This window comes from Pseudophryne corroboree (genome assembly GCF_028390025.1).
Source record: "Pseudophryne corroboree isolate aPseCor3 chromosome 3 unlocalized genomic scaffold, aPseCor3.hap2 SUPER_3_unloc_76, whole genome shotgun sequence".
Classification (NCBI taxonomy): Eukaryota; Metazoa; Chordata; class Amphibia; order Anura; family Myobatrachidae; genus Pseudophryne; species Pseudophryne corroboree.
Genome location: NW_026967570.1, coordinates 216,129 through 360,307, shown reverse-complemented (window position 1 = coordinate 360,307; position 144,179 = coordinate 216,129). Strand labels below are relative to the sequence as shown.

The window sequence follows — 144,179 nt, the reverse complement described above, 5'->3', positions numbered from 1 at the left end:
ACCTGTTAATCTTAGCACATTTGCAAAATTTACTTTTGAGCCATCTTCAACAGACAATAGTTTGTCTACAGAGACTTGGGGGGCTCATAAATTGGGAAAAGTAGTCTCTGAATCCATTACAGCGGATGGTTCATTTGGGGGCCATATTGGATTCAGACCTACAGAGAGTTTTCTTACCAGAGAAAAAAATGGTCAAGGTGCAGGTCATGACTCAGGAAGCGTTGCACACCCAGACAATATCAGTCCATGCATCAATGCGACTGTTGGGTCTGATGGTATCAACCTTCGACATGGTGGAATATGTGCAATTCCACTCCAGACCATTACAGCACCTTATTCTGACCAAATGGAACGGAAATCATCAGACGATAAAAAAGCAGATGATAAAGTTTCCAGTAAATGTAAAAAGGTCTCTAGCGTGGTGGCTACAGACAGACCATTTAAACAAGGGGAGACCCTTTTGGATAAAAGAGTGGCAAGTCCTGACAACAGATGCCAGACAATGCGACATCAGTTGCGTACCTCAATCATCAAGGAGGAACTCACAGCAAAAGATTGATGGAGGAAGTAACTCCCATTCTAAGATGAGCAGAACTCAATCTCCCAGCATTGTCAGCGGTGTTTTGTCCCAGGTGTTCTGAACTGGGAAGCGGATTTTCTCAGTCGACACATCATTCAGGAAACCGAATGGGCATTACACCCAGAAGTGTTTCAGACAATAGCGAACAGATGGGGTCTACCAGAGATAGACCTCATGGCGTCTCGTCTAAACAACAAAGTTCTGAAGTACAGATCAAGAACCAAGGATCCCGGAGCGGTCCTTGTAGATGCACTGTCAGTAGAATGGAAATTTAATCTGGCATATCTGTTCCCTCCAATATCTCTGTTACCCAGAGTAGTGAGAAAAATAAAGCAAGCAAAGGGAGCAATAAATTCTAATAGCTCCAGCTTGGCTAAGAAGTAATTGGTACACAGATCTACTGAGAATGTCCGTGGAAGCACCAATACTGCTCCCTCAACGTCCAGATCTGCTAATGCAGGGTCCTTGTTGTCACATTCATCTGGATCGTCTGTCTTTGACGGCGTGGCTGTTGAAACCTCTATCCTAAAAGCTAGAGGATTTTTTAAACAAGTAATCCAAACTATGCTCCGAGCAAGAAAGCCTTCTTCAGCTCGTGTATATTAGAATATGGCAAGCCTATATTCATTGGTGTACTGAAAAAAGTTTGAATCCGAGATCTTTTAAAGTATCCAGGATTTTGGATTTCCTTCAAGCAGGATTGGAAAAAGGTTTGAAAGTAGCTTCCTTGAGAGTTCAAGTATCAGCATTAACTGTATGGTTTCAGCGAAAGATTGATGATTTACAGGATGTACATACTTTCTTTCAGGGAGTGGTACATATTCAACCTTCATTTGTTCCTCCTGCAGCTCCCTGGGATTTGAATTTAGTTCTTGAATTCCTCCAGGGACCTCCGTTTGAACCACTTAAGAGAGCAGATCTTAAATGGTTAACAGCTAAAGTACTTTTTCTACTGGCAATGGCGTCAGCCAGAAGAGAGTCAGATTTAGAAGCATTATCATGTAAGTCTCCTTTCCTAAGTTTTTTTACAGACAGAGCAGTTCTCAGAACTAGATCTGGTTATCTTCCGAAGGTGGTGTCAAAGTTTCACCTTAATAAAGAGATTGTAGTCCCAGCTTTTCAGGTATCGGGACTTTCTGCGGGAGAAGCGTCGCTGGATGTAGTCCGAGCTTTAAGAATCTACATAGATCGTACTAGTGCCATCAGAAAAACAGATTCTCTCTTCATCCTCTACGGATTTCATAGAAGAGGATGGCCTGCTAGTAAACCGTAGTGATGAGCGGGTTCGGTTTTACTCGGTTTTACTCGGTTCTTAAAACGCCATCTTATTGGCTATCCAAAACACGTGACATCGGTGAGCCAATAAGATGCCGTTTTGAGAACCGAGTAAAACCGAACCCGCTCATCACTAGTAAACAGACGCTCGCAAGATGGGTCCGAATGGTAATATCAGAAGCTTATTCTCATGCAGATCTCCCTACTCCGGCTAATGTCTCTGCTCACTCTACACGTAAGGTAGGTCCTTCATGGGCAGCACAACAGGGTGCTTCAGCAGAACAGATTTGTAAGGCAGCCACATGGTCTTCCATAAACACATTCATCAGACATTATGCCTTGGATACTTTTGACTCTCATGATGCAGACTTCGGGCAAAAGGTCCTCCTGTGTAATCAGGAGTGTCCCAACCACTAAACTGGCTTTGGGAATCCCAATGTTATCCTGTGGATAACCTGTGGACCCAGCCTGAGAAATAGACATTATGGTAAGAACTTACCGTGGATAACGTAATTTCTTTTATATCAACAGGTATCCACAGGGATCCCACCCTGACGCACCTGATTTGAGGATCTTAACAATCATTAAACCTCTTCCCTCTTGTATGGAAGGGTGTGCATGTGTGTTCTTATTGCCTAAATAGGTTTCTACCTGATGCTCCTGCCTAATCGCTGTGGAAAGAACTGATTTGACTGATTGAGTGGGCGGGATTATACGGTGAAGCCCCGATGCATCCTGGGAGGCCAGAAAGCTTGTGACTGTTTGGTGCCATTTCCGCTGTCGCTCCGGCATATCCCAATGTTATCCTGTGGATACCTGTGGACATAAGAGAAATTACGTTATCAACGGTAAGTTCTTACCATAACGTCTATTTCTCATACGTCCTAGAGGATGCTGGGGTCATCATAGAAACATGGGGTTATACCAAAGCTCTAGAACGGGCGGGAGAGTGCGGATGACTCTGCAGCACCGATTGAACAACTGAAGGTCTTCATCGGCCAAGGTGTCAAACTTGTAGAACTTTGCAAATGTGTTTGACTCAGACCAAGTAGCTGCTCGGCAAAGTTGCAATGCCGAGACCCCCCGGGCAGCCACCCAGGACGAGCCCATCTTTCTAGTAGAATGGGCTTTCACCGATTCCGGTAACGGCAATCCAGCCGTGGAATGAGCATGCTGAATCGTGTTACAGATCCAGCGTGCAATGGTCTGCTTGGAAGCAGGACACCCAACCTTGTTGGGAGCATACAGGACAAACAGAGCCTCTGTTTTCCTAATCTGAGCCGTTCTGGCGAAATAAATCTTCAAAGCTCTGACCACATCCAGAGATTTTGACTCAGCGAAAGGCGTCCGTAGCCACAAGCACCACAATAGGTTAGTTCATGTGGAAAGAGGAAACCACTTTCGGTAGAAATTGTTGACGTGTCCTCAATTCAGCTCTATTTTCATGGAAGATCATATAAGGGCCCTTGTGAGACAAGGCCGCTAACTCAAACACCCGCCTTGCAGATGCCAAGGCCAACAGGATGACCACTTTCCAAGTGAGGAATTTCAACTCCACCTTCCGTAAAGGTTCAAATCAATGTGATTGAAGGACCTGCAACACCACATTAAGATCCCATGGTGCCACTGGAGGCACAAATGGAGGTTGGATGTGCAACATGCCTTTCACGAAAGTCTGAACTTCTGGAAGGGAGGCCAATTGTTTCTGAAATAAAACCGATAAGGCCGAAATCTGTTCCTTAATTGAGCCCTATTTTAGGCCCGCATCCACACCTGCTTGTAGAAAATGGGGAAAATGTCCTAGTCGAAACTCTTCCGTAGGAGCCCCCTTGGATTCACACCAAGAAACATATTTTCTCCAAATACGGTGGTAATGTTTAGACGTTACCTTTTCTGGCCTGAATAAGTGTGGGAATGACTTCACTGGGAATACCCTTACGGGCTATGATTTTGCGCTCAACCGCCATGCCGTCAAACGTAGCCGCGGTAAGTACTGATACACGCACGGCCCCTGTTGTAACAGGCCCTTAACTCCAGAATATTTATGTGGAAACAAGTTTCCTGACTTGACCATCTTCCTTGGAAGTTTTCTCCCATTGTGACTGCCCCCTAGCCTCGGAGGCTTGCAACCGTGGTCACTAGGATTCAGTCCTGTATCCCGAACCTGCGCCCCTCTAGGAGGTTAGAGCTGTGCAGCCACCACAGGAGTGATATCCTGGTCTTGGAAGACAGGATTATCCTCCGGTGTAGGTGGGACCTGGACCACTTGTCCAACAGGTCCCACTGGAACACTCTGCATGGAACCTGCCAAACTGAATGGCCTCTTAGGCCGCAACCATCTTCCCCAGCAACCGAATGCATTAATGGATTGACATTCTTGCTGGTTTCAGAATTAGTTTGACCAGACTCTGAAGTTCCAGAGCCTTGTCCACTGGAAGAAATACTCTCTGTAGTTCTGTGTCCAATATTCCCAAAAACGACAACTGCGTCATCGGAATCAACTGTGATTTTGGCAAATTTAGGAGCCAACCATGTTGCTGAAGAACTGTCAGGGAGAGTGCAACGTTTTGCACCAACTGGTCCCTGGATCTCGCCTTTATCAGGAGATCGTCTAAGTATGGGGTAATCGTGACTCCTTGCTTGCGAAGGAGAACCATCATCACCGCCATCACTTTCGTGAAAATCCTCGGAGCCGTGGACAGACCAAACGGCAACGTCTGAAATTGGTAATGACAATCCTGTATTGCAAACCTCAGGTAAGCCTGATGCGGAGGATAAATGGGAACATGTAAGTAGGCATGTTTTATGTCCACCGACACCATAAAATCCCCTTCCTCCAGACTGGAGATCACTGCTCGGAGAGACCCCATCTTCAATTTGAATTTCTTTAGGTAGAAATTTAGGGATTTCAGGTTTAGGATTGGTCTGACCAAACCGTCCGGCTTCGGGACCACAAACAGGCTCGAATAAAAGCCTTCTCCCTGTTGTGACAGGGGAACCCTGACGATAACTTGATTTTGACACAACTTTTGTATTGCGTCGCAAACTACCTCCCTGTCCGGAAGAGAAGCTGGTAAGGCCGATTTGAAAAAACGGCGAGGGGGAACGTCTTGAAACTCCAGCTTCTACCTTTGGGATACTATTTGTAAAACCCATGGGTCTAGGTCTGAACGAACCCAAAACTGACTGAAGAGTTTGAGACGTGCCCCCACCGGTGCGGACTCCCGCATATGAGCCCCAACGTCATGCGGTTGAATTAGCAGAAGCCTGGGAGGACTTCTGCTCCTGGGAGCCTGACAAGGCTGGTGATCATTTACCTCTTCCCCTTCCTCTAGTAGCAAGGAAGGAAGAACCTCGGCCCTTCCTGTATTTATTGGGCCGAAAGGACTGCATCTGATAGTGATGCTTTTTCTTTTGTTGTGGAGGAACATAAGGTAAAAAGCATGACTTACCCGCGGTAAATTATCAAGGCCGTCACCAAATAAAGCCATACCTTTATATGGTAGAGATTCCATACTTTTCTTGGAATCGGCATCAGCATTCCCTTGGTGTATCCACAACACTCGTCTAGCTAAGACTGCCGTGGCATTGGCCTTAGATCCCAAAAGACCAATATCTCTCGCAGCTTCCTTAAGGTAGGCTGCAGAGTCCTTGATATAACCCAGCATCATGAGTATCTACATCAGAAGACAAGTTGTCTGCCCACTTTTCGATAGCACTACTTACCCACGCAGACGCAATGACAGGTCTGAGTAGCGTACCTGTGGTCGCATAAATGGACTTTAACGTAGTTTCTTGTTTACGAACCGCAGGACCCTTAAGGGCCGCCGTGGCAGGTGACGGAAGAGCCACCTTTTTAGACAAATGTGACAGGGCCTTGTCCACGGTGGGGGGTGACTCCCACTTTTCCCTATCCGCCGAGGGAAACGGATAAGCTACCGTAATTCTTTTTGGAATCTCAAACTTTTTGTCAGGAGCTTCACAGAGGTTTTCAAATAGCGTGTTCAGTTCATGAGAGGGAGGAAACGTTACATCAGGTTTCCTTTCCTTATACATACAGACCCTTTTATCAGGGACAGTCGGGTCTTCGGTGATATGTAATACCCCTTTAACAGCCACAATTATGTACTGAATGCTTTATGCCAATTTTGGGTCTAATCTGGAATCGCTATAGTCGACACTGGAATCAGTGTCTGTGTCGATATCAGTGTCTGCCAATTGGGCCAGTGTACGTTTCTGTGACCCTGAGGGGACCTGACTTTGCAGTAACATATCTTCTGCAGATTTCTTCCATGCCTGTGTCTGAGACTCAGACTTATCCAGCCTCTTACTAATAAGAGCCACATTAGCATTCAAGGTGTTCAACACATTTATCCAATCCGACGTCGCCGGTGCCGACAGGGTCACCGCTGCAGCCGTTTGTGTCCCTAATACAGCCTCCTCCTGGGAAGAGCCTTCATCCTCAGACATGTCGACACACGTGCACCAAACACCCACAGACACACCGGGCATATAGGGGACAGACCCACAGTAAAGCCTGTCAGAGAGACACAGAGGGGATTTGCCAGTTCACACCCCAGCGTCCAATCAGCAGTTCTGAAGCGCCCAATAAACGCCAAATAAGCGCTTTTTATATAAAGTATATTGCTCCAAATTTAGCCAGTGACCCCCCCCCCCCTGTTTTGCGCCCTGATACCTGTCAGTGTGAAGGAAGGACCAGCGTCTCTGCAGCCTGATGGAGAGAAAATGGCGTCGAGTGAGCTGTGAGGACGAAGCTTCGCCCTCTTAATGGGGCGCTTCAGTACCGCTTCTTGTATGATTATAATGGCGGGGGTTTTGGGACAGTACCTCTGCACTAATGTCCCCTCTTGCCAGATGTCCACTGAGGATTTATTAGATGCCCAGGACGGCCCCCCCCCCCCCCGCGCACCCTGTAGTGCTGCATGTGGGAGCTTGGCGCGCAGCGTCCGCACGCTGCAGTACCTCAGATAAATGCTGTCACTGAAGTCTTCTTTTCTTCATCTACTCACCTGTCTTCTGACTTCTGGCTCTGAAAGGGGGTGACGGCGGGCTGCGGGTGTGAGCATCTAGGCATACCCAGCGATCAGCACCCTCAGGAGCTAATGGTGTCCTGTAGCCAGAAGCAGAGCCCTTGAGCTCACTGGAAGTGGGTGATACTCCTCTCCCCTAAGTCCCACGAAGCAGGGAGTCTGTTGCCAGCCTCCCTGAACATAAAAAACCTAACATAAGTCTTGTCAGAGAAACTCTGTAGAGCTCCCTGCAGTGCGTCCAGTCTCACTGGGCACAATTATAAAACGAGTCTGGAGGAGGGGCATAGAGGGAGGAGCCAGTTCACACCCTTTCAAAGTCTTAAAGTTCCCATGTCTCCTGCGGATCCCGTCTATACCCCATGGTTCTATGATGACCCTAGCATCCTCTAGGACGTATGAGAAAATATATTTTCCATACCTCGTTGATCTTTTAATCCTGACACAGATGCAGGAGTTGCTCTTATGTAATCTGCGACAGACAATAACATGTCTGCAGAACCATGGGTGGCTCATAAATTGGGAAAAATTGTTTCTGGTTCCGTCACAACAGATGACTCATTTGGGGCTGGTACTGGATTCAGGTCTTCAGAGAGTAAGTTTAAATCTGAACAAGATATCCAAGGTTCACTCAAGGATTCAGGACTTGTTACACAGTGAAATGGTATCCATTCACGCAGCAATGCGGGTGATGGGTTTGATGGTATCAACGTTCGACATGGTGGAGTATTCACAATTCCACTCAAGGCCTCTGCAGCTTCTGATTCTTGCCAAATGGCATGGGTTGCATCAGACAATAAAAACACAGACCTTGTCTCTTACAATAGAAGTAAGAAGGTCATTAGCCCGGTGGCTACAGACATCCCATCTGGACAAGGGTAGACCCCTTTGGGGATCAGATTGGGAAATTCTGATGATAGATTCCAGTCTTCAGGGCTGGGGAGCAGTGTCAGAAATGTGTTTTCAGGGGCAATGGACCAGGGAAGAAAGTTGCCTGCCAATAAACATATTGGAACTTTGGGCCATATATATGGCACTGATTCAGGCAAAGGACATTTTTCGGAGAAAACCAGTCCAGATCTGCTCAGGCAATGCAACGGCAGTAGCGTACCTCAACCATCAGGGAGGAACTCGAAGCCGGAAAGCGATGGAGGAGGTAAGTCACATACTAAAGTGGGCAGAACTTCATCATCCAGCCTTGTCCACAGTGTTCGTACTGGGAGTCCTAAACTGGGAAGCGGACTTTCTCAGTCGACACGCCATTCAGGAAAATGAATGGTCTCTACACCCGGAGGTCTTCCAGACGCTAGTAGACAAGTGGGGGTTTCCAGAGATAGATCTCATTGCATCCCATCTGAACAACAAAGTTTTTGCTTATGGGGCAAGAACAAAGGATCCCAGAGCGATCTTTGTGGATGCCCTGTCGGTCCCATGGGACTTTCATCTGGTTTATGTGTTTCCTTCAATCACCCTATTACCCATGGTGGTGAGAAAGATAAAGCAAGGGAAAAGTGCCGTGATACTAATAGCTCCGGCTTGACCCAGAAGACATTGATACACAGATCTGCTGAGTATGTCGATGGGTGTTCCACTTCTGTTCCCTCAACATCCAGATCTACTGATGCAGGGTCCTTGTTATCACAGACATCTGGATCGACTGTCTTTGATGGCGTGGCTCTTGAAACATCTATCCTGAAGTCAAGAGGATTCTCACAACAGGTAATTCAGACTATGCTCAGAGCAAGGAAACCTTCCTCAGCTTGCATTTATCACCGAATATGGAAAACCTATATTCATTGGTGCAGTGAATTGAAAATGGACCCTAAGGCTTTCAGAGTTTCCAGGGTCTTAGCATTCCTTCAGGTTGTAATGGATAAAGGTTTGAAGGTGGCTTCCTTGAGAGTGCAAGTGTTGGCATTGACTGTATGGTTCCAAAAGAAAATTGCCAATTTACAGGATGTGCGTACTTTTTTCCAGGGAATGCTGCACATTCAACTTTTTTTGTTCCTCCTACAGTGCCTTGGGACTTAAGTCTAGTCCTGAAAGCCCTTCAAGTTGCCTCATTTGAACCACTTAATAAAGTGGATCTTAAATGGTTGACAGCTAAAGTTCTCTTTCTACTTGCTATTGCCTCAGCTAGAAGAGATTCAGATTTAGGGGCATTGTTATGTCGCTCTCCTTTTCTGATATTTCATCCAGATAGAACGGTTCTCAGAACTAAATCTGGATATCTTGCTAAGGTGGTGACTAAATTCCGCCTTAAGGAAGAAATTGTTGTACCAACTTTTCAAGGGCCAGGTCTTTCTGTGGGAGATGCATCTTTGGATGTAGTCAGGGCTTTAAGAATCAACGTGGATCGTACCAGTGCCATCAGAAAGACAGATTTTCTCTTTGTTTTCTACGGATTTCACAAGAGAGGATGGCCTGCTGACAAGCAAACACTAGCGAGGTGGCTTAGAATGACGATTTCAGAAGCATATTCTCAAGCTGATCTCCCTAATCCAGCTAGTGTCTCTGCTCACTCTACCCGTAAGGTAGGTCCGTCGTGGGCAGCACAACGTGGTGCTTCAGCGGAACACATATGTAAGGCAGCCACACGGTCTTCCATTAACACATTCATTAGACATTATGCCTTTGATACCTTTGCCTCAGGATGCTGCATGCGGGCGAAGGGTTCTCCTTTCCAGTCTGGAGCGTCCCCTTCACTAAATTGCTTTGGGAAATCCCATTGTTATCCTGTGGATAACTGTGTACCCTGCCAGAGAAATATACATTATGGTAAGTCCACAGGATCCATAGGGATCCCACCCTGACTCACCTGATCTGAGGATCCTTTTACTCACTGGCCTCTTCCTTCTTGTACGGAAGGGTGTGCATGTGTGTTCTTATCGCCTGATTAAGGCTCTCTATGATGCTCCTGCCTTGAGCTTTGGAATACAACTGATTTGCCTGAGCAAGGAGGCGGGGATATATGGACGGGACCCGTTGCAAGCTGGGAGGCTGTCGCTTCATCATATCCCATTGTTATTTTGTGGATCCTGTGGACTTAGGAAGAATACTGATATCAACGGTAAGTTCTTACCATAACGTATATTCCCTTGGGTGGAATAGACGCCTTTTGGCCAGCGTCACAGGAGAAATATCCGGAAATAGCTGCATATTATCCAGGCACTCAGCTGTGGATGAGGAAGACAAAGCAGCCTGTAGGATACGTTCTTTAATATGAAGAAAGTGGACCCTGAGCAGAGTGTCCCTCGGAGCTTGGATAGGGGCCTGTTTGGACTTTGGGAGTCTATGGATCTTATCAATAAGAAGGTCCGCAGCAGAAGCCTTCGGTGAAAGTTTCTGACAAGAGAACCGTGGCATAATCATAAAGCTCAGCATTTGTAACAGAATCTGGAACGCCCATTATTCTGATATTATTTCTCCGAGACCTGTCTTCTAAATCAATGACTTTATCACGAATAGAGACCGGGTCTTCCTGAAGGGTGTCATGTGCTGAAATCAGATCTTTGTGAGACGCAACAATCTCTTTCATCTTAGTCTGTACGAGTGCCAATCTCACTGATATCAGACCTCAAAGCTTAAACATGATGTAATGCAACGCAAATAACACAGTAATGACCGATAAATTCCACTAGAGGTCAGCGTGATACAGACGTGAAGCTCTCGACACAGAGAGACACAAATGGCAAAATATATTCAGTGGATAAATCCACAAAATAATATACTGTGAGGTTGTAATCAGAGTGTAATGAGCTGTACTCAGACGATACTTGATACTGGGCTCTGCATGTAGACTGAGAGGAAGTAGATGATAGTGGTACCATATAAATAGAAGGTAGTTTCACCTCCAGGCAAATGCTTCAATTTAGTGTAGTGACCCCGGTCCAACCGTCAGGACACTTATTTAGCAGTTTATATCAATTTTACACATTATTGAAGGCAGAAGGCAAAGCATGCGATGGCTGGGTACCAGGATCCAAAATGGCAGCCACCTCACCTCCCAATATCACCGCAGGGCTCCGGTGACTGTGGGCAGCCCCTTCTGTCCTCAGTAGTAACGGGAGCTGCGCACCTGTGTTAGCAGGAGAGTAAGTGCTCCCGCCTGAGCCAAAAGCGCCTCCAAGTCAGGTGGCCGGAGCGTGCAGGAAAGACTAGGCACACTTAGCCCCAGAATACAGCCCGTGGCTTCAGCGGCGTCACTAGGCTGCAGTAATGAACAGTGCGCGGAGCGAGCAGCTTTAGGGCAGTAGGAGTGGTGGAATTAATAGATTGGGTCTTGGTCCCAGCGGCGGCTGAGAGCTATCAGGTAGGGTAGATAAGAAGCCACTTAGTGAGGAGAGCTCCAGAAAGCACGTCTGGATGGACTCAGGCCACGCCCCTCTTATTTATTATTTTATATACTAACAGGGGTGACAGGTGTGGCACAGCCCTGCAAAGGCAGATCCAATCTCTTTCTCATCAGACTCTGCTGTCTTCCCTGCACTCTCACTCAGATGTTCACTGCTGCCAGTAGCACACGTATGAGAAGCAGAAGTATGGCGGCAGCTGTATAGATTCTGATATGTAATTCTCTGTATCATACTTACTGTGCACACCATCATCCTTATTACTATTGAGAGTATAGAGGTAAGACACTGATGATAGGGGTGTAACAGGGTATTATAACCTAGCAGATGATGATGATGATGATGATGATTGCAGTGTATTATATGGTGTATTGCATGTAAAATTCCTTGTTCCACACCTACTCTGCTATAGCAATATACCTTATATAAGGGTGAGTAACACATGTACAGGCTTACCAGTGTATGAGCACACACATAAAGGAATGCTACCTTACCAATGCTTCCAGGAGTAACGTTAGGAGACATTTCTCTGATCCATCAGCTCATATGACTGATGTTATTGTTCATCTAGAATCTCCAATTCATACGATATGTTTCCCATCCATTGTTTTACATTGGTGCTGACATAGGACTTGCCGAGGGACTACGTCTCCATTTATACTTCATGGTTCGTTACCAGTACAAGAGAGAGCTATATCTAAGTCTTATTATAATATTACATTTGTTATTGTGAGTGTTCTCACGAGGGTGGACACAATGATAATCTGAGACACAATATTATAAAGCCTTCATTAAAAGTTATGTTTTATTATACACACACATTTACAATTAAGTGTCCCAGAGAGTCGTCTTCTCCTATTGTTTACAAGATTAATATTGTTACAGAAAATGTCACATTTCCATAATGTATTTTATTTCCAGCAGGTGGACACACAAGCAGGAATATCTCAGAAGGACATCTAATGTTATCCCCGGATTGTGACATAAAAGATAATGACAGTAGACAGGATTCTCCAGGAGATAACCCCATTACCCCAATTATACATCCAGCTCTATCAGCTGATCCCTCTGATACTGGGAAATGTTCTCCTGATCACTCTGATATTGGTGCATCTGTTACAGCTCTGACAGTAGATACAGTGTTTCCTTGTTCTATAGATGCCAAATGTTTTACACAGAACACAAAGCCTATTAACCCACACACAGGTAAGGTAGGTGAAAGGCCACTGATATGTTCTGAGTGTGGGAAATGTTTTACATACAAATCACAGCTTGTTATACATCAGAAAAGTCACACAGGTGAGAGGCCATTTTCTTGCTCTGAGTGTGGGAAATGTTTTGCACGGAAATCACATCTTGTTATACATCAGAAAAGTCACACAGGCGAGAGGGCATTTTCTTGCTCTGAGTGTGGGAAATGTTTTGCACAGAAATCACATCTTATTAATCATGAGAGAAGTCACACAGGTGAGAAGCCATTTTCTTGCTCTGAGTGTGGGAAATGTTTTGCACAGAAATCACATCTTATTAATCATGAGAGAAGTCACACAGGTGAGAGGCCATTTTCTTGCTCTGAGTGTGGGAAATGTTTTGCATGGAAATCACATCTTGTTATACATCAGACAAGTCACACAGGCGAGAGGCCATTTTCTTGCTCTGAGTGTGGGAAATGTTTTGCACGGAAATCACATCTTGTTATACATCAGAAAAGTCACACAGGCGAGAGGGCATTTTCTTGCTCTGAGTGTGGGAAATGTTTTGCACAGAAATCACATCTTATTAATCATGAGAGAAGTCACACAGGTGAGAAGCCATTTTCTTGCTCTGAGTGTGGGAAATGTTTTGCACTCAAATCAGATCTTGTTAGACATCAGAGAAGTCACACAGGTGAGAAGACGTTTTCTTGCTCTGAGTGTGGGAAATGTTTTGCACTCAAATCAGAACTTGTTAGACATCAGAGAAGTCACACAGGTGAGAAGCCATTTTCTTGCTCTGAGTGTGGGAAATGTTTTGCACAGAAATCACATCTTATTAATCATGAGAGAAGTCACACAGGTGAGAAGCCATTTTCTTGCTCTGAGTGTGGGAAATGTTTTGCACTCAAATCAGATCTTGTTAGACATCAGAGAAGTCACACAGGTGAGAAGCCATTTTCTTGCTCGGAGTGTGGGAAATGTTTTGCACAGAAATCACATCTTATTAATCATGAGAGAAGTCACACAGGTGAGAAGCCATTTTCTTGCTCGGAGTGTGGGAAATGTTTTGCACAGAAATCACATCTTATTAATCATGAGAGAAGTCACACAGGTGAGAGGCCATTTTCTTGCTCTGAGTGTGGGAAATGTTTTGCACTCAAATCAGATCTTGTTAGACATCAGAGAAGTCACACAGGTGAGAAGCCATTTTTTTGCTCTGAGTGTGGGAAATGTTTTGCACTCAAATCAGAACTTGTTAGACATCAGAGAAGTCACACAGGTGAGAAGCCATTTTCTTGCTCGGAGTGTGGGAAATGTTTTGCACAGAAATCACATCTTATTAATCATGAGAGAAGTCACACAGGTGAGAGGCCATTTTCTTGCTCTGAGTGTGGGAAATGTTTTGCACTCAAATCAGATCTTGTTAGACATCAGAGAAGTCACACAGGTGAGAAGCCATTTTTTTGCTCTGAGTGTGGGAAATGTTTTGCACTCAAATCAAATCTTCTTATACATCTCAGAAGTCACACAGGTAAGAATCCATTTTCTTGCTCTGAGTGTGGGAAATGTTGTCTAACAAGATGTGATTTACTTACACATCACAGAAGTCACACAGGTGAGAAGCCATTTCTATACTCTGAGAAATAAATCATCTCTTGTTGCACACAATAGGCATCACTCAGGTGAGGAACCATTTTAATCTTCTGGAGTATACTTATCATTGCCATGCGTTGTTCTTCAAGGTTCTTTACCTATCCTATGCTTTTTGCAATATACATGCTACTGGTGGGTGAAATAATCTTCACACCACGTACAGCAATATATGCTTTATGGCAGGCATGTCCAAACTGCGGCCCTCCAGCTGTTGAGAAACTACACATCCCAGCATGCCCTGACACAGCTGTAGCATTCTCTGACCGCAAATCTGTGTCAGGGCATGCTGGGATATGTAGTTTCACAACAGCTGGAGGGCCGCAGTTTGGATATGCCTGCTTTATGGGGTGCTAGGCTGTGTGCACATAGCATATGAGCAGCAACCACAATTTGGGACAGCACCTTTAAGCGTATTTTCTTCTAAAACACACTTATGAAAGATCTATTTCTGGAAATAGTTATCATGGTAACACATGCCAGGTGATTTTTAATGGTTGTTGAAATTAGGAAAAATGTTAGATGACATGTATACGTGAATTTTACATAGTGAAAGTAGTTTGTTGTTAAAAAATAATAATATTTTGTCTTGAATAAAACCAGATGGTTATTTATTATACAGGCGTCTTCATTCATATATGCGCCATCTAGTATTATAGCTCCAGTAGTCATCTTTTCTTTCTGAAATAACCAGATGTCATGCCCTCATCTACCACTGCTATGCAGATGACCTGTTCTTTGCTCCGGGTACTGAGTACCCAGTACCAATCCTAAATGGTTGTCTAGCTGAGCTCCAGGTGTGGGTGTTGCCAGTTGGCTGTGACTCAGTCCTGGTGAAACAGGTCCATATGGTACAAGTTCACCAACAAAGGGCAGGGCTACAGCTCAGCTTTACCTACCAACCAGACTTACCACATAACACCCATTCTCTGTTCCTTTCACCGGCTGCCTATAAGATGGTGACTATTACATAATCTTACTGACTCTCCCAGCCCTACATGACCAGGGTCCATGTACCAGAAGCAGCTTCTGCCTCCTTACTGACTTACTGTAGGGCCCTATTACATAATCTTACTGACTCTCCCAGCCCTACATGACCAGGGTCCATGTACCAGAAGCAGTTTCTGCCTCCTTACTGACTTACTGTAGTCCCCTATTACATAATCTTACTGACTCTCCCAGCCCTACATGACCAGGGTCCATGTACCAGAAGCAGCTTCTGCCTCCTTACTGACTTACTGTAGTCCCCTATTACATAATCTTACTGACTCTCCCAGCCCTACATGACCAGGGTCCATGTACCAGAAGCATCTTCTGCCTCCTTACTGACTTAATGTAGGCCCCTATTACACACTCTTACTGACTCTCCCAGCCCTACATGACCAGGGTCCATGTACCAGAAGCAGCTTCTGCCTCCTTACTGACTTACTGTAGGCACCTATTACATGATCTTACTGACTCTCCCAGCCGTACATGACCAGGGTCCATGTACCAGAAGCAGCTTCTGCCTCCTTACTGACTTACTGTAGTCCCCTATTACATAATCTTACTGACTCTCCCAGCCCTACATGACCAGGGTCCATGTACCAGAAGCATCTTCTGCCTCCTTACTGATTTAATGTAGGCCCCTATTACACACTCTTACTGACTCTCCCAGCCCTACATGACCAGGGTCCATGTACCAGAAGCAGCTTCTGCCTCCTTACTGACTTACTGTAGTCCCCTATTACATAATCTTACTGACTCTCCCAGCCCTACATGACCAAGGTCCATGTACCAGAAGCAGCTTCTGCCTCCTTACTGACTTACTGTAGTCCCCTATTACATAATCTTACTGACTCTCCCAGCCCTACATGACCAGGGTCCATGTACCAGAAGCATCTTCTGCCTCCTTACTGACTTAATGTAGGCCCCTATTACACACTCTTACTGACTCTCCCAGCCCTACATGACCAGGGTCCATGTACCAGAAGCAGCTTCTGCCTCCTTACTGACATACTGTAGGCCCCTATAATACAATCTTACTGACTCTCCCAGCCCTACATGACCAGGGTCCATGTACCAGAAGCATCTTCTGCCTCCTTACTGACTTAATGTAGGCCCCTATTACACAATCTTACTGACTCTCCCAGCCCTACATGACCAGGGTCCATGTACCAGAAGCAGCTTCTGCATCCTTACTGACTTACTGTAGGCACCTATTACATAATCTTACTGACTCCCAGCCCTACATGACCAGGGTCCATGTACCAGAAGCAGTTTCTGCCTCCTTACTGACTTACTGTAGGCCCCTATTACATAATCTTACTGACTCTCCCAGCCCTACATGACCAGGGTCCATGTACCAGAAGCAGCTTCTGCCTCCTTACTGACTTACTGTAGGCCCCTATTACACACTCTTACTGACTCTCCCAGCCCTACATGACCAGGGTCCATGTACCAGAAGCAGCTTCTGCCTCCTTACTGACTTACTGTAGGCCCCTATTACATAATGTAACTGACTCTCCCAGCCCTACATGACCAGGGTCCATGTACCAGAAGCAGCTTCTGCCTCCTTACTGACTTACTGTAGGCCCCTATTACATAATCTTACTGACTCTCCCAGCCCTACATGACCAGGGTCCATGTACCAGAAGCAGCTTCTGCCTCCTTACTGACTTACTGTAGGCCCCTATTACATAATCTTACTGACTCTCCCAGCCCTACATGACCAGGGTCCATGTACCAGAAGCAGCTTCTGCCTCCTTACTGACTTACTGTAGGCCCCTATTACACAATCTTACTGACTCTCCCAGCCCTACATGACCAGGATCCATGTACCAGAAGCAGCTTCTGCCTCCTTACTGACTTACTGTAGGCCCCTATTACACAATCTTACTGACTCTCCCAGCCCTACATGACCAGGGTCCATGTACCAGAAGCAGCTTCTGTCTCCTTACTGACTTACTGTAGGCCCCTATTACATAATCTTACTGACTCTCCCAGCCCTACATGACCAGGGTCCATGTACCAGAAGCAGCTTCTGTCTCCTTACTGACTTACTGTAGACCCCTATTACATAATCTTACTGACTCTCCCAGCCCTACATGACCAGGGTCCATGTACCAGAAGCAGCTTCTGCCTCCTTACTGACTTACTGTAGTCACCTATTACATAATATTACTGACTCTCCCAGCCCTACATGACCAGGGTCCATGTACCAGAAGCAGCTTCTGCCTCCTTACTGACTTACTGTAGTCACCTATTACATAATATTACTGACTCTCCCAGCCCTACATGACCAGGGTCCATGTACCAGAAGCAGCTTCTGCCTCCTTACTGACTTACTGTAGGCCCCTATTACACAATCTTACTGACTCTCCCAGTCCTACATGACCAGGGTCCATGTACCAGAAGCAGCTTCTGTCTCCTTACTGACTTACTGTAGACCCCTATTACACAATCTTACTGACTCTCCCAGCCCTACATGACCAGGGTCCATGTACCAAAAGCAGCTTCTGCCTCCTTACTGACTTACTGTAGGCCCCTATTACATGATCTTACTGACTCTCCAAGCCCTACATGACCAGGGCCCATGTACCAGAAGCAGCTTCTGCCTCCTTACTGACTTACTGTAGTTCCCTATTACATAATCTTACTGACTCTCCCAGCCCTACATGACCAGGGTCCATGTACCAGAAGCAGCTTCTGTCTCCTTACTGACTTACTGTAGACCCCTATTACATAATCTTACTGACTCTCCCAGCCCTACATGACCAGGGTCCATGTACCAGAAGCAGCTTCTGCCTCCTTACTGACTTACTGTAGGCCCCTATTACATAATCTTACTGACTCTCCCAGCCCTACATGACCAGGGTCCATGTACCAGAAGCAGCTTCTGTCTCCTTACTGACTTACTGTAGTTCCCTATTACATAATCTTACTGACTCTCCCAGCCCTACATGACCAGGGTCCATGTACCAGAAGCAGCTTCTGCCTCCTTACTGACTTACTGTAGGCCCCTATTACACAATCTTACTGACTCTCCCAGCCCTACATGACCAGGGTCCATGTACCAGAAGCAGCTTCTGCCTCCTTACTGACTTACTGTAGTCCCCTATTACATAATCTTACTGACTCTCCCAGCCCTACATGACCAGGGTCCATGTACCAGAAGCAGCTTCTGCCTCCTTACTGACTTACTGTAGTCCCCTATTACATAATCTTACTGACTCTCCCAGCCCTACATGACCAGGGGCCATGTACCAGAAGCAGCTTCTGCCTCCTTACTGACTTACTGTAGTTCCCTATTACAGAATCTTACTGACTCTCCCAGCCCTACATGACCAGGGTCCATGTACCAGAAGCAGCTTCTGCCTCCTTACTGACTTACTGTAGGCCCCTATTACATAATCTTACTGACTCTCCCAGCCCTACATGACCAGGGTCCATGTACCAGAAGCAGCTTCTGCCTCCTTACTGACTTACTGTAGGCCCCTATTACATAATCTTACTGACTCTCCCAGCCCTACATGACCAGGGTCCATGTACCAGAAGCAGCTTCTATCTCCTTACTGACTTACTGTAGTTCCCTATTACATAATCTTACTGACTCTCCCAGCCCTACATGACCAGGGTCCACGTACCAGAAGCAGCTTCTGCCTCCGTACTGACTTACTGTAGGCCCCTATTACATGATCTTACTGACTCTCCCAGCCCTACATGACCAGGATCCATGTACCAGAAGCAGCTTCTGCCTCCTTACTGACTTACTGTAGGGCCCTATTACAGAATCTTACTGACTCTCCCAGCCCTACATGACCAGGGTCCATGTACCAGAAGCAGCTTCTGCCTCCTTACTGACTTACTGTAGGCCCCTATTACATAATCTTACTGACTCTCCCAGCCCTACATGACCAGGGTCCATGTACCAGAAGCAGCTTCTGCCTCCTTACTGACTTACTGTAGTCACCTATTACATAATCTTACTGACTCTCCCAGCCCTACATGACCAGGATCCATGTACCAGAAGCAGCTTCTGCCTCCTTACTGACTTACTGTAGGCCCCTATTACATAATCTTACTGACTCTCCCAGCCCTACATGACCAGGGTCCATGTACCAGAAGCAGCTTCTGCCTCCTTACTGACTTACTATAGGCCCCTATTACATAATCGTACTGACTCTCCCAGCCCTACATGACCAGGGTCCATGTACCAGAAGCAGCTTCTGCCTCCTTACTCACTTACTGTAGTCCCCTATTACATAATCTTACTGACTCTCCCAGCCCTACATGACCAGGGTCCATGTACCAGAAGCAGCTTCTGCCTCCTTACTGACTTACTGTAGGCATCCTATTACACAATCTTACTGACTCTCCCAGCCCTACATGACCAGGGTCCATGTACCAGAAGCATCTTCTGCCTCCTTACTGACTTAATGTAGGCCCCTATTACATAATCTTACTGACTCTCCCAGCCCTACATGACCAGGGTCCATGTACCAGAAGCAGCTTCTGCCTCCTTACTGACTTACTGTAGGCCCCCTATTACATAATCTTACTGACTCTCCCAGCCCTACATGACCAGGGTCCATGTACCAGAAACAGCTTCTGCCTCCTTACTGACTTACTGTAGGCCCCTGTTACATAATCTTACTGACTCTCCCAGCCCTACATGACCAGGGTCCATGTACCAGAAGCAGCTTCTGCCTCCTTACTGACTTACTGTAGGCCCCTATTACATAATCTTACTGACTCTCCCAGCCCTACATGACCAGGGTACATGTACCAGAAGCAGCTTCTGCCTCCTTACTGACTTACTGTAGGCCCCTATTACATATTCTTACTGACTCTCCCAGCCCTACATGACCAGGGTCCATGTACCAGAAGCAGCTTCTGCCTCCTTACTGACTTACTGTAGGCCCCTATTACATAATCTTACTGACTCTCCCAGCCCTACATGACCAGGGTCCATGTACCAGAAGCAGCTTCTGCCTCCTTACTGACTTACTGTAGGCATCTATTACATAATCTTACTGACTCTCCCACCCCTACATGACCAGGGTCCATGTACCAGAAGCAGCTTCTGCCTCCTTACTGACTTACTGTAGGCCCCTATTGTCACAACTGAGGGCCTGAGCTGACGGGAGGCAGCCTCAGTTGTAGAGGCTGAGTTGTAGTGAAACCTGGAAGGTTGTATCAGACCCCTGGACATGTAAGTTACATGTAGGAAGATTGCCCGAAGGCGTGACCACGACAATTAAGATAAAAGTCAATGATGTTTATTAACAAACTCCATGCAACACAGCAGTAATAAAAGAAATACGTAAGATCAGCAATAACATATCACAGTTCCTGGGTACTACAGGGTGGCCACAGGGCTCTGGTAGTATGGGTACAGTTCTTATTGTCCTCTAGATGGAAAGTCCTTACCAGGCCCGACTGTAGTAGTGGGAATAACCCAGGATCGTACCAGCTGATGTTCTTCGGGAAGCTGGACTGCTGAAGATGAAGTGGCTGCTGTGGGTACTGGTTGGAACCAGTCAGATGTAGACACGGAGTGAGTGCTGGGTGGAACCAGCTAAATGATATATGAAGCTTGAGAGCGATGAAATACAAATGAAATATGAAGCTTGAGAGCGATAAAATAATAATACTGGTGCTTTAAGGGAAGCTGATCTCTGCTGGAAGCTGAGTGCTGGAAGCAGGTGAATCTGTAGCTGGAAATGAAGTAGTCACAGAGGACTGCAGAGTCAGGCTGCACCGCAGGTGGTAGGCTGGAGTGGGTCTCTTTAGTAGAAGCTTGGAGACAAGAGCTGGAAACCTGGAAAACAACCACAGGAGAGAGACTGGAGCTAGGTTTGACAACCAAAGCACTGACGCCTTCCTTGCTCAGGCACAGGATACTTATACCTGCAGCAAGGAAGGGATTGGCTAAGCAATTATGCAGATTCCAGGGGAACACCGGATTGGTAGAGATTGAACATGTGACAGAAACCAACATGGCTGCGCCCATGTTGGTACTTGGAGGGAAAGTTGGTTTGGAAATCCATGTGAAAACTTAGCAGCAATGGCGGCGCCGGCCGCAGAGGACAGGAGACGCCAGATTGACAACTGCATACTGGAACCACGCGGACAACAGCGGAGGCCGCGGCTGGCATGAGACGCCACTCTGACAACCTGTATACTGGAACACAGGAATGGCGGCGGAGGCCGCGGAGGATGGCAGACGCCATTCAGATGGTAACCATGGCGCCGCTGTGACAGCGTCTCAGAGTGACAGGATAGGGATGCAGAATGTGGACATCAGTATTACAGATGAAATCCGGCCCTGGAACGCTGAGCCAGCTTCAGGAGGCATCTAAACGGCAGGTAATGGCGCCCAGATACCCGGATCGTGACAGCACCCCCCCCCCTTTTAGGAGTGGCCCCAGGACACTTCTTAGGCTTCTGAGGAAACTTAGAGTGGAAATTCCGGACCAAGGCAGGAGCATGGACATCTGAAGCATTGGTCCAAGAGTGTTCTTCAGGACCATAGCCCTTCCAGTCAATAAGATACTGTAATTGACCGTAACGGAAACGTGAATCCAGAATCTTGGCAACTTCATACTCAACTCCCCGTTGAGTCTGGACTTTCGGAGCCAGAGGAAGTGCAGAATGAAACGGATTCAGAATCAGCGGTTTCAAAAGGGAAACATGGAATGTCCTAGGTATTTTCAAGAAGGGAGGTAACTGGAGTCTGTAAGCAACAGGATTGATGACTTGTTCAATTTTAAAAGGACCGATGTAACGAGGTGCAAACTTCATGCTGGGAACTCTTAACCTCAAATTCTTTGTGGATAACTACACACGATCACCCACCTTGAGGGCAGGAACCGCTCTACGCTTCTTATCTGCAAACTTCCTGTACCTGAGCGATGCTTTGAGCAGAGCCGCTCGTACATTCTTCCAGTTGTTTGCAAACTGACGCAAGGTGACATCCACTGCTGGAACAGAAGTTGCTGGAAGCGGCTGGAATTCTGGAACTTTAGGGTGGAATCCATAGTTGATGAAGAATGGTGTAGAAGAAGATGAGGAATGGTATTGGTTGTTATGGCTGAACTCGGCCCAGGGAAGGAGTTGAACCCAGTCATCTTGAGAGGAAGACACATAAATGCGGAGGAAGGCCTCCAAGTCCTGATTCACCATCTCAGTTTGACCATTGGTCTGAGGATGGTAAGCTGTAGAAAACTTCAACTTGACTTGGAGGACTTGACACAAACTTCGCCAGAATTTGGCTACAAATTGTACTCCTCGATCTGAGATAATCTCTTCAGGAAGACCGTGGAGTCGGAAGATCTCTTGAATGAACACTTGAGCCAACTTGGAAGCTGACGGAAGACCGGTGAGAGTAATGAAATGTGCCATCTTGTTGAACCGGTCAACTACCACCCAGATGGTATTAAACTTGTTGCACGTAGGCAGGTCTGTAACAAAGTCCATCGACAAATGGGTCCACGGTCGACGGGGAACAGATAATGGAACCAGTTGCCCCGCAAGCGACTGGCGGGATACTTTGTGTTGGGCACACTTTGGGCAAGATGCAATAAACTCCATGACATCCTTCTTCAGAGTTGGCCACCAATAGGACCTAGAGATTAACTCAAGGGTTTTCTGAATGCCTGTAAGTCCGGCAAAACGGGAAGCATGGGCCCAATGCATGAGCTTCTTCCTTAACACCGGCTTCACAAAACTTTTACCTGGTGGGGGCATAGAGTCCATCCCTACTGTGGAGAATGCCAATGGATTAATAATAGGATGCTTGTCTGAAGACTCCGATTCATTTTCTTGCTCCCATGAGCGGGAAAGGGCATCGGCCTTGCGATTCTGAGAGCCCGGACAGAACTGGAGTTTAAAGTCGAACCTGGAAAAGAAAAGTGCCCATCTGGCCTGACGAGGATTAAGACATTGTGCGCTTTTCAGATATAAAAGATTCTTGTGGTCGGTAAGTATAGTGAGTGAATGTGAAACTCCCTCCAACAGATCTCTCCACTCCTCTAGAGCGAGCTTGATCCTGGTCGCCAATGGCATAGTTGCGCTCAGCTGGGTAGAACTTCCAGGAGAAGAAACTGCAAGGATGTAGATGACCATCTTTAGCCCTCTGGGATAACACCGCTCCTACTCCAACGGAGGAGGCATCCACCTCAAGGATGAAAGGAGAGTCGATGTCGGGCTGTTTCAGAACCGGTGCAGAGATGAACCGTTGTTTTAATAGATGAAAAGCTTGCGTAGCGTCTTCAGACCACTTGGACGGATTAGCACCCTTCTTGGTCAACGCAGTGATAGGCGCCACAATGGTGGAAAAGTCTCGTATAAACTTTCTGTAGTAATTGGCGAACCCTAAGAACCTCTGGACCCCTTTGAGGGTTAAGGGTATCGGCCAATTCCGGATTGCTTGTAGTTTCTCAGGATCCATCTCTAGTCCGGAACCGGACACAATGTAACCTAGAAACGGAATGGATTTGACTTCAAAAACACATTTCTCTAATTTGCAGTAGAGATGATTGACACGGAGACGGGACAGAACCTCCTTTACCCAGTAACGATGTTCCTCTAGATTATTGGCAAAGATAAGGATATCATCTAGATAAACCACGACATGGCGGTATAAGATGTCTCTGAAGATCTCATTCACTAAATGCTGGAAGACAGCTGGAGCGTTTCTCAATCCGAAGGGCATGACGAGGTACTCATAATGTCCATCACGGGTGTTAAAGGCGGTCTTCCACTCGTCACCCTCACGGATCCGGATGAGATTGTAGGCACCCCTCAAATCCAACTTTGAAAAGATGGTTGCTCCGCTAACTCCTATCGAAGAGCTCTGTAATCAAGGGTAAAAGATATCGGTTCTTGACGGTAATGTCATTCAAACCTCTGTAGTTGATGCACGGCCGCAAGTCACCGTCTTTCTTCTTTACAAAAAAGAAGCCTGCGCCAGCTGGAGAAGAAGAAGGTCGAATAAAACCCTTCGCCAGATTCTCTTTGATGTACTCCTCCATGGAATGCGTCTCTGGTAAGGACAATGGATAAATTCGGCCTCGAGGTGGAACCTTCCCTGGGATGAGATCAATTGGACAGTCCCATTCCCTAGGAGGAGGAAGGATATCAGCAGAAGCTTTACTGAATACGTCCGTGTAGTCTTGATATGGAGGAGGTGGAACATCAGACGACCTGGAGGAGGAAGAACAAACAGGAAGTACTTTGGACAAACAGGTCTCAGCACAGGAGGGACCCCATGCCAGTATTTGCGTAGTTGTCCAGTCAATCGATGGATTGTGGAGACGGAGCCATGGAAGGCCCAAAACCACTGGATGTGTGGCTCTTGGAATCACTAGAAAATAAATAAATTCTGAATGAAGAACTCCTACTCTCAGATGAACTGGTAGAGTCCTTAGAGAAATAACTGCGTCAAAAATATTGCTACCATCCACGGCAGTCAAGGAAATGGACGAGGAAAGTCTCTCGGTGGGTAGGGACCGCCGTTTAACATATGCTTCCGTTATGAAATTCCCAGCTGCTCCGGAATCTAGGAGGGTAATAACGTTCCTATAACTTTGAGCAATTTGAAGCGAGACTGGGAGATTACAATCATGAGGAGATGGAGAGGAGATCATTACTCCTAGCCGGCCCTCTCCTTGGCGAGCTAGGATTTGAAGTTTCCCGGACGTTTGGGACAGGTATTGATGGTGTGAGACGGAGCTGCACAGTAGAGACAGAGAGACTCAGAAAGACGTCTTCGGCGCTCAGCGGGAGATAGACGGGAACGACCAATTTGCATGGGCTCATCTTTGGATGGAGACGGTTGACGAGGAGGAGGAGCAGAAGATTTTGGAGCAGATAATCTTCCTCGCTCAGTTGCTCTTTCTCTGAACCGCAGATCAACTTTAGTGCATAGAGAGATTAGCTCATCCAACTTAGAGGGCAAGTCTCTGGTAGCTAATTCATCCTTGATGCATTCTGATAAGCCATGCCAGAATGCAGCATACAGGGCCTCGTCGTTCCATGCCAGTTCGGATGCCAGGATCTTGAACTGTATAAGATACTGTCCCACAGTACGTGTTCCCTGGCGTAAACGGAGAATCTCAGAAGAAGCTGAAGTTACCCGGCCTGGCTCGTCGAAGATGCACCTGAATGTTGTTACAAAGTCAGTATAGGAGGACAGCAGGGTATCGGACTTCTCCCATAAAGGTGATGCCCAGTCAAGGGCTGAGCCACTGAGAAGGGAAATAATATAGACAATTTTAGTACGATCACTGGGGAAACTGCCGGGTTGTAGCTCAAAGTGAATTTCACACTGGTTGAGAAATCCCCTGCAGAATCTTGGAGATCCGTCAAATTTTGCTGGCGTTGGAAGATGAAGTTGTGGAGTAGAAATGGGTAAGGTGGGTGGGGTTACAACTGGTGTCGCTGTGGTGGACGCACCGGACGCGCCAGATCCACGAAGGGTCGTTTGGATCCCATCCAGCCGAGTAGAGAGATCCTGGAGACAGTGGATAATATGGCCTTGTGCAGCCTCCTGATGTTCGGGTCTGGCTGCCAGTTCTTGCATCGGCCTGGTCGCTTGATCCTGATCTCCGGCTGGATTCATATGGTCAGCGCTTACTGTCACAACTGAGGGCCTGAGCTGACGGGAGGCAGCCTCAGTTGTAGGGGCTGAGATGTAACGGAACCTGGGAGGTTGTATCAGACCCCTAGACATGTAAGTAACATGTAGAATAACTGCCCGAAGGCGTGACCACGACAACCAAGATAAAAGTCAATGATGTTTATTAACAAACTCCATGCAACACAGCAGTAATAAAAGAAATACGTAAGATCAGCAATAACATATCACAGTTCCTGGGTACTACAGGGTGGCAATGGCCACAGGGCTCTGGTAGTATGGGTACAGTTCTTATTGTCCTCTAGATGGAAAGTCCTTACCAGGCCCGACTGTAGTAGTGGGAATAACCCAGGATCGTACCAGCTGATGTTCTTCGGGAAGCTGGACTGCTGAAGATGAAGTGGCTGCTGTGGGTACTGGTTGGAACCAGTCAGATGTAGACACGGAGTGAGTGCTGGATGGAAGCAGCCAAATGATATATGAAGCTTGAGAGCGATGAAATACAAATGAAATATGAAGCTTGAGAGCGATGAAATAATAATACCGGTGCTTTAAGGGAAGCTGATCTCTGCTGGAAGCTTGAGTGCTGGAAGCAGGTGAATCTGTAACTGGAAATGGAGGAGTCACAGAGGACTGGAGAGTCAGGCTGCACCGCAGGTGGTAGACTGGAGCGGGTCTCTTTAGTGGAAGCTTGTAGACAGGATATGGAACCTGGAAAACAACCACAGGAGAGAGACTGGAACTAGGTTTGACAACCAAAGCACTGACGCCTTCCTTGCTCAGGCACAGGATACTTATACCTGCAGCAAGGAAGGAATTGGCTAGGCAATTATGCAGATTTCAGTGGAGCAGCGAATTGGTGGAAACTGAACATGTGAAGGAATCCAACATGGCTGCGCCCATGTTGGTACTTGGAGGGAAAGTTGGTTTGGTAATCCATGTGGAAACTTAGCAGCAATGGCGGCGCCGGCCGCAGAGGACAGGAGACGCCAGACTGATGACTGCCCACCAGAACCACGCGGACGACAGCGGAGGCTGTGGCAGGCATGAGGCGCCACTCTGATAACCTGTATACTGGAACACAGGAACGGCGGCGGAGGGCGCGGAGGACGGGAGACGCCATTCAGAAAGTAAACATGGCACCGCTGTGACAGCGTCTCAGGGTGACAAGAGAGGGATGCAGAATGTGGACCTCAGTATTACAGATGAAATCCGGCCCTGGAACGCTGAGCCAGCTTCAGGAGACATCTAAAAGGCAAGTAATGGCGTCCAGATACCCGGTTCGTGACAATTGCTTGCGAAGGAGAACCATCATTTTCACCATTACCTTGGTGAGAATTCTCGGAGCCGTGGATAGACCAAACGGCAACTTCTGAAATTGGTAATGACAATCCTGAATTGCAAATCTCAGGCAATCCTTAGAGGATAAATGTGAACATGTAAGTAGGCATCCATTATGTCTATCCAGACTAGAGATTACTGCCTACAGAGATTCCATCCTGAATTTGAATTACTTCAGGTAGAAAATGAAACATTTTCGATTTAGGATCGGTCTGACTGAGGCGTCCAGGTTTGGAGCCACAAAGAGGCTTGAATAAAAAAAACCACTCCCAGGGGTAAATTTACTAAGGTGGGAGTTTTTTTAGAACTGGTGATGTTGTCCATGGCAACCAATCAGATTCTACTTAACATTTGTCAAGCTGTTTCTAGAAGATAATAGATACAATCTGATTGGTTGCTATGGGCAACATCACCAGTTCTAAAAATCTCTCACCTTAGTAAATTTACCCCCCTGTTGGAACAAGGGAATCAGGGTAATGACCTGATCCTGACTCAATTTTGAATGGCTGCGCTTACTACCTCCCTGTCAGGGAGAGAAACTGGTAAGGCCGATTTAAAATCGGTGTGGAGAAACGCCTTGAACTCCAGTTCGCATCTGTGGGACACTATTTGTAAAACCCACGGGTCCAGGCCAGAATGAACCCAGAACTGACTGAAAAATGTCAGGCACTCCCCCACTGGGGCGGACCCTCGCAAAGGAGTCCCAGCGTCATGCAGTAGATTTGGCAGAAGCAGGAGATGATTTCTGCTCCTGTGATCCTGAAGAGGTGGACCTCTTCCTCTTCCCCTACCTCTATATGCAAAGAAAGGGAAACTTTTTACTTCTTTCGTACCACATGGGCTGATTTTGTATTTTTTTTATTTTGTGGAGGTACAAAGGGCAGAAAAAACAACTCCCCTGTGGCAGCTGCCCACCAAATCATCCAGGACGCTACCAAACAAGGTCTCCCCTCGAGTACGGGAGAGACTCCATAATCTATTTTGGAAGCAGGAAGCGCCTTCCACTGGTGAATTCTCTGTCATGGCTCCACGCATGGATGTCGTAGCATACTATATATGATCTAACGTTAGGAGAATCTCAACCATAGCTAGCGTCAATACTGGATGATAAAATTATCAGAGCACTTTGCAATAGCCCTACTCATTCACGCACATGCAATGTAGTCCTGAGTAAAGTCTCATGGGTTGTATAAGTAAATATTAATGTATACACCAACGTGCGGTCTGTCGGCTCGTTAAGGACAGATGTCCCAGTTACAGGCAGAGTCACTTTCTTATTAACCGTGAGAGGACCCTTCTTAAAATGGGGGGTGACTCCCCCTGTCTACCGCTGGGAATGGCTAACCTGAATTCCCTTGTGAAGCACGAGAGGAAGGAAAAGGTTTCCTTTTCTTTCTTTATATAGGTAAACCTTCTTCTGTTGGTACAGGAGGGTACTCCGTATTGTCTTATAGCTACAATCATGTACTGAATATTTCTAGTTAATGTCGGAATCATTCTGGAAAACTAGTGTCGACACAGGATTCAGAGTCTGTGTCGGTATCAGTGTGCATTACAGAGACAATGTTAGGAGACCCCGAGGGGTCTGGTGTGGATGAAAAAGAAAACTTTGGAAAAACACCTCTTCCACAGACTGTCTCCAGGATGTGCCTGAGACTCAGACATATTATCACTCAATGTTTTCACCCATACACGTTTTTAGTGGTGTCGGACGGTCCACCACATTATACATATACACACATTTACACACATATATATATATATATATATATATATCTATCTGTGTCCCTACTAAAATTTCCTCAGGGGAAGACCACCCTGTCAGACATGCTACATACATGTGCAAACACCCCACAGACACTCCGGGGCTTATACGGGACAGATCCATTAATCAGAGGAGTAATGTGCCGAGTGGTAACAGAGGGACGGCACATGTCGCACAGCCGTGTGAACTCTCATCATGTAAACTCTGTCAAGGGACACAGAGAGGATTTTGTCAGCTCACAACCCTGCGTTAGTAGCAGAGAACTGTACAACAAAGAGACCTGCAGCCAGCGGCGGATTGGCACGCCGAGACACTGGACCAGATTCCGTTTGGTTGGTCCGTATGTCCCCTCCGTGGCTGCCGTCATCCCCCATGCTGGCCGGCTGCCGTGATCGGAGCTTAGCTCCGCTCGCGGCAGCCAGGCCCGGCGCTACCTGCACACCAAGGGCCGCGGACTTGTGGATGACTGTCTGCTGCGGCTCAGGAGAGAGGGCAGTGGGTGGGAGAGTTAGCTGCTAAATCCCGCCCATTTGATTAGTGATGCCTTTCGGAGCTCCGCCCTTCACCGGCAGCTTTCTGTGCTCCCAGAGGAGGGGGGCGGGGCCAACCTGGGCGGTTCTGACAGTACTATAACAGCAAACCCGGGGCAGCCGTGGTGCTAGCGGAGCCCGCCTTCCAGCACTGGAATCGGCCCGTTCGGAGGCTACGAGACCCCAGGGACAATTCGGCTCTGGAGCCAGCAGCTGAATGTAGGTAATGAGCAGCAGATGGCAGTAGTGCGGGCGCTGTGGTGTAATCCTGCTATCCCTCTTGTGTGGTGTCACACCTCTCTGTAGTTACAGTGAGTCTCCTGTCTGGCTGTCAGCTTGTACAGTATGTCCCAGACTGCAGGACAGGTCCTCCCTCACTCCTCTAGTCCCAGTCTTACACTCCCCTCTCCCTGCTCACTCTGCCCCTCCCTGCCTCCCTCACTCCTCTAGTCCCAGTCTTACACTCCCCTCTCCCTGCTCACTCTGCCCCTCCCTGCCTCCCTCACTCCTCTAGTCCCAGTCTTACACTCCCCTCTCCCTGCTCACTCTGCCCCTCCCTGCCTCCCTCACTCCTCTAGTCCCAGTCTTACACTCCCCTCTCCCTGCTCACTCTGCCCCTCCCTGCCTCCCTCACTCCTCTAGTCCCAGTCTTACACTCCCCTCTCCCTGCTCACTCTGCCCCTCCCTGCCTCCCTCACTCCTCTAGTCCCAGTCTTACACTCCCCTCTCCCTGCCTCCCTCTCTCCTCCTCATCCCCCAGTCATTGCTGGCTGCTTAACCCCCCACTTCCCGACCACCTATAACCCATCTTCCGATTGCTCTGTGGCGTCATGTTGTAGCAAATGTACATGATATGTCAGGCACCCTGCTGCTACAGCCAGTAGCGGATCTTGCCACGGGCAAGCAGGACTTTTGCCGGGGGCGCCGGCACCATTTGGAGGGCGCCACACCATGGCAAGATCCGCTACTCTGTGCCCCCCGTTGCCCGATGTGTCCCCCGCTGGTCCCGCTGTCCCCCGCTGTGAAGGGAAACTAGATGCTACGCGTCTAGTCTCCCTTCATGTAGAGAACCTTTGCTGTGCAGTGCGCGATGACGTCATCGCGCACCGCACAGCATTGTGGGAGTGACAGACGCTAGGGGTCATAATTGACCTCTAGTGTCTATCATCCGAGGAAAGGAGCGGCGCCGTCGGAGATCTGCAGCGGTCGGAAATGGGGATAGTAAGTATTTGGGTTTTTTTTTCAGCGGCGCTACTCCACTGTACAGGGGGCGTAACTGACCACGCCCCCTGTATGAAGCCATGCCCCCACTTTCCACCCGGGGCGCCGAACGGTCTAGAACCGGCCCTGGCTACAGCAATACTTCTGCGTCAAACCAACACACTGGAGCCAGCAACAGTGATTCCAGCACTTTATAAAGGTCAGGAATGAAGTGAGTGTATCCAGCTCCATTCACAGTACAATTGTCAGTCACAGACAGTGGTACAGTACTTCATATTATATACAGGATGGTGCCACTATGTGCTGTGTGGTGACATTGGGCATCGGTGCTGCCCGCCGGGGGATGCTAGTGCTGCCATGCTCATGTGTATGATATGGGCACGCTGCTGCATGATAGTGACACACGCAGGCTGACAGGCTACATACATGCTGATGATGATGATGATACGAGCAGGGTCATGTGATACAGCATCACTGGCATGTCGTGCTGTAGAAGAGACGGGGATCATTAGGGATGAATGGAGGATCAGATTCTGGATTTGGTTGAAGCCTCAGGATTTTCAAGTGAGATTTGAGGTCAGTGAAATCATGAATTGGCACGATTATGTGGCCACGCCCCTTCCCCACGAAGCCACGCCCGTAAAAATTTTGCGCCGCGCACTTTCTGTCCCAGCGCTTTATCAGGCCCTTTGAGCAGTAATTCCGCCCACTTGACAGACTCCATCCCCTCAACAGACACCACCCCTATTAGGGCTGCTTCCATAAATTTCCCAGGCTGGTTTCCGGTCCCAATCCGCCCCTGCCTGCAGCGCCCTTTTATTCATATAACAGTATATACAGAAATATACACAGCACTAATTTAATTTTGCACCCTGATACAGTGGTGAAGGAAGGATCAGCGTCCTTGCATGGAAGGAGGGAAAAATGGCGCCGAGTAGTGTGCTGGCTGACTGAGGAAGAAGTCCCGTTCTCGCAATGGCGCGCTTCTCCTCAGTGTGGGTTACTACATTTTTATACTGGCGGGGGTTAGGACAGTGCCACCGCACTATTGCCCTCATTCCGAGTTGTTCGCTCGCAAGCTGCTTTTAGCAGCTTTGCACACGCTAAGCCGCCGCCTACTGGGAGTGAATCTTAGCTTATCAAAATTGCGACCGACGGATTCGCAATATTGCGATTAGACCTCTCTTAGCAGTTTCTGAGTAGCTCCAGACTTACTCGGCATCTGCGATCAGTTCAGTGCTTGTCGTCCCTGGTTTGACGTCACAAACACACCCAGCGTTCGCCCAGACACTCCCCCGTTTCTCCGGCCACTCCTGCGTTTTTCCCAGAAACAGTAGCGTTTTTTCCCACACGCCCATAAAACGGGCAGGTTCTGCCCAGTAACACCCACTTCCTGTCAATCACATTACGATCGCCAGAGCGAAGAAAAAGCCGTGAGTAAAATTCCTAACTTCTTAGCAAATTTACCTGGCGCAGACGCAGTGCGGACATAGCGCATGCGCACTAAGCGGAAAATCGCTGCGATGCGATGAAATTTACCGAGCAAACAACTCGGAATGAGGGCCTATATGCCCTTATGTGCTAGTGTTAAAGGAGGATTTTATGCCCTGCACCTTGCACCCTGCAGTGCCTGTTATGTGTGGGAGCATGGCGCTCAGCGTTCCGTTTGCTGCGCTGTACCTCAGAATGCCGTCACTGTAGAAGTCTTCTTTTCTTCTGCTACTCACCTGTCTTCTAACTTCTGGCTCTGTAAGGGGGGTGACGGCCGGCTGAGGGAGTGAGCATCTAGGCGTACCCAGCTATCAGCACCCTCAGGAGCTAATGGTGTCCTGTAGCCAGAAGCAGAGCCATTGAATTCACTGGAAGTGGTTCCTACTTCTCTCCCCTAAGTCCCACGAAGCAGGGAGACTGTTACCAGCAGATCTCCCTGAAAACAAAAAACCTAACAAAAGTATTTTCAGAGAAACTCAGTAGAGCTACCCTGTAGTGCATCCAGTCTGCCTGGGCACAATTCTAAAACTGGAGTCTGGAGGAGGGGCATAGAGGGAGGAGCCAGTTCACACCCTTTGAAAGTCTTAAACTGCCCATGTCTCCTGCGGATCCCGTCTATACCCCATGGTTCTAATGGTGACCCCAGCATCCTCTAGGACGTATGAGAAAATGTATATACCAGCACTACCTATGTATGGGTATATGGGTAGAGTAATAACTGATATAAGGAAGTGAAATATAAAACGGATTTAAACACGTTTTATTTATCAAATTTATGAGATCCTTTCACAACGGGATTGTGATCTCAGAAAAAAAAACTGGTTTCCAGCTGCTCCCTGCAGAGCGTTACTACTGCATACAACCTAAGTGCTCCCTGCAGAGCGTTACTACTGCATACAATCTAAGTGCTCCCTGCAGAGAAACTACTGCATACAACCTAAGTTCCAGACATATATATTGGTAGATGCTCAATTAGCTAAGTGATATCATTCAGGTGCTCGAAAGGGAGCCCTTGAATGATATCACTAAGCTAATTGAGCATCTACCAATATATATGTCTGTTGTGAGAGGCAGAGAGGTTCCTGCATTAGGAGGAGGTGCAGGTCCTGACATGCCACATGGAGCATTATGGGGTTGCTCCAAGGTAGGTGGCTCTTTGCTTAGACATATTGTAGTAAGGAGCCATTATCATGTGACTCCTTGCTGGTTAATATTAGACCCAGATTGGGGTAATGGAGGTGTGAGGTGTGGTGCCTCTGGACTGGCTGAGCTGGATGGCTTTAGTGTGGCATACCTTTACATTCTATAAACACTTTTCACTTATTAATTTTAACACTATTTCTCTATTTTAATTACATTTCATGTTTGTATCAACCTCTCTATAGCTTCGGCTTCCTTAATTCTAATTTATAAACACTATAATTTTTTCACTGGTATGCTACGCTGGGCTTTCTGGCTTATGCCGGTGTTTTGGGGTGCCACACCCTGCACCTAGATATAGCGCTAGGGTCCCCAAATATACAGAGACGCCTTGATGCGGCATTGGGGCTTAACCACACATTTGTGCAAATATGTGTAACGAAGATCTCTGAATTCTATTATCATGTGGGATTTATATCTGGTTACTGTTATCATTCAGGGTGCTGGGGGAAACCAAATGCCTTTTTTTCTTCCAACCTAAGTTCCCTCTGCAGAGCGTTACTACTGCATACAACCTAAGTGCTCCCTGCAGAGCGTTACTACTGCTTACAACCTACTGTAAGTGCTCCCTGCAGAGTGTTAGTACTGCATACAACCTAAGAGGCCTTTTCTGGTAACCACTATGTCTTACAATGACCACTTTGTTACTACCCGTAGCGTATCACACGTTAGGACAGTGTTACTACCTATAATGTATAACAGTGGGATCGTTCTCAAGGGCACAAAGAAACATATATGTTCAATTCAGCACATATTTTGCCATTTGTGTGTCTCTGTGCTGAGTACTTCACGTCTGTGATCACGCTGACCTCTATTGGAATTTCTCGGTCATTACTGTGTTATTTGAGTTGCATTACATCATGTTTACTTGAAATTTTGGCTCGGATTCCCCCGTCACCCCGACTAATAATGTCATTTTGAACGGAGTCATCTTGATGTAACCTCCTGACAGCGTACTACTGCTCCTTTTATTCATAGATTGTTTGTATTTTCCTATCTCTGAGAGGTCAGTCTCTTTGTAGCCGGCTTACCATGCCTCCAAAAAAGGTTAAAAGGTATCAAATTGGCCCCACCTGCCCATCTCTTCGGTACCTCGAATTCAGGTGGTCCTTCTGAGACCACTACATCATCTGCTTCTTGTCAGATGCACAGCCCAGCTGTAATGGCTGAAGACGTCTTAGGACACTCTAGATGGTCCTGTTACTCTACGCTCTATACATTCTATGTTATCTACATTTAAGGACTGAAATACCTCAGAACTTAACTCTAACATTCAAGCTTTGAGGTCCAGTATCAGTGAGATTGGCACGCATACAGACTAAGATGAAAGAGATTGTTGCATCTCACAAAAATCTGATTTCAGCACGACACCCTTCAGGAAAACACGGTCTCTAGTCGTGATAAAGTCATTGATTTAGAAGACAGGTCTCGGAGAAATAATATCAGAATAATGGACGTTCCGGATTCTGCTTCAAATGCTGAGCTTTATGATTATGCCACGGTCTTCTTTTCAGAAACTTTCACTGAAGGCTTCTGCCGTGGACCTTCTTATTGATAGGATCCATAGACTCCCAAAGTCCAAACAGGCCCCTATCCAAGCACCGAGGGACACTATGCTCAGGGTCCACTTTTTTCATATTATAGAACGAATTCGACGGCCTGCTTTGTCTTTCTCATCCACAACTGAGTGCCTAGGTAATCTGCAGCTATTTCTGGATATTTCTCCTGTGACGCTGGCCAAAAGACGTCTATTCCACCCAAGGAAATGTACAATACAAATGGGGCTTTCCTACTAAGCTTATTGTAATGCGAAACGGCACCTTCACAGTGATACCTTCACCCAAGGATGGCCCTGCTATTCTGAAAAAGTGGGACACTCCTGTTGACAGCCCTTCATGACACTTTACCTAAACCAATCCTGGAGGAGTTGTCTTCTGTCTCGAAGTAATATGCTAAAGGAGTAAGACTGCTGCAGACACTCAGAGTTTGTTTCCTACTTTAACATGTGCCAACTGGGACTAAGTTACTGGGCATAGATCTATTTTTAGGCCAGATTTATTTGCTCTTGTTATGGGTATAAAACGTATCTTTTTTTTCTGCTGCGGGGTACACTGGACTCCACAAGGATAGACATTGGGGTGTAGAGTAAGATCTTGTTCCGAGGCACCAACAGGCTCAAAAGCTTTGACTGTTCCCAGAATGCATAGCACCGCCTCCTCTATAACCCTGCCTCCCTGCACAGGAGCTCAGTTTTGTAGTCGGTGCTTGCAATAGTAGGCACGTTACAGGGGGGCTGCTCCAGCAGCCCTAAGAAAAAAGCTTTTTTGCTGAAAAAAGAAGTCTACAAGGGCTGCAGCAGAGGTCAGATGTCAGGAGACATTTCCTGCTGCAGCTTCATCTCTCCCCCAGTGGCGCTGTACACTCCCACGCCCTGGTTGCCGAGTACCTACAGCGGAGGATCCGTTTTTCTTCTGGTCAGTCACACATGGCCGAAACTCTCCTGGATCGTGTGGCCGCACTTTGGGAGGAGGTAAGTGGGCACTGCTCGCGGGACCCACACTTTATCACGATCCGGCGCTGCCAGTGGGAGGCGGGCTGCGCGTGCTGGCATGGACACTGTGGCAGTACAGGGACCCCATTAGACCACCAGGGCAAGGGCACAGGTCAGTTTCTCTCAAAAGCCATTTTTATGCAGCCCACAGTACCGGTGGTGAAGTCCAGCAGAGGGATAAGGCTTGGACCTGTAGCCCCTCCTCCACGGCGCCACTTAGAGTAAATGTTCCCGCCCTGGAGCTGCATCTCTCTCTCTCTCTCTCTCTCACTCCCAGTCAGTATTTGGACGCCATTACACACAGCAACACTGTTCCTGGGACTGCTGGGGCAAATCCTCCTCTGTAAAGCCGCCTGCATGTCAGCGCTGTGTTTTTTACAGGACACTTAAGTATTCTACATGTCTGCTGACAGTGTAAGAAAAAGTGCATTTAGTCAGGGTTATTTAGTACAAGTACCCTGTGATATACATCCAGTCTTTACTGTGCATTGTTATATCTATTATCTGTATAGCTATATCTCATTGTATGGCTAGTCCAGTGCAGTATTATTGCCTGTCATAACTTCTTCATTGTACAACTGTGACTATATGTGTGCATCTGGCTGCTGTGTGACCTCCATTTTGTGTCTCTCACTCAGCTTGCTATCCCTATATTCTATAACCTGTGGGGGCTAGGTGCGTCAGGTTTATTATTAATATAGGTTGTTCACAAGATATACTTAGTGTGTATTTTTCTCTGTGATTTTAGTCACCATATCTCTCCTGAATTCCTGTTTGTGCTGAATACACTGCACGGTTCAGGTATTGTGCTGCTGATATTATACTGTGTTACCTTATATTGCGATTTATAACATGTCCGCTACTGAGGGTAACGGTTCTGTGGCTGATCCCACCGGGAGTGGTGATGAAGCTGCAGACACATTTGAGGAAAACGTAGTAGCTGAGGGTTCTGGTGGTTCCTTGCCCCCCAGTAGAATGGTAGCAATGGGGGTTCAGAATGACCCACTGTGGGCTTGGGCTACCTTCTCCACGCTACTGACTACACAAGTTACCAAACTAACGCCCCCTATGGGACCTCCTGTGTCGGTGCAACTGTTCATGGTCCCCGCAGTTAATCCGTCGTGGGCAGATCAATTGTCCACTCAGTTACAGCAATTGAGCCATTCCCTGACTACTAAGAAGTCTAACCCTCTGCCGCCTAAGACCAAGAGGTCATCCAAGCGGGTCATTACTTCCTCACAATCCACTGCTGTCCCTGACAGCTCGTCTGATGAAGATAGCGTTTATACTGATCCCACAGATTCCGATCCGGATGCTCCTGATGGGGATGGTGTTTCACAAGTGGATGTTCCTGATTTATTGGAGGCTATCAAGATCATTCTTTAAATTACGGATGACCTGGAGCCGTCCGTTCCTCCTAAGAATCCGGACAGGTTTAAGTGTCAGAAGGTGGCTAAACAATTTTTACCTCCTTCTGATCATCTTGTTGATAAACATCAGGAATCCTGGGAAAATCCAAGAAAGAAGTTCATACCTCACAAGAAGCTGCTTGCTCGCTATCCCCTCACGCCGGAGCTGAGTAAAAATTGGGAAACGTCTCCGCCAGTGGATTCACATGCGGCAAGGATGGTGGTCTCATCAGCACTACTGTCACGTCTCTAAAAGAGCCTACGGATAAGCGAGTGGAAGGTTGTCATTGTCTAAAGGCGATTTACACCCTAGCGGGTGCTGCGCATAGGCCCACTATTGCAGCAACATGGGCTGCAGAAGCTATTGAAGCGTGGGCCCAGGAGTTGGAAGCTGAAATCTCTTCTGACCATGCTCAGCAATGCTTATCGTATATAATCACAGCTTCTCACTATATTAAGGAGGCGGCTTCTCATGCAGGTATCCTGGCGGCCAAGGCTTCTACTACGTCTGTTCTGGCCCGCCGGATTTTATGGCTGCGGTCCTGGTTGTCACGAACCGGTCTCTCACCTTTGCGGGTTCTGGGGTTCATCCGTTGCCAGTGCGGTTGCTCGCGGTGCTGTGCGCCCGTGTGGGGACGCGGCGTGATCAGTGGCACAGGTAATGCAGAGTCTGGGAACTGTGAGTGCGGGGACCAAATGGCCTAAGGCACTGCGGTGTGTCTGCTGTATAGGAGGTGGCCATGTTGGAGACCAAATAGCTAATACAGAGCACTTGTGAAAACACCTGTGGGCAGGTGTAAGCCAATCCCGTGCTTGTGCTGCCTTTAAGTAGGCTGGGATTATGTTACTCTGAGCCAGTGCTTTGTTGTATCAACGCTGTGCTCTAGCTCTGAGCTCTCTTCGTGCATTCCTGTGTGATTCCCGTGGTCCAGATATCGCCTCCGTTCCCAGAGGTCCGTTTGCAGCCTTCACTGCCAAAGATCCACCGGCTCTCCGTTGTGCTATCAGTTAATTGCACACCTATTGGAAATAGTTGGATTCCCAGTGTCCTGCATGAGGTTACCTTGTCTGTCTGCCTATCATACAAAGTCTGGAGGATTCCATTTCCCTCAGCTGTTCGTTTGTTCAACTCTGCATTTAACCCATTCATCACCTTGTCATCTACTACAGTTTCACAGTGATCTCTGGAACCCGCAAGTAACCCAATTCAGTACTTTATATTTGCTATGTTGTCATAACAAGGATAATTCTTCACAGTCTCTCAGTTAACTCTCAAAACTCCATTGCAAATCCTTACAGTTATTTCTTCATGTCTGCATTAACCAGTTAAACACATTCTGCAGTTCAGCATCAAAGCTTGTTTATATTTGGACAATTCAACATTTATTCTTCAGCTTGTTTTTGCATATGTTTCCATGAACATTCTTTTATTTATTTTTGAGTTTTCTCTTGCATATTATTCCTGCAATATTTCAGTATATAATGATGATTAACAACTAGTCATTTAACTCCTTACTGAATTGTTATTCTAATAAATATATGAAACTGAACTTTCTTCGTCCTCCCTGCTTTCTTCATACCCCAGCACCTACATCTGTGGTTGGTCCCGGGTTAACGGATTCACAAAAACACCCGGACCTGACACTGGTCTGTGGATCTGGACTCTAAGAAAACCCTGGAGGTACTACCTTTTAAGGGAGATATCCTTTTCGGAGAGGACCTTAATAAGAGAGTGGCTGATTTGGCGTCTGCTAAAACAGCCTGTCTGCCAAGTACTCAAGCAGCATTCGTGGATGCGCTGGCGGTTCCATGGACCTTTCGGCTGCCGTACGTGTTCTCTCCTGTGTTACTTCTGCTCAGGGTAATTCGGAAGTTCAAGGAGGAAGCCTGCTTCTCATAGCTCCAGCGTGGCCCAGACGGCACTGGTTCTCAGACCTCCAGGGCCTCTCGCTAGAGAGTCCCATTCTACTTCCACAATGACCAGATCTCTTTGTTTAGGGCCCCTGTGTCTACCAGGGCTTGGCGGCATGGCTCTTGAAGCTTCCGTCTTGAGGGCTAAAGGATTTCTGAGGCGGTCATTCAGACTGTTGTGGACCCGGAAACCGCCTTCTGCACGGATTTACCATAGGGTCTGACATTCTTACTTTGTTTGGTGCGCATCTAACAATCATGAGGCTTCCAAGTTTAGTACAGACAAGCTTTTGGCTTTCCTTCAGCAGGGCCTAGACTTAGGCATGCATCTGACTTCCATTAAGGTTCATATTTCTGCCTTGTTGGTTTGGTTCCAGAGAAAAATTGCAACCTTACCTGATGTACATACCTTCACTCAGGGTGTTTTGCGGATTCAACCTCCCTATGTCCTGCCTGTGGCTCCTTGGGATTTGTCGGTGGTTTTGGAGGCATTACAAGAGTCTCCCTTTGAACCACTTGAATCGGTGCACTTTAAGTGGCTTTCTCTTAAGGTCTTGTTTCTACTGGCTATTGCCTCTTCTAGACGAGTGTTAGGTTTGGGTGCCTTGTCTTGTAGTTCCCCATATCTGATTTTTCACCGTGACCGGGCGGTTCTTAGGACTTGTCCCGGGTATTTACCTAAGGTGGTCTCTTCATTCCACCTTAATCAGGAGATCGTGGTTCCGGCCTTTGCCTCTCCTGATTTGTCTTCCAAAGAGCGGTCTTTGTATGTGGTACAGGCTCTCCATATCTAATGTGAAGAGGACAGCTTCCATCAGGAAGTCTGATTCCCTCTTTGTTCTGTTTGGGTTTCACAAACATGGCTGGCCTGCTCACAAGCAGAAACTGGCCTGTTGGATTAGAATGGTGATTGCACATGCTTATGTTCGGGCTAGCCTTCCGGCTCCTGCTAACATTAAGGCCTATTCTACTCGATCTGTTGGACCTTATTGGGCGGCCCACCGTGGTGCGACCTTGAACAATTGAGCAAGGCGGCTACGTGGTCCTCAGTGAACATGTTCATCAGGTTCTATGCCTTCGAAACTGCCGCTTCCCAGGATGCTTCCTTTGGACGCCGGGTTCTTGTGCCCGCTACAGTGCGTCCCCTCCCATAAGGAACTGCTTTAGGACATCCCCTATGTCTATCCTTGTGGAGCCCAGTGTACCCCGCAGCAGAAAATGAGATTTATGGTAAGAACTTACCTTTATTAAATCTTTCTGCGAGCTACACTGGGCTCCACAAGGCGCCCACCCTGACGCACTTAGCTTCTTTGGGTTGGTACAGCATTAGCCGCTGACACTTTCTCCTGTCATGAGAATGTGATGTATGTGGCTACTAACTGTTGTCGTCTCTTTTCCTGCTACTGCATTGGGCTGGTTAACTAAAAACTGAGCTCCTGTGCAGGGAAGTGGGGTTATAGAGGAGGCGGCGCTGTGCATTCTGGGAACAATCAAAACTTTTGAGCCTGTTGGTGCCTCGGATCAAGAACCTACTCTACACCCCAATGTCTATCCTTGTGGAGCCCATTGTACCTCGCAGAAAGAGATTTAACAAAGGTAAGTTCTTACCATAAATCTCGTTTTCTTTATTTCCTGTGCGATTTAATTGCTATATGGTATATGGTCTGACATTCTTTCCACTGTTTTGTTCCGTTATACCTTTCTAGAACGCTTGGGTATTCAGGTAAAGCATGACTGATTCATGTAACACCCTGTTGCCCTTATACCTGTGTTGGTAGAACCTAAATTGGATATCAGGCCATGTTCTTGGTCCTTACCTCCTTTGGATACTTTGGTTACATCGAGATTTGATATTTCTTTGTACAATTGTTACTATGATGACTAGATGTTGCACTCTCGTATAGATACTTGGGGTAGTCGGTGGGTTTCCCTCTTAGGCCCGACCGCCACCTTTTTCTACTTTTCTGTCACGGAATCTCTAGCTTCTTTATGGACGCTATTTCTGTTTGTCTCCCATTTTTGTTCCCTATTTTATTTTTTCTGTCTGATAGATTTGAAGTATGCACACGCCCTATAGACTCTATTGGACTTTACACAGATGATCCTAGATGTTTCATACCATGATCTGATCTCTCTATCATGGTGAAGTTTTTAAGTTTTAATGTAAAAGGTCTTAATTCTCCCCGTAAGAGACGTATTTCACTAAAATATTTTGCTGACGATAAGGCGGCAGTGGTAGCCATTCAGGAATCACATGTTCCATTGCACTCTCCCCCTCAGTTTACAAATAACTACCCAACATGCTCTATCTCCTGTGGTGTAGCCATCCTTTCCCATAGATCCTGCCCCTTTCCCCTGGAAAGCAAGTGGGTGGATTGCAATGGTAGATATTGGATTCTAGTTGGAAAGATTCATAATAAATATGTCACCCTCACTTCTCTCTATGCCCCTCATGCCAGACAGCCCCGATTTCTTAAATATTTTTTTTCAAAAGCTACAAGAAATTGCACTTCTCCTTATGGGAGATGTTACTCTTGCTCCAGACCCTCATCTTGATAGATCCTCCACTACTGATGAACAGACCAGTAATGCCACCCGTTCCTTATCTTCCTCATGCTCCCTTTATTAGCTGAATTTGACCTCTATGATGAAGTCTTAAGAGATATAGACATCCAGGTGTGCGTGATTATACTTATTACTCTGCTGTACACAGGTCATATTAGAGAATAGACCTTCTTCTAGGTCTACACAATTGATCCCTCACATTGATATATTTCAATATAGGGTGATATTAGTTACTACTTTTTAGATGCCATTTTGTCCATGTGTAACTCCATTCTGTATACGTATGACCTTATTACTTTATATATGTACTTTTATTATGATTAGTGCTTAAGACACCAGTTAGAAACATAGATCCACAGTTGTCTTCCACCTTTGACCTATTGTGAAGGACATAGGTGGTCATTCCGAGTTGTTCGCTCTGTATTTTTCTTCGCATCGCAGCGATTTTCCGCTAACTGCGCATGCGCAATGTCCGCACTGCGACTGCGCCAAGTAAATTTGCTATGCAGTTAGGTATTTTACTAACGTTTTTTTCTTTGTTCTGGTAATCGTAATGTGATTGACAGGAAGTGGGTGTTACTGGGCGGAAACTGGCCGTTTTATGGGTGTGTGCGAAAAAACGCTACCGTTTCCGGAAAAAACTTGAAACCGATGTTGTAAATTCCCGTAGCGGTTTCTTTTCCACACAGGTAATGTAGCTCCCAAAAAAACAACCATATAGTGATAAAAACGGTATTTAATGGGTACTAATATATAAAACACACAGGCACACCAAAATGGCCTGACTTGGGTCAATGGAAACAAAATCACAGCTGAGCGGATAAAGAACAAAAAGGGCCCATCTATTCTCACCACTCTGCTGGATGCCACAAGTACAGGTCTGGGTGTCCAAACAACCACCCCACCAACGCATTTCGACTGCTTCATCAGGGTGATGGTGTGTGTCAGATCCCAGAGCCATCTATTTAAACTCTGTATAGTCCCGCCCACTCCTAATTCAATTAGGCAGATACATATATTACTTTGGAAAATGAGGATAATCCATAAACTAAATGTACATTTTGACCACTGAAGCTTGGTACAGTCACCATATGATATGTAATAAACAGTCACATTGTACAATTTCCACGGCATTAATGATGTTTAATTCTGTTTTTCAGGTTGTCATGACAACCGTGACCACTGGCCAATGAATGTCAGAGGATTTAAGCCTATGACCAGGGCCAATGTGTCCGCTCCAAAGATATCTAAATGGGACGTGCTTTCAATTAAATAACTAAGCCAATGAGATTCGGCCCACCAGGTGACGCACTTCCCTTTCCATGCGTTCCACTAGTGCCCGGATGTTACGTTTTTACGTTTCAAACATCAAAATGGGATCGCAAGTGATTCGCATCTCCTTAGTATGCGTTTCACCGGCTCACAGGAATATGGCTGTGCATTCCAAAACGTTGGAATATTTTACAATAGTGAATAATAAGGATTACCCCTAATTGTTATAGACCATTTTTTCTTAGATGATATATAAAGGGAAAATAGGATTTTATATACCTACCGGTAAATCCTTTTCTCGTAGTCCATAGAGGATGCTGGGATCCATATTAGTACCATGGGGTATAGACAGGTCCACCAGGAACCATTGGCACTTTAAGAGTTTAACAATATGGGCTGGCTCCTCCCTCTAGATTTTACTAAAAGAGCTCTGTACAGCTCCCCTAGCTGTGACCGGCTCCTCTGGGCTCATTTTCTAAACTGAGTATGGTAGGAGGGGCATACAGGCACGTGGAGGCCACACACACTACTGAGCCTCATTTTGACTTGTTTTAAGGACATTACATCAAAGTTGGATCATCATGTAGTGTGTTTTTCCACTTTAATTTTGAGTGTGACTACAAATCCAGACCTCCATGGGATAATTAATTTGATTTCCATTGATAATTTTTGTGTGATTTTGTTGTCGGCACATTCAACTATGTAAAGAACAAAGTATTTAATAAGAATATTTCATTCATTCAGATCTAGGATGTGTTATTTTAGTGTTCCCTTTATTTTTTTGGAGCAGTATACTTTACTCTGCACAACATGGATAAAATATCCTTACAGCACAGAAACAATTCAAGTTACAGTATAGTATTGCAGGTAAGTAAAACCGATTCATATCAGGAGAGCCAAAACCCTATGGGGGCCATTCAGACCCAGCCGCAATAGCTGCCCGCAGCAGTTTGCTGGTGGTGGCAATATGCACATGCGCAGACACACACATTGTGGCCGCATCCCTGAGAAGTGAACGCGGGCGGGACAGGACCATTTTCCAGGGGCTGCATGATGTTACATCTGCGAACATCTCTGATTAACCCCCTATAAGCTTCCAGAGTGCACCTCATATCTCATCTTTTCCAAGTTACCACAAATGATGAGATCGGTAGCAGCACAACTTTCAGGATTATTACACAGAACACACATAAAGGCTGACACAGCAAATAACAGTAACACATACAAGGGATTAATTTGAAATAAGGAAGCATAATCATCATTAAGTCTAATTATCAACTGGTTCTGTGCGGGACCCATACCTCTTTACTGCCTCCAGCAGCCCCTGTTACTGTACTGTGACCATCAGCCCTGTCTCCCCCCACTAGTGCCACCCGGCCTGTCTCCCCCCACTACTGCCACCTGCTTTGTCCACTTCCACCACCCTGTCTCCCCACACAACTGCCACCCACCCCATATCCCCCACTACTACCACCCTGTCTCCTTCCACTACTGCCACCGCCCTGTCTCCCCCCACTACTGCCACCCACCCTGACTCCTCCCCACTACTGCCACCACCCTGTCTCTTCCCACTACTGCCACAACCCTGTCTCCCCACACAACTGCAACCTGCCCCATCTCCCCCCACTACTACCACCATGTCTCCTTCCACTACTGCCACCGCCCCATCTTCCCCCACTACTGCCACCACCCTGTCTCCCCAAATGCCACCCGCCCCTCCAGCTACTGCCACCCACCCCAATACTGCCACTGCCCTGTCTCCCCTGACACCTTAGCGCTGCTTGGGGACAATATTACCCACAGACAGTGCCTCCGGCAGCCCCCGCTACAGCACTACTACCCTGTCTCCCCCCCACTACTGCCACCCGCCCTGACTCCTTCCTACTACTGCCACCACCCTGTCTCCCCACACAACTGCCACCCGCCCCATCTCCCCCTACTACTACCTCCCTGTCTTTCACTACTGTCACCACCCCATCTCCCCCCACTACTGCCACCGCCCTGTCTCCCCAAATGCCACCTTTCCCTCCAGCTACTGCCACCCACCCCACCTCCCCCTACTACTGCCATTGCCCTGTCTCCACTCTGACACCTTAGCGCTGCTTGGGGACAATATTACCTATAGACAGTGCCTCCGGCAGCCCCCGCTACAGCACTAGTGCCACCACCATGTCTCCCCCTCTGACATCTCAGAACTTCTTGGGGATTCTTTGTACTGCTGGTAACAGTCCTTTATCTGCAGGTGGAAGAAAGCAGGGCAGTAAGGAGGCAGAAGCTGCTTCTGGTACCACGGACCCTGGTCATGTAGGGCTGGGAGAGTCAGTAAGATTATGTAATAGTCCCCATCTTACAGGCAGCCAGTGAAGGGAGCAGAGAATGGGTGTTATGTGGCAGGAATGGGCTAGTTAAGTAACAGCCTGGCTGCTGCATTCTGTACAAGCTACAAGCGGTGCAATTCTTTTGCTGGGAGACCCAGGTAGAGGACATTGCAGTAGTCTATGTGTGATGATACAAGTACATGTATGACTGTAGGTAGATCTTCTGCAGGAATAAAGTGCTGGAGTCTGGCTATGTTCCTCAGATGAGGATCTGATTGTGGCAGATACTGATGTCTAAGTGTCACTCCACCATCCAGGACACCAAGATTCCACACAGGATCAGCATTTTGTAACTCTGAACCCACAAGCGCAAGTCTAGTTGGTTTGCAAAGCTGAGCTGTAGCCCTGCCCTTTGTTGGTGAGCTTCTATCACAAGGACCTGTTTCACCAGGACTGAGTCACAACCAACTGGCATCATCCACACTTGGAGCTCAGCTAGACAACCATTTAGGATTGGTACTGGGTTCTCAGTACCTGGAGCAAAAGACAGGTCATCGGCGTAGCAGTGGTAGATGATGGCATGACATCTGATTATTTCACCCAGTGGTAACATGTAGATTGCAAAAAGCATAGGAGATAGGATAAGAACATTGAAGAACAACACATGGCAATGATGAGAATACTCCAGAAGATTAAAATGGTTCCTCACCTGAGTGATGTTTATTGTGTGCAAGAGCTGATTTATTTCTCAGAGTATAGAAATGGCTTCTCACCTGTGTGAGTTCGCTGATGTCTAACAAGATGTGATTTCTTTGTAAAACATTTCCCACACTCAGAGCAAGAAAATGGCTTCTCACCTGTGTGACTTCTGTGATGTATAACAAGATCTGATTTCTGTGCAAAACATTTCCCACACTCAGAACATGGAAATGGCTTCTCACCTGTGTGACTTTGCTGATGTGTAACAAGTTGGGATTTCCGTGTAAAACATTTCCCACACTCAGAGCAAGAAAATGGCTTCTCACCTGTGTGACTTCTGTGATGTATAACAAGATCTGATTTCTGTGCAAAACATTTCCCACACTCAGAACATGGAAATGGCTTCTCACCTGTGTGACTTTGCTGATGTGTAACAAGTTGGGATATCCGTGTAAAACATTTCCCACACTCAGAGCAAGAAAATGGCTTCTCACCTGTGTGACTTCTCTGATGTCTAACAAGATCTGATTTCTTTGTAAAACATTTCCCACACTCAAAGCAAGAAAATGGCTTCTCACCTGTGTGACTTCTGTGATGTATAACAAGATCTAATTTCCGTGCAAAACATTTCCCACACTCAGAACATGGAAATGCCTTCTAACCTGTGTGACTTCTGTGATGTCTAACAAGATGTGATTTCCGTGAAAAACATTTCCCACACTCAGAACACGGAAATGGCTTCTCACCTGTGTGGCTTTGCTGATGTCTAACAAGATGTGATTTCCGTGAAAAACATTTCCTGCACTCAGAGCAAGAGAACAGCTTTTCACCTGTGTGACTTCTGTGATGTATAACAAGATCTGATTTGTGTGCAAAATATTTCCCACACTCAGAACATGGAAATGGCTTCTCATCTGTGTGACTTTTCTGATATGTAACAAGTTGTGATTTCCATGTAAAACATTTCCCACACTCAGAGCAAGAAAATGGCTTCTCACCTGTGTGACTTCTGTTATGTATAACAAGATGTGATTTCGATACAAAACATTTCTCACACTCAGAACATGGAAATGGCTTCTCACCTGTGTGACTTTGCTGATGTGTAACAAGTTGTGATTTTTGTGTAAAACATTTCCCACACTCTGAACATATCAGTGGCCTCTCACCTGCCTTACCTGTGTGTGGGTTAATAGGCTTTGTGTTCTGTGTAAAACATTTGGCATCTATAGAACAGGGAAACACTGTATCTACTGTCAGAGCTGTAACAGATGCACCAATATCAGAGTGATCAGAAGAACATTTCCCAGTATCAGGGGGATCAGCTGATAGAGCTGGATGTATAATTGGGGTAATGGGATTATCTCCTGGAGAATCCTGTCTACTGTCATTATCTTTTATGTCACAATCCGGGGATAACATTAGATGTCCTTCTGAGATATTCCTGCTTGTGTGTCCATCTGCTGGAAATAAAATACATTATGGAAATGTGACATTTTCTGTAACAATATTAATCTTGTAAGCAATAGGAGAAGACGACTTTCTGGGACACTTAATTGTAAATGTGTGTGTATAATAAAACATAACTTTTAATGAAGGCTTTATAATATTGTGTCTCAGACTATCATTGTGTCCACCCTCCTGAGAACACTCACAATAACAAATGTAATATTATAATAAGACTTAGATATCTCTCTCTCTTGTACTGGTAACTAACCATGAAGTATAAATGGAGATGTAGTCACTCGCCAAGTCCTATGTCAGCACCAATGTAAAACAATGGATGGGGAACATATCGTATGAATTGGAGATTCTAGATGAACAATAACATCAGTCATATGAGCTGATGGATCAGAGAAATGTCTCCTAACGTTACTCCTGGAAGCATTGGTAAGGTAGCATTCCTTTATGTGTGTGCTCATACGCTGGTAAGCCTGTACAAGTGTTACTAACCCTTATATAAGGTATATTGCTACAGCAGAGTAGGTGTGGTACAAGGTATCTTACATGCAATACACCATATGATACCCCTGCAATCATCATCATCATCTGCTAGGTTATAATCTTCTTTCTCTTACGTCCTAGAGGATGCTGGGGTCCATTTAGTACCATGCGGTATAGACGGGTCCTTTGGGAGCCACTGACACTTTAAGAGTTTAATAGTGTGGGCTGGCCCCTCCCTCTATGAGTTTTCTTAGTTTTTTATTTCTAGAGTTAATTAGGTTACAGGAAGGCTGCTGGCAACAGCCTCGCTGCTTCATGGGACTTAGTGGGGGAATTAGGAACCAACTTCCCGAAGAGTTAATGGTTATCTACTCCGCTTACAGGACACTGAGCTCCTGAGGGTGCTGATCGCAAGCCCACGAGGCGACTGCTCACTCCTGCAGCATGGCCGCCACCCCCTAACAAAGCCAGAAGAAAGAAGAGTGGCGAGTACAGCGCCGGCTTCCCGGATAGCGAGTCGACGCCAGGTATGGCGGCACAAGGGTGGGAGCGCAGCTCTGACAGGCTGCGCTCCAGGAAGGCTCAGCAACACACAGTGTAGGCACTTTGAGGGGCGTCCTCAGCCAGCGCGGATAAACCCTACACTGGTCACGCAGCTAACAGGGGCTAATCCCCCTGTTAGCACTAAAATCCTCAGGCCAGTATAAATAATTAGTGCAGGAAGCCGTGCGCCATTACAAGGGGCGGGGCTTCCTCTCAGCAGATCCAGCACTCACCAGCGCCATTTTCTCCCTGCAGATCATAGGAACTAGGACACTGACAAGGAGCATTGCCCTCCCTATTAAGGTCAGTCAGCGCCGGGCTGTTATCATAATAACTGCCTACAGGGGCGCTGTGTGGCTGGCTTCTTGTACTCTGTGACTCTCTGAAGGTACTCTGGGGGAAACTGTGTCTGACATTTTCCTGTGTGTGTGTGTGTGTGAATATCCACATTATCATGTCTAAGGACTCCGTGTCCTGTGCTGCAGAGTGTTTGTCTTCTCCTGAGGAGTCTATTCCATGTACTCAGGACTGCAATGTGCTGTCTCAGCCTTCTGAATCCGAACCCCCATGGGTGGATTCTTTAAGGGGAATGAAATCCCAGATTTCAACAAGGATGTCACATACTGAGAAAGAGACGCAGGTTTTGAGACAATCTTTAGTAGGTTTGAAGTATTCAGCTCCCACTACTTCATCTAAAACCCCACCTACATACCCCCCAAAAAAGTACACTTGCCCAGATAATGCAAGCTGACACTGATACCGACTCTGAAACAGGGGACGGTGATGGGGATATGCGGGGGGGGGGGGGGGGATCCATCCCTTGCTAAACGGATGCAGCTAATGATTGAAGTCATTAGGGATGTTTTGCATATTTCTGAGAAGGTTCCAGAACAAGTAGAGGAATCTTATTTTACAGTAAATAAGAAGTACTCACTTACCTTCCCTGCTTCTAAGGAGTAAAACTCGTTGTTTGAAAAATCCTGGGAAAACCCAGAGAAAAAATTCCAAATCCCTAAAAGGATTCTCATTGCTTTCCCTTTCCCTGAAGAGGATAGGAAGTGGGAAAACCGACCTATAGTAGACAATTCTGTATCTAGGCTGTCTAAAAAGGTGGTTTTACCTGTCCCTGGTTCAACCGCCTTAAAGGAGCCGGCTGATCGCAAGATTGAGACCACGCTCAAATCACTATACACAGCTACAGGCGTGGCTTTAAGGCCCACTATTGCTTGTGCGTGGATTTCTAAAGCCATAGTAAAGTGGTCAGGCACCTTACTAGAGGGCTGAGATACTATGGATAGGAGTGACATTGACTTTTTACGTCTGTGAGGATACGGGGTTCTTCTAATCACTCAGACACAGAGCCGATGAAACCAAAGTGATGGTTTATTTCTCACTGCACACAGGAATAGATAATTCACAGGAAACAGACGTAAATATAGCCCAGAAACAGTATACAGGTAGCAGTCCAGATAGTAAGTCCCAGTAGAGGATTTAGGTCCACAGCAATTCCGTGCAGAAGTTCCAGATAAACAAGTCCATACAGCAGAACTATCACTGAGTCCACACAGCAGTGATAGCAGATTAGTCCTTGCAGTAGTAAGTACATATAAGTCCACAAAGCACTGTTGATGCGTTCCACAAGGTACCCTGGCAGAGAATCACCCCTTAGCCAGAGTCCTGCGACTAACATGCGGAGCTGACCTGTGCAACCTCTTTTAAAACCTTCCAAATGCCCATCATGCAGCGCTCACCTGGGGAGGAGACGCAGGTTCCTGATTGGTGGTATCCCACCTCAGGTATTTCCCTACTCCCTCCCACAGCTGGCCTTCTCCTGCTGACCACATGCTGGGTCAGGCACCGTGATGTCTGTGAGAGGCCAGGATGGGACAGAAGACAGTAAACAGAAGGAACAATGACAGGGAAATTGGTTTAAGTCCTGATTGTCCCCTGTGGAGGAGAAGCTTCAAAGAGACATTACCTGGTCCTCAAATGTATTTCCTGTGTGACCATATAAGGATCATAGATGGACTCAATAGGCATAACAATGATAACCTGTAATAACCTCATACCAGACTGGCATTCTCCTACAATAACATACATGACAGCACTAGGTGCCAGGTCACAGCACACCTGTATTTACATGGGTAAGATTATGGTACAGAATATATAGGGTAATGGATGAACACACACATGGGGTAATAGGGACACAAGCCAGAGAGACATGGGAACAGAAGGAATAAAAAGTACATTAAACGCTATAAAGATTGAAATGCCATAAATACAGTTTTACCCTCTGTCTCATATCTTTACAACGTCACATACAGGATTCTGAAGGTTTCATGATGGAAGCCTGGTCTGCTACTTCCATGGCTCTCTCGGCACGCAGTGGACTCTGGCTACGCCAATGGACTGCGGATGCAGAATCCAAGAAAAGTGTGGAGAACCTGCCATTCACAGGTCAGGCACTATTTGGGGATGCATTGGATGCGTGGATTTCCACAGCGACTGCGGGTAAGTCGACATTTCTTCCCTCCGCAGCAGCCCCAGCTAGGAAATCTTATCCTACACCTACACTGCAGTCCTTTTGGACTGCAAAATGTAAAAAATCCAAACCCCTCTTACCTTTTTTAGTGGAGGTCATTGATGATCTAAAAAACCTCACCAACATGTTCCCAGGAACAGAAACCAGGTTTTGCTTCCTCCAAACTCAGAATGACGGTGGACCTCTCAGCCTGGAGATCATGCAGGTGGGAGCGACACTAAAAGATTTCAGTCACGTCTGGGCGTCATCATCCCTAGACCCCTGGGTGACGGATATTGTTACCCAGGGGTACAAACTGTAGTTTCCAGAACTCCCACCTCACAGATTCTTCAAATCAGGCTTACCAGCTTCGCTGACAGAAAGTGCTATCCTACAGGAAGCCAATCAAAAATTGGTACAAACAAATGTCAATGTTCCAGTTCTACCTCACCCAAAAACCAGGGGTTATTACTCAAACCTGTTTGTGGTACCAAAACCGGATGGTTTGGAAAGGCCTATATTGAACCTGAAGTCATTGAACCCCCCCTACTTGAGGGTTTTACAATACAAGATGGAGTCTCTGAGAGCGGTGATCTCAGGTCTGGAGGAGGGGGAATTCCTAGTATCCCTGGATATCAAGGATGCGTACCTTCACATTCTAATCCGGCCACCACACCAGGCTATGGTTTGCACTACAGGACTGTCACTATCAGTTCCAGACATTGCCATTTGGCCTCTCCACAGCACAGAGGGTGTTCACCAAGGTCATCGCGGAGATGATGCTCCTCCTACGCAAACAGGGAGTGAACATAATTCCATTCCATATCTGGATCATCTGCTGATAGAGGCATCTTCCAAGGAGAAGCTGTTGCAGAGTATTGCGCTCTCAACAACTACTCTGGGATCATGGGTGGATCCTGAACATTCCAAAGTCACATTTGGAACCGACAAGGAGACTGCCCTTCCTGGGGATGATACTCGACATAGAAGTGCAGAGGGTGTTTTTTACTGCTGGAGAAAGCGTTGGTCATCCAATTAATGGTCCGGGATGTCTTGAAACCTCCTGGGGAAGGTGGTAGCCTCCTACGAGGCTCTACAATATGGAAGATTCCATGCACGGTTCTTCCAGCTGGATCTCCTGGACAAGTGGTCGGGATCTCATCTTCACATGCACCAGCGGATATGCCTGTCGCCGAAAGCCAGAAATTCACTTCTCTGGTGGCTGCAAACTTCGCACCTGCTCGAGGGCCGTAGGTTCGGGATTCAGACTTGGAGTCTTCTAACCACGGATGCAAGCCTCAAAGATTGAGGAGTAGTCACCCAGGGGGAAAACTTCCAATGAAAGTGGTCAAGCCAGGAATTGGTCCTTCCAATAAACATTCTGGAACTAAAGGTCATATACAAATGGCCTTCTACAAGCGGCTCATCTTCTGCAAGATCGAGCCATTCCGGTTTAGTCGGACAACGTCACCGCGGTGTACTACATAAATAGGCATGGTGGAACGAAAAGCAGAGCTGCAATGTTAGAGGGAACAAGAATCCTCCTCTGGGCAGAAAGACACACGCTGGCGCTGGCAGCGATCTTCATTCCGGGAGTGGACAACTGGGAAGCGGACTTCCTCAGCAGACACCAGGAGAATGAAGCCTCCACCCGGAGGTATTTACAGAGGTAACAAGCCGATGGGGTGTACCTCAGATAGACATGATGGCCTCTCGCCTCAACAAGAAGCTTCGGAGGTACTGTTCCAGGTCACGAGACCCACAGGCAGTGGCGGTGTATGCCCTGGTGACTCCGTGGGTGTTCCAGTCAATGTATGTGTTCCCTCCACTTCCAGTCATCCCAAGGATTCTCAAACTAATAAAAAGATCAAGAGTTCCGGTGATCATCATTGCTCTGGACTGGCAAAGGCGGGCTTGGTACGTGGATCTTCTGGCACTAATGCTGGAGGCCTCTTCCTCTTTGCGAGGACCTTCTACTGCAGGGGCTGTTTTCCTATCAAGACTTACCGCAGCTACGTTTGACGGCATGGAGGTTGAACGCCAGATCTTAGCTCGGGAGGGCATTCCAAATAAGGTTATTCCTACTCTGATCCAAGCTAGGAAGGGAGGAGTAATGTCTAATCATTACCATCGGCTTTGGAAAAAGTATGTGTCTTGGTGTAAATCCAAGAAGTTTCCTTCGGTGGAGTTTCAACTGGGACATTTTCTCCACTTTCTGCAAGCAGGTGTGGATGTTGGCTTACGCTTGGGCTCCATCAAGGTACAGATTTTGGCCTTGTCTATTTTCTTCCAGAAACAATTTGCTGCTATCCCTGAGGTTCAGACTTTCTTGAAAGGAGTTCTGCACATCCAACCACCCTTTGTGCCTCCTATGGCACCTTGGGATTTTAATGTGGTGCTGCAGTTCCTGCAATCGGATTAGTTCGAACCTTTACAGGAAGTGGACGTAAAGTTTCTTACTTGGAAGGCGGTCACGTTAGCCTTGGCTTCTGCCAGACGTCTCTCAGAATTGGGGACATTGTCGCACAAGCGCCCCCACTTGATTTTCCATGAGGATAGAGCAGAGCTCAGAACGCGTCAGCAATTTCTCCCTAAGGTTGTGTCGGCTTTTCATATCAACCAACCTATTGTGGTGCCAGTGGCTACTGACACCTTAATTACCTCAAAGTCCGTGGATGTCGTGCGGACTTTGAAAATCTATGTGAAGAGAACTACTCGTCACAGAAAGTCGGACGCACTATTTGTACTTTATGATCGCAACAAGATTGGGTGTCCTGCTTCTAAGCAGACAATTTCACGCTGGATCAGGCTTACTATCCAGCATGCTTATTCCACCGCAGGATTGCAAATTCCAAAATCTGTTCAGGCCTACTCTACCCGTAAAGTGGGTTCTTCCTGGGCAGCTGCCCGGGGTGTCTCGGCTATTCAGCTTTGCCGAGCAGCTACTTGGTCGAACACTACTTGGTGTTCAGGGTCGAACACGTTTGCTAAGTTTTACAAGTCTTATACTTTGGCCTCTGAGGACCTCAAGTTTGGTCAATCAGTTCTGCAGGAACCTCAGCACTCTCCCTCCTGTACTGGGAGCTTTGGTACATCCCCATGGTACTAAATGGACCCCAGCAACCTCTAGGACGTAAGAGAAAATAGGATTTTAATTACCTACCGGTAAATCCTTTTCTCGTAGTCCGTAGAGGATGCTGGGCGCCCGCCCTGTGCTTCGTCTAACTGCATTGTCACTTAGTTCAGTGTTGTTGGTTCAGCTGTTGCTGAATTGTTCCAAGTTGGTTAGTTTGGCTTTCCTTTTTGTTATGTGTGAGCTGGTGTGAATCTCACCACTATCTGTGTATTTCGTTCTCTTGAAGTATGTCTGTCTCCTCGGGCACAGTTTCTAGACTGAGTCTGGTAGCAGGGGCATAGAGGGAAACCAGCCCACATTATTCAACTCTTAAAGTGCAAGTGAATCCCAAAGGACCGGCCTATACCCCATGGTACTAAATGCGCCATTACAAGGGGCGGGGCTTCCTCTCAGCAGATCCAGCACTCACCAGCGCCATTTTCTCCCTGCAGATCATAGGAACTAGGACACTGACAAGGAGCATTGCCCTCCCTATTAAGGTCAGTCAGCGCCGGGCTGTTATCATAATAACTGCCTACAGGGGCGCTGTGTGGCTGGCTTCTTGTACTCTGTGACTCTCTGAAGGTACTCTGGGGGAAACTGTGTCTGACATTTTCCTGTGTGTGTGTGTGTGTGAATATCCACATTATCATGTCTAAGGACTCCGTGTCCTGTGCTGCAGAGTGTTTGTCTTCTCCTGAGGAGTCTATTCCATGTACTCAGGACTGCAATGTGCTGTCTCAGCCTTCTGAATCCGAACCCCCATGGGTGGATTCTTTAAGGGGAATGAAATCCCAGATTTCAACAAGGATGTCACATACTGAGAAAGAGACGCAGGTTTTGAGACAATCTTTAGTAGGTTTGAAGTATTCAGCTCCCACTACTTCATCTAAAACCCCACCTACATACCCCCCAAAAAAGTACACTTGCCCAGATAATGCAAGCTGACACTGATACCGACTCTGAAACAGGGGACGGTGATGGGGATATGCGGGGGGGGGGGGGGGGGGGGGATCCATCCCTTGCTAAACGGATGCAGCTAATGATTGAAGTCATTAGGGATGTTTTGCATATTTCTGAGAAGGTTCCAGAACAAGTAGAGGAATCTTATTTTACAGTAAATAAGAAGTACTCACTTACCTTCCCTGCTTCTAAGGAGTAAAACTCGTTGTTTGAAAAATCCTGGGAAAACCCAGAGAAAAAATTCCAAATCCCTAAAAGGATTCTCATTGCTTTCCCTTTCCCTGAAGAGGATAGGAAGTGGGAAAACCGACCTATAGTAGACAATTCTGTATCTAGGCTGTCTAAAAAGGTGGTTTTACCTGTCCCTGGTTCAACCGCCTTAAAGGAGCCGGCTGATCGCAAGATTGAGACCACGCTCAAATCACTATACACAGCTACAGGCGTGGCTTTAAGGCCCACTATTGCTTGTGCGTGGATTTCTAAAGCCATAGTAAAGTGGTCAGGCACCTTACTAGAGGGCTGAGATACTATGGATAGGAGTGACATTGACTTTTTACGTCTGTGAGGATACGGGGTTCTTCTAATCACTCAGACACAGAGCCGATGAAACCAAAGTGATGGTTTATTTCTCACTGCACACAGGAATAGATAATTCACAGGAAACAGACGTAAATATAGCCCAGAAACAGTATACAGGTAGCAGTCCAGATAGTAAGTCCCAGTAGAGGATTTAGGTCCACAGCAATTCCGTGCAGAAGTTCCAGATAAACAAGTCCATACAGCAGAACTATCACTGAGTCCACACAGCAGTGATAGCAGATTAGTCCTTGCAGTAGTAAGTACATATAAGTCCACAAAGCACTGTTGATGCGTTCCACAAGGTACCCTGGCAGAGAATCACCCCTTAGCCAGAGTCCTGCGACTAACATGCGGAGCTGACCTGTGCAACCTCTTTTAAAACCTTCCAAATGCCCATCATGCAGCGCTCACCTGGGGAGGAGACGCAGGTTCCTGATTGGTGGTATCCCACCTCAGGTATTTCCCTACTCCCTCCCACAGCTGGCCTTCTCCTGCTGACCACATGCTGGGTCAGGCACCGTGATGTCTGTGAGAGGCCAGGATGGGACAGAAGACAGTAAACAGAAGGAACAATGACAGGGAAATTGGTTTAAGTCCTGATTGTCCCCTGTGGAGGAGAAGCTTCAAAGAGACATTACCTGGTCCTCAAATGTATTTCCTGTGTGACCATATAAGGATCATAGATGGACTCAATAGGCATAACAATGATAACCTGTAATAACCTCATACCAGACTGGCATTCTCCTACAATAACATACATGACAGCACTAGGTGCCAGGTCACAGCACACCTGTATTTACATGGGTAAGATTATGGTACAGAATATATAGGGTAATGGATGAACACACACATGGGGTAATAGGGACACAAGCCAGAGAGACATGGGAACAGAAGGAATAAAAAGTACATTAAACGCTATAAAGATTGAAATGCCATAAATACAGTTTTACCCTCTGTCTCATATCTTTACATTCCTTCCTCTACTTTTTTATTCCTGTTCTGAAGTGTTGAGGAAACATTACCACCCAGGAGCGGTGGGTGCAGGGGAGAGAATATCATGCATGTGTGTACCACCTGAGTCCCACAGGGTGATGTCCCACCAGACCCATGTGGTAAGAGGCAGTATTGTTAAACAACCAGCAAGGACAATATTACAATATGACACATTCATTTTCACCAGCAGGGGATTTAGCAATTCAGGTGTTGGGTATCCACACTCCCCAACATTGCAAACTTTTACACCCGGCACACCTAGTGGGTGTACTAATACCTGTGCCTCTGGCACAACGGGGCAGGGAGTACCTTCCACCTCCCCCCCTTGCACAAGGAACAGCTGCCTAAAGGCAGGCCAATGTTGGGGTTCTGCCCCCAGCACTTCTGCAACTCTGTCCAGTCCTTCCTTCCTCAAACCCCAACTATGGGGCGGGCAAATCTCCGTACAGCACGTGGTCTCAAAACCCAGTGCTGAGGATGGACCCTTCATCAGAAACAATTCAGCTGGTGGCTGCAGGGGAGTCACCAGCACAGACTGGTCCTGTGCCCGCGCTCCCCCCTCAAAAGCCAGTATCTCACCTGCAGCGCCTTCTGCGCACTCCTCCTCCTGGATAACCTTCTCCCCTGCCCGTCCTGTGTGCTTGGTAGCTGGTGGGGTACCAGTCAGGGTTTTAACAACTGAAGCTTCCACAATTATCTCCACAACTTTCTCTTGCTCTGCAGATGGAAGGGGAGTGGGTTGCACTGTGCCTTCACCCAGGTAAAGGAGACAAGGTAACAAGCGGCATCTCCCAACCTCCACTTGATCTGTAGTTGCTTGGATCTGGCTTATGGCAGGCACATCCCTCGACACATAGTTATAGTCCACACTTTCACAGGTATTACGGTGGTGCAACACATCCTTTTCTGGTTCCTGCTCTGATATTATGTTAACAGTCTCTGCTACCAATGTCACGTTTGAATCATAGGGTACGTACCAGTATTCACATCGCAGCTCCTCATTCTCCAAATCGTTAAAAGGGAATAATCCTTCATAATCTTCTTGTGGAGTTAGGGTAGCAGGAGATACACAGGGCATTTTCTCATCAGCCTTCCTCAGTGAAATGAATGGGGCTGCCATTGCCAATCCGTCGCGATGAGCCTCCCCCAGCTGAATAAGCTGGGCATCCTGGAGCAAGAGGCCATTCGTGACTGGTATGTTTGTAGTCGGGCAGTGGAACAATACTCCCCCATCCATGGTGATCTCTTGGGCACAGTCTTCATAGATCCCCTGGCAGCTGGTTACTAGGTCTACATCTTCCACCTCAGCAAAAGGGAAGGTGTAGCGCAGCTCCTCCTGGGATGCCTGTATTGTGGGCATAGCCTTCACTTCAGCGCTAGCCTCTCCCAGCATAGTACACCGGGCAACTGCTTCCCTTGGGTGTGGGAGAAGCTGTTGCAGACAGTGCCTTTCTGCATCCACCCTGCAACACTGGTCTAGCCATGCTGGGGTATCCAGGAGCCCCCGATCCATTGCCTCTTCCTCTGCCACAATGAAGCACTCCTCCAGACACTCCAGCTGTTCCCACACACTCGTCCCTGGGCCGAGATGAAGGATCCACGTCCGGTAATCAGTGAACGCTTTTGTTGGATCTCCCTGATCCTGGAGAATACGCTGGAGGATTTCCCTGCAAGTGCAAAATTGGAAAGGGATGCCTCGCAGCTGGCATTCTGCTATCAGCTCCTCCATGCTCATTTCTTCCAATGTGGTTATGGGCCCCGCTGACAATGACTTTGCTCCCTTTTTAACAGGCACTTGCAAGGCGGACCCCTCAGTCGTCTGCCTGGGTCGCAGCGGCCCAATTCTGATTATTTCCTCTGTCTCTAACCCAGAAGATAATTGATTCTGGACTTGCCTTTCAGCCTCAGAATATTGACTTCTCTGCATCAATTGGGTCACTGTAGCAATCACTTCCTCTGTGAATTCTACAAACTCTGGCTCCCCCAGCAGATTCCATGAGGCTGCCTCACTTTTACAGTGCAGGAATGCATCCCCCAGGTAACACAACTTGTCCTGTATGCTGGATACTCTCCAGCCACTGATCATCTGCCTAGCTTCATTCCAATACTCCCAAATGTACTGCATCTTTATAGCAATCAATAACAGATCCGGCTTACCAGCCTGCCGATACACCGACACACCTCCATCCACGAGCTCCACTGCCCTGGGCGACTTGAGGCGTTCATTTTCTTTCCTTGGAAACATTTTATTTCGCACAGGACTGACACCTGCTCACTTGTTACCACCTCACTGCAGATCCTCTTGCATTACATATGGCCTGATCCTCTGTTCTCTGCTGGGCCTTCACGCTTCCTGCGGTCGTTGCTTGGTGTCTGAATGATCCCACTGCTGCCGCCAAATGTGAGGATACGGGGTTCTTCTAATCACTCAGACACAGAGCCGATGAAACCAAAGTGATGGTTTATTTCTCACTGCACACAGGAATAGATAATTCACAGGAAACAGACGTAAATATAGCCCAGAAACAGTATACAGGTAGCAGTCCAGATAGTAAGTCCCAGTAGAGGATTTAGGTCCACAGCAATTCCGTGCAGAAGTTCCAGATAAACAAGTCCATACAGCAGAACTATCACTGAGTCCACACAGCAGTGATAGCAGATTAGTCCTTGCAGTAGTAAGTACATATAAGTCCACAAAGCACTGTTGATGCGTTCCACAAGGTACCCTGGCAGAGAATCACCCCTTAGCCAGAGTCCTGCGACTAACATGCGGAGCTGACCTGTGCAACCTCTTTTAAAACCTTCCAAATGCCCATCATGCAGCGCTCACCTGGGGAGGAGACGCAGGTTCCTGATTGGTGGTATCCCACCTCAGGTATTTCCCTACTCCCTCCCACAGCTGGCCTTCTCCTGCTGACCACATGCTGGGTCAGGCACCGTGATGTCTGTGAGAGGCCAGGATGGGACAGAAGACAGTAAACAGAAGGAACAATGACAGGGAAATTGGTTTAAGTCCTGATTGTCCCCTGTGGAGGAGAAGCTTCAAAGAGACATTACCTGGTCCTCAAATGTATTTCCTGTGTGACCATATAAGGATCATAGATGGACTCAATAGGCATAACAATGATAACCTGTAATAACCTCATACCAGACTGGCATTCTCCTACAATAACATACATGACAGCACTAGGTGCCAGGTCACAGCACACCTGTATTTACATGGGTAAGATTATGGTACAGAATATATAGGGTAATGGATGAACACACACATGGGGTAATAGGGACACAAGCCAGAGAGACATGGGAACAGAAGGAATAAAAAGTACATTAAACGCTATAAAGATTGAAATGCCATAAATACAGTTTTACCCTCTGTCTCATATCTTTACAACGTCACATACAGGATTCTGAAGGTTTCATGATGGAAGCCTGGTCTGCTACTTCCATGGCTCTCTCGGCACGCAGTGGACTCTGGCTACGCCAATGGACTGCGGATGCAGAATCCAAGAAAAGTGTGGAGAACCTGCCATTCACAGGTCAGGCACTATTTGGGGATGCATTGGATGCGTGGATTTCCACAGCGACTGCGGGTAAGTCGACATTTCTTCCCTCCGCAGCAGCCCCAGCTAGGAAATCTTATCCTACACCTACACTGCAGTCCTTTTGGACTGCAAAATGTAAAAAATCCAAACCCCTCTTACCTTTTTTAGTGGAGGTCATTGATGATCTAAAAAACCTCACCAACATGTTCCCAGGAACAGAAACCAGGTTTTGCTTCCTCCAAACTCAGAATGACGGTGGACCTCTCAGCCTGGAGATCATGCAGGTGGGAGCGACACTAAAAGATTTCAGTCACGTCTGGGCGTCATCATCCCTAGACCCCTGGGTGACGGATATTGTTACCCAGGGGTACAAACTGTAGTTTCCAGAACTCCCACCTCACAGATTCTTCAAATCAGGCTTACCAGCTTCGCTGACAGAAAGTGCTATCCTACAGGAAGCCAATCAAAAATTGGTACAAACAAATGTCAATGTTCCAGTTCTACCTCACCCAAAAACCAGGGGTTATTACTCAAACCTGTTTGTGGTACCAAAACCGGATGGTTTGGAAAGGCCTATATTGAACCTGAAGTCATTGAACCCCCCCTACTTGAGGGTTTTACAATACAAGATGGAGTCTCTGAGAGCGGTGATCTCAGGTCTGGAGGAGGGGGAATTCCTAGTATCCCTGGATATCAAGGATGCGTACCTTCACATTCTAATCCGGCCACCACACCAGGCTATGGTTTGCACTACAGGACTGTCACTATCAGTTCCAGACATTGCCATTTGGCCTCTCCACAGCACAGAGGGTGTTCACCAAGGTCATCGCGGAGATGATGCTCCTCCTACGCAAACAGGGAGTGAACATAATTCCATTCCATATCTGGATCATCTGCTGATAGAGGCATCTTCCAAGGAGAAGCTGTTGCAGAGTATTGCGCTCTCAACAACTACTCTGGGATCATGGGTGGATCCTGAACATTCCAAAGTCACATTTGGAACCGACAAGGAGACTGCCCTTCCTGGGGATGATACTCGACATAGAAGTGCAGAGGGTGTTTTTTACTGCTGGAGAAAGCGTTGGTCATCCAATTAATGGTCCGGGATGTCTTGAAACCTCCTGGGGAAGGTGGTAGCCTCCTACGAGGCTCTACAATATGGAAGATTCCATGCACGGTTCTTCCAGCTGGATCTCCTGGACAAGTGGTCGGGATCTCATCTTCACATGCACCAGCGGATATGCCTGTCGCCGAAAGCCAGAAATTCACTTCTCTGGTGGCTGCAAACTTCGCACCTGCTCGAGGGCCGTAGGTTCGGGATTCAGACTTGGAGTCTTCTAACCACGGATGCAAGCCTCAAAGATTGAGGAGTAGTCACCCAGGGGGAAAACTTCCAATGAAAGTGGTCAAGCCAGGAATTGGTCCTTCCAATAAACATTCTGGAACTAAAGGTCATATACAAATGGCCTTCTACAAGCGGCTCATCTTCTGCAAGATCGAGCCATTCCGGTTTAGTCGGACAACGTCACCGCGGTGTACTACATAAATAGGCATGGTGGAACGAAAAGCAGAGCTGCAATGTTAGAGGGAACAAGAATCCTCCTCTGGGCAGAAAGACACACGCTGGCGCTGGCAGCGATCTTCATTCCGGGAGTGGACAACTGGGAAGCGGACTTCCTCAGCAGACACCAGGAGAATGAAGCCTCCACCCGGAGGTATTTACAGAGGTAACAAGCCGATGGGGTGTACCTCAGATACACATGATGGCCTCTCGCCTCAACAAGAAGCTTCGGAGGTACTGTTCCAGGTCACGAGACCCACAGGCAGTGGCGGTGTATGCCCTGGTGACTCCGTGGGTGTTCCAGTCAATGTATGTGTTCCCTCCACTTCCAGTCATCCCAAGGATTCTCAAACTAATAAAAAGATCAAGAGTTCCGGTGATCATCATTGCTCTGGACTGGCAAAGGCGGGCTTGGTACGTGGATCTTCTGGCACTAATGCTGGAGGCCTCTTCCTCTTTGCGAGGACCTTCTACTGCAGGGGCTGTTTTCCTATCAAGACTTACCGCAGCTACGTTTGACGGCATGGAGGTTGAACGCCAGATCTTAGCTCGGGAGGGCATTCCAAATAAGGTTATTCCTACTCTGATCCAAGCTAGGAAGGGAGGAGTAATGTCTAATCATTACCATCGGCTTTGGAAAAAGTATGTGTCTTGGTGTAAATCCAAGAAGTTTCCTTCGGTGGAGTTTCAACTGGGACATTTTCTCCACTTTCTGCAAGCAGGTGTGGATGTTGGCTTACGCTTGGGCTCCATCAAGGTACAGATTTTGGCCTTGTCTATTTTCTTCCAGAAACAATTTGCTGCTATCCCTGAGGTTCAGACTTTCTTGAAAGGAGTTCTGCACATCCAACCACCCTTTGTGCCTCCTATGGCACCTTGGGATTTTAATGTGGTGCTGCAGTTCCTGCAATCGGATTAGTTCGAACCTTTACAGGAAGTGGACGTAAAGTTTCTTACTTGGAAGGCGGTCACGTTAGCCTTGGCTTCTGCCAGACGTCTCTCAGAATTGGGGACATTGTCGCACAAGCGCCCCCACTTGATTTTCCATGAGGATAGAGCTGAGCTCAGAACGCGTCAGCAATTTCTCCCTAAGGTTGTGTCGGCTTTTCATATCAACCAACCTATTGTGGTGCCAGTGGCTACTGACACCTTAATTACCTCAAAGTCCGTGGATGTCGTGCGGACTTTGAAAATCTATGTGAAGAGAACTACTCGTCACAGAAAGTCGGACGCACTATTTGTACTTTATGATCGCAACAAGATTGGGTGTCCTGCTTCTAAGCAGACAATTTCACGCTGGATCAGGCTTACTATCCAGCATGCTTATTCCACCGCAGGATTGCAAATTCCAAAATCTGTTCAGGCCTACTCTACCCGTAAAGTGGGTTCTTCCTGGGCAGCTGCCCGGGGTGTCTCGGCTATTCAGCTTTGCCGAGCAGCTACTTGGTCGAACACTACTTGGTGTTCAGGGTCGAACACGTTTGCTAAGTTTTACAAGTCTTATACTTTGGCCTCTGAGGACCTCAAGTTTGGTCAATCAGTTCTGCAGGAACCTCAGCACTCTCCCTCCTGTACTGGGAGCTTTGGTACATCCCCATGGTACTAAATGGACCCCAGCAACCTCTAGGACGTAAGAGAAAATAGGATTTTAATTACCTACCGGTAAATCCTTTTCTCGTAGTCCGTAGAGGATGCTGGGCGCCCGCCCTGTGCTTCGTCTAACTGCATTGTCACTTAGTTCAGTGTTGTTGGTTCAGCTGTTGCTGAATTGTTCCAAGTTGGTTAGTTTGGCTTTCCTTTTTGTTATGTGTGAGCTGGTGTGAATCTCACCACTATCTGTGTATTTTGTTCTCTTGAAGTATGTCTGTCTCCTCGGGCACAGTTTCTAGACTGAGTCTGGTAGCAGGGGCATAGAGGGAAACCAGCCCACATTATTCAACTCTTAAAGTGCAAGTGAATCCCAAAGGACCGGCCTATACCCCATGGTACTAAATGCGCCATTACAAGGGGCGGGGCTTCCTCTCAGCAGATCCAGCACTCACCAGCGCCATTTTCTCCCTGCAGATCATAGGAACTAGGACACTGACAAGGAGCATTGCCCTCCCTATTAAGGTCAGTCAGCGCCGGGCTGTTATCATAATAACTGCCTACAGGGGCGCTGTGTGGCTGGCTTCTTGTACTCTGTGACTCTCTGAAGGTACTCTGGGGGAAACTGTGTCTGACATTTTCCTGTGTGTGTGTGTGTGTGAATATCCACATTATCATGTCTAAGGACTCCGTGTCCTGTGCTGCAGAGTGTTTGTCTTCTCCTGAGGAGTCTATTCCATGTACTCAGGACTGCAATGTGCTGTCTCAGCCTTCTGAATCCGAACCCCCATGGGTGGATTCTTTAAGGGGAATGAAATCCCAGATTTCAACAAGGATGTCACATACTGAGAAAGAGACGCAGGTTTTGAGACAATCTTTAGTAGGTTTGAAGTATTCAGCTCCCACTACTTCATCTAAAACCCCACCTACATACCCCCCAAAAAAGTACACTTGCCCAGATAATGCAAGCTGACACTGATACCGACTCTGAAACAGGGGACGGTGATGGGGATATGCGGGGGGGGGGGGGGGGGGGATCCATCCCTTGCTAAACGGATGCAGCTAATGATTGAAGTCATTAGGGATGTTTTGCATATTTCTGAGAAGGTTCCAGAACAAGTAGAGGAATCTTATTTTACAGTAAATAAGAAGTACTCACTTACCTTCCCTGCTTCTAAGGAGTAAAACTCGTTGTTTGAAAAATCCTGGGAAAACCCAGAGAAAAAATTCCAAATCCCTAAAAGGATTCTCATTGCTTTCCCTTTCCCTGAAGAGGATAGGAAGTGGGAAAACCGACCTATAGTAGACAATTCTGTATCTAGGCTGTCTAAAAAGGTGGTTTTACCTGTCCCTGGTTCAACCGCCTTAAAGGAGCCGGCTGATCGCAAGATTGAGACCACGCTCAAATCACTATACACAGCTACAGGCGTGGCTTTAAGGCCCACTATTGCTTGTGCGTGGATTTCTAAAGCCATAGTAAAGTGGTCAGGCACCTTACTAGAGGGCTGAGATACTATGGATAGGAGTGACATTGACTTTTTACGTCTGTGAGGATACGGGGTTCTTCTAATCACTCAGACACAGAGCCGATGAAACCAAAGTGATGGTTTATTTCTCACTGCACACAGGAATAGATAATTCACAGGAAACAGACGTAAATATAGCCCAGAAACAGTATACAGGTAGCAGTCCAGATAGTAAGTCCCAGTAGAGGATTTAGGTCCACAGCAATTCCGTGCAGAAGTTCCAGATAAACAAGTCCATACAGCAGAACTATCACTGAGTCCACACAGCAGTGATAGCAGATTAGTCCTTGCAGTAGTAAGTACATATAAGTCCACAAAGCACTGTTGATGCGTTCCACAAGGTACCCTGGCAGAGAATCACCCCTTAGCCAGAGTCCTGCGACTAACATGCGGAGCTGACCTGTGCAACCTCTTTTAAAACCTTCCAAATGCCCATCATGCAGCGCTCACCTGGGGAGGAGACGCAGGTTCCTGATTGGTGGTATCCCACCTCAGGTATTTCCCTACTCCCTCCCACAGCTGGCCTTCTCCTGCTGACCACATGCTGGGTCAGGCACCGTGATGTCTGTGAGAGGCCAGGATGGGACAGAAGACAGTAAACAGAAGGAACAATGACAGGGAAATTGGTTTAAGTCCTGATTGTCCCCTGTGGAGGAGAAGCTTCAAAGAGACATTACCTGGTCCTCAAATGTATTTCCTGTGTGACCATATAAGGATCATAGATGGACTCAATAGGCATAACAATGATAACCTGTAATAACCTCATACCAGACTGGCATTCTCCTACAATAACATACATGACAGCACTAGGTGCCAGGTCACAGCACACCTGTATTTACATGGGTAAGATTATGGTACAGAATATATAGGGTAATGGATGAACACACACATGGGGTAATAGGGACACAAGCCAGAGAGACATGGGAACAGAAGGAATAAAAAGTACATTAAACGCTATAAAGATTGAAATGCCATAAATACAGTTTTACCCTCTGTCTCATATCTTTACATTCCTTCCTCTACTTTTTTATTCCTGTTCTGAAGTGTTGAGGAAACATTACCACCCAGGAGCGGTGGGTGCAGGGGAGAGAATATCATGCATGTGTGTACCACCTGAGTCCCACAGGGTGATGTCCCACCAGACCCATGTGGTAAGAGGCAGTATTGTTAAACAACCAGCAAGGACAATATTACAATATGACACATTCATTTTCACCAGCAGGGGATTTAGCAATTCAGGTGTTGGGTATCCACACTCCCCAACATTGCAAACTTTTACACCCGGCACACCTAGTGGGTGTACTAATACCTGTGCCTCTGGCACAACGGGGCAGGGAGTACCTTCCACCTCCCCCCCTTGCACAAGGAACAGCTGCCTAAAGGCAGGCCAATGTTGGGGTTCTGCCCCCAGCACTTCTGCAACTCTGTCCAGTCCTTCCTTCCTCAAACCCCAACTATGGGGCGGGCAAATCTCCGTACAGCACGTGGTCTCAAAACCCAGTGCTGAGGATGGACCCTTCATCAGAAACAATTCAGCTGGTGGCTGCAGGGGAGTCACCAGCACAGACTGGTCCTGTGCCCGCGCTCCCCCCTCAAAAGCCAGTATCTCACCTGCAGCGCCTTCTGCGCACTCCTCCTCCTGGATAACCTTCTCCCCTGCCCGTCCTGTGTGCTTGGTAGCTGGTGGGGTACCAGTCAGGGTTTTAACAACTGAAGCTTCCACAATTATCTCCACAACTTTCTCTTGCTCTGCAGATGGAAGGGGAGTGGGTTGCACTGTGCCTTCACCCAGGTAAAGGAGACAAGGTAACAAGCGGCATCTCCCAACCTCCACTTGATCTGTAGTTGCTTGGATCTGGCTTATGGCAGGCACATCCCTCGACACATAGTTATAGTCCACACTTTCACAGGTATTACGGTGGTGCAACACATCCTTTTCTGGTTCCTGCTCTGATATTATGTTAACAGTCTCTGCTACCAATGTCACGTTTGAATCATAGGGTACGTACCAGTATTCACATCGCAGCTCCTCATTCTCCAAATCGTTAAAAGGGAATAATCCTTCATAATCTTCTTGTGGAGTTAGGGTAGCAGGAGATACACAGGGCATTTTCTCATCAGCCTTCCTCAGTGAAATGAATGGGGCTGCCATTGCCAATCCGTCGCGATGAGCCTCCCCCAGCTGAATAAGCTGGGCATCCTGGAGCAAGAGGCCATTCGTGACTGGTATGTTTGTAGTCGGGCAGTGGAACAATACTCCCCCATCCATGGTGATCTCTTGGGCACAGTCTTCATAGATCCCCTGGCAGCTGGTTACTAGGTCTACATCTTCCACCTCAGCAAAAGGGAAGGTGTAGCGCAGCTCCTCCTGGGATGCCTGTATTGTGGGCATAGCCTTCACTTCAGCGCTAGCCTCTCCCAGCATAGTACACCGGGCAACTGCTTCCCTTGGGTGTGGGAGAAGCTGTTGCAGACAGTGCCTTTCTGCATCCACCCTGCAACACTGGTCTAGCCATGCTGGGGTATCCAGGAGCCCCCGATCCATTGCCTCTTCCTCTGCCACAATGAAGCACTCCTCCAGACACTCCAGCTGTTCCCACACACTCGTCCCTGGGCCGAGATGAAGGATCCACGTCCGGTAATCAGTGAACGCTTTTGTTGGATCTCCCTGATCCTGGAGAATACGCTGGAGGATTTCCCTGCAAGTGCAAAATTGGAAAGGGATGCCTCGCAGCTGGCATTCTGCTATCAGCTCCTCCATGCTCATTTCTTCCAATGTGGTTATGGGCCCCGCTGACAATGACTTTGCTCCCTTTTTAACAGGCACTTGCAAGGCGGACCCCTCAGTCGTCTGCCTGGGTCGCAGCGGCCCAATTCTGATTATTTCCTCTGTCTCTAACCCAGAAGATAATTGATTCTGGACTTGCCTTTCAGCCTCAGAATATTGACTTCTCTGCATCAATTGGGTCACTGTAGCAATCACTTCCTCTGTGAATTCTACAAACTCTGGCTCCCCCAGCAGATTCCATGAGGCTGCCTCACTTTTACAGTGCAGGAATGCATCCCCCAGGTAACACAACTTGTCCTGTATGCTGGATACTCTCCAGCCACTGATCATCTGCCTAGCTTCATTCCAATACTCCCAAATGTACTGCATCTTTATAGCAATCAATAACAGATCCGGCTTACCAGCCTGCCGATACACCGACACACCTCCATCCACGAGCTCCACTGCCCTGGGCGACTTGAGGCGTTCATTTTCTTTCCTTGGAAACATTTTATTTCGCACAGGACTGACACCTGCTCACTTGTTACCACCTCACTGCAGATCCTCTTGCATTACATATGGCCTGATCCTCTGTTCTCTGCTGGGCCTTCACGCTTCCTGCGGTCGTTGCTTGGTGTCTGAATGATCCCACTGCTGCCGCCAAATGTGAGGATACGGGGTTCTTCTAATCACTCAGACACAGAGCCGATGAAACCAAAGTGATGGTTTATTTCTCACTGCACACAGGAATAGATAATTCACAGGAAACAGACGTAAATATAGCCCAGAAACAGTATACAGGTAGCAGTCCAGATAGTAAGTCCCAGTAGAGGATTTAGGTCCACAGCAATTCCGTGCAGAAGTTCCAGATAAACAAGTCCATACAGCAGAACTATCACTGAGTCCACACAGCAGTGATAGCAGATTAGTCCTTGCAGTAGTAAGTACATATAAGTCCACAAAGCACTGTTGATGCGTTCCACAAGGTACCCTGGCAGAGAATCACCCCTTAGCCAGAGTCCTGCGACTAACATGCGGAGCTGACCTGTGCAACCTCTTTTAAAACCTTCCAAATGCCCATCATGCAGCGCTCACCTGGGGAGGAGACGCAGGTTCCTGATTGGTGGTATCCCACCTCAGGTATTTCCCTACTCCCTCCCACAGCTGGCCTTCTCCTGCTGACCACATGCTGGGTCAGGCACCGTGATGTCTGTGAGAGGCCAGGATGGGACAGAAGACAGTAAACAGAAGGAACAATGACAGGGAAATTGGTTTAAGTCCTGATTGTCCCCTGTGGAGGAGAAGCTTCAAAGAGACATTACCTGGTCCTCAAATGTATTTCCTGTGTGACCATATAAGGATCATAGATGGACTCAATAGGCATAACAATGATAACCTGTAATAACCTCATACCAGACTGGCATTCTCCTACAATAACATACATGACAGCACTAGGTGCCAGGTCACAGCACACCTGTATTTACATGGGTAAGATTATGGTACAGAATATATAGGGTAATGGATGAACACACACATGGGGTAATAGGGACACAAGCCAGAGAGACATGGGAACAGAAGGAATAAAAAGTACATTAAACGCTATAAAGATTGAAATGCCATAAATACAGTTTTACCCTCTGTCTCATATCTTTACAACGTCACATACAGGATTCTGAAGGTTTCATGATGGAAGCCTGGTCTGCTACTTCCATGGCTCTCTCGGCACGCAGTGGACTCTGGCTACGCCAATGGACTGCGGATGCAGAATCCAAGAAAAGTGTGGAGAACCTGCCATTCACAGGTCAGGCACTATTTGGGGATGCATTGGATGCGTGGATTTCCACAGCGACTGCGGGTAAGTCGACATTTCTTCCCTCCGCAGCAGCCCCAGCTAGGAAATCTTATCCTACACCTACACTGCAGTCCTTTTGGACTGCAAAATGTAAAAAATCCAAACCCCTCTTACCTTTTTTAGTGGAGGTCATTGATGATCTAAAAAACCTCACCAACATGTTCCCAGGAACAGAAACCAGGTTTTGCTTCCTCCAAACTCAGAATGACGGTGGACCTCTCAGCCTGGAGATCATGCAGGTGGGAGCGACACTAAAAGATTTCAGTCACGTCTGGGCGTCATCATCCCTAGACCCCTGGGTGACGGATATTGTTACCCAGGGGTACAAACTGTAGTTTCCAGAACTCCCACCTCACAGATTCTTCAAATCAGGCTTACCAGCTTCGCTGACAGAAAGTGCTATCCTACAGGAAGCCAATCAAAAATTGGTACAAACAAATGTCAATGTTCCAGTTCTACCTCACCCAAAAACCAGGGGTTATTACTCAAACCTGTTTGTGGTACCAAAACCGGATGGTTTGGAAAGGCCTATATTGAACCTGAAGTCATTGAACCCCCCCTACTTGAGGGTTTTACAATACAAGATGGAGTCTCTGAGAGCGGTGATCTCAGGTCTGGAGGAGGGGGAATTCCTAGTATCCCTGGATATCAAGGATGCGTACCTTCACATTCTAATCCGGCCACCACACCAGGCTATGGTTTGCACTACAGGACTGTCACTATCAGTTCCAGACATTGCCATTTGGCCTCTCCACAGCACAGAGGGTGTTCACCAAGGTCATCGCGGAGATGATGCTCCTCCTACGCAAACAGGGAGTGAACATAATTCCATTCCATATCTGGATCATCTGCTGATAGAGGCATCTTCCAAGGAGAAGCTGTTGCAGAGTATTGCGCTCTCAACAACTACTCTGGGATCATGGGTGGATCCTGAACATTCCAAAGTCACATTTGGAACCGACAAGGAGACTGCCCTTCCTGGGGATGATACTCGACATAGAAGTGCAGAGGGTGTTTTTTACTGCTGGAGAAAGCGTTGGTCATCCAATTAATGGTCCGGGATGTCTTGAAACCTCCTGGGGAAGGTGGTAGCCTCCTACGAGGCTCTACAATATGGAAGATTCCATGCACGGTTCTTCCAGCTGGATCTCCTGGACAAGTGGTCGGGATCTCATCTTCACATGCACCAGCGGATATGCCTGTCGCCGAAAGCCAGAAATTCACTTCTCTGGTGGCTGCAAACTTCGCACCTGCTCGAGGGCCGTAGGTTCGGGATTCAGACTTGGAGTCTTCTAACCACGGATGCAAGCCTCAAAGATTGAGGAGTAGTCACCCAGGGGGAAAACTTCCAATGAAAGTGGTCAAGCAAGGAATTGGTCCTTCCAATAAACATTCTGGAACTAAAGGCCATATACAAATGGCCTTCTACAAGCGGCTCATCTTCTGCAAGATCGAGCCATTCCGGTTTAGTCGGACAACGTCACCGCGGTGTACTACATAAATAGGCATGGTGGAACGAAAAGCAGAGCTGCAATGTTAGAGGGAACAAGAATCCTCCTCTGGGCAGAAAGACACACGCTGGCGCTGGCAGCGATCTTCATTCCGGGAGTGGACAACTGGGAAGCGGACTTCCTCAGCAGACACCAGGAGAATGAAGCCTCCACCCGGAGGTATTTACAGAGGTAACAAGCCGATGGGGTGTACCTCAGATACACATGATGGCCTCTCGCCTCAACAAGAAGCTTCGGAGGTACTGTTCCAGGTCACGAGACCCACAGGCAGTGGCGGTGTATGCCCTGGTGACTCCGTGGGTGTTCCAGTCAATGTATGTGTTCCCTCCACTTCCAGTCATCCCAAGGATTCTCAAACTAATAAAAAGATCAAGAGTTCCGGTGATCATCATTGCTCTGGACTGGCAAAGGCGGGCTTGGTACGTGGATCTTCTGGCACTAATGCTGGAGGCCTCTTCCTCTTTGCGAGGACCTTCTACTGCAGGGGCTGTTTTCCTATCAAGACTTACCGCAGCTACGTTTGACGGCATGGAGGTTGAACGCCAGATCTTAGCTCGGGAGGGCATTCCAAATAAGGTTATTCCTACTCTGATCCAAGCTAGGAAGGGAGGAGTAATGTCTAATCATTACCATCGGCTTTGGAAAAAGTATGTGTCTTGGTGTAAATCCAAGAAGTTTCCTTCGGTGGAGTTTCAACTGGGACATTTTCTCCACTTTCTGCAAGCAGGTGTGGATGTTGGCTTACGCTTGGGCTCCATCAAGGTACAGATTTTGGCCTTGTCTATTTTCTTCCAGAAACAATTTGCTGCTATCCCTGAGGTTCAGACTTTCTTGAAAGGAGTTCTGCACATCCAACCACCCTTTGTGCCTCCTATGGCACCTTGGGATTTTAATGTGGTGCTGCAGTTCCTGCAATCGGATTAGTTCGAACCTTTACAGGAAGTGGACGTAAAGTTTCTTACTTGGAAGGCGGTCACGTTAGCCTTGGCTTCTGCCAGACGTCTCTCAGAATTGGGGACATTGTCGCACAAGCGCCCCCACTTGATTTTCCATGAGGATAGAGCTGAGCTCAGAACGCGTCAGCAATTTCTCCCTAAGGTTGTGTCGGCTTTTCATATCAACCAACCTATTGTGGTGCCAGTGGCTACTGACACCTTAATTACCTCAAAGTCCGTGGATGTCGTGCGGACTTTGAAAATCTATGTGAAGAGAACTACTCGTCACAGAAAGTCGGACGCACTATTTGTACTTTATGATCGCAACAAGATTGGGTGTCCTGCTTCTAAGCAGACAATTTCACGCTGGATCAGGCTTACTATCCAGCATGCTTATTCCACCGCAGGATTGCAAATTCCAAAATCTGTTCAGGCCTACTCTACCCGTAAAGTGGGTTCTTCCTGGGCAGCTGCCCGGGGTGTCTCGGCTATTCAGCTTTGCCGAGCAGCTACTTGGTCGAACACTACTTGGTGTTCAGGGTCGAACACGTTTGCTAAGTTTTACAAGTCTTATACTTTGGCCTCTGAGGACCTCAAGTTTGGTCAATCAGTTCTGCAGGAACCTCAGCACTCTCCCTCCTGTACTGGGAGCTTTGGTACATCCCCATGGTACTAAATGGACCCCAGCAACCTCTAGGACGTAAGAGAAAATAGGATTTTAATTACCTACCGGTAAATCCTTTTCTCGTAGTCCGTAGAGGATGCTGGGCGCCCGCCCTGTGCTTCGTCTAACTGCATTGTCACTTAGTTCAGTGTTGTTGGTTCAGCTGTTGCTGAATTGTTCCAAGTTGGTTAGTTTGGCTTTCCTTTTTGTTATGTGTGAGCTGGTGTGAATCTCACCACTATCTGTGTATTTCGTTCTCTTGAAGTATGTCTGTCTCCTCGGGCACAGTTTCTAGACTGAGTCTGGTAGCAGGGGCATAGAGGGAAACCAGCCCACATTATTCAACTCTTAAAGTGCAAGTGAATCCCAAAGGACCGGCCTATACCCCATGGTACTAAATGCGCCATTACAAGGGGCGGGGCTTCCTCTCAGCAGATCCAGCACTCACCAGCGCCATTTTCTCCCTGCAGATCATAGGAACTAGGACACTGACAAGGAGCATTGCCCTCCCTATTAAGGTCAGTCAGCGCCGGGCTGTTATCATAATAACTGCCTACAGGGGCGCTGTGTGGCTGGCTTCTTGTACTCTGTGACTCTCTGAAGGTACTCTGGGGGAAACTGTGTCTGACATTTTCCTGTGTGTGTGTGTGTGTGAATATCCACATTATCATGTCTAAGGACTCCGTGTCCTGTGCTGCAGAGTGTTTGTCTTCTCCTGAGGAGTCTATTCCATGTACTCAGGACTGCAATGTGCTGTCTCAGCCTTCTGAATCCGAACCCCCATGGGTGGATTCTTTAAGGGGAATGAAATCCCAGATTTCAACAAGGATGTCACATACTGAGAAAGAGACGCAGGTTTTGAGACAATCTTTAGTAGGTTTGAAGTATTCAGCTCCCACTACTTCATCTAAAACCCCACCTACATACCCCCCAAAAAAGTACACTTGCCCAGATAATGCAAGCTGACACTGATACCGACTCTGAAACAGGGGACGGTGATGGGGATATGCGGGGGGGGGGGGGGGGGGGGATCCATCCCTTGCTAAACGGATGCAGCTAATGATTGAAGTCATTAGGGATGTTTTGCATATTTCTGAGAAGGTTCCAGAACAAGTAGAGGAATCTTATTTTACAGTAAATAAGAAGTACTCACTTACCTTCCCTGCTTCTAAGGAGTAAAACTCGTTGTTTGAAAAATCCTGGGAAAACCCAGAGAAAAAATTCCAAATCCCTAAAAGGATTCTCATTGCTTTCCCTTTCCCTGAAGAGGATAGGAAGTGGGAAAACCGACCTATAGTAGACAATTCTGTATCTAGGCTGTCTAAAAAGGTGGTTTTACCTGTCCCTGGTTCAACCGCCTTAAAGGAGCCGGCTGATCGCAAGATTGAGACCACGCTCAAATCACTATACACAGCTACAGGCGTGGCTTTAAGGCCCACTATTGCTTGTGCGTGGATTTCTAAAGCCATAGTAAAGTGGTCAGGCACCTTACTAGAGGGCTGAGATACTATGGATAGGAGTGACATTGACTTTTTACGTCTGTGAGGATACGGGGTTCTTCTAATCACTCAGACACAGAGCCGATGAAACCAAAGTGATGGTTTATTTCTCACTGCACACAGGAATAGATAATTCACAGGAAACAGACGTAAATATAGCCCAGAAACAGTATACAGGTAGCAGTCCAGATAGTAAGTCCCAGTAGAGGATTTAGGTCCACAGCAATTCCGTGCAGAAGTTCCAGATAAACAAGTCCATACAGCAGAACTATCACTGAGTCCACACAGCAGTGATAGCAGATTAGTCCTTGCAGTAGTAAGTACATATAAGTCCACAAAGCACTGTTGATGCGTTCCACAAGGTACCCTGGCAGAGAATCACCCCTTAGCCAGAGTCCTGCGACTAACATGCGGAGCTGACCTGTGCAACCTCTTTTAAAACCTTCCAAATGCCCATCATGCAGCGCTCACCTGGGGAGGAGACGCAGGTTCCTGATTGGTGGTATCCCACCTCAGGTATTTCCCTACTCCCTCCCACAGCTGGCCTTCTCCTGCTGACCACATGCTGGGTCAGGCACCGTGATGTCTGTGAGAGGCCAGGATGGGACAGAAGACAGTAAACAGAAGGAACAATGACAGGGAAATTGGTTTAAGTCCTGATTGTCCCCTGTGGAGGAGAAGCTTCAAAGAGACATTACCTGGTCCTCAAATGTATTTCCTGTGTGACCATATAAGGATCATAGATGGACTCAATAGGCATAACAATGATAACCTGTAATAACCTCATACCAGACTGGCATTCTCCTACAATAACATACATGACAGCACTAGGTGCCAGGTCACAGCACACCTGTATTTACATGGGTAAGATTATGGTACAGAATATATAGGGTAATGGATGAACACACACATGGGGTAATAGGGACACAAGCCAGAGAGACATGGGAACAGAAGGAATAAAAAGTACATTAAACGCTATAAAGATTGAAATGCCATAAATACAGTTTTACCCTCTGTCTCATATCTTTACATTCCTTCCTCTACTTTTTTATTCCTGTTCTGAAGTGTTGAGGAAACATTACCACCCAGGAGCGGTGGGTGCAGGGGAGAGAATATCATGCATGTGTGTACCACCTGAGTCCCACAGGGTGATGTCCCACCAGACCCATGTGGTAAGAGGCAGTATTGTTAAACAACCAGCAAGGACAATATTACAATATGACACATTCATTTTCACCAGCAGGGGATTTAGCAATTCAGGTGTTGGGTATCCACACTCCCCAACATTGCAAACTTTTACACCCGGCACACCTAGTGGGTGTACTAATACCTGTGCCTCTGGCACAACGGGGCAGGGAGTACCTTCCACCTCCCCCCCTTGCACAAGGAACAGCTGCCTAAAGGCAGGCCAATGTTGGGGTTCTGCCCCCAGCACTTCTGCAACTCTGTCCAGTCCTTCCTTCCTCAAACCCCAACTATGGGGCGGGCAAATCTCCGTACAGCACGTGGTCTCAAAACCCAGTGCTGAGGATGGACCCTTCATCAGAAACAATTCAGCTGGTGGCTGCAGGGGAGTCACCAGCACAGACTGGTCCTGTGCCCGCGCTCCCCCCTCAAAAGCCAGTATCTCACCTGCAGCGCCTTCTGCGCACTCCTCCTCCTGGATAACCTTCTCCCCTGCCCGTCCTGTGTGCTTGGTAGCTGGTGGGGTACCAGTCAGGGTTTTAACAACTGAAGCTTCCACAATTATCTCCACAACTTTCTCTTGCTCTGCAGATGGAAGGGGAGTGGGTTGCACTGTGCCTTCACCCAGGTAAAGGAGACAAGGTAACAAGCGGCATCTCCCAACCTCCACTTGATCTGTAGTTGCTTGGATCTGGCTTATGGCAGGCACATCCCTCGACACATAGTTATAGTCCACACTTTCACAGGTATTACGGTGGTGCAACACATCCTTTTCTGGTTCCTGCTCTGATATTATGTTAACAGTCTCTGCTACCAATGTCACGTTTGAATCATAGGGTACGTACCAGTATTCACATCGCAGCTCCTCATTCTCCAAATCGTTAAAAGGGAATAATCCTTCATAATCTTCTTGTGGAGTTAGGGTAGCAGGAGATACACAGGGCATTTTCTCATCAGCCTTCCTCAGTGAAATGAATGGGGCTGCCATTGCCAATCCGTCGCGATGAGCCTCCCCCAGCTGAATAAGCTGGGCATCCTGGAGCAAGAGGCCATTCGTGACTGGTATGTTTGTAGTCGGGCAGTGGAACAATACTCCCCCATCCATGGTGATCTCTTGGGCACAGTCTTCATAGATCCCCTGGCAGCTGGTTACTAGGTCTACATCTTCCACCTCAGCAAAAGGGAAGGTGTAGCGCAGCTCCTCCTGGGATGCCTGTATTGTGGGCATAGCCTTCACTTCAGCGCTAGCCTCTCCCAGCATAGTACACCGGGCAACTGCTTCCCTTGGGTGTGGGAGAAGCTGTTGCAGACAGTGCCTTTCTGCATCCACCCTGCAACACTGGTCTAGCCATGCTGGGGTATCCAGGAGCCCCCGATCCATTGCCTCTTCCTCTGCCACAATGAAGCACTCCTCCAGACACTCCAGCTGTTCCCACTCACTCGTCCCTGGGCCGAGATGAAGGATCCACGTCCGGTAATCAGTGAACGCTTTTGTTGGATCTCCCTGATCCTGGAGAATACGCTGGAGGATTTCCCTGCAAGTGCAAAATTGGAAAGGGATGCCTCGCAGCTGGCATTCTGCTATCAGCTCCTCCATGCTCATTTCTTCCAATGTGGTTATGGGCCCCGCTGACAATGACTTTGCTCCCTTTTTAACAGGCACTTGCAAGGCGGACCCCTCAGTCGTCTGCCTGGGTCGCAGCGGCCCAATTCTGATTATTTCCTCTGTCTCTAACCCAGAAGATAATTGATTCTGGACTTGCCTTTCAGCCTCAGAATATTGACTTCTCTGCATCAATTGGGTCACTGTAGCAATCACTTCCTCTGTGAATTCTACAAACTCTGGCTCCCCCAGCAGATTCCATGAGGCTGCCTCACTTTTACAGTGCAGGAATGCATCCCCCAGGTAACACAACTTGTCCTGTATGCTGGATACTCTCCAGCCACTGATCATCTGCCTAGCTTCATTCCAATACTCCCAAATGTACTGCATCTTTATAGCAATCAATAACAGATCCGGCTTACCAGCCTGCCGATACACCGACACACCTCCATCCACGAGCTCCACTGCCCTGGGCGACTTGAGGCGTTCATTTTCTTTCCTTGGAAACATTTTATTTCGCACAGGACTGACACCTGCTCACTTGTTACCACCTCACTGCAGATCCTCTTGCATTACATATGGCCTGATCCTCTGTTCTCTGCTGGGCCTTCACGCTTCCTGCGGTCGTTGCTTGGTGTCTGAATGATCCCACTGCTGCCGCCAAATGTGAGGATACGGGGTTCTTCTAATCACTCAGACACAGAGCCGATGAAACCAAAGTGATGGTTTATTTCTCACTGCACACAGGAATAGATAATTCACAGGAAACAGACGTAAATATAGCCCAGAAACAGTATACAGGTAGCAGTCCAGATAGTAAGTCCCAGTAGAGGATTTAGGTCCACAGCAATTCCGTGCAGAAGTTCCAGATAAACAAGTCCATACAGCAGAACTATCACTGAGTCCACACAGCAGTGATAGCAGATTAGTCCTTGCAGTAGTAAGTACATATAAGTCCACAAAGCACTGTTGATGCGTTCCACAAGGTACCCTGGCAGAGAATCACCCCTTAGCCAGAGTCCTGCGACTAACATGCGGAGCTGACCTGTGCAACCTCTTTTAAAACCTTCCAAATGCCCATCATGCAGCGCTCACCTGGGGAGGAGACGCAGGTTCCTGATTGGTGGTATCCCACCTCAGGTATTTCCCTACTCCCTCCCACAGCTGGCCTTCTCCTGCTGACCACATGCTGGGTCAGGCACCGTGATGTCTGTGAGAGGCCAGGATGGGACAGAAGACAGTAAACAGAAGGAACAATGACAGGGAAATTGGTTTAAGTCCTGATTGTCCCCTGTGGAGGAGAAGCTTCAAAGAGACATTACCTGGTCCTCAAATGTATTTCCTGTGTGACCATATAAGGATCATAGATGGACTCAATAGGCATAACAATGATAACCTGTAATAACCTCATACCAGACTGGCATTCTCCTACAATAACATACATGACAGCACTAGGTGCCAGGTCACAGCACACCTGTATTTACATGGGTAAGATTATGGTACAGAATATATAGGGTAATGGATGAACACACACATGGGGTAATAGGGACACAAGCCAGAGAGACATGGGAACAGAAGGAATAAAAAGTACATTAAACGCTATAAAGATTGAAATGCCATAAATACAGTTTTACCCTCTGTCTCATATCTTTACATTCCTTCCTCTACTTTTTTATTCCTGTTCTGAAGTGTTGAGGAAACATTACCACCCAGGAGCGGTGGGTGCAGGGGAGAGAATATCATGCATGTGTGTACCACCTGAGTCCCACAGGGTGATGTCCCACCAGACCCATGTGGTAAGAGGCAGTATTGTTAAACAACCAGCAAGGACAATATTACAATATGACACATTCATTTTCACCAGCAGGGGATTTAGCAATTCAGGTGTTGGGTATCCACACTCCCCAACATTGCAAACTTTTACACCCGGCACACCTAGTGGGTGTACTAATACCTGTGCCTCTGGCACAACGGGGCAGGGAGTACCTTCCACCTCCCCCCCTTGCACAAGGAACAGCTGCCTAAAGGCAGGCCAATGTTGGGGTTCTGCCCCCAGCACTTCTGCAACTCTGTCCAGTCCTTCCTTCCTCAAACCCCAACTATGGGGCGGGCAAATCTCCGTACAGCACGTGGTCTCAAAACCCAGTGCTGAGGATGGACCCTTCATCAGAAACAATTCAGCTGGTGGCTGCAGGGGAGTCACCAGCACAGACTGGTCCTGTGCCCGCGCTCCCCCCTCAAAAGCCAGTATCTCACCTGCAGCGCCTTCTGCGCACTCCTCCTCCTGGATAACCTTCTCCCCTGCCCGTCCTGTGTGCTTGGTAGCTGGTGGGGTACCAGTCAGGGTTTTAACAACTGAAGCTTCCACAATTATCTCCACAACTTTCTCTTGCTCTGCAGATGGAAGGGGAGTGGGTTGCACTGTGCCTTCACCCAGGTAAAGGAGACAAGGTAACAAGCGGCATCTCCCAACCTCCACTTGATCTGTAGTTGCTTGGATCTGGCTTATGGCAGGCACATCCCTCGACACATAGTTATAGTCCACACTTTCACAGGTATTACGGTGGTGCAACACATCCTTTTCTGGTTCCTGCTCTGATATTATGTTAACAGTCTCTGCTACCAATGTCACGTTTGAATCATAGGGTACGTACCAGTATTCACATCGCAGCTCCTCATTCTCCAAATCGTTAAAAGGGAATAATCCTTCATAATCTTCTTGTGGAGTTAGGGTAGCAGGAGATACACAGGGCATTTTCTCATCAGCCTTCCTCAGTGAAATGAATGGGGCTGCCATTGCCAATCCGTCGCGATGAGCCTCCCCCAGCTGAATAAGCTGGGCATCCTGGAGCAAGAGGCCATTCGTGACTGGTATGTTTGTAGTCGGGCAGTGGAACAATACTCCCCCATCCATGGTGATCTCTTGGGCACAGTCTTCATAGATCCCCTGGCAGCTGGTTACTAGGTCTACATCTTCCACCTCAGCAAAAGGGAAGGTGTAGCGCAGCTCCTCCTGGGATGCCTGTATTGTGGGCATAGCCTTCACTTCAGCGCTAGCCTCTCCCAGCATAGTACACCGGGCAACTGCTTCCCTTGGGTGTGGGAGAAGCTGTTGCAGACAGTGCCTTTCTGCATCCACCCTGCAACACTGGTCTAGCCATGCTGGGGTATCCAGGAGCCCCCGATCCATTGCCTCTTCCTCTGCCACAATGAAGCACTCCTCCAGACACTCCAGCTGTTCCCACTCACTCGTCCCTGGGCCGAGATGAAGGATCCACGTCCGGTAATCAGTGAACGCTTTTGTTGGATCTCCCTGATCCTGGAGAATACGCTGGAGGATTTCCCTGCAAGTGCAAAATTGGAAAGGGATGCCTCGCAGCTGGCATTCTGCTATCAGCTCCTCCATGCTCATTTCTTCCAATGTGGTTATGGGCCCCGCTGACAATGACTTTGCTCCCTTTTTAACAGGCACTTGCAAGGCGGACCCCTCAGTCGTCTGCCTGGGTCGCAGCGGCCCAATTCTGATTATTTCCTCTGTCTCTAACCCAGAAGATAATTGATTCTGGACTTGCCTTTCAGCCTCAGAATATTGACTTCTCTGCATCAATTGGGTCACTGTAGCAATCACTTCCTCTGTGAATTCTACAAACTCTGGCTCCCCCAGCAGATTCCATGAGGCTGCCTCACTTTTACAGTGCAGGAATGCATCCCCCAGGTAACACAACTTGTCCTGTATGCTGGATACTCTCCAGCCACTGATCATCTGCCTAGCTTCATTCCAATACTCCCAAATGTACTGCATCTTTATAGCAATCAATAACAGATCCGGCTTACCAGCCTGCCGATACACCGACACACCTCCATCCACGAGCTCCACTGCCCTGGGCGACTTGAGGCGTTCATTTTCTTTCCTTGGAAACATTTTATTTCGCACAGGACTGACACCTGCTCACTTGTTACCACCTCACTGCAGATCCTCTTGCATTACATATGGCCTGATCCTCTGTTCTCTGCTGGGCCTTCACGCTTCCTGCGGTCGTTGCTTGGTGTCTGAATGATCCCACTGCTGCCGCCAAATGTGAGGATACGGGGTTCTTCTAATCACTCAGACACAGAGCCGATGAAACCAAAGTGATGGTTTATTTCTCACTGCACACAGGAATAGATAATTCACAGGAAACAGACGTAAATATAGCCCAGAAACAGTATACAGGTAGCAGTCCAGATAGTAAGTCCCAGTAGAGGATTTAGGTCCACAGCAATTCCGTGCAGAAGTTCCAGATAAACAAGTCCATACAGCAGAACTATCACTGAGTCCACACAGCAGTGATAGCAGATTAGTCCTTGCAGTAGTAAGTACATATAAGTCCACAAAGCACTGTTGATGCGTTCCACAAGGTACCCTGGCAGAGAATCACCCCTTAGCCAGAGTCCTGCGACTAACATGCGGAGCTGACCTGTGCAACCTCTTTTAAAACCTTCCAAATGCCCATCATGCAGCGCTCACCTGGGGAGGAGACGCAGGTTCCTGATTGGTGGTATCCCACCTCAGGTATTTCCCTACTCCCTCCCACAGCTGGCCTTCTCCTGCTGACCACATGCTGGGTCAGGCACCGTGATGTCTGTGAGAGGCCAGGATGGGACAGAAGACAGTAAACAGAAGGAACAATGACAGGGAAATTGGTTTAAGTCCTGATTGTCCCCTGTGGAGGAGAAGCTTCAAAGAGACATTACCTGGTCCTCAAATGTATTTCCTGTGTGACCATATAAGGATCATAGATGGACTCAATAGGCATAACAATGATAACCTGTAATAACCTCATACCAGACTGGCATTCTCCTACAATAACATACATGACAGCACTAGGTGCCAGGTCACAGCACACCTGTATTTACATGGGTAAGATTATGGTACAGAATATATAGGGTAATGGATGAACACACACATGGGGTAATAGGGACACAAGCCAGAGAGACATGGGAACAGAAGGAATAAAAAGTACATTAAACGCTATAAAGATTGAAATGCCATAAATACAGTTTTACCCTCTGTCTCATATCTTTACAACGTCACATACAGGATTCTGAAGGTTTCATGATGGAAGCCTGGTCTGCTACTTCCATGGCTCTCTCGGCACGCAGTGGACTCTGGCTACGCCAATGGACTGCGGATGCAGAATCCAAGAAAAGTGTGGAGAACCTGCCATTCACAGGTCAGGCACTATTTGGGGATGCATTGGATGCGTGGATTTCCACAGCGACTGCGGGTAAGTCGACATTTCTTCCCTCCGCAGCAGCCCCAGCTAGGAAATCTTATCCTACACCTACACTGCAGTCCTTTTGGACTGCAAAATGTAAAAAATCCAAACCCCTCTTACCTTTTTTAGTGGAGGTCATTGATGATCTAAAAAACCTCACCAACATGTTCCCAGGAACAGAAACCAGGTTTTGCTTCCTCCAAACTCAGAATGACGGTGGACCTCTCAGCCTGGAGATCATGCAGGTGGGAGCGACACTAAAAGATTTCAGTCACGTCTGGGCGTCATCATCCCTAGACCCCTGGGTGACGGATATTGTTACCCAGGGGTACAAACTGTAGTTTCCAGAACTCCCACCTCACAGATTCTTCAAATCAGGCTTACCAGCTTCGCTGACAGAAAGTGCTATCCTACAGGAAGCCAATCAAAAATTGGTACAAACAAATGTCAATGTTCCAGTTCTACCTCACCCAAAAACCAGGGGTTATTACTCAAACCTGTTTGTGGTACCAAAACCGGATGGTTTGGAAAGGCCTATATTGAACCTGAAGTCATTGAACCCCCCCTACTTGAGGGTTTTACAATACAAGATGGAGTCTCTGAGAGCGGTGATCTCAGGTCTGGAGGAGGGGGAATTCCTAGTATCCCTGGATATCAAGGATGCGTACCTTCACATTCTAATCCGGCCACCACACCAGGCTATGGTTTGCACTACAGGACTGTCACTATCAGTTCCAGACATTGCCATTTGGCCTCTCCACAGCACAGAGGGTGTTCACCAAGGTCATCGCGGAGATGATGCTCCTCCTACGCAAACAGGGAGTGAACATAATTCCATTCCATATCTGGATCATCTGCTGATAGAGGCATCTTCCAAGGAGAAGCTGTTGCAGAGTATTGCGCTCTCAACAACTACTCTGGGATCATGGGTGGATCCTGAACATTCCAAAGTCACATTTGGAACCGACAAGGAGACTGCCCTTCCTGGGGATGATACTCGACATAGAAGTGCAGAGGGTGTTTTTTACTGCTGGAGAAAGCGTTGGTCATCCAATTAATGGTCCGGGATGTCTTGAAACCTCCTGGGGAAGGTGGTAGCCTCCTACGAGGCTCTACAATATGGAAGATTCCATGCACGGTTCTTCCAGCTGGATCTCCTGGACAAGTGGTCGGGATCTCATCTTCACATGCACCAGCGGATATGCCTGTCGCCGAAAGCCAGAAATTCACTTCTCTGGTGGCTGCAAACTTCGCACCTGCTCGAGGGCCGTAGGTTCGGGATTCAGACTTGGAGTCTTCTAACCACGGATGCAAGCCTCAAAGATTGAGGAGTAGTCACCCAGGGGGAAAACTTCCAATGAAAGTGGTCAAGCCAGGAATTGGTCCTTCCAATAAACATTCTGGAACTAAAGGTCATATACAAATGGCCTTCTACAAGCGGCTCATCTTCTGCAAGATCGAGCCATTCCGGTTTAGTCGGACAACGTCACCGCGGTGTACTACATAAATAGGCATGGTGGAACGAAAAGCAGAGCTGCAATGTTAGAGGGAACAAGAATCCTCCTCTGGGCAGAAAGACACACGCTGGCGCTGGCAGCGATCTTCATTCCGGGAGTGGACAACTGGGAAGCGGACTTCCTCAGCAGACACCAGGAGAATGAAGCCTCCACCCGGAGGTATTTACAGAGGTAACAAGCCGATGGGGTGTACCTCAGATAGACATGATGGCCTCTCGCCTCAACAAGAAGCTTCGGAGGTACTGTTCCAGGTCACGAGACCCACAGGCAGTGGCGGTGTATGCCCTGGTGACTCCGTGGGTGTTCCAGTCAATGTATGTGTTCCCTCCACTTCCAGTCATCCCAAGGATTCTCAAACTAATAAAAAGATCAAGAGTTCCGGTGATCATCATTGCTCTGGACTGGCAAAGGCGGGCTTGGTACGTGGATCTTCTGGCACTAATGCTGGAGGCCTCTTCCTCTTTGCGAGGACCTTCTACTGCAGGGGCTGTTTTCCTATCAAGACTTACCGCAGCTACGTTTGACGGCATGGAGGTTGAACGCCAGATCTTAGCTCGGGAGGGCATTCCAAATAAGGTTATTCCTACTCTGATCCAAGCTAGGAAGGGAGGAGTAATGTCTAATCATTACCATCGGCTTTGGAAAAAGTATGTGTCTTGGTGTAAATCCAAGAAGTTTCCTTCGGTGGAGTTTCAACTGGGACATTTTCTCCACTTTCTGCAAGCAGGTGTGGATGTTGGCTTACGCTTGGGCTCCATCAAGGTACAGATTTTGGCCTTGTCTATTTTCTTCCAGAAACAATTTGCTGCTATCCCTGAGGTTCAGACTTTCTTGAAAGGAGTTCTGCACATCCAACCACCCTTTGTGCCTCCTATGGCACCTTGGGATTTTAATGTGGTGCTGCAGTTCCTGCAATCGGATTAGTTCGAACCTTTACAGGAAGTGGACGTAAAGTTTCTTACTTGGAAGGCGGTCACGTTAGCCTTGGCTTCTGCCAGACGTCTCTCAGAATTGGGGACATTGTCGCACAAGCGCCCCCACTTGATTTTCCATGAGGATAGAGCTGAGCTCAGAACGCGTCAGCAATTTCTCCCTAAGGTTGTGTCGGCTTTTCATATCAACCAACCTATTGTGGTGCCAGTGGCTACTGACACCTTAATTACCTCAAAGTCCGTGGATGTCGTGCGGACTTTGAAAATCTATGTGAAGAGAACTACTCGTCACAGAAAGTCGGACGCACTATTTGTACTTTATGATCGCAACAAGATTGGGTGTCCTGCTTCTAAGCAGACAATTTCACGCTGGATCAGGCTTACTATCCAGCATGCTTATTCCACCGCAGGATTGCAAATTCCAAAATCTGTTCAGGCCTACTCTACCCGTAAAGTGGGTTCTTCCTGGGCAGCTGCCCGGGGTGTCTCGGCTATTCAGCTTTGCCGAGCAGCTACTTGGTCGAACACTACTTGGTGTTCAGGGTCGAACACGTTTGCTAAGTTTTACAAGTCTTATACTTTGGCCTCTGAGGACCTCAAGTTTGGTCAATCAGTTCTGCAGGAACCTCAGCACTCTCCCTCCTGTACTGGGAGCTTTGGTACATCCCCATGGTACTAAATGGACCCCAGCAACCTCTAGGACGTAAGAGAAAATAGGATTTTAATTACCTACCGGTAAATCCTTTTCTCGTAGTCCGTAGAGGATGCTGGGCGCCCGCCCTGTGCTTCGTCTAACTGCATTGTCACTTAGTTCAGTGTTGTTGGTTCAGCTGTTGCTGAATTGTTCCAAGTTGGTTAGTTTGGCTTTCCTTTTTGTTATGTGTGAGCTGGTGTGAATCTCACCACTATCTGTGTATTTCGTTCTCTTGAAGTATGTCTGTCTCCTCGGGCACAGTTTCTAGACTGAGTCTGGTAGCAGGGGCATAGAGGGAAACCAGCCCACATTATTCAACTCTTAAAGTGCAAGTGAATCCCAAAGGACCGGCCTATACCCCATGGTACTAAATGGACCCCAGCATCCTCTACAGACTATAAGAAAAGGATTTTCGGTAGGTAATTAAAATCCTATTTTTACATCCCCATCATCAGTGTCTTACCTCTATTCTCAATATTAATAAGGATGATGTGTGTACGGTAAGTATGATACAGAGAAATACATATCAGAATCTATACAGCTGCCGCCATACTTCTGCTTCTCATATGTGTGCTACTGGCAGCAGTGAACGTCTGAGTGAGAGTGCAGGGAAGACAGCAGAGTCTGATGAGAAAGAGATTGGATCTGCCTTTGCAGGGATGTTCCACACCTGTCACCCCTGTTAGTATATAAAATAATAAATAAGAGGAGAGTGGTCCATCCAGACGTGCTTTCTGGAGCTTTCATTACTAAGTGGCTTCTTATCTACCCTACCTGATAGCTCTCAGCCGCCGCTGGGACCAAGACCCAATCTATTAAGTCCCCCACTCCTACTGCCCTAAAGCCGCTCGCTCCGCTCACTCCGGGCACCATTCACTGCCGCAGCCTAGTGACGCCTATGAAGCCACGGGCTGTATTCTGGGGCTATGTGTGCCCAGTCTTTCCTGTACGCTCCAGACACCTGACTTGGAGGCACTTTTGGCTTAGGCGGGAGTACTTGCACTCCAGATAACATGAGTGCGCAGCTTCCGCTACTGCTGGGGACAAGCGTTGTAGGGAGGTCATACAGGCACGTGGAGGCCACACACACTACTGAGCCTCATTTTGACATTATATAAAAGTTGGATCAGCATGTAGTGTAGTTTGCCACTTTAATTTTGAGGGTGACTCCAAATCCAGACCTCCATGGGTTAATAAATTTGATTTCCATTAATAATTTTTGTTTGATTTTGTTGTCAGCACATTCAACTATGTAAAGAACAAAGTATTTAATAAGAATATTTCATTCATTCAGATCTAGGATGTGTTAATTTAGTGTTCCCTTTATTTTTTTGAGCAGTGTATTTTGCCATTTGTGTCTCTCTGTGCTGAGTACTTCACGTCTGTGATCACGCTGACCTCTAGTGGAATTTCTCGGTCATTACTATGCTATTTGAGTTGCATTACATCAGGTTTACTTGAAATTTTGGCTCGGATACCCCCATCACCCCGACTAAGAATCTAATTTTGAACTGAGTCATCTACTGATCCTTTTATTTATAGATCGTTTGTATTTTCCTATCTCTGAGAGGTCAGTCTCTTTGTTGCCGGCTTATCATGCCTCCAAAAAAGGTTAAAAAGGTACCAAATCGGTTCCACCTGTCCACCTCTTTGGTACCTTGAATTCAGGTGGTCCTTCTGAGGCCGCTACAACATCATCTGCTTCTTCTTGTCGGACGCACAGCCCAGCTGTAATAGCTGAAGACGTTTTAAGACACTCTAGATGGTCCTGTTACTCTACGCTCTATACATTCTGTTATCTGCATTGAAGGACTGAACTAACCTCAGAACTTAACTCTAATATTCAAGCTTTGAGGTCCAGCATCAGTGAGAATGGCACACGTACAGACTAACATGAAAGAGATTGTTGCATCTCACAAAGACCTGATTTCAGCTCATGACACCCTTCAGGAAGACACGGTCTCTATTCGTGATAAAGTCATTGATTTAGAAGACAGGTCTCGGAGAAATAATATCAGAATAATGGGCGTTCCGGATTCTGTTACAAATGCTGAGCTCTATGATTATGCCATGGTCCTCTATTCAGAAGCTTCCACTGAAGACTCCCAAAGCCCAAACAGACCCCTATCCAAACACAGAGGGACACTCTGCTCAGGGTCTACTTTTTTCATATTAAAGAATGCATTCTACAGGCTGCTTTGCCTTCCTCATCCACAGCTGAGTGCCTGGATAATCTGCAGCTATTTCCGGATATTTCTCCTGTGACGCTGGCCAAAAGGCGTCTATTCCACCCAAGGAAATGTACAATACAAATGGGTATTTCCTACTAAGGTTATTGTAATGTGAAATGGTGCCTTCGCAGTGATACCTTCACCCGAGGATGGCCCTACTATTCTGAAAAAATAGGATTTTAATACCTACAGGTAAATACTTTTGTCGTAGTCTGTAGGGGATACTGGGATATTCTTAGTGCCATGGGGTATAGATGGGGTCCATTGGAGCCTGGCACTTTAAAACTTCTTCAGAGTGTGCCGGCTCCTCCACTCTATGCCCCTCCTGTAGACTCTTTCTAGGAAAACGGTGCCGAGGAGACGGACATGCTTTGAAAAGAGGAAAAGAGACAAGACAGTGGTGAGAGAACGAACCAGCACACAACACAAGAGGATAGCAATACTAACCATAATAGGGACAGCAAAACCAGACCCAAACTACAATACACAAGAACAACTCTTGCTTGAAAATATCAAAGCACAGAGGCGGGGGCCCAGTATCCCCTATGGACTACGAGAAGAGGATTTACCAGTATGTATTAAAATCCTATTTAATGTCCAAGGGGATACTGGGATTGTCTTAGTACCATGGGGAAGTTCCGAAACTATAAACCGGGTGGGAGAGTGCTGAGACCCCATCAAAACTGACCAAACTGAAGGTCCTCAGTAGCTGAAGTGTTGAACCTTTAAAACTTTACAGCGTGTTCAAATCCAACCAAGTAGCTGCCCAGCATAACTGCAAAGCTGAGACACCCCGGGCAGCCACCTAGGTAGAACCCACTTACCGTGTGGAGTGGGCCTGAACAGACCTCAGCAGTAGCAAAGCCGCCGAAGAGTGAGCCTGTTGGATCGTAAGCATGATCCAACATGCAATAGACTGCTTCGAATCAGGACAACCAATCTTTGAAGAATCATAGAAAACAAAAAGCGAGTCTGATTTTCTGAGATGAGCTGGCCTCTTGACATAAATCTCCAAAGCCCGAACCATGTCCAAGGATATTGGTGTAACAGACGTGCCAGTGACAACCAGAACCACCATCGGCCAATTGATATGAAATGCTGACACCACCTTAGGCAAGAATGTCTAGCGAGTTTTAAGCACCGCTCTATCCTCATAAAACACCAGAGAAGGACTCTTACAGGATAAGGCCCCTAATTCCAAAACACGCCTCACTGAGGCCAAGGCCAACAACACGATAGCCTGCCATGTCAAATACTCCATGGCCACCTTGTAGAAAGGTTCAATAAAACCGATTGGAGAAAGGCCAGAACCAAACTGAGAACTCACGTCGCTGTGGGAGGCACAAAGGGTTGTCGAATATGAAGGACACCTCTCAAGAACAATTGGACCACTGGGAGAACAGCCAATTGTTCCCTGGAAGAAAAAGAATAGGCTGAGAATTGAACTTTTATGGAGCCTAAACGTAGGCTCACATCCACAACAGCCTGCAGGAAGTGCAAGAAATGCCCCAGATGAAAATCTGTTGACCCTCACACCAAGAGACACATTTCTTCCATATGCGATGGTTATGTTTTGATGCGACCATTTGGCCGGCTTTCAGCATAGTCGAGATAACCTTGCCCGGAATCTCTTTACTGGCAAAAAATCCTCCCAATATACTTCCAATGCATCAAACGTAGCCGTGGTAAGTCTGGATAGACGAACGGCCCTTGTGTAAGATGATCATCCTGAACTGGCAGAGGCCAGGGGCCTACGAGCAATAAGGCTAGAATGCCTACAGGGCCAGTCTAGGGCAATCAGAATTGCCTGAATCCTGTCCCTTTAAGTCCTTTGAGAACTCTTGGAATTAGAGGAACTGGCGGGAACAAGTACACCAACTGGTAAATCCACGGTGTCGCCAGAGCGTCCACTGCTGTGGCCTGTGGATCCCTCGTCCCAGAACAGTAACGCAGAAGCTTCTTGGTTAGCTGAGAAACCAACAAGTCAATTTGGGGGTAACCTCACCGATGAAATATCTGCTGAAACACTTGCGGGTACAGGCCCCATTCCCCCAGGTGCAGATCGTGTCTACTGAGGAAGTCTGCTCCCCAACTGTCTACTCTCGGAATTAATATGGCGGAAATGGCCTTGGGATTCCGCAACACCCAGAGGAGTATCTGTGACTCCTCCCTCATTGCAGCTCTGCTGTTTGGACCTCCTTGTTGGTTTATGTACGCCCCCAGTTGGCGCGTTTTCCGACCATACCTGTATGGCCAGATACTGAAGGATATAAAGAGGTCAGCAGAAAGGCATTGTAAATCACCCCGAGTTCCAAAACATTTATCGGAAAGGAAGCCTCTTGATCAGAGTACCTTAATGGGAACCGAGCCCCTAGGGTCACTGCACCCCAACCATGGAGGCTTGCATCCGTTGTCAACAGAATCAAATGATGAATTCCGAAGTATCGACCCTCCGGGAGGGAGGGGAGATCAGCAACCACCATAAGAGGGAAATCCTGGCATTTGGTGAAAGGCACATCATCTGGCGCATGTGCAGATGTGACCCAGACCATTTGTCCAGGAGATTCAGCTGGAATGGTCAGGCATGAAATCTTCTGTACCGAATTGCGTCGTAGGAGGCCATCATCTTTCCCAGTAAGCGTATGCAAAGATGTACCGAGATTTTGTTCAGCTTCAAAATGGAATGTACCATCGTCTGAAATTTCTTTGCCTTTTCCATAGGAAGGAACACCTTCTGAGACACTGTGTCCAGTATCATTACCAGGAACTGAAGCCTCTGCGTAGGTTCTAGGTGGGATTTCTGCAGATTGAAAATCCACCCATGATCCGTGAGTAGTCATGTTGGAAGGCTGATCTTTTCCATCAACTGTGCTCTGAATATAGCCAATATGAGGAGATCGTTCAAGTATGAAACAATGTTCACTTCCTGCTTGCGGAGTTGTAGCAACATCTCTGCCATCACCCATGATAACACCATCAGTGCAGATGAGAAACCGTATGGCAAGGCCTGAACCTGGTGGTGACTGTCCTGCAGTGCAAACCTGAGGTAAGCCTGAAGAGGCGGCCATATTGGGATGTGAAGATACGCATCTTTAATATCCAGTGAAACCAGGAATTCCCCTTCTTCCATGTCATGTTTGGCTTGAGTTGGGGATCTGACGACTGATAATTGAGGGAGCAGCTATCGGCAAAGGAAGGAAATTAGGTGGGTGAAAGTAGTTCTTACTCATGGATTGAAGACTTAGGCTCGAAGATGTAGAGGGGTAGGTAATGAGGACAATGACCAAGAATGATACACAGAAGAAAGAGGAATTAAGTTTTAATGAGACCACAATCATACACAACGACTAGGAGAGAAGTCTGAGCGAAGAGCGCAGGGCACCTTACAGCAGCAAGTAACTTGAAGTACTGACAACATAGCTAAGCATCAACCCCTTTTTATAAGGGAAGCCGGATTGGTTGGACACAAACTGGGATACCTATTGTCTTGGATTGGTCTCGAACATGGTGGATCCCTGCACAGAGGACACATGTGGAACCAGCACACAGCCACTACCTCTGGCCTCAGCCTCCCACATGCTGCACTCCAGCAACAGGACACTTGGAAACAGACACCTCCGGCTGCCATGCTCCGCTCCCCAGGACCCGGACACCGGCCTCCAGACCCCCGGCAGCCGCACCGGAGGACCTTGCTGCTGTAGTTCCTATCCATCGCAGCAACATCAGCTAGCTAAGAGGAAGGCCGCAAGGACCAGAACCGGTGTTTAGACTCCGGATGCTCACAGTACCCCTCTTTTTAAGGTGGTCTCCGAACACCCACGCTGCTTAGTGGGATTCTTGGCATGAAAGGCACAACTCAGTCTTGGAGCATGAACATCCTCTGCAGCCACCCAAGATCTTTCCTCCGGACCACATCTATGAGATACTGGAGACGACCATACCTCTTGCAGAAGTCAAACTTCTGAACCCCGAATTCCTCATTTTGAGCAGCTTGAACCTTGGGAGGTTAAGTGAATGCTGCCCAAAAATTATTTAGTACAAGAGGATTTAACAGAGACATGTGAAAGGTATTGGAAATTTTCAAATAGGGAGACAGTTTCACCTTGTAAGAAACAGGATTCAAAACTCTTTTAATAGGATACGGACCGATGATTCTTGGAGCAAACTTTTTGGAAGGAACTTTGAGTCTGAGGTTTCTGGTGGATATCTAAACACGATCTCTCACTTTGAGACTAGGAACAGCCCTACGTTTCCGATCAGCGTAGGTCTTTTTTTCTTTCTGGGAGGTATTAAGTAGCGCCTTATTTATTTGTCTCCAAATCTTAGTGAACTGATGAAGAGCGGATTTAGCAGCAGGAACCTCAAGAGGTGGGAGAGATTAGAAGGAAGGAACTCGTAGATGAAAATAAGATTTTAAACCTACCGGTAAATCTATTTCTCCTAGCCCGTAGAGGATGCTGGGGACTCTGTAAGGACCATGGGGTATAGACGGGCTCCGCAGGAGATATGGCACCTAAAAAGAACTTTGACTATGGGTGTGCACTGGCTCCTCCCTCTATGCCCCTCCTCCAGACCTCAGTTAGAGAACTGTGCCCAGAGGAGATGTACAATACAAGGCTGGATTTAGAAATCCAAGGGCAAGATTCATACCAGCCCACACCAAGCATACCATGTAACCTGGATCATACATAACCAGTTAACCGTATGAACAACAACAGTAACGGTCCAAGACCGATTTCAACTGTAACATAACCCTTATGTAAGCAACAACTATATACAAGTCTTGCAGAGTTTCCGCACTGGGACGGGCGCCCAGCAACCTCTACGGACTAGGAGAAACAGATTTACCGGTAGGTTTAAAATCTTATTTTCTCTTACGTCCTAGAGGATGCTGGGGACTCCGTAAGGACCATGGGGTTTATACCAAAGCATCCAATCGGGCGGGAGAGTGCGTGTGACACGCTAGGTCCTCATCAGCCAGGATATCAAACTTGTAGAATTTAACAAAAGTGTTTGACCCCGACCAAGTCGCCGCTCGGCAAAGATAACTCGGGCAGCCGCCCAAGAAGAGCCCACCTTCCTAGTGGAATGGGCCTTAACCGAATTTGGTACCGGCAATCCAGCCGTAGAATGAGCCTGCAGAATTGTATTACAGATCCAGCGAGCAATAGTCTGCTTCGAAGCAAGTGCGCCAATCTTATTGGCAGCATACAGGACAAACAGAGCCTCTGTTTTCCTAATTCTAGCCGTCCTGGCAACATAAATCTTTAAGGCCCTGACTACGTCCAGGGATCTGGAATCCTCCAGGTCACTTGTAGCCACAGGCACCACAATAGGTTGATTCACATTGAATGACCTCTTCCGGAATCCCCTTTTTCGCTAGGATTCGGCGTTCAACCGCCATGCCGTCAAACGTAACCGCGGTAAGTCTTGAAATACACAGGGCTCCTGTTGCAACAGGACTTCCCTCAGGGGAAGAGGCCAGGGATCTCCTGTGAGCATCTCTTGTAGATCTGAGTACCAGGCCCTTTGAGGCCAGTCTGGGGCAACGAGTATCGTCTGTACTCTTCTTCGCCTTATGATCCTCAACACTTTTGTGATGAGAGGAAGAGGAGGAAACACGTAGACCGATTTGAACACCCACGGTGTTACCAGAGCGTCTACTGCCACTGCCTGAGGGTCCCGAGACCTGGCACAATACCTCCGAAGCTTCTTGTTGATGTGTGACGCCATCATGTCTATTTGAGGAGTTCCCCAAAGACGCGTTATGTCTGCAAAGACTTCTTGATGAAGACCCCACACTCCTGGATGGAGATCGTGTCTGCTGAGGAAGTCTGCTTCCCAGTCGTCCACTCCCAGAATGATGACAGCCGACAGAGCGCTTACGTGATTTTCCGCCCAGCGAAGAATCCTGGTGGCTTCCGCCATCGCGACTCTGCTTCTTGTCCCGCCTTGGCAGTTCACATGAGCCACTGCTGTGACATTGTCTGATTGAATCAGAACCGGTAGGTTTAGAGGAAATCTCTACGCTTGTCGAAGGCCGTTGTAAATTGCCCTGAGTTCCAACACATTGATGTGTAGACAGGACTCCTGGTCTGACCACAGTCCCTGAAAATGTCTTCCTTGTGTGACTGCTCCCCATCCTCGGATGCTCACGTCCGTGGTAACCAGGATCCAATCCTGAATTCCGAACCTGCGACCCTCCAGCAGGAGAGCACTTTGCAACCACCACAGGAGAGACACCCTGGCCCATGGGGACAGAGTTATTTTCCGATGTAAGTGCAGATGGGACCCGGACCACTTGTCCAGAAGGTCCCATTGAAAAGTTCTTGCATGGAACCTTCCGAAGGGAATGGCCTCGTAGGCCGCCACCATTTTCCCAGAACTCGAGTGCATTGGTGAACTGACACCCTTTTCGGTTTTAGCAGGTCTCTGATGTTATGGATGTCCTGGGCTTTCTCCAGAGGGAGGAAGGCCTTCATTTGTTCCGTATCCAGTAACATACCTAGGAACATTAGTCGAGTTGTCAGAATCAACTGTGACTTCTGTAGATTCAGAATCCAACCGTGTTGCTGGAGCACTCTCAGCAATTTCTCTCTGGATCTCGCTTTTATTAGGAGATCGTCCAAGTATGGGATAATTGTGACTCCATGCTTGCGCAGGACTACCATCATTTCCACCATTATCTTGGTGAAAATCCTCGGGACCGTGGAAAGTCCAAACGGCAACGTCTGAAATTGGTAATGACAACCGTGTACAGCGAATCTCAGGTATTCAAGATGGGTGGGATATATGGGGACATGAAGGTACGCATCCTTTATGTCCAGAGACACGATAAACTCCCCCTCCTCCATATTGGCTATTATCGCTCTGAGTAATTCCATTTTGAATTTGAATCTTTTTATGTACAGGTTTAGGGATTTCAGATTCAAAATAGGTCTGACCGAACCGTCCGGTTTCGGGACCACAAAGAGGGTTGAGTAGTAACCTCTTCCCTGCTGGTTCAGGGGAACCGTGATTATCCAAGAATTGTATACCAACAGGTATTGGATCGGGCGCTAACGGGTTACTGCACCTCTAATGCTGCTGCTAAATTTACTGGGATAGTCACACCCAATTTAGACCAAGATACAAACAAACAGTAGCAGCGCTAATTAATGAACTATCACATAGGATTGAATGAAAAAAATTATAATCAATTTAATAAGATGGCAATCATTTGCCTAAAAAACAATCTACACAGCTCATATAAAAATTATATATATATATAATATCAATTTAAAACTTGGGTCTTAGCAGTAAAGTGCCTATAATAAGCAGTCCGTTCCTATTAGATGAACTGGTTTTGGCAGATAATAAACTTTTTAGAAAAATGGACTGTCTGCGCAGTCAGCCATCCAACTTTACCAATCCCGCTAGAGGTGAAGTCCCTTGGTGTTTTCAGTTGTTTATAAACATCCCAGCCGGGTTCCTCATTTGTTGCGGTGTCCTTATTCTTTTAAGGTTGGAAGTTGTAAGATGTATAGAAGAAGGTTTATCTGCAAAGTTGTGAGTCCAGTTCTGGTCCGGTTATAGGCAATATGAGCGGCACTTGATGACCCAACAGTTCCTGACGCGTTTCGCCGTATACACTACAGCTTTTTCAAAGGATAACTGTATAGCTGAGCTGATCTGATATTTATACCAATACTAATGACCTAACATTCAGCACCTGTTCACTCAATCCTTGACTTTAAAACTGATCAAAACTTATAATGATTATAATATATATATTCTACTGATAGTTCATGGACAGACTTACATGATTAAATGTTATTAATATGATAATAAATCACAATAGAACACATAATATTTAAATTCATGATTGCTTAATTGGAAGTACTTCCGGGTTAAAACGTCATATGACGTATATCTCTTAATTTGACAGTGGTTATTACTTCAATTTTTTTAATTATATATAGAGATCTATATTGACTCCTAATAGGAAGTGCCCAAATCATCAAACATTGGTAGTTATCAATAATGTATCCGCCTGTATCACTATGTTTAGTGATACTTCCGGGTTCGCTGTACAATTCTACTTCCGCCGGGTGGAACGCATCTGAGAGGTGTACATTCCTCTTCCGCCCCACGAGGCTCCTGTTACCCATAGTCCTCTGCTTCCTGGTCACGTGACTCGTCAATGCCGATCACGTGACCGCTCCACGAGGCTTTTGTTGCCCATAATGCTCTACTCCCGGTCACGTGACTCGCCAAGTCCGATCACGTGACCTGGCCACAATGTCACATGAAAATAAACGGAGATTTGACAGATTAAAGGAGTAGTTCTACATTAATCATCTGTTGTTAATCACAGCGAGATGTGGAAGACTAGTCACAACTATTTATTGCTCAAATAAACTTCAATGTAATATCACCGAAGTTATTTCTTTTATTTTCACTATGTTACGGAAAATTCATTATTATTGGACATATTCAGACAGAAAGAAATAAGGTTATTAGTCCCCATTATTATTGGACACACTCGGACAAAAAGAATAAGGTTATTTGTCCCCATATTAATATTACAATGGTTCCTTGGTGAAATTAGGATCCCAATAACTTATTTTGCTCTAATTTCTTAATTGATATTACTATATAAATATAGATGAACGAGAGGAGAGAAAGAGAGGATAATATGATCAACCTTAATTTTTTGACAAATATACATATATTTTAATCCCAAACTAATATTATTATTTGGAAAAATATAATCCCTCTATATAAACATAGATTAAATATACATCTTGTCCCTATGGACAAATATGATTATACTAATGATGTAAATACTAATATTTCGATACAGGGCCATGTATAATTGTTTAAGATAATCAATTAAAAAATTAATTCTTTTACAAATAATAATGTAGGACCATTATTTGTTGGTATTATTGGTCTTATATGCCTCTGCATCAAGAAGAGCGAATAAGAAAACTAGGGGGAAATCAAAGAAAAGAAATATACAAGGGGGGATAAAGGGAATGAAGAGAATGGAAGATAAGAAATAGAGAGGCACGGATAATACGAGCTTGAAAAAGTCGAGGTCGAGAAGAAATGGAATAGAACAGAGAAAGGACACTTCCTTTTCATCTTTTTCGTTGTACCTAAGTTCCCTTATACTCCGATCTACAAGATTGAATTTAGTTCTACTGCCTCGTTTAGACCATCAGGAAAAATACTGTTCATCTGGTACATCCAGAAAACTTCCTGTCTACACAGATTCTTATATCTATCGCCTCCTCGTTTGGTTTGAGGAATAAATTCCAAACCAACGAGTTTGAGGCATTTTGGATCTCCATTGTGGCTCACATCATAGTGTTTTGACACGCTGTGAGTTTGAATACGTTTAATAATGTTTCGCCTGTGCTCCAGGAATCGTATCTTGAGTGCACGTGTCGTGCGCCCTATATACTTTTTATTACACCCACACGTTAACATATATATAACATATGATGTGTCACAATTGATGAGGCTATTTATTTCGAATAATTTTTTTTATTGCTCACAACCAATATGTTTTTCTTTCGATTTTCTATGAAGTTACAGGTTATACACTTATTTTTGCCACACTTGTAGCACCCTTTTAATGTTTTAAGATGTACATTTAGCCAATCTTTCTTATCTCCATCAGTTCTATGATTGTCTTCTTTAATTTTCAAAAAACTAGGGGCCAACATGCTTTTAAGAGATCTATTTTTACGAAAAATGAATCTAGGTTTACTACTTAATGTAGTTGAAAGGAAAGGGTCTTGTCTTAGGATCCCATAATTCTTTGAAATAATTTTTTTAATTTCAGAATGACAGGTATTGTAGGTGGAAACAAAAGATATCTCTTCAATTTTATTTTTATTTTTATTATCTTCGGTAGTGTTTTTTGTAGTTTTTAATAAATCCTCCCTATTTTTACCTTTCACTTCCTCTAATGCTGATTCGACCAGTGATTTAGGATATCCCCTATTCCCAAATGCTTCCGACATTTCCTTAGCTTGTGTATTGAAGGAGGTGAGGTCTGAACAATTTCTACGGAGTCTTAAAAATTGACTCTTAGGAATGCTCTTCTTCCACGGCATATAGTGACTGCTTTTGAAATGTAGATAAGCATCCGTCCCCACCTCCTTCGCATAATTCTTTGTATTAATTTTTCCGTCTCCAACCTCCAGGGAGACGTCCAAAAAATCAATTTTATGAGGGTGAAAAGTGTACGTGAACTTTAAATTAAAAGTGTTGGAATTCAAGTGAGTGACAAACTGTGAAACTGAACTAATATCACCATCCCAAATAATAAATAAATCATCTATATACCGGCCATAGAGGACCAGGTTCGCGCCAAATCCCCCACCCCACACGAGTCGGTCCTCCACCTCGCCCATGTAGAGGTTGGCGTAACTCGGCGCGAACCTGGTCCCCATGGCCGTACCCATCACCTGTAAATATATCGTGTCCAAAAAAGAAAAATAATTGTGCCCTAATATAAATCGTATGGAGTCTAAAATAAATTGTTGGTGTAATTCAGTGAGATCATTATCTTCTTTAAGTCTCTTAGCTATTACACTAATTCCTAAATCGTGCGGAATATTGGAATATAGACTTTGGACATCAAGTGTGAGGAATCCATATGAGTCTCTCCACTTGATGTCTTTGATTAAATTTAAAAAATGAGTCGTGTCTTTAATATGTGATTTAAGTGAAAAAACCCGTGGTTGTAAATAAATATCAACATAATGTGACAAATTAGAAGTGAGGGAACCCACACCCGAAATAATAGGTCGCCCCGGGGGTGCTTGTAGGGACTTGTGTATCTTAGGGAGGTGATAATAAGTGGATACCGTGGGATGGTGGTTATATAAAAAATTGAACTCCTCCCTGGAGATCAGATCAGTCTCCATTGCATGATCTAACAAAGCATGGAGTTCTAGTTGGAAGATGGAAGTGGGATCTTTAGGTAACACTTTATAAGACTCCGGATTTTTAAGCTGTCTTTCTGCTTCGTTAATATAATCGATCTTATTCTGTACGACAAGCCCACCCCCCTTGTCAGCTTGTTTTATTATTATTGAATCATCCTTCGTTAAACTCCGAATTGCCTGTCGTTCCCACTTATTTAAATTGTCCTCTCTATGTATAGATGATGGTTTAGAACATAGATTCCTGAAGTCATCTAAAGTAGTTTTATAAAAACTGTCGATACTCGATCCTTTGGATTTGATTGGATAAAATTCTGACTTGTTTTTTAGTCTGTCTTTACCCTTAATGTCAAACAATTTGATGGGTTTCAAAACTGTCCCAGAGTTCTCATCCAGGAGGTCTGAGAGAGCCTCTAGCGCTCCAAGATCCTCATGATCGAGAACTATGGGCAGTGCCTCTTCTCTATTCTTCAGCAGTTTCTGTTTGGCAAAATATTTTTTACGACAAAGTGTCCTAATGAACCTGTTAAGCTCCACAAACAGGCTAAAAATGTTTGGCGGAGCTGACGGGGAAAATTTTAGACCCTTATTTAATACCTGTATTTCGGTCTCAGTTAGCTGTCTGGAAGAAAGATTAAATATATTCTTTTTTTTGAGTTAGACGTCTATTTTTCTTTAGTCTCTTGTATACTTCCTTCCTACCTCCTCGTCTTCCTCGAAACTGACGTTTCTTCTCTTTCCTCCCCTCTCCCTCTGCCAGTCCCTCTCTGGATCCTGGAGTCTTCTCTTTCGTTGTTCTAAAAAACTCTCAGTGGAGTGGGTGAAATTTGATTTGGGTCTTGCTCCCAAATCACTATTTCTAGTGGACTAGTCTTCCACATCTCGCTGTGATTAACAACAGATGATTAATGTAGAACTACTCCTTTAATCTGTCAAATCTCCGTTTATTTTCATGTGACATTGTGGCCAGGTCACGTGATCGGACTTGGCGAGTCACGTGACCGGGAGTAGAGCATTATGGGCAACAAAAGCCTCGTGGAGCGGTCACGTGATCGGCATTGACGAGTCACGTGACCAGGAAGCAGAGGACTATGGGTAACAGGAGCCTCGTGGGGCGGAAGAGGAATGTACACCTCTCAGATGCGTTCCACCCGGCGGAAGTAGAATTGTACAGCGAACCCGGAAGTATCACTAAACATAGTGATACAGGCGGATACATTATTGATAACTACCAATGTTTGATGATTTGGGCACTTCCTATTAGGAGTCAATATAGATCTCTATATATAATTAAAAAAATTGAAGTAATAACCACTGTCAAATTAAGAGATATACGTCATATGACGTTTTAACCCGGAAGTACTTCCAATTAAGCAATCATGAATTTAAATATTATGTGTTCTATTGTGATTTATTATCATATTAATAAAATTTAATCATGTAAGTCTGTCCATGAACTATCAGTAGAATATATATATTATAATCATTATAAGTTTTGATCAGTTTTAAAGTCAAGGATTGAGTGAACAGGTGCTGAATGTTAGGTCATTAGTATTGGTATAAATATCAGATCAGCTCAGCTATACAGTTATCCTTTGAAAAAGCTGTAGTGTATACGGCGAAACGCGTCAGGAACTGTTGGGTCATCAAGTGCCGCTCATATTGCCTATAACCGGACCAGAACTGGACTCACAACTTTGCAGATAAACCTTCTTCTATACATCTTACAACTTCCAACCTTAAAAGAATAAGGACACCGCAACAAATGAGGAACCCGGCTGGGATGTTTATAAACAACTGAAAACACCAAGGGACTTCACCTCTAGCGGGATTGGTAAAGTTGGATGGCTGACTGCGCAGACAGTCCATTTTTCTAAAAAGTTTATTATCTGCCAAAACCAGTTCATCTAATAGGAACGGACTGCTTATTATAGGCACTTTACTGCTAAGACCCAAGTTTTAAATTGATATTATATATATATATATATAATTTTTATATGAGCTGTGTAGATTGTTTTTTAGGCAAATGATTGCCATCTTATTAAATTGATGATAATTTTTTTCATTCAATCCTATGTGATAGTTCATTAATTAGCGCTGCTACTGTTTGTTTGAACCGTGATTATCACTTGCTGTATACACAGTGTTTGAATTGCAGCTAACACTACATCCCGTTCCGATGTGGAAGCTAGTAGGGCCGACTTGAAAAATCGGCGCGGGGGCACTTCCTCGAATTCCAGTTTGTAACCCTGGGAAACTATTTCCAACATCCAAGGATTCAGGTCTGAGCTGACCCAGGCCTGGCTGAAAAGTTGAAGACGTGCCCCCACCGGTGCGGACTCCCTCAGGGGAGCCCCAGCGTCATGCTGTGGGTTTTGGAGTAGCCGGGGAGGACTTTTGTTCCTGGGCACCTGCCGAAGCAGGTACTCTTTTGCCTCTGCCCTTACCTCTGGCAAGGAAGGAGGATCCCCGACCTCTTCTGGACTTGTGCGACCAATAGGACTGCATCTGATAGGGTGTTACTTTCTTTTGCTGTTGGGGAATAAATGGTAAAAAGTTTGATTTACCTGCTGTAGCTGTGGAAATCAGGTCTGTCAGCCCATCCACAAACAATACATCTCCCTTATAGGGTAGAACTTCCATATGTTTTTTGGAATCCGCATCACCCGTCCATTGGCGAGTCCATAAGGATCTTCTCGCTGAGATAGACATGGCATTGGCCCTAGAAGCCAGCAATCCAATGTCCCTTTGAGCATCCCTCATAAATAAGACTGCATCTTTAATATGGGCTAGAGTTAAGAATATAGTATCCTTATTGAAAGGGTTAAAGCTCGTCCCTGCTTCAATGTCATAGAATTACTTGTGTTATAGAACTGTCTGTTCCAGCACATTTTTTGCTACTGTTTGTTATCTTTTTTATACCGTGTGAATAACCTTCCTATTTGAGTACATCCTTCCACTGCGGCAGTTCCTAGCCAATCATGTTATGTTAGCCCCCTTTGTGTTCTGTCCAATTAGTTATTGACTTGGGATATACACGCCCTAGACCCTTTCTTTTATATACTTTTGTTAAACAAACAATAAACAGTGTGAATCTTTACTGCTTGTGTTGTGCATGTTACTTGTAGCTAAAGGTTTACACTCACGGACGTCTAAGAGGCTATCACATCGAGGGTTAAGGAAATAAGGAGGAATCCTTTCAAGTGGGGGCTCCGTCCGAAATTCAGGTGGTCGTCCCCGGATGGTAAGATAGAGAATTTATTGTCTGTCTTTGCCATACGGGATTGCGGTCATACACTGAAGCTGAATCCGTGTCAGTGTTCTGGGAACACGTGACCAAACATCTTTAATGTCTGGGACTTAAAGATACGTCTGAGAAGGGACCGGGGGTCCAAGCGCAACTCTCCAAAGACGTTAGTATCTGGGATACTTAAAATAGACCTGGGAGTCTATACATAACGTGACGTTAGTATCTGGGATACTTAAAATAGACCTGGGAGTCTATACATAACGTAGATTTTACCTCGATTTGATTGTCTATTATGTTATGGCCATAACAAATATTAGAGTATAAGTTTCATGTATTCAGCTTGACGGGTGGTAAGTATACGTCTGTTGAATACCCTTATAACTTTCTTGCTTCCTATCACAATACGCTGCATTTCCAAGTCCCTGTACGAGTGGTGAGTAAACGTACAGATTATTACTATCAATTGTTTTGTTAAAGTACTTACTATGCAGATGATATTGTGATATTGTCAATAACTAATTAACTGGTTAGCTGATGCATGCATAGAAAGTTGTTGGAAATTGTGTTTTTACTATGGGCTCTGGTCAGCGTAAGAAAACTGTATACCCCCCCTCCCCTACCCGGGGAGACATGTAAAGAATACGTGGCCCGTAGTTCTACCTCTGATTATTATTTGATTGATCCCTGGGTGGATAATTTAGCAGGGTAGACAGAGAAAGCAGGACAGGACCCATTCCTACGGGAAGGCAGTAATTACCCTTTCTATATGGAGGATTAAAAATGTCAGTTCCCAACAGCACAGAAGCGAAGAAGTGAGAAACTGTAAATCTTTGAAATCCCTCTCGCCTCCCCCTTACATTCCAATATATCCTGCGCTTAAAGACACAGATCTCTTAGCAGCAGTAACCCTTTCACACCAGATGGGATCGCCTCCAACTCCACTGCTAGAAAATGCGTCCACTAGCTCTATCCCTAACGCACCAGTAACCCAGAGTTTAGGTAATAGTAAAACACTGTCCCAAGCCCACCATTACCCCCGATGGCTGTATATCTTATTTGCGCCAAGCTTGCAAAGGACTGCTGGACAGATGACGCTGGCTTACCTTTGCTTAACTCAGAAAGCTTACTCATTTCCACCTTCATTAACAACCTTCTACCTTCTGTCATAGTTTCTGTTAAGCAAAGCGTCTCTTCCTGGACTTCTGATAGTACGATAGATTTAAAAACAAAAAACAAAAAAAAAAACATCTGTATGAGAAAGAGGCTGCAGGGTGTTTTGATGTAAAGAAACCTGCACTCACTCATAACTATCAGAACTCCAGACGCTTTGACAGACAGAACCAACGCCGTAGTCAGGGAAAGATTCACCTCTGCTGCCACTTATTATAAATGGAAGTAAAGTTCCCTTTTTTGTGGACAGCGGTGCAACAACCAGTGTTTTGTGTTCTGACCTATATGATGGTGATTTGGAAAAGACTGCTCCTTCAATGGGAGTCAATGGGATACCCACCAATGCCTGACTTAGCTCAAGTAAACCCCGCTCTTTGGTCAGAAGGTCCATATGACACTGGCCTAATCTCATGCACACCACATAAGGCCAATCTCAAACCCGACTCACAACCTGTTTATCAAAAGCAGTATCCCTTCTCACCAGAAAAGATAGAAGGTCTCCGCCCCATGATACAGCAATTCTTACAACAGGGTATTCTCAGACATATTGTATCACCATACTGTACTCCTGTGAACCCTGTTGCCAAAGCTGATGGCAGTATAAGATTTGTACAGGATCTCAGAGCGATCAATCAGTTAATTGTCCCAATTGCACCAATTGTTCCAGATGTAAACTCACTCATTTCTGCAATCCCTGCAGATGCTGCGTTCTTCTCTGTAATTGATTTGAAGAATGCCTTTTTCAGCATACCTGTAGATTCACAGACACAATTACTTTTTGCCTTTTCTTTTGAGGGTAAACAACTTACCTGGTGCAGATTATTGACGCACCTGTTGTCTCCAGGCCACATTGAGGCCCTGGCAACCTCACCATGGTTCAGTCCTGCTACAGTATGCAGATGATCTGCTGCTCTGTAGTCAAACTGAGGAGGCCTGCCGAGAGGATGGTGTTTCATTACTAAACTGGCTTTGTGAACGTGGACACAAGGTGTCCAAAACAAAAATGCAATGGTGTAAAAAGCATGTTGATTACTTAGGTTTTGTGCTCACTCAGGGAGAGAGGAAAGTCAGTCCACAACGCATACAGTCTGTATTGGGCCTGGTCACCCCAACTACCCAGAAGGAACTACTGTCCTTCCTGGGTATGGTAAATTACTGCAGACAGTGGATATCTGATTGCTCTTATTATGATAACATTTTGAGACAAGCCACACTGAAGGACAAACCTAAAACTGTACAATGGTCACAAGAAATGTTAACTGCATATGAAAGTTTAAAATGTATGTTGATGAAAAGTCCGGCACTTGGCCTCCCCAATTATGTACTACCTTTCCATCTATATGCAAGGGACAATTGTAAAACCATGGCGGGGGTGCTCACACAGTTTCATGGAGGGAAGTTGCGCCCCGTGGCATATTTTTTCCAAAGTCATGCCAGTGTCTGTGCAAGGTATGCCTGCCTGCCTCAGGGCTTTGGCAGCCTGTGCAATGGTTGCAGAAATGGCCACTACCCTCACTTTAGGCCACACCACAGTACTCCACACCACACATGATGTCCTGGCAATACTTAAAGGCTTACACACACAGCACATGTCAGCACAACGCCTTAGTGGATATGAAGTACTCCTTTTGAGTAACCCTACCCTTACCATCAAGTACACTGCCAGTTCTTCTGGCCCTGCACCCATTCTCAATGCCCTTTTAGGCTTGAAAGGTCCCGAGGATGAACCACCCGACCTACATGACTGTGCTGCTTCCATTGAAGCTGAAACTTCTCCCAGACTTGACATGTCTCCCGTTCCCATACCAGGCGCAGACATAGTTTTTGTTGACGGCTCCTGTAGTAGGCCCAATGACAATACATACCAGGCTGGCTATGCCATTGTCACCCTCCCTGACACTGTGTTGGAAGCCCTACCAATACCTTATCAGTCCGCGCAAGCTACAGAACTCATTGCACTCACTAGAGCATGTCCCTCCCTTGACAACGTCCATCTGCTCACTCAACTTCAAGCTGCTGCGACTAATACTGATCTCTCCGACTGGACTTACCCAATTCTGCAGAAAAAATCCTAAATCAGGATTGATCTGCAAAGAGGGGAAACCCTGTATACCCCAGTCCAGTGCCCCTTTGCTCATTGCCCATTACCATGGTGTTGGTCACCATAGTAAAGCCACAACACTCCTCCTACTAACCAATGATTTTTATGTTACTAATGCCAAATCACTTGTGGACCAGTATGTTAGCAGATGCATCACTTGCCTCAGGAACAACCCTAACAACCCTAATAAAGCTAAACACCAGCATCTTGAATACCCCACCACCCCTTTTACACACTTACAAATTGATTTTACCCATATCCCTGGTACAGGTAAACAAGAATATGCCCTGGTCATTGTAGATATGTTCTCTCGCTGGCCAGAAGTATTCCTAACTAAGTCAGAGGATGCCAAGACAGTAGCAAGAATCCTAACACAGAAAATCATCCCTAGATGGGGGTGCCCCCTGCAAATAAATAGTGATAAAGGCTCAGCCTTTACAGCCAAAATCACACAGGCCTTAGTAAAAGCTCTGCAGGTGGAGTGGAAGTTTCACATCCCGTACCACCTGCAGAGTTCAGGGGTCGTAGGAAGAATGAATAGGACCCTCAAAGACAAACTAAGGAAGGCCACAGGAGGTACCTTCCACAAATGGAAGCAGGTCCTTCCCATTGTCCTAGCAGAAATCAGAATGACCCCACAGAAAACTCTAGGATACTCACCCTTTGAAATACTAATGGGTAGACCCTTCCCCACACCCTGGGCTAAGAAACCGTTGATGATACAGGAAGGAGATCTAGAACTTATAAGGGAAGAGTATGTCAGGGCCCTCATAACCAAACTTGATGAGATTGAACATGATGTCGCTTGTAAAAAACCCTCTGAATCCACAGGAACCAACACACCCTTTTAAGGTCGGAGACAGAGTCGTGGTAAAAGTACTCCCAAGGAACAAGACTCCGGGAGACTTCACCTATGGTCCAGAGACAGAAGTCGTTGCTGTAACCCGAACCGCAGTCCTGACAGAAGAGAGTCCCACCTGGATCCATGCTTCCCGAGTAAAGAAAATTCCTAGACCAGACCTAGAGGAGGAAACAGGTGATTCCAGTGAGGTACGAACGGGGGCGGACAGCCCTGACCTCCCACCTAGCGAAGACAGAAGACCAGAGGAGGATGAAGAAAATGCCCCCTATCTTTACCCTGGGGACTATCTTGATAGCCCTACTGGCCCATTTTCCCCTCTCAATGACTGAGGTTGATATAACTCAGAACAAGGGAAACTGACACTATGGTATAACTCTTCCACCACATACACCGCAACCTACATACTAGATTATTTCCAATTCCCCCAACTAGCTGCTGCCCAAAAGTCTGTTGAATACCAGATCCGTGCTGACACCATAGACAACCTAAGCCCCGAGGTACCTTATATTTGCGTTACAGGCCATAACTGTGGAAATGATTGCAGCTCATGGTCCGCGGCTGCCTGGAACACAGGTACCCCATGGGGCTATAAGCCCGCTGAAGCCTTAGATGAAAAGGATAAACACGGAACATCATTAACCCAACGATTAACCCTTCTTAAAATGCCCAACAATTACTGCAACTCCCGCCCAGGCTAAAAATTGCGCCACTGGCGTGCAGAAAGACGTAAGCTTTGCAAGAATCATATAGTATAACAATAATGATTCTAAGAGGGGAATGAAAGGGTTAAAGCTCGTCCCTGCTTCAATGTCATAGAATTACTTGTGTTATAGAACTGTCTGTTCCAGCACATTTTTTGCTACTGTTTGTTATCTTTTTTATACCGTGTGAATAACCTTCCTATTTGAGTACATCCTTCCACTGCGGCAGTTCCTAGCCAATCATGTTATGTTAGCCCCCTTAGTGTTCTGTCCAATTAGTTATTGACTTGGGATATACACGCCCTAGACCCTTTCTTTTATATACTTTTGTTAAACAAACAATAAACAGTGTGAATCTTTACTGCTTGTGTTGTGCATGTTACTTGTGGCTAAAGGTTTACACTCACGGACGTCTAAGAGGCTATCACATCGAGGGTTAAGGAAATAAGGAGGAATCCTTTCACTTATCCATCTTATCAAAATCAGCTGTCAGCTCATCTGTCCAAGCTGAAATCGCGCTACACACCCATGCCGACGCAATTGTCGGTCTAAGTACTGCTCCCGTATGAGAATAAATACACTTTAAGGTAGTCTCCTGCCTGCGATCTGCAGGGTCCTTAAGGGCAGCTGTGTCAGGAGACGGTAGCGCCACTATCTTGACAAGCGCGTCAGGGCCTTGTCCACAGTGGGGGGTGATTCCCAAGTCCCCCTGTCCTGTTTAGGGAAGGGGTATGCCATATAAATTCTTTTGGGGATCTGCGGCCTCTTTTCCGGAGTCTTCCAAGCTTTTCCAAAGAAATCATTTAGTTCCTGAGATCTGGGAAAATTTATCATCAGTTTCTTTCCCTTAAACATGTGTACCCTTGTGTCGGGGGCCGAGGGTTCATCCGCAATATGCAAGACATCCCTTATTGCCACAATCATACACTGAATGGTTTTAGTCACCATAGGGTGCAATTTTACTTCATCATAGTTGACACTGGAATCAGAGTCCGTGTCGGTAGTAGTTTCTTGTGTTAAGGGACGCTTTTGAGACCCCGACGGGCCCTGTGGGTCGGTCCAATCCGAGGATTGACCCCCTGATGTTCCCCCTAATTCAGTCTTATCAAGCATCTTATGTAAAGATGCCACACTTGCATTCAACATATGCCACATGTCCATCCATTCCTGAGTCGGCACAACCGACAGGGACACACCACTCATTTGCTCCACCTCCTTCTTTGAGAAGCCTTCCGCTTCAGACATGTCGACACCACGTACCGACACCCCCCACACACAGGGATTACCTATAAGGGCACAATACCCCAACCAGGCCCTTAGGAGAGACAGAGAGAGAGTATGCCAGCACACACCAGCGCTTAATAACACTGTGGAAAAATATGACCAGATGGCGCTTTGTTATATATAATATTCCAATTCCCACTCACTGCGTTGCCAATGTGCCCCCTCCTCTTTTTTCCAGCCTGTGAAGTTCAGCAGGGGAGAGATCAGGGAGCCAGCGTTCAGCATGCAGATTCTGTGGAGAAAATGGCGCTGGTTAGTGCTGAGGATCAAGCCCCGCCCACCTAACGGCGGGCTTCGGTCCCAGGGCTTTTTTTATTAAAATGGCGGGAGATTCTTGGATTTACTGCCTCTGCAGCCTAATCCATCTTAACATGCCCAGAAGTGAGGAATATTGCTGCCCAGGGCGCCCCCCAAGTGCCATGCACCCTTCAGTGCTGCTCTGTGTGTATATAGTGGGAGCAATGGCGCGCAGCTTACCGCTGCGTGCTTACCTCATGAAGATCTGATGTCTTCTGCCTTCTCATACTCACCTGGCTTCTATCTTCGGCATCTGTGAGGAGGATGGCGGCGTGGCTCCGGGACGAACCCCAGGTGAGACCTGTGTTCCGACTCCCTCTGGAGCTAATGGTGTCAAGTAGCCTAGAAACAGAGCCCAACCATAAAGCCAGCCCTGCTTCTCTCTCCTCAGTTCCACGATGCAGGGAGCCTGTTGCCAGGGCACACAGCACTTGGTGAGTAGCAGCGCTACCTCGCTGTGGTCCGGTCCGCGGCTTTGGATCTGGGTGTAGGCCGCAACCTGCAAAAGCCAAATTAATGGCTCCCCAGCTCCGCAACCTACAAAACACACAGAGGGGCAAGAAAGGGCCCGAAATAGCCCGTAGGACAGATGTAAAAGGCAGAAAGGACCTATATAAGCAGGAGATCCTTTATCCTGCTGCCTTTCTAGTCAGGCCACCCCCCCCCGTGACATCATTTATTGATGTTGCAAACAAAAGTAATGTAGATTTTTGCACCAATCTAAGACCTGCAAATCTACTTTGGGAGCCACCTCCCTTTTTTTTTTAAACAGTCCCCATCTGGACAAGGATAATTGGAATTCAATTTCTTGGAATTCTAACTTCTTACTGGGAGTAACTCAAAATTTCCATCAGCTGTTTTGGGACGTTTTAAACACAGTTGCCTTATACATAGCACTAATTAGCTCAGGTATGTCCACTGAGCGGAGACCTTCCGAAGGATGCTGAGGTCCATATTAGTACCATGGGGATGTACCAAAGCTCCCAGAAAGGGCGGGAGAGCGTGGAGGTTTCTGTAGAACCGCTTGACCAAACTTGAGGTCATCAGAGGCCAAAGTATCGAACTTGTAAAACTTAGCAAACGTGTTCAACCCAGACCTAGTATCTGCTCGGCAAGGTTGCAGCGCTGAGACACCCCAGGCAGCCGCCCAGGAAGAACCCACTTTACGAGTAGAGAGAGCCTGAACAGATTTTGGACACGGCAATCCTGCCGTAGAATATGCATGCTGGATGGTGAACCTGATCCAGCGAGAAATCGTCTGTTTAGAAGCAGGACACACAATTTTCTTGGGATCATACAGGACAAACAGAGAGTTCGATTTTCTGTGACGAGCAGTCCTCTTCACATAGATCTTCAAAGGCCTCACAACATCCAAGGCCTTTGAAGCAATTGAGGAGTCAGTAGCCACTGGCACCACAATAGGTTGGTTGATATGAAAAGCCGACACAATCTTAGGAAGGAACTGTTGACGTGTCCCGAGTTCCGCCCTATCTTCATCGAAGACCAAATAGGGACTTTTACAGGACAAGGCCCCCAATTCCGACACACATCGCGCAGAAACTAAGGCCAACAAAGTGACAGCCTTCCACGTGAAAAACTTGACCTCAACCTCCTGTAGAGACTCAAACCAATCTGATTGCAGGAAATGCAACACCACGTCCAAATCTCAGGGTGCCGTCGGCGCCACAAAGTGAGGCTGGATGTGCAGATCCCCTTTCAAAAAGGTCTGAACCTCAGGGAGGGCAGCCAATTGTTTCTAGAAGAAAATGGATAAAGCCGAAATCTGGACTTTGAGGGATCCCAATCTCTGGCCCATATCCACACCTGCTTGCAAGAATAGGAGAAAATGCCCCAGTTGAAACTCCACCACAGGAAACTTCTTGGATTCATGCCAAGACACATACTTTTTCCAAATGCGATGGTAATGTTCAGACGTTACCCCCTTCCTAGGAATAACAGAGCTCGGAATACCCTTCCGAGCTAAGATCAAGTGCTCAACCACGATGCCGTCAAACGTAGCTGTGGTAAGTCCTGATAGGCGAACGGCCCCTGTAGTAGAAGATCCTCCGGAAGAAGCAGTGGCCTTGGATCTTCCAATAGCAGATCCACGTACCAAGCCCCCTTTGGCCAGTCCAGAGCAATGAGGATTGCCAGAACCCGTGTTCTTCTTACCAGCTGTAGAATTCGTGGAATGAGAGGAAGTGGAGGGAACACATAGACTGATGGGAACACCCATGGTGTCACCACTGCATCTACCACCACTGCCTGCGGGTCTCTCGACCTGGTACAGTACCTCCGCAGCTTCTTGTTGACGCGGGAGGCCATCATGTCTATGTGAGGATCCCCCCACCAACCGGTTACCTCCTCGAACACCTCCGGGTGGAGGCTCCATTCTCCTGGATGGAGATCGTGTTTGCTGAGGAAGTCTGCTTCCCATTTGTCCACTCCCGGAATGAAGATTGCCGACAACGCCATTGTGTGTCTTTCCGCCCAAATGAGGATCATGGACACCTCTGACATCGCAGCTCTGCACTTGTCGGTTTATGTAGGCCACCGTGGTCACATTGTCCGACTGCACCTGGACCACATGATCCTGTAGAAGGCGTGCTGCTTGAAGAAGAAGGCCATTGTACATGGCTCTTAGCTCCAGGATGTTTATTGGAAGAAGGGACTCCTGACTTGATCATCTTCTTTGGAAGGTCTCCCCAACCTCTGAGACTTGCATCCGTGGTAAGAAGGATCCAGTCCTGAACTCCGAACCATCAGCCCTCCAGAAGGTGAGGCAGTTGAAGCCACCAGAGGAGTGAAATCCTTGATTTCAGCGACCGACGTATCCTCTTGTGCATGTGTAGGTGAGAGCCCGACCACTGGTCCAGGAGATCCAGTTGAAAGGGTCTTGCATGAAATCTCCCGTTATGCAGAAGGAGGCAACAATCTTTCCCAGAAGGCGGATGCATTGATGAACCGATACCCGGGTAGGCTTCAAGACATCCCGGACCATAGATTGTATCACCAACGCGTTGTCCTCTGGGAGAAACACCCTTTTCACCTCCGTGTCGAGAATTATCCCCAGGAAAGACAGCCTCGTTGTCGGTTCCAGATGAGATTTGGGAAGGTTGAGGATCCAACCGTGCTCCCTGAGCAGCTGCATCGTGAGAGCAATGGACCTCAACAACCTCTCCCTGGAGGACACCTTGATCAGGAGATCGTCCAGATATGGAATTATGTTCACCCCCTGCTTGTGGAGGAGAACCATCATCTCCGCCATCACCTTGGTGAAGACCCTCTGTGCTGTGGAGAGACCGAACAGCAGTGCTTGAAACTGGTAGTGATCGTCTAGCAGTGCAAACCAGAGAAAAGCTTGATGCGGCGACCAGATCGGAATGTGGAGGTACGCATCCTTGATATCCAGGGATACCAGAAATTCCCCCTCTTACAGACCTGATATCACCACCCTGAGAGACTCCATCTTGAACTTGAACTCCTTTAGAAAGGGGTTCAGCGATTTTAGGTTCAGAATGGGCCTGACTGAACTATCCGTCTTTGGTACCACAAAAAGGTTTGAATAGTAGTTCACACTCAAAATTACAGGACTTTATCTGGGCTTTACCCCCTCTGTGGAATGCCCTCCCACGCACAATAAGACTCGCCTCTAGTCTCCAAACCTTTAAACAATCCCTGAAAACCTCTTTAGACAAGCCTATCAAATTCCAGACCCACCCACATAACCTTCAGTGCTTCCCTATCTAATTACATCCTTTCTGTACAGTATACATAACATCACATATCTTGTCTTTCTTTACTCTCACACCCTCCTGACACTTGGCCAACATTACGGGGTATCATCGTAAAACCCATTAAGAACCTAGCAATCTGGTGGATCATTATGCAACAGGTAGCATCTATCCTTGTGTATCTATGCCCATTTCCCTATAGATTGTAATCTTGCGAGCAGGGCCTTCCTACCTCTATGTCTGTCTGTTTTTACCCAGTTTTGTTTTATTAATGTTGCTCTAATTGTAAAGCGCAACGGAATATGCTGCGCCATAAAAGACACTGGTAATAAATAAATAAATAAAATAATAGTAGTCTTTGGTTTGCATGAGAGGAGGTACCGGTACAATGACCTGTGCCTCCACTAGCTTTCGGACAGCGTCTTGTAACACAAGATAATGCTGTCTGCCAACAGAGTCGGTAAGCCTGATTTGAAGAAACGATGAGGGGGGAGGTTCTGAAATTCCAGCCTGTATCCCTGGGATAAAATATTTAACACCCAGGGATCCAGGCCGGACGCAACCCAGACGTGACTGAAGTGTCTGAGTCTTGCACCTACCGGCCCCACCTCCCGGCTGCGCGGTCCACCGTCATGCGGAGGACTTTGGTGCAGCAGATACCCGATTTGTTCCTGTGAACCAGTAGCGGCAGGTTTCTTGGACTTAACCCGACCTCCTTTAAAAAAGGTATTGGACAGTTTGGCCTTTCTAGACTTGTGAGGCAGAAAGGACTGCATAGCAGAAGAGGAAAAATACTTTCTGCACGGGCGCTGCGGAGGGAAGAAACGGAGACTTACCCGCAGTAGCCGTGGATATCCACGCATCCAGAGCTTCTCCAAAGAGAGCCTGACCTGTATAGGGTAGGGACTTCACACTTTTTCTGGGCTCCGCGTCGGCCGACCACTGGCGTAGCCACAGACTCCGAGCTGAAACAGACATGGAAGAAATTCCCGTAGCCATGGAACCCAGGTCTTTCATGGACTCTAACATAAAACCTGCTGAATCATGTATGTTGTATAAATACAATGCCACATCATCCTTATCCATCGTATCCAAATCCACAAGTAAGGTAGCCGACCACATTACTATAGTCTTAGCAATCCATGCATCAGCAATAGTGGGACGCAAGATGGCCCCTGCAGCAATGTACATTGATTTAAGCGTGTTATCAATCTTCCTATCATCCGGCTCCTTTAAGGCGGTAGATCCTGGAACGGGTACAACCACCTGCTCTGAGAGTCTAGACACAGATGCGTCAACAATCGGCGGGTTTTCCGCCTCAGGGAAAGGAAAAGCCACCTGGATCCTTTTTTCGGGATCTGGAATTTTTTCTCAGGGTTTTCCCATGCTCTCTCAGATATAGCATTCAATTCCTTTGACGCAGGGAAGGTTAGCGAGGTCTTCTTATTGTCAGTGAGAAAAGCCTCAACCTGCTCAGGTGTGGTATCAATAACATTCAACACATCACTGATAGCCTCTATCAACAGTTGCACCCCCTTTGCAAGAGATGCGGACCCCCCGCAACGTATCCCCATCACCGTCGGAATCAGACTCAGTATCCGTGTCGTCTTGTGTGATCTGTGCAAGTGCAGGTTTATGTGGGTATATAGCGGAGCGTCCTGAGGTACCAGAACCTGGCCAAACTGCCACAGACCCTGTAACACCTGGGATGCCGATTCAGTACTAGCAACCCTGTCAGAAATCTGAGAAATCCAAGATTTGATAGAGGAAAACCACTCTGGTTACTTTACCGGAATAAGCGCTAAACCAGGGCTATCCTGATTACTGGAAATGGGATCATCCTGTGAGGATAAATCCTCAGCAGCATAAGACACAGTGTCCCTGGACATAGTGAAATTAGACCACCAAACACTACACACATAACACACACACACACACACACGTGAGGGCAGACAGTTTCCCCCCCAAGAATGGTAAGAGAGTCACAGAGATTGGAGCCAACCCACACACAGCGCTATTTATAAAGGGAGACCCCCTGTCAGCGCTGACTGTGCTCCTTAATAGGAGACACAGTCTAATTACAGCCTCCCCCCCCTTCTACAGCCCCCTGGTACCGCATACAGATAGCTGAAGTTGCTGTGGAGGGACCTGTTCTGTTTCCCAATGCTGTGCACGCAGGAAAATGACGCTGGAACGCTGCTGGGCCCGCTCTGAGGAGCTCCGCCCCTTCAATGGCGCTGTCTTCCCGCTCTTCTAGGATTATACTGGCCTGAGGTAATAATCGCTGGCTGAGATCCGCAGACCCCGCTAGACTTGGGGACCAGTGTGGTGGTAAGCGCTGGACCAGGGTGCCCCTCACAGAGCCGCACCATGTGCCACTGAGCCTGCCAGGAGTCCGGTTAATACCGTGCTCCCTCCCCATGCCGCCATTGTCACACCGGCCCTCCGCTTGCTGGGGGGGGGGGTGACTCACTCACTACTACTTCAGCTCTGTGAGGGGTTGGTGGCGGCATGCTGCTGGGGTGAGCGGTCCCCTGTGGCGGGACACGATCTATCCCCTGTGGAGCTCAGTGTCCAGTCAGCGGATACAGTGGGTCAGACCCCGCAGGGCGGACAACTGCTCCCCCACTTAGTCCCACGCTGCAGGCAGGCTGTTGCCAGCAGCCTCCCTGTAAAATAAAAAACTCTAGATAAACATTTTCTAAGAAAGCTCTGTAGAGCTCCCCTAGCTGTGACCGGCTCCTCTGGGCACAATTTCTAAACTGAGTCTGGTAGGAGGGGCATAGAGGAAGGGGCCAGCCCACACTGTTAAACTCTTAAAGTGCCATCGGCTCCCAGTCTATACCCCATAGTACTAATATGGACCCCAGTATCCTCTAGGACGTAAGAGAAAACCTGTGGACCCTGCCAGAGACAGATATATATATATATACATATCTAAGAGGATAGAATTCGATCGGTGTTGTTACATTGTTTTGTTGGCAGGTTACTTTATACTTTTGTCCCCATTGGTTACTATAGGTCACGTGGACGAGGTTCTCTCCGTGTCTCCGGACGTAGCATTTGTCAGATGAAGTCACTTTGATGCGCTGGAGTGCGACGGATGGCGATATGGATGGTTCCACCGGGTATATTAGGTGAGTGGTTGTATGTCTCTTTTGTTCTGCACCCTGATGAAAATGCCGCGAATAGAGCATTGAAACGTTGGTACACTAAACCTGCCTGGTCTATTTATTCTGAGTGCATCCTTGTATGGATTCTACATTACGCTGCACCAACTGATGCAGCCTGGTTTGGAGGGCACCGGCTATTGATTCTTTAATATTTACTTCAGGTCTTCTTGAGGAGTGCCGCTTTATCAAAATATATAAAGTACAACGACACGGGACGTGCACATGCGTGTAGATGGTGACACTACAACTACTGGATGATCATTGTGAATGTCTGAGGTATTGATACAATATAAATTTGTTGATATATTGTTTCTTTTTCAGATGGGACCATAGGTCATGCACGTGATGCAACTGGCAAAAGGGAGACATTGGTTTTGGCCGAGACCGGCATTTGTTTGTTGGTGATCCCTTGTAGACAGTGAGTAGTATCCATCTACAGTGGAAGAAGCATGGACACCAAGAATCTCAGCGGCGGAACAGTGGGTAAAAGTAGATCATGACAAATCGGGACCACAGGCATTTAGGGTGCCTAGCAAACACCAATCATTCCAAACGCATCAGGAACTGCACTAACAGTACATTGCCGGACCCAGCCAAACAGTCCCACAGTCCCAGATCTGGTGAATTGGAGGGCCACGTGAGATATGGTGGCACGTCAGACTGGTGCTCTGAAAACCAATCCAAGCCTTTCAGCCACTGTTCCGCCGCTGAGAGCATACCTAAAGTTTAACACTAATGTGATAGCTGCTTTTATGGTAATTATTTTGAGCAATAGAGTAGGACCTGCAGTATAGTGGGGTCCCTTGTCGGGGGCTACAGGCTTAAATGCACTGAGCAATACAGGAACTAAAAGTCCACAGTTTATTATTGTTAGTTAATAGAGTGAGTGCAAGACACATTTATGTATGTAGTAAGGCTACTGGGAGACCTTAGATTGAGCAATATTGGATCTGGCCATTACATTCCCTAAAGTCATAACTTCAGAACTGCACAGAGCAGGAACTATTATTCACAAGTAATTAGGAATGTGTTCATCATGAACAAATCCACAATTACCATCTGAAGGTTACACAATTATTTCAAGTCTACACAATTGATATTTGAGGATAAAGCCTTTAACAGAAAACACCCCTGAAGAAGTCACTATTGATGAAACGCGTTGGTTGACACACACTTTGGATTTAGAGTGAATTGGAGTGGATAAGAACAAGCCCGCCCATGCAAGGGTAACAACAAGTGCAAAACGCTTGTCTTATGATTATACAGATATGTACTTGTGAAAAGCTTTTAATCAGTTTTACTTGAAGTTCTAGATTCAAATATCATTTTATTTATGAATCTTATGCGAATTGTATTTGGTGACCTCAGGTCTACTGTATAGCAGGAAATATTTCATACCTGCATCATCTAACAAAATGCATATAAATTAGGCACTCCACAAAAAACAATACTAATTATATACATACATATATCACATTTATATATAATCACTAATAATAAACTTCTAATTGTTACTTTTAATAACGTTATAGTGTTGTGTGTAATAACTCTCTACATGTGATATTTGTCATGGATAGCCTTGTGTTAGAAACATTCAACTGAGAACAGGGCTGATGGCGGAGGAGGGTGTAGGATAAGAGATTGCTGTAGTGACTGAGCAAAGAGAATATGTGACTTCTGTATTAAGTGTTTATTACTCACCTGTGCTGATATCTGTAGGGATCTCCTCCTCCTTACACTGCTGATCACCCCTCACATACGTCTCTTCTTCTCCCTTCATATCAGTCACATACGTCTCTTCTTCTCCCTCTATATCTTCTGCCTTCATATCAGTCACATACATCTCTTCTTCTCCCTTCATATCAGTCACATACGTCTCTTCTTCTCCCTCTATATCTTCTGCCTTTATATCAGTCACATACGTCTCTTCTTCTCCATCTATATCTTCTGCCTTTATATCAGTCACATACGTCTCTTCTTCTCCCTCTATATCTTCTGCCTTTATATCAGTCACATACGTCTCTTCTTCTCCCTCTGTATCTTCTACCTTTATATCAGTCACATACGTCTCTTCTTCTCCATCTATATCTTCTGCCTTTATATTAGACAGACGTTCTTCCTAAATAACCCAAAAAATAATACAATGACATTTGCATACAGTCAGATCAAACGGAGGTGAAACAGTATAATATCAGTGTATAAGACACACAGCTCCTCTACAGATCATATAGTGACAGTCACTTTGGTATATTGGGGAGACTCTAAATCCCACCAACCTGATCCTCCTGTGGGATCCTGTGATTCTCCTCTGTACAATTCTGGGAATACAGAGGACGGGGACATCTCTCTGGGGTATCTCTGTTACTGGGCCCATCTGTAGGAGACACACAGTGACTGAGTACAGTGTATATATGTGATTATCAGGTGATGTGTGTATATAGGGGGCCCCCATACCTGCTCTCCCCTGTACAATACATGACAGTCTCCTCTTACCCAGTGATGTGAGGGGCCGGTGATTCTCCATCATCACGTCCTTATACAGACACCTGTGTTCCTCTATATACTCCCCCTCCTGCATGGAGACATAGACAGTGACATCCTGACACCTTATAGGTACCTGACACAATACAGTCATCACCCAGACACATCCCCTGGTGTTACTGTATAATGTCCCATTCCCAGCAGTCACCTCTCCAGTCATCACCCAGACACGTTCCCTGGTGTTACTGTATAATGTCCCATTCCCAGCAGTCACCTCTCCAGTCATCACCCAGACACATCCCCTGGTGTTACTGTATAGTGTCCCATTCCCAGCCATCACCTCTCCAGTCATCACCCAGACACATCCCCCGATGTTACTGTATAATGTCCCATTCCCAGCAGTCACCTCTCCAGTCATCACCCAGACACATCCCCCGATGTTACTGTATAATGTCCCATTCCCAGCAGTCATCTCTCCAGTCATCACCCAGACACATCCCCTGGTGTTACTGTATAATGCCCCATTCCCAGCAGTCACCTCTCCAGTCATCACCCAGACACATCCCGCAGTGTTACTGTATAATGTCCCATTCCCAGCAGTCACCTCTCCAGTCATCACCCAGACACATCCCCTGGTGTTACTGTATAATGTCCCATTCCCAGCAGTCACCTCTCCAGTCATCACCCAGACACATCCCCCGATGTTACTGTATAATGCCCCATTCCCAGCAGTCACCTCTTCAGGCATCACCCAGACACATCCCCTGGTGTTACTGTATAATGTCAAGGGGTCAGCTTGCGTGGAATTTAATAAGTGTGGAATTAATAAGTGTGTTATCCGTACAGTTAAAAAAACAGTTGAACAAACATTGAGCACTGTGGCCGGAGAGGCCCCAGCCACGAGGAAAATGGCCGCCGCGGTACTGAAGGGGTTAACCCCTAGGGCCCGGCGCCATATTAAGGAAAATGGGCGCTTGGCGCCAGGTTTAAAATGTAATGGGCGCTAGACGCTGTGTTTTATAAAATGTCTAAAACATTGTATTTTTATGTGTGACGTGGTCCCAGACCTCTCCGGAGACCACGGCAGTGAGGGCAGCCACCGGCGCGCCGAGCTTTGTGTGCGCGCCGGGAGAGAGAGAGGGGAGCCGCTCCCGGCAGCGGTCAGTGCAGCCCCGGACGCACTAGCTGTGTGCGCACCAGGGAGAAGGGAGAGCCGCCGCTGGAGGCCGGGATCCCATCGGAGGTAGCCAGCCGCGTCAGCCGGGACGAACGTCCCGGGCTGCTGGGCGGCAAGGGGGGTGCGTCGAAGCATCAAAACTCGTGACATCCGAGCTGCACAGCAACACCCCCTCAGGTAAATCACCTATTCTCACCATTTGCAAGAGGCAGGTGTGAGCAATCTAGCCACTCTAATACTAATAAAAAGTATATCAAGTACATTAGCTAAAGGCACAACATATTGGAAGCAGAGCTTAACCTTCATTTAGGTTGATTTAACTATTAGAGATCATCTTTAATTAAAGGAAGTGATGTATGCAGGCAAGTAATTTACTCTGTGACTTCCACATGCTGCTAAGGCTTTCCCAGGGTGAGTGCACATATCATCTCTGTTTGTTTCATTTTTCTGAAGGCTTCAGTTAATAACTGTGAATGTAAATCTCTTGCTGGTTTATTGGAATTGATCATTTGTTTATTATTTTTGTTTAATTCAATTTTTTTGATGGCTATAATTAATTACTATGTATATAGGCATTATACTTACCATCTGAATTGTGCCTCTTGCAAATGGTGAGAATGTCTCCATCTGCTGAAAGGATTGCTGTTGCTTTTTTGAGACTAATTTGAAGTTGTTGTGGTTAGAACTATGCCTTTTGGAAATAGTGACAATGTTTCCATTTTTTTAAAAAAAGATCCATTCTGTGAGACCTATTGAGGAAGCCACATCATTTATACCTTTTTGAGATTGTCAAACCAGCCATTTAATTCTGGGTATGTACACGTATATGTATATTTGTAAGTGATTCTCAATGACTGACACACCTTTCATTAAAAAATAATATAAAACAATAAATTAATATTGATCTTTTCAGAGTTTTCTACTGTATGAAGGTCAATATTTGAATTAGAAGTAGTTCCGGTTCTTAAAGGTGGATACCATTTTTTAGGTATGTTTCACCAAATTACCTTAAATTATATCAATAGGTATATTTTTGTGAATAACATCATTTTTGTTTTTTATTAGGTAGTTTATTAAAATGCCGATATACGGTTGTCAGCACTCCTAAGAGGCTAGAATCAATAATTCCTATAGGCGGTCTGACAAAGATTTTACGCCAAAACTATCGTTAAGGTATGGTATTTCCTGTGATCAGTTAATAGAACCAAATAGGCAGCTGACTACCCAAATTGGTCCATATTGGATTCTCCCCTTCTCTCTTTATTAGGCAGTCCATAAAACATCAGCTCTTAATAGGCTATGCTTCCATTAGGAATCCGAATATAATAGCTCCATTTGTTGAGTCCCGACATATTTCGAATAATCCTTTTTTGAGGTAGGTCTAGTCGACAACTATAATAATATTAATAATGTTTCATTAGTTCCATCAAATGAACACATGTAAGAATGTGTTGTTTATATCCATTTTAGGATAGGATTATTTATACAAATCCATCGAGAGCAAATTAGTCCTCTTTCTATACTCGGTAGGTACTGTTTTTATATTACGTATACATAATTCCCCCAATTTTTCAAAAGCAGTTTCAAATAGAATTATTTTATTATCTCCCAAACAAGTTGCCCCTGATGAAGTCGATAAGACGAAACGCGTTGGGTTTGTCAGTCAAAGGATCACAATCTAGTTTGTGAAGATACTCCCTGTCGAGCTCGCACCTTGCAAAAGGTGAGGGGTATCTAGGATCCATCTCGCAAACTTGTTGGCTGTGTATTCTTTTGGTTGTATTTTATTCATATAATTTTATATTGTGAACTGTGTAAAAACTCATATGTTCAATTACATGGTATTAAAATAACTTTTTACTAATTGGCCGATTGGCCTCTTGTTTGGGTGACTATTTTTGGTGAGGGGTGTCGGTTACAGGTACCCAGTTTTAAACATCCTCCAGTCTATATTCTGACGAAATTATCGCCTGAAGAAGTGTGTAAATACATTCCATCTTAGCGCACTTGGGAATTTGTATTTTATTCTGTATGTTTTGAGGTCTTCCAACAAAGATCTCTCCCGAAGTGCTGCTCCTAGGTTGGCGCAAGATAAAGATACTATTGTGTTTTGTGTATATATATATATATATATATATATATATATATACACATATACGCATATTTGCTTTCTCTCAGTCCAATTTATGTCCCCATTCCACTTTTAGGTGGATTCACCACTAAAGATATAGAGGCTCTAAATAGGGTCTGATTAAGAAGTCATCCTTAAGAACTACTTTTTACATGAAGAGCCTATTTATATAAAAGGTATTTTATTTATTTTTACTCTCATGTTTTTTCTAATTATATAGAGGATACAACTCTTCAATATATTTTGTTTCTCTACCCAGGTGACTTAGAACACCAATCATACAGATTTATTGATATTAGATTGTCAAAGTCGAAAAATATCATGATGTATATCCTTATGTACCAACCCCAATGCACATGCCCGCTGCTCGTACACTCAGTCTGCCGTGCGTGCACATATCCGCAATTTGCGTAAGATCGCTTCGGCGATCACGCGCGTGGTATGCGCATTTACGGTAGAGTTTGTGAGCGTGTAGCGTGCGCCTCGATCGTAGCATATTTAACCCAAATAGCGTATATTGTAGATAATATTCCCCAAGACAATGTCAGCGAGTATGTTTAGTTTAAACTGTTCCTGGACAGAGAGATTCCTCTTTACATGATAGGAAGGGTCAGATAAAGGTTGAAAGGTGGTGTCTAGTATCCAGCTATAGGGTATTTTAAGGGTAACATTCCGATTTTAGTTAGGAAAGGATCGCTCGCTCCTGCGTATAGTTATGTACAAAAGTAGTTTATGAACATTAACTGTATTTGCTGTAAATTACACATGCAGCGGAAATCCCGAGGATACCTCCCACCAGAGCAGTTGGGGAAAGACACAGCCCACCTGTTCAAATCCACCTATGACCTTTGCTGTAATGTAGAGACACATTCCTGTGTCCAATGAACAATGAGATTACAAGGTACCATTGTATTGTGAATGTATGTTGTGTATATAAAGACCACCGGTGCCTGGCCAGTCTCATCTGTCTCTGAAGGCTTTCTTCCTGAATAGCTGAGGGCTGGATCCAGGTCGCGCTTGCGAATCATCCCCACGTATGTATATTTCTCTGTAGCCATTTTGTTCGCCATTTATGTTCTCATTTGTTTGCTCGTTTGCAATTGTTCATATTATTCTCTGTTATTCTGTTTAGATTTCCCTGTTAGTTTGTAGTGTATAACTTGTATTGTGTTTTTCCCTTTTTCTCTAAACCATCCACAGCGGTGTTAGAGCTGCTGTGGTTTTTAAATCCAAATTCGGTGTTGTGTCCTTACTTTCCTGCTTAGGGCTCTCTTAGCATCTTAATCGCTCAAACAGCATACACATTGTTAAAAGTTTTAAGCGTTACATCGTTACAGTATTTGATTATTAAGGTTTACAGTATAAGCATATTCTTACTGTGTTTAGTTAACAAGGTTTACAGTATATAATTCTGTGAGCGTCTGCACCGCTCGTGTTTCATTCTCACGGCGCAGCGTCTGATACACTAAGTTCGTAACCCTACGGTACTCAGTGCGCAAAAAGCGTACGTGATCCGTAATAGTATATAGCTTTATGTTTAAAGATAATATTTGACATTATCAAGAGCTATCCCTACTAAAAAAAATTATTTTGGTAGGTATATAATAATATTTACTTCCTATTAAAATCAAATGTTAAATTTTTTACGAATTATAAATAGTTTCTCTATGTCCCCAAACAAGTTACCCCTGATGAAGTCTAACAGATGAAACGCGTTGGATTTGTCAGCCATTGGTCAGGGATCTGGTCTGTGGAACACTCCCTTTGTTGAACTCACTCCTTTTTGAAGGTGAGGGAGTATACATATCTACATCACTTACCGGACACTCTTTTCACTAATGGAATTATTAAGAAATTGTCTATGTATAACATTTTTGAAAGATCTTATGTAAATGATTTTTTATGAATATTTTATTAAATATTTTATTCTAATTATATATATATATATATATGGTACCGCTCCGCTGCCAAACTCTGCAAGATAAAGAAAAAGGCTCTGGTGAAGGATTTGGCAAAATCATACAAAGATTTCCGCTGACTGACTGGAGTGAGACGCCGTTCCCACAAGGCATAGAACTGATGGTGTTGCTAGCGAGAAATATCCTGACTGACATCTATCTATTTGACGTGGTTTAAAGAAATTATCTGGTACGCATTTATATATATCACTACAGTGTTGTCCAACACATACAAAACTTACTGCACCATAGGCACTTGTTCTTCTCCTCTTTTTGCTACAGAATCCATGCCATATACCTCTGGTATACTGAGGAACTGAGCTGCCGCCCTGAAGAGCGGAAGGTGCCCACTAAAACTTATTTAAGCTCACGAGACTGTGCTAGGACTTATTTAAGCTTATAAAACTTTGCTATTAGCCATTCTGAGGCTATTATACCACCGACTTTATATACACAGAAAAAGTTTTAACCGTGCGGTCGACTCCAGAAGAAGCGCACCAGTCTACACACATCTTTTTTCTATATATATATATATATATATATATATATAGTACAAAGTCACGGGACGTGCACGTGCATGTAGATGGTGACACTAAAACTACTGGATGATCATTGTGAATGTCTGAGGTATTGATACAATGCAAATTTGTTGAGATGATGTTTCTTTTTCAGATGGAACCATGGGTCGTGCACGTGATGCGACTGGCAAAAGGGAGCCTTTGGTTTTGGCCGACACCGGCATTTGTTTGTTGGTGATCTCTTGTAGACAGTGAGCAGTATCCATCTACAGTGGAAGAAGCATGGACACCAAGAATCTCAGCGGCGGAATAGTGGCCGAAAGTAGATTATGACAAATCGGGACCATGGGCATTTAGGGCGCCTAGCAACCACCAATCATTCCAAACGCATCAGGAACTGCACCAACAGTACAATGCCGGACCCAGCCAAGCAGTCCCACAGTCCCAGATCTGGTGAATTGGAGGGCCACGTGAGATGTGGTGGAACGTCAGACTGGTGCTCTGAAAAACAATCCAAGCCTTTCAGCCACCTTTCCACCGCTGAGAGCAAACCTAAAGTTTAACACTAATGTGATAGCTGGTTTTATGGTACAGGTTGAGAATCCCTTATCCAAAATTGAAAATCACACATTTTTGGTTCCCCTACTGAGATAATGACACATATATATGTATATTATTTGATATATCTATATATACACATAAATAATATATATGTAATTATCTCAGATGGGGAACGAAAAATGTGGGATTTTGAATTTTGGATGAGGGATACTCAACCTGTAATTATTTTGAGCAATAGCGTAGGACCTGCAGTATAGGAGGTTCCCTTGACGGGGGCTGTAGGCTTAAATGCACTGAGCAATACATGAACTAATACTCCACTGTTTATTATTGTTAGTTAAAATAGTGAGTGCAAGACACATTTATGTATGTAGTAAGGCTACTGGGAGACCTTAGATTGAGCAATATTGGATGTGGCCATTACATTTCCTAAAGTCATAACCTCAGAACAGGAACTATTATTCACAAGTAATTAGGAATGTGTTCATTATGAACAAGTTCACAATTACCATCTGAAGGTTACACAATTATTTCAGGTCTACACAACTGATATTTAAGGATAAAGCCTTTAACAGAAAACACCCATGAAGAAGTCACTATTGATAAAACGCGTTGGTTTTAGAGTGAATTGGAGTGGATAAGAACAAGCCCGCCCATGCAAGGGTGACAACAAGTGCAAAACGCTTGTCTTATGATTATACAGATATGTACTTGTGATAAGCTTTTGATCTGTTTTACTTGAAGTTCTAGATTCAAATTTTATTTTATTTCTGAATCTTATACGAATTGTATTTGGTGAGCTCAGGTCTACTGTATAGCAGGAAATATTTCATACCTGCATCATGTAACAAAATGCATATAAATTAGGCACTCCACAAAAAACATTACTAATTATATTATATACATACATATATACAAATGTATATATAATCACTAATAATAAACGTCTGCTTGTTACTTTTAATAACATTATAGCGTTGTGTGTAATAACTATCTACATGTGATGTTTGTCATGGATAGCCTTGTGTTAGAAACACCCAACTGAGAACAGGGCTGATGGCGGAGGAGGGTGTAGGATAAGAGATTGCTGTAGTGACTGAGCAAGGAGAATAGGTTACTTCTGTAATTAGTGTTTATTACTCACCTGTGCTGATATCTGTAGGGATCTCCTCCTCCTTACACTGCTGATTACCCCTCACATACGTCTCTTCTTCTCCCTCTATATCTTCTGCCTTTATATCAGTCACATACGTCTCTTCTTCTCCCTCTATATATTCTGCCTTTATATCAGTCACATATGTCTCTTCTTCTCTCTCTATAACTTCTGCCTTTATATCAGTCACATACGTCTCTTCTTCTCCCTCTATATATTCTACCTTTATATCAGTCACATATGTCTCTTCTTCTTCCTCTATATCTTCTGCCTTTATATCAGTCACGTACGTCGCTTCTTCTCCCTCTATATCTTCTGCCTTTATATCAGTCACATACGTCTCTTCATCTCCCTCTATATCTTCTGCCTTTATATCAGTCACATACGTCTCTTCTTCTCCCTCTATATCTTCTGCCTTTATATCAGTCACATACGTCTCTTCTTCTTCCTCTATATCTTCTGCCTTTATATCAGTCACATACGTCTCTTCTTTTCCCTCTATATCTTCTGCCTTTATATCAGTCACATACGTCTCTTCTTCTCCTTCTGTATCTTCTGCCTTTATATCAGTCACATACGTCTCTTCTTTTCCCTCTATATCTTCTGCCTTTATATCAGTCACACACGTCTCTTCTTCTCCCTCTACATCTTCTGCCTTTATATCAGTCACATACGTCTCTTCTTCTCCCTCTATATCTTCTGCCTTTATAACAGTCACATACGTCTCTTCTTCTCCCTCTATATCTTCTGCCTTTATATCAGTCACATATGTCTCTTCTTCTCCATCTATACCTTCTGCCTTTATATCAGTCACATACGTCTCTTCTTCTTCCTCTATATCTTCTGCCTTTATATCAGTAACATACGTCTCTTCTTCTCCCCCTGTATCTTCTGTTTTAATATCAGACAGACGTTCTACCTAAAAAACAAACAAACACTATAATAACATTTGCATAGAGTCAAATTAAACTGAGGTGGAACAGTATAATATCAGTGTATAATACACACACAGCTTCTCTACAGATCATATAGTGACCAGTGTTCGCAAATACGCGCTATAGCGCGTATTTTACCCCGATCTGTGCTCCGGGGACTCACTTTTCTAAACTGTGTGAGTCCCCTGGGACGCGCTCCGCTGAAGCTGGTCATCTTGTTTAAAGTTCTCTTGTGGCAGCGCAGCGCCGCGCCGCCCCCCTCCCTTCCCCCCTGACAGAGTGTGAGGACGGCTTCCCCCCCTCCCCCCGATCACCTGCTGCAGCAGCTTCAAGGGGGGCCGGACAGACAGTGAGGACACCCCCCCCTCCCTTCCCGCCGATCACTCAGTGCAGCTTCACGGGAGCCGGACAGAGTGAGGACGCCCCCCCCCCCCCCCGCCGATCACCCGCTGCATCTTCACGGGAGCCGGACAGAGTGAGGACGCCCCCCCCCCCCGCCGATCACCCGCTGCAGCATAGAGCAAGGACGGCTCTGCGGCGCTACACACTGTGCTGAAATTGAACGCCGGAGACCGCGGAAGGTGAGCTGGACTTACGGTGGCGGCTGGGGGGCTGCTCATATCGGTGGGATGGCGGAGATGGGGGCTGCATGGCGCCGGCAAACATGTATAAAACGCAGTGGGGGTGAGGCGAGAGGGTGACAGTGCTGCTGGTCTCTGCAGCATACAGGACACTTGATACAACCAATGGATTTGAGTCATGCTGCCTGTAATTTATGTGCTGACTGATCAACTTCAGTGACACTAACTGTTCTGGCTGCCTTTGTTGGTTGCTGTTGGTTACTGCTGGTTGCCGCTGGTTACTGTAAAGGCAGCCAGCACAGTTAGTGTCACTGAAGTTGATCAGTCAGCACATAAATTACAGGTAGCATGACTCAAATCCATTGGTTGTACCAAGTGTCCAAAGTCATCAGGTCAGGATGTTGGCATTTAGTATATCGACACCAGCATCCCGATCGCAGCAAAGCTGACAAGAGTGACGAGTGCAGAGGGTACCCTAACCTCCAACCCCTAACCCTCCATTTCCCGCAGCCTAAACCTAACCCACCCCCTTAAGGCCCGTACACACTGGTCGATGTATCGGCCGTTCTCATGAACGGCCGAAACATTGCGGGACCGTCGGCCAGTGTGTACGGGCGATACGTCTGTGAACTCCGTCATTCACAGACGTATCGCATCGGCCCCGCAGCACAGCCGACAGCCAATATATCTAACGATATATTGGCGTGTCGCTGTGTGTGTACGGGGCGGTCGTCCGACCGCCCGTACACATGCTGCGGCGGCCGGCGGTGATTGACAGGTGAACTGGGCGGGCGCAAGCGCCCGCCTGCCCAATTCATGACATCAGTCCCCCGACGGATCGGGCAGTGTGTATGCACAGCACACTGCCCGATCCGTACATAGATATATCTGCAGATCAATTGATCTGCAGATATATCTAATAGTGTGTACCCACCTTTAGTGCCTAACACTTATACCCCCTCTCTGCAGCCTAACCCTAACCTCCACAACACCATATCCTAACCCCCCATCCGCAAGCTAAACCAGTGGCTGCAGTGCATACTTCCCTTCAGGATCCTGTCAGGATATCGTTGCCGGGATGCTGGTCTCCTCGGGATGCCAGCGTTGGTATTGTGGTGGCTGTCAGGATTACAGCATCGGAATTACGGCTGCTGGGATCCCAATGCATACTTTTGATATGATAACAGCCCAGCAGCATTGCCACCCTCCCTCCCCCACAACACTTTTGTAGTGTCTAAATCCAGTCTGGGGCCCCTATTATAGCGGCACCATAAAGCCATTACATACAGAAAATTTATTATTTAATAATGTTGTCCTGTTTTTTAATCATATAATTAAGTGCTCTGCCTGGCGCAATGTGAATAACGTGCTCTGCCTGGCGCAATGTGTATAAAGTGCTCTGCCTGGCGCAATGTGAATAACGTGCTCTGCCTGGCGCAATGTGAATAACGTGCTCTGCCTGGCGCAATGTGAATAACGTGCTCTGCCTGGCGCAATGTGAATAACGTGCTCTGCCTGGTGCAATGTGTGGCGCAATATGTATAACGTGCTCTACCTGGTGCAATGTGTTCCGCAATGTGTATAACGTGCTCTACCTGGTGCAATGTGTATAACGTGTATACTGTGTGGAATAATGTGAATTGGTACTATTATGTGACCACGCCCCTTCCCCACGAAGCTACGCCCCTAAAAAATTCCAGCGCGCCTTCGCCGCGCACTGCCGCAGTTTTCAGTATCGGTGCAGGAGGACCGATTCTCTTTCTGCCACAAGGTCACCAAAATGTCTAATTACATCTAAAGTGCGGGGTGTCCTGTATGCTACACAGCCCAGCAGCATAGTCACCCCATCCTCCCCCTTGCACCCCTTTTGTAGTATCCAAATCAAGTTTGTGTTTTTAGATTTGAATCATTAATAAGACTAATTAAAACCTTCATTCCGATGGGACCCAGAAAAGGACAGGTAGGACCCCAATTTTTAAAAGTGAGGGGTCCCTGGGACCCACTTTTTTTTGGTCTCAGCGCGATCACTGGTGACAGTCACTTTGGTATATTGGTGAGACCCTAAATCCCACCTACCTGATCCTCCTGTGGGATCCTGTGATTCTCCTCTGTACAATCCTGGGAATACAGAGGACGGAGACATCTCTCTGGGGTATCTCTGTTACTGGGTCCATCTGTAGGAGACACACAGTGACTGAGTACAGTGTATATATGTGATTATGAGATGATATGTGTATATAGGGGGCCCCATACCTGCTCTCCCCTGTACAATACATGACAGTCTCCTCTTACCCAGTGATGTGAGGGGCCGGTGATTCTCCATCATCACGTCCTTGTACAGACCCCTGTGTTCCTTGATATACTCCCCCTCCTGCATGGAGACATAGACAGTGACATCCTGACACCTTATAGGAACCTGACACACACAGTGATACAGTCATCACCCAGACACATCCCCCTGTGTTACTGTATAATGTCCCATTCCCAGCAGTCACCTCTCCAGTCATCACCCAGACACATCCCCTGGTGTTACTGTATAATGTCCCATTCCCAGCAGTCACCTCTCCAGTCATCACCCAGACACGTCCCCTCGTGTTACTGTGTAATGTCCCATTCCCAGCAGTCACCTCTCCAGTCATCACCCAGACACATTCCCTGGTGTTACTGTATAATGCCCCATTCCCAGCAGTCACCTCTCCAGTCATCACCAAGACACATCCCCTGGTGTTACTGTATAATGTCCCATTCCCAGCAGTCACCTCTTTAGTCATAACCCAGACACATCCCCTGGTGTTACTGTATAATGCCCCATTCCCAGCAGTCGCCTCTCCAGTCATCACCCAGACACGCCCCCTGGTGTTACTGTATAATGCCCCATTCAGACACATCCCCGGTGTTACTGTATAATGCCCCATTCCCACCAGTCACCTCTCCAGTCATCACCATGACACGTCCCCTGGTGTTACTGTATAATGCCCCATTCAGACACATCCCCTGGTGTTACTGTATAATGCCCCATTCCAAGAAGTCACCTCTCTAGTCATCACCCAGACACATCCCCCGGTGTTACTGTATAATGCCCAATTCCCAGCAGTCACCTGGCCAGTCATCACCCAGACACATCCCCTGGTGTTACTGTATAATTCCCCATTCCCAGCAGTCACCTCTCCAGTCATCATCCAGACACATCCCCTGGTGTTACTGTATAATGCCCCATTCCCAGCAGTCACCTGTCCAGTCATCACCCAGACACATCCCCTAGTGTTACTGTATAATGTCCCATTCCCAGCAGTCACCTCTCCAGTCATCACCCAGACACGTCTCCCGGTTTTACTGTATAATGTCCCATTCCCAGCAGTCACCTCTCCAGTCATCACCCAGACACGTCCCCCGGTGTTACTGTATAATGTCCCATTCCCAGCAGTCACCTCTCCAGTCATCACCCAGACATGTCTCCCGGTGTTATTCTATAATGCCCCATTTCCAGCAGTCACCTCTCCAGTCATCACCCAGACACATCCCCCGGTGTTACTGTATAATGTCCTATTCCCAGCAGTCACCTCTCCAGTCATCACCCAGACACATCCCCTGGTGTTACTGTATAATGTCCCATTCCCAGCAGTCACCTCTCCAGTCATCACCCAGACACATCCCCTGGTGTTACTGTATAATGCCCCATTCCCAGCAGTCACCTCTCCAGTCATCACCCAGACACGTCCCCTGGTGGTACTGTATAATGCCCCATTCCCAGCAATCACCTCTCCAGTCATCACCCAGACTCGTCCCCTGGTGTTACTGTATAATGTCCCATTCCCAGCAGTCACCTCTCCAGTCATCACCAGACACATCCCCTGGTGTTACTGTATAATGCCCCATTCCCAGCAGTCACCTCTCCAGTCATCACCCAGACACATCCCCTGGTGTTACTGTATAATGCCCCGTTCCCAGCAGTCACCTCTCCAGTCATCACCAGACACATCCCCTGGTGTTACTGTATAATGTCCCACTCCCAGCAGTCACCTCACCAGTCATCACCCAGACACGTCCCCTGGTGTTACTGTGTAATGCCCCATTCCCAGCAGTCACCTCTCCAGTCATCACCCAGACACATCCCCCGATGTTACTGTATAATGCCCCATTCCCAGCAGTCACCTCTCCAGTCATCACCCAGACACATCCCCTGGTGTTACTGTATAATGTCCAATTCCCAGCAGTCACCTCTCCAGTCATCACCCTGACACATCCCCCGGTGTTACTGTATAATGTCAAGGGGTCAGCTTGCTGGGGGTCGCTTGCGTGGAATTTAATAAGTGTGGAATTAAGGAGTGTGTTATCCGTACAGTTAAAAAAACAGTTGAACAAACACTGAGCACCATCAAGGAAAGGTAACTTACTTAAACAACTTATTCCTACACCACGTAACCCAACATTATCTCACAAACGACCACAGCATGTTCATCAAACTACTGTTTCTTATTTCAATTCATGGAATTCTCACCAAATTTAACACATTCTATACTCACCCTAAAACTCACCCCTCTGTGCACATTACAGCTTCTATTCTCCACCCCCCTCTTCTAAATACTCACGAGCTTTATACTTACTTCTCTGCAAGTACTTTGACAACCGCAATTGGTCACCAGAATAAACACTCGCAAACATCCACCAATATTTATCTCACTCTTCTGCTTTTATTAGCTGGTGCTATATCACCAAATCCAGGCCCCAACTACCTGTCCCTCTCACACTCAGCTATCTCAAAACAAAATAGAAATCCATCTAATCTCATAAATATCACGTGTCTCCCATCCCCCTCCAAGTCACTAAAATGTGGCTTATGGAATGCACGCTCTGTTTGCAACAAATTAACATCCATCCATGACCTCTTTATCTCTCACAACTTTAATCTGCTGGCTATAACAGAAACATGGCTCACACAATCAGACTCGGCCTCCCCTGCAGCACTGTCACACAGTGGTTTCCACTTCACACACACACCCAGGCCTGGTAATTGTAAAAGTGGTGGGGTTGGAATCTTACTGTTCCAATTTTTCACATACACTGTTCTACCGCAAGTTCCATCACTCGCATTCACATCATTTGAAGTTCACTCTACCAGAATTTTCACCTCTTCTCTCTGCATTTTGCAGCAATCTATCGCCCTCCTGGGCAACTCGAACAACAATTTCTAGAAGATTTTTCTGCCTGGCTTCTACGCATCTTATCCTCTGACATCTCCACCATCATTATGGGCGATTTCAATATAGCTCTTGACAGTCCACAATCTGTTCATGCCTCCAAACTCCTCTCTCTAACCTCCTCTCTTGGCCTGACCAAATAGTCTGACTCCTCTACTCATCAGAAGGGCCACTGCTTTGATCTTGTGTTCACCAGGCTCTGCTCAGTTTCTGAATTCATTAACATTTACCACACCTGACACTATTGTATCCCACCTGCACAAGACCCTAGAGAGGCCCCAGCTACCCATTACACTCTTGATGAAGTGGCTACAGCTACCCATTACACTCTACATAGGCTTAGATGCCAACCATGGAACTCTAAATCAATAAGACACCTACAAAAACTGTCACATAAACTAGAACGTCAGTGGCGTAAATCTCAGAATCCTCAGATATAAGACCACCTACCACTCCTATCATCAGGCCCTGGACACTGTCAAACATACTTCCAATCTCTCATCTCTTCTCATGCCACCAACCCCAAGCAACTTTTTAATACATTTAAATCACTTCTTTACCCTCCCTCACCTCCCCCACTAGCTACTATCAGTGCCTACAACAGCACAAACCAGTCCAGGTGGTTACTCCATATACCGGCCCTGTTTGAACATTACCGATCAATCCATCTCAAGCCCTGCATGGGAGTCAGGAAGCTAATCCCCCTGCAGCTTATATCATCCACCACGGGACTCTCACCATACGACCTTATACAGCGGCCTTATCGATCTCGCCGTAACAGCGGTTCACATGCCGACAATACCAACAGCGCCCATATCCCAGGGCCAATCAGCCCAATGATAAAGCTGTAGCGGCAGCACAAACAAGGTACGAGTCACCTCAAGTCCCGTATAAGAGACGGGAATCCAAACTGCCGCCAGTCTGAAAAATTGACTATGGTTTATATATCCACCACGGGATCTTCACTATTTAGCGGCAATTCCATCCCCGCTGTGGACACGGTCCACACGCCGCTTCTATCAACAGTGTTACCATCTTGGGACCGTTACCATACAATACAGCTATAGTGGAAGAGGCGATGTAATCCTGGAGGAGAATATACATCAAGCGCATAACGGATTTTCCACCAATGGACTTGACGGTTCTCTTCTCCTCAGTTCCGCGCCGGCACCCACCTGGGCTTGGCATATAAACGTTTTTTTTATCTTCCAGCAGTTGTTTTTAAGCCACAACCAATATTTTCTTTCCGGGGATGCCCGGTTGGATATATTGGTCATATTACCACAGAACAATTACATGAATATATGTATTTGGTTTCTAGCTGCTTTTTATATGACTCTGTAAGTACTGTTAATTAATTATACAAGTGTTATGAAATTGCTACACAATTGTACAAGAATAGTTAATATTTAATAGCAATATATACAGATACAAAAGTATTTGTTATTTATAATAAAGTAATTTTAATAACTATTGGGACTCCATGGCTGTTATCTTGTTGGGTACAGTGTTTTGATATATGAGCGCCCCTATTATATTTCTTTCATCTAGTTATTCCTGATAGGAGCAATACACAACTCTTATGACAATGCCAGATACTTTTGTCGTACTTATAACCCTTTATGAAGCTAAGAACACTGTACGCTGTTTACTTAAGAAGTACCGTAATGGTACGCTAATTGCGTAATGATCGCTCAGCCGAAGGCGAGACGCTCAAGCGTCGCTTTCGCTCGCGGCCCAGTGATCACAGACTGACACGCTATTGGTTACAGACTAACGTAATGATTCGCTGTAGCGTAGCGTACGCTCGAGACCACGAGGAGGTCACCAGCGGTGCAGACGCTCACAGCACAATACCTTTATATCTAAACCTTTTAACAATGCAACACGCTATATACCTTAATGTGAATACAGGGTGTAAGTGCAACCTTGTGTAACCTTACTAACTACAAAGCTGCTTGAGCGTCACCGACGCTCAAGTGAACACTTAAGAAATACACAGCAACTGGTTTAGGGTTCCAAAGCCTATTATCTGTATTATATCTAATATACTTGTAAAAAGGGGATAACAGTACAAATGATATACAACAATATAACAAAGACTTCCTAACCAATTACCTAACTAAGGGATGATCTACAATACTATCCTAATCTAATACAATACAATACTAGACTAGTCTAATACAATACAATGCTCGTATAGTCTAGGGGAGATATGAGAGAAAAGAGATAGAAAGAGAGACGAAGAGAGATGAGAGAAATTGGCTCACAGAAAGACAATGATTACGGAGAGAAACTTACGCAACAGGGTAACGATCGCATGCGCCTCGATATCCAGCTCCCGATTATCAGCAGATAACCGTTGATGAGAGAGTGAGTTTGGATATGGTCGGCCTGCCTATTTATGCCCCACACACAATGCAATCTCCTAGTCCCTACAATCCTACAATTCATTGGACACAGGAATTCGGCCTTGTACTGTAACCAAAGGTCATAGGTTGATTCATACAGGTGGGCTGTGACGATTTCAAACAGCTCAGGTGGGTGGGAAACTGGGTTTCCCGCCGCATACCTGAGTATGGGTAAATAATAGAAATAGACATAAACTTCTTATGTCCATAACTATTCGCACGAGCGATTAATACGCTCCAAACCAACACCGGAATATTGCTAATTAAATACTCTTCCGATGGGTACCAAACACTGCTGTATGATTCCTGTTAGACCCTTCGTGCAATACAAAGAGGGATTCCTCCGCTCAGGGACATTCTATCTAAACCAAACTTACAGAAACTATTGGGGGGAACATGATCTATGAAATACATTAGTTATGAAAATGTGTAACGAATGAGTCGCACGCTACGATTGCATACTGTTTACCGTAAATACGCATACCGCGTGCAGCGAGTGCACGCAACTGCGGGTATGCGCCTTCACGGGAGTGCGCACGCATGCGCAGCGTGTACCAGAGTGAGGTGCAAATATGGCATCGTGTATTGAGACATTTTTTTCTGACTTTAACAGTCCACCCTTTGGCAGTCAATAATAACTGCCACAAAATATTTAAGGAGAAAAATGTAAGTCAGGGGTTAATTGATTTCCATGGTGGGGTAAGGAAGAAGAGAGGAGTAGGTGTGAAGAGGGTATGACCTAGTGAGAAAGTAAAAGCATGTGTGTATGAGTCCATGTTTGTGGGGTCATGTATCATCGTGCCGTATGTGTGGTAAATCAAGCTTCGAGGTATTGCGAAGTATACATTTGAATTCCTTCTTATCCCGTACTAAGGGTCTGTGGATGGGCTGTCAAACTCTACCGAGCTCATTTCGGCTGTGGTTGTAACAAAATGGGGGAGCACATTTTAGTTGATGATACATGAATGGGGGAGGTATGTGGTTGCTGATATCTGTGCCTGTATTCCCTATCGTCTATGTGTGTTATTACCTGAGGGTTGTAGAGATGAAGATAAAGAACACTTATGGAAAATGCAATGATATTCTATGTCAGGGAAATGTACATCTGTCGTTGAGGTTGTGTTCGGTATCTGTTGAGAGTCGTCTTCTTTGCGCTGTATTGCTCCTTGGGCATGAGCAAATAGCTTGTCAGTGCCATCAGATTTACAAAAAATGTTGGGCTATCGTGAATTTAAAATGCTAGGGAAACTGGGGATCCATGGCAAAGTTCATCAAGTGTCCATATCATTTGTTGTCAAAACTTCATCTGTGGCCTTGTCTGTTGTCTTGTCTGTACACCGTCTCGCCAACTTCCTCGTCCAAGGGGTCTTTGTATCTTGGAGAAAAGCAGAAAAACAGGTGAAAGAAACGGACCGTACAGTCGCATTTTCATCACGTCATGGTTTCTAGCATTGGGTTATATAACAAGTCCAGATTAATTACAGTTTCCTCACTCCTCAAGCTCATCACTTTTGTACTTTGTTTGCACCTCATCAAAGCCTGGCCGCATCTAAATATCAATCCAACAAATATAACAACACCTAAAATACACAGGAGAAACTTTCCAACATCCATTATGACTCCTTGAGCCCAGTCTCCCAAACCGGAGAACCAATTTCGCGGGTTCAACCATGACACCTAACCAGTCAGCTCATTACCTACAGCAGCAAGGGTGAGATTGTGTTTTCGACGAAATTCCCACTTCAATTGGAGAATATCGTCCATTTTCTGGTCTATGACCTCTACCGGATCCTCGGTGCTATTTGTGATGTACGTGCAACACTTTATGCCGTACTGTGCTGCCAATGTAACACAATATCCGCCTGTTACTGCTGTAAGATAATTAAGAACCATCCTATGCTGAACTAGTTCTGTTTTGTAAGCTTGGAGTTCTCTTCCAGTGTATCTAAACGTGTCATCATACATTTCAGTGATATTATCTAACAAATTGGCGAGTGCGGAAATGTATCTATAATTCATCACACCTCGGGCGGTGCGAGTGAAATCTAACGCTACCAGAATCTGAATCCCGGTGGATTCATGGATAAGGTCAGAGGCCGGATGCTCTAATCTTTCTGACAGGTGTCTTTTAACTCGGTGCTCATAGTGAGTGTGAGTATAAGGAGCTTGGGCACCACGGTGTATGTCCTTCATTTTGTCATGTGTAACAGTCATCACTTCAGGCAATACTTTTCCAATATAACACAATCCTTCAGAGTTAGGGGCAAGCCACTTGTACGCCTTTCTCCCGCAGATGAAATATGCGTCATCGGGGAGAACATATGGGACAGAGAAGGACATGACCATGTTACAAACCTTCCAGGTGAAATCTCCTGACCCTAATTCTTCCATCTGCTTAATGCACGTGTCAGGCTGGATGATACGTGCACAGTATCCTGGTGATACTTCTCCAACTCTAGTAATCCTATTTCCTAAGGTATATCTATACCGGAAAGATTTTCCTCGAGTGGCTATGTGGCGTACAAGTTCTGTATCTGTAGGCATTCTATCTGCTCTATGTGAAAAGGTCATGGTAAGGTTGCTCCATGACACTTCCCAATTTCCCGGTCTTCTGGGATTGGAGATATTAAAACATAAGAGGGACCTATCCACATGGTATTGGTGGAGCTTCAAGCTAGGAGGGCTGGAGATGTTAAACCTCCGGTCCACCGGTCTCCCACCACTTAACTCAAGTACCTCCCCTGTCGTCAAAGGGAATGGTACTAGCCCTGATTTGCTGTGACCCTGAGGTACTTGAGAACATACCCAACAATCGGTCTGGTTCAATACGTTACCCACTAAGGAGTGATAGTCACTCAATGGATGCCGGTCTATATGTATGTTAAAACTAGATTGGCATTTCTTTATGCATCCATCTTCAACCAGATTTTCACAAAGACTACAGATACAGTTTTCCTCAGCTAACAATCCATCACAGTTTCTTCTATGATCCATGCTATCGGATCGTTTTCTGATACTCGCCTTTGCCTGTTGGTTAGGTTGATCTTGGAAAACTACGCCTCCATCATCATAGTCAGAACCCATTCCAGAACCTTTCTCGACCTCCATGGTACTCTCGCCGGAACAGACTGCTCTGGTCAACATCAAGGTTAACATCAAAATCCGGATTACAGTCTCTTGGGGCAAGTCCATCTTTGAGGAGGAAACGAGAAGAATGAGAAAGGGGAAAAAGAAATGTTTAGGGAGAAGGGATGGGAAGTGGGGAAAAACAACAAAAGGGAGAGGGGAGTCTACAGCTGCTTTCGGTCTTCAAGGCTCAGGTGCCGCCTCAGTCCTCCTGGAACAGACACTCCAGTGATACAACCTCTACCGTCTGTTCCTTATCACGGGACTTCTCGGGATCAGCAACCTTCTTGCAGTGGGATGAATGGACCCAAGTCTCTCTCTCAGCAACCTTCAATGCTGTGGTGCTAGTCAATAAGACCTGGTACGGTCCTTCCAGAGCCGGATTAAGGCTATGGGGGGCCCGGGGCACTTCAAACAGCATGGCCCCTAACAAGGAAGCAGGTGAATTATTTATATACATATATAATTTATAACACCAATGGACAGCGGCACTTCGGTAATAAATCCACAAACTGCAAAACACTGCAATGTTTCGATGTATTAATTACATCATTGTCAGGCACATGTGCCTGACGACATCGAAACGTTGCAGTATTCTGCAGTTTGTGGGTTTTGTTACCCAAGTGCCACCGTCCATGGGTGTTGTATATGGGCTCATCAGTGTGAGTACCTCCAGAGGGCACTGGGACTTTACTTGTAGTTAATGGTTGTGCTGCCCGCATCCAGTATATATATATATATATATATATATATATATATATATATATATATAATACACATACATACACATGCATATACAGTATATGTTTACATCTATCCACATGCACATACACACACATATATGTACATATATGTATATATATATATATATATATATATACATACACACACACATATTTACATACTGTATATATATATATATATATATACATATATATGTATAAACATGCACACAAACACACATTACACATACACACCAAGCCATCACAACACAAAACTAAACATTCCAATTTAACAAAAAAAAAAAGAAGAAAAAAAAAAGAATACAGCCAGCTTACTTTTTTCTCTGCTGCTGGCGGGCTGAAACTGACAGGAGAGTGAGTGCTCGTTTATTCTTTCACGCACCCACCGCTGGCGGCTCCACACTAAGCCGCATGCTGCACCTTTACACTCCATTGGACAGCTGAGCCGTCGCTCAGCTGTCCTGCACTTCTGTACAATGCCGGCGCTGCGGCTGTTAGGTTGCCATGGCAACCTATGGAGAGCCGCCGGAAGCGCAGCGCCGCAGATCAGAGGTCCGATCTGTGTGCGTGCGCAGGGGGGCCCTTTTAGAAAGGGGGGCCTGGGGTACTAACCCCCAGGGCCCCCCCTTTAATCCGGCTCTGGGTCCTTCCCATCTATCAATAAGACAACCTGAGCGTAGAAAATTTCGTATCATTACATAATCCCCAGGTTCAATGTCATGACAATTACTATCTGGTAAATCAGGAATCACTAACTTCAGATTATCATTTTGATTCCTCAACTGCTTACTCATGTTAATCAAGTATTTTACAGTTACTTCATTGTTACATTTCAAATCATCCTGAGGGTTAATCATGACATGCGGTTGTCGACCAAACAGAATTTCAAAAGGAGACAGATTAAGAGGGGACCTGGGAGTGGTTCTGATGCTATACAAAACAATGGGTAAAGCTTCTGGCCACGTCAATCCTGTCTCTGCCATTACTTTACTCAATTTATTTTTAATAGTGCTGTTCACTCTTTCGACCTTCGCACTCGCCTGTGGACGGTACGGAGTGTGCAGCTTGCTATCAATACCCAACAATTTACACATTCCTTGAAAAACATCACCTGTAAAATGGGTACCCCTATCACTTTCGATTATTCTAGGGATACCATATCTACATACAAATTCCTGTACAATTTTCTTAGCTGTAAACATAGCAGTATTTGTAGCCGCTGGAAATGCTTCAACCCAATTCGAGAAAACATCTATACAGACAAGTACATACTTTAAATTTCGACATGGGGGTAATTGAATGAAATCAATTTGTAATACCTGAAAAGGACCGCCGGCAGGTGGGATATGGGAGGGTTCTGTAGGTATTGCTTTTCCAATATTCTTTCTCAGACAAGTAAGGCATGACATTGCTCTTTTACCTGCATGAGAGGAGAATCCTGGGGCGCACCAGTATGCTCTTACCAATTTGCACATTCCCTCCTTACCTAGATGAGTCAGCCCGTGAGCTGCTTCAGCCAGGCATGGAAGATATGCTCTGGGGGCCACTGGTTTACCATGTCCGTCCGTCCAGAGTCCTGAGGACTCCTGGCCATATCCCTTTGCCTTTCAGACTGCTCTTTCCTGTGTGGAACACAAATTCTGCATTTCACACAACTTCTGTGTGTTGATGGTATTGAATACCATCAGATGTGTGGTGTCTGTCCGTATGGGGGTAGCAGCTGCAAGCTTTGCGGCTTCGTCTGCTCGGCTGTTACCAAGGGATACTGGGTCTTGGCTATATGTATGTGCTTTACATTTGATAACAGCCACTCTGTCGGGTTCCTGTATCGCTGTTAGAAGCCTTTTTATGTGAGCTGCATGCGCTATCGGTGTACCAGCTGCCGTCATGAAATTTCTGAGCCGCCATAGGGCTCCGAAATCATGGACTACCCCGAACGCGTATCTGGAATCGGTGTAGATATTGGCAGACTTACCCTTAGCCAATTCACATGCTCTGGTTAGGGCGACCAGTTCAGCAACCTGGGCTGAGTGAGGTGGGCCTAGCGGTTCCGCTTCTATGGTGCCTTGGTCATCTACGACTGCGTATCCAGTACACAAGTCTCCCGAGTCTGACTGTCTGTGACAACTACCGTCCGTGTAGAACGTGAGTTCTGCATCTTCCAGTGGATTGTCACTGATGTCAGGCCTTGCGGTAAAATTTTGGGTCAAATATTCCATACAATCATGTGTATCTTCCTTTGTATTAAATCCTCCTTCCCCATCACTCTCACCTCCCACCCTTTGTGCCTGTCCAGGCACACCTGGGAGAAATATTGCAGGATTTAATGCACTGCATCTCCTTATGGTGATGTTTACTGGGGCCATTAGTGCTAATTCCCATCTCGTAAACCTTGCTGATGAGACGTGTCTGGTTTGGGCAGAATTTAATAAGGCAGATACAGCATGTGGTGTATGGATTGTGAGGTTGTGGCCTAGCACGACATCTTCGCTTTTCGTCACTAGCAATGCTATCGCCGCAACACTACGCAAGCATGTGGGGAGGGACCGCGCTACCGTGTCTAGCTGCGCGCTGTAGTATGCAACTGGCCTGCTGGTATCACCGTGTTTTTGTGTTAGTACACCTGCTGCGCACCCAGCACTTTCTGTTCCGAATAGTTCAAAGGGTTTCCCATAGTCTGGCATACCTAGTGCTGGTGCCTCTGTTAGGCACTGCTTGAGTCTCTCAAATGCTGTTTCAGATTCGTCTGTATGCGAAATCCGATCAGGTTTGTTTGAGGAGACCATTTCCTGCAAAGGTAACGCCAATATGGAAAACCCTGGGATCCAATTACGGCAATACCCACACATTCCTAAAAACGTCCTGATTTGTTGCTGGGTTTGTGGCAGTGTCATGTCTCTAATGGCTTGGATTCTATCAGCGGTCAGGTGTCTCAGTCCTTGTGTTAGACAGTGCCCCAAATATTTTACCTTAGTTTGGCATAATTGCAACTTGTCTTTGGAAACCTTATGTCCAGTGTCTGAAAGATTAAACAGGAGCTGTTTCGTATCCTTCAGAGAGGCTTCCAGTGAATCTGAACACAGCAGTAAATCATCCACATACTGTATCAACACTGATCCACTCTCCGGTTGGAAAGACTGTAAACAATCATGCAAAGCCTGGGAAAATATACTTGGACTATCTATGAAACCTTGGGGTAATCGGGTCCACGTGTATTGGACTCCTCTGTATGTGAATGCAAACAAATATTGGCTGTCAGGGTGCAGAGGTACCGAAAAGAATGCGGAGCAGAGGTCAATGACAGTGAAAAATTTGGCAGTGGGAGGAATTTGCATTAGGATGACAGCTGGATTAGGCACTACGGGGAACTGACTCTCAACTATTTTGTTAATCCCCCTTAGATCCTGCACTAGCCTGTAACCCCTCCCCCCACTCTTTTTAACAGGGAAGATGGGACTATTGGCTGTGCTGGACGTTCTTACCAGAATGCCCTGTTGTAGCAAGCGCTCTATGACAGGGAAGACTCCTAACTCCACCTCTGGCTTCAGAGGATACTGTGGGATTTTTGGAGCTATCCTACCATCTTTTACTTGTACTACTACTGGAGCTACGTTTGCCATTAATCCAGTGTCCTGTCCATCTTTTGTCCAAAGTGACTCTGGTATCTGAGATGTCATCTCTTCTACCTGGGATGGATTCCTATTTGTCATAATGGAATGTGACATTAATTTTGATGGGGAGTCTAACATGTCTCGTACTTCCTGAGCGTGATTCTCAGGTATGTCCAAGAATACACCTTCAGGAGTACAATAAATGACGCAACCCATTTTACATAGTAAGTCTCTTCCCAGGAGATTGGTAGGTGCCGATGCAGCCAGCAAAAAGGAATGCTTGGTATGCAAAGGTCCTACTGTAATCTCTGCTGGTTTGCTAACAGGGTAATGCTGGACTACTCCTGTTACTCCCATGGCTGGAACTGTCCTACCAGTGGTTCTCATGCCCACTGTCGAATTTATCACTGACTTGGCCGCCCCTGTGTCTACAAGAAAATTTAAAGTTTTACCAGCTACATTGATTGCAATCTCTGGTTCGTTTCCAAGACTGGCAATCAACTTAACTGGCTTCAGATTACAGGTATGGCCACACCCCTATTGGGTATGGTGACCTCCCTGAATCCCGGTGGCAGCAACTACTTGTGGGGGAGTTAGCTGGGAACTACCAGAGGCATGCCAGTCTCTGTTCGGGGGATATCTTTTTGTTTCCCCTGCATGTGGCTCAAAACTCCGCCTCTGTGGACCCTGCTCCCAGTGTCGTGTGTTGTGTTGTTGTCTAGGGGGTTGAAAAGATCTTTGTGCATTCTTTATTCTACATTCTCATGCATAGTGACCCTGTTTGTTACAATAAAAACATGTCATCGTATTTGACTTACCCACATGATTCGATGGTACATACGCAGGCTGCCTTGTTGTCAGCGCCTGTATACTTACTGACATCAACTTATCACTTTGTGACTCTCTGTGTCTAGTGATGTTTTTGTCGTGATCAATAGCAGCCTCTCTCAAGCAGGACACTGACAGACCTCGCCAACATGGTTGTGCGGTCTGAACCCTACTCTTTAATGTTTCCTTCAAACCATCCATCAGTACAGATACTGCTACTTCCCGATGGTTTGGGTTGGTCTTTATGTCCTCTATACCAGTGTACTTTTCCATTTCTGCTAATGCCCGGTGGAAATATTCTGCTGCCGTTTCGGACTCCTTTTGTTTAATGGAAAATATTTTATTCCATTTAACAACAGCTGGGAAATACTCTTTTAGCTGCAAGTTTATTCTTTTCACATTATCCTGGTCGTACACATCTGAAAGTGGTACATCTTTATCTAGTCCACAATCAGCCAAGAATTGAACTGAGTCGACATTGGAAGGTAAGCAAGCTCTTAGTACTATCTGCCAATCCTTATTATTGGGCTCTAAAGTGTTACCTAGATCCCTGATATATTTTTGGCTTGCCACTAAATCTTTTCTGGGGTCTGGGAATTCAGACACTATGGTCCTTAATTCCATTCTAGTGAGCGGGCAATACATGGCGATGTTCCTGATGGGTGTGGCTCCTGATGCATCTGTCTTTCCATTGGGAACTGCTATTACCCTAACAGGAGCAATTCTAACAACCTCATTCTGTGTAGATTCTACAGCTTGGGGTGTAATTGTTTCAGTGTAATGCATGGTGCCGTACTTACCCGATAACACGACCTCACCTATCCCTCCGCTAGGGTCCTTCACTAATCTCGCGGCTGTTGCTGTGCCTACTGTGGTCTCTGAAATGGTGGCTGCAAGAGAGAGAGCTGAAATTGTTGATGGATCGTCTTCTTGATCACACTCCTGAGGGAAGTTAACAACAGGGTACAACTTGCACGGGTTAATACTTGCATGAGTTATATGGTTAACATCATTAACATTTACATGGTTACTAAGAGTTTTAGTTTTACAACCCAGTGCGTCTTTCTCCGTAATCAACTTCTCTCCTGATATATATGGCGGGGGCGGGGCTGTGGCTATCAGCTTCCTGACTGCCCCAGACCCCGCCGCCAGAGCCAAACCTCTCTGTATCTCACCTTCCTGGTGCCACAACTGTAAATAATCATGATGCTGGATTCGTCTCTTTGTTGATTTTACGAGACATACCCTCCTCCTAAAATTTTGTAACACTTCTGGGCTGAAGCTACCTATTCTTGGGAATTTGTCCCTGTCTTGTACAGTCATTCTCTCCCATTCATCACATAAAGATTCGGTGTGATTTCCATATTTTTCACACATTATATACCGTGCCGACCCAACTGGTCGGTTCACTGAATCAACCTGAACCTGGGTTGATCGCCCCCTACCTGAGCAACTGGCACCCATAGTCTGTAGGTGTTGCTTAGTCCTCCTTGGATTTTCTGTATCAAGGTTTTCAGCAAGCCTTTACAGACAACCAAATTACTCCACAGTAGGGTCGGCGGTGGCGGTTTACCGAGTACCCCACTCACTCGCCCACCTCGACCAATACGACCTGTTCACACCGATATGGTGCTGGCGTACTCGATACAGGGCCCCTATGGAACCTTCAGTTTACTGGAACATATGAGGGATACCCGCAGGACACTTACTCTTTCCTGTAAAGTTGGGGTTGTTGGATA

The 144,179-nt window shown here is 46.3% G+C and overlaps 2 protein-coding genes and 1 pseudogene across 2 annotated transcripts; 1 reads left to right on the top strand and 2 right to left on the bottom strand.

The window, feature by feature from the left end:
* Window positions 1–12,181: 12,181 nt before the first annotated feature.
* LOC134984712 (gastrula zinc finger protein XlCGF57.1-like) lies at window positions 12,182–14,338 on the top strand. Its single transcript, XM_063950224.1, has one exon. The coding sequence runs from the start codon at window positions 12,218–12,220 to the stop codon at window positions 14,096–14,098; it is 1,881 nt and encodes a 626-aa protein (XP_063806294.1). The 5' UTR covers window positions 12,182–12,217; the 3' UTR covers window positions 14,099–14,338.
* Window positions 14,339–28,951: 14,613 nt separating this feature from the next.
* LOC134984719 (small nucleolar RNA U13) lies at window positions 28,952–29,054 on the bottom strand (annotated as a pseudogene).
* Window positions 29,055–45,884: 16,830 nt separating this feature from the next.
* LOC134984716 (oocyte zinc finger protein XlCOF7.1-like) lies at window positions 45,885–128,901 on the bottom strand. Its single transcript, XM_063950228.1, has 4 exons — window positions 128,816–128,901; window positions 117,305–117,402; window positions 116,730–117,147; window positions 45,885–47,454 (listed from the first exon to the last, which is right to left on the bottom strand). The coding sequence occupies exons 1-4, from the start codon at window positions 128,898–128,900 to the stop codon at window positions 46,652–46,654; spliced, it is 1,404 nt and encodes a 467-aa protein (XP_063806298.1). The 5' UTR covers window position 128,901; the 3' UTR covers window positions 45,885–46,651.
* Window positions 128,902–144,179: the final 15,278 nt, after the last annotated feature.

Excerpts from the sequence above, each read along its gene's own strand:
- LOC134984712 (XM_063950224.1), top strand. The coding sequence starts at position 12,218 with ATGTTATCCCCGGATTGTGACATAAAAGATAATGACAGTAGACAGGAT.
- LOC134984716 (XM_063950228.1), bottom strand. The coding sequence starts at position 128,900 with ATGCAGGAGGGGGAGTATATCAAGGAACACAGGGGTCTGTACAAGGAC. Across the intron at positions 117,403-128,815 it reads CCGGCCCCTCACATCACTGG|ATGGGCCCAGTAACAGAGAT; the intron begins GTAAGAGGAGAC and ends TGTCTCCTACAG. Across the intron at positions 117,148-117,304 it reads GGATCCCACAGGAGGATCAG|GAAGAACGTCTGTCTAATAT; the intron begins GTTGGTGGGATT and ends TGGGTTATTTAG.